The sequence below is a fragment of the Anopheles nili genome, chromosome 2, assembly GCF_943737925.1.
Source record: "Anopheles nili chromosome 2, idAnoNiliSN_F5_01, whole genome shotgun sequence".
In the NCBI taxonomy this organism is placed as follows: Eukaryota; Metazoa; Arthropoda; class Insecta; order Diptera; family Culicidae; genus Anopheles; species Anopheles nili.
In genome coordinates, this window is record NC_071291.1 from 42,413,663 (window position 1) to 42,557,841 (window position 144,179).

At 48.6% G+C, this 144,179-nt stretch overlaps 2 protein-coding genes across 2 annotated transcripts; one reads left to right on the forward strand and one right to left on the reverse strand.

Annotated features, from left to right (window-relative positions):
• Positions 1-33,258: 33,258 nt before the first annotated feature.
• Positions 33,259-33,870, forward strand: LOC128723287 (pheromone-binding protein-related protein 6-like). The gene is made up of 3 exons (XM_053817014.1): positions 33,259-33,372; positions 33,443-33,518; positions 33,596-33,870. Exons 1-3 carry the CDS (start codon positions 33,259-33,261, stop codon positions 33,868-33,870), a joined length of 465 nt encoding a protein of 154 aa, XP_053672989.1.
• A 700-nt stretch (positions 33,871-34,570) lies between these two features.
• On the reverse strand, positions 34,571-61,744 carry LOC128723297 (synaptogenesis protein syg-2-like). The gene is made up of 8 exons (XM_053817025.1): positions 61,648-61,744; positions 42,594-42,935; positions 41,429-41,539; positions 41,140-41,343; positions 40,903-41,054; positions 39,206-39,350; positions 37,025-37,155; positions 34,571-34,648 (listed from the first exon to the last, which is right to left on the reverse strand). The coding sequence occupies exons 1-8, from the start codon at positions 61,718-61,720 to the stop codon at positions 34,571-34,573; spliced, it is 1,236 nt and encodes a 411-aa protein (XP_053673000.1). The 5' UTR covers positions 61,721-61,744.
• Positions 61,745-144,179: the final 82,435 nt, after the last annotated feature.

Here is a 144,179-nt window from a genome sequence, read left to right on the forward strand (position 1 = left end):
CGGGCTCGAGAAAGCTCTCGGTTTTTCTTTTTTTGCCCTGCTGCTACTTTGCTCCTGTTATTTACACCACCACGCGAGAGTGACCACCCCTTTCTCGGAGGTGGATGTTGGATCGGAACTCGAGTCAACGGACCAGACGAGTCAACGATGACGACATTCCCGGCCTAAATAATCCTCTCCCCATTCGGGCGCTTTCCGCTGGCCAGAAGCCTGCCGACAACAACATTTCGTCCACACGTCGCTTTTCAATCGCATCCAGGATCCATTTTAACCCCACATTTCCACACTAGCGTCCACTCCCACACACACACACACACACGGTGGGGGAAACGATCTGCGCCCGGACAGCCGACATTATTAGTTCCGTTCCGTACCGTGCTGCATCACGTTTCCCCGTTTACTGCAGCGACCGGAAATTCAAACGATATTACCCTTGTCACGTCATGTTCCCGAAAGGGTGTTCCCGGGGTTTTTCCCGGTCGAGTGGAACAGGCGAGACGAGAGCAACGAATCAACTTCCCATCTCCCTGACGAAGGCACCCGGACATGCTCCAGAGGCCGTGATTTGAAATGTAGCCTTTGGTTGTTGGTTTTTTTTCGCTTCCTTTTTTTCTCCTCCGTTTTTTTTTCCTTCCGTTATCAACGATAAAACTGCCCTCCGTGGCTCGTTTCGCTCGGACAGAGATTTCCGTTCGGATTAAGCACACCTACGGGTTAAGCTCGACCCCAAAATTCTCGGTAAATGCTTTTACGCTATTGCAATCAAAAATTTGCCGAAACCACGTTGCCCTTGCGACCGGCCGACCGGGTTTTTACAGAAAGCGGCTAGCGGTAATCTTTTGAATGGACGTTCAGAAAAAAATAATACCGAAACCCGGGATGTGTTGTAGCATTAAAGGCTCAGTAGTATTGTGGCGATGACGCCGGTTCGAAACGGAACGGGTCGTCGTGGTTCGGTTGAGGGAGGATTTAAAAATAACTCCTTGCACCGGTGCACAGGCTCGAGTGCTCTCGACGGTGGTAAAGTCTACATCTTAAAGCTTTCACATCCTGATGACAGAGAAAAGAAACGCCATTTCGACTGCCCTCGAGGTTGCGATCGACAACCCATCAAACAAAGCTACAAATTTGTAACGGGGCACGTAAAGTTTAAATTGAGATAGTGAATTTAATTGGGCATAAAATTTGACCTTTCGCCGGTGCCGCTTTTCCATTGTTCTCGCGGCTGCGGTGGAGCCTTTACAACAACAACAACGACAACACCAATAACAATGGGGCTGCTTTTGCTCTCCACAAGCGATGGAGCTCGATGTGCGTTCTCTGGTCAATCTCGGTTTTCTCTCTCGCTTTAGAAAACCGAAGTTGATTGCTTCGCTCCGAACACACCCGAGCGAGAGCATTCGCCCAGGAAGCATTTTGGCGAAGATCTCTGGTAGCCAGAAAGAGACAAAAGCTCGGTCCTATCTGCTTCTCGCTTTCACAACGCTAGCCGAACTGGAAATTGAGCATGTGTTGAGCATAAATTCATTGCTCGACCCGTTTTGGTTTGCATGTGTGCAACAGCGCAGGCTGTTTTGTCAGAGTGTGCGCGTGCTTCCACATTCGGTGGTTGAATGACGCGCCAGCGAAGGGGACTTAGAGAATTTTCAGTCTAAACCAACCACCGCAGTGTGAAAGTGTTGTTCTTGAGGACTTGTCGTTTTTGGGTTAAACTACAGAGGTAAGCTTATAAGTATTGTTCTTACACATAAGATTGCATCTTCTAATCCATGTTTTCTGATTATATGTTGGCTTCTACGCGATGAGAGGAAAAAATCAATCAAAAAAAATCAACACACATCAAATCAATTTTTTCGCCGCATATGCTGTTTAAGAAGACTGCCTAAGATAGAATTTGATGCATACCGCACATTCAAATGCCGCTGAACGATATCTACAAACGCTGGGCTACAGTTGTGCTACCGTGCTACCTAGCAAATTTAAAGCCGTCTCAATGACGCCGCCGTTGCAATCAAGCCTGTGGAATAACCTCACGTGTGTAAACCATGCAGGAAGAAAATGAATAAACGTAAACACTACGCATAACCCAAAACTGCATGTGTTTGGCTTAAGGAGAGAGAGAGCGGGTCGATCTCTCTAGAATGCGGGGAAGGGCGAATGAAAGAAAAACCACCGAACTAGAAAAAACGTACCGAAAGCAACCCGAAAAGGCACGAAGGCGCTCGTTTTTCCCGATCGCGCGGTCGAGCAAAGTCGCCTGCTCAACCGTTGCTCAACCGCTGCTCGACCGCGATTTTGCCCGTTGAGCGTGCATGCTCATTTGGCTGCGTGCGGACGGATGCCAAGATGAAATCGATTAAACTCGCGTTCGTTGGGCTGCGTGCGTTCGAATGGATGCATAAATCGACGAAACAATCTCGTGTTCGGTGAACGACTGCAAAAGTAACGCTTTTTTCACTGGAAAACTTATTAAAAAATCAAATTAATCCCACTCAAACATTATGAACGCTGGTGTACGGTGTGAAACTGGTGGCTTCTTTCGTTATTTTTTTCCCATTTATTCAAAACGCAATCCCACGCGCTCCTTTACGCTCGGCTGCACCGTACAAAGCGCAATCGCACATGCTACAGGACATTTTGCTCCACCCCGTGCTATTTATGGTCACTTGTGTCGCCTTGACAATGTGTCGCTAACTGCTACAAGCGCAACCACTTACTGGCCCACGAGTGGTTGCCCTTTTCCGGACCCGGTGGCGTACGAATACAATCGGTACCACCATATTCATGAGCAGCGAAATTTACCGTGCGCCCGCAAACTAACTAACACGGGGGACAATGTAACTCGATTAGAAAAATGATATATGGCCGAGCAATATTTCCCGAACTATTTATGGCACTCCGCTACGGCACATTATATTGCGTACTATGTTTCATCGGAAGCGGCATCGGGCATCCTGCTTGATGAGAACGAGGCAATGCAGCGCCCGGGCGTTAGCAAGTCGAGACAGAGAACGAAAGTGTGTGTGAGAGAAAGAGTGAGAGGTTGATAAAAATCCCCAACCCGATTGTGCCGTGAAACGACGACCGTTGCTTGTTAAAAATGGAGAGAATGCAGCACAAATTAAATACGCCGCAGGAGCCAACAACGTGCCAAGCTCGCCGGAAGCGCTGGAAAGGATTATAAAGCATATAAAAATCAAATTACTTCACCCTTGAGTGCTGCCCGATGGCGTGGTCGTTAACTTTGCTTAGATGTTTTTTCGTTTTTTTTTATCCACCCACTTTCACGGCAGTGGCACAAAGCGCGTTAAGCTAAGATCATACATTTTTCATTGCATTCTCTTTGGATTTATGCTCTCAGCGTGAGTTGGGAATTTCACCGTTTGCCGTTTGGCACCGAAGCGACTTGGCGCGATTGCGAAAGATCAAACATGCATTCCCCGTTTGAATATGCTTAGTTTGCACGTGCATACTTATGAATGAAAAAAAAAAACTCTCCCCGGTTTAGCAATCAATCGTGTTTCACATTATATTGCGATTTATTTTACTAAATAAGTAAATTGGAAAATAAAAACCCATTGGCTGCAGTTGTTGATAATGAAATGAAAGGGTCGTTTTTTTTTTCAGCCTCATGCAGTTTTTAAAGCTTTTCGAATCACTATTTTCGGCTTATTATATTCCACCGTGTCATCGTACGAGACAAACGCGCGAAATGTGCAGTTATCACGCGCATAAATGGACCCGTTTTGTAAAGAATGCAACAAATGGGCACGAACAAGGGAGGAAAAAATGAAAAAAGAAACCCTCTTCCCAAAACTGCACCCATGCACTCTCGATCGCCGCGAAGATCATCAATTTCCATTCACCATGGAGCGCAACGATCCTGACACCACGGCGCACGGACACTCTCGCTGGCCCCATTTGCTGGCACTTTTCATCACGAGTCTTTCGCCACGCACCCGTCCGATATCGGGCTGTGCATCGGTTGTTCATTACGGTCCATCGAATGCACCCTTTCGTGTTATTTTTGTACTTTGGGAAGACGCGCGAAGTGTTAATAAAACGGTACGCGGCCAAAGAGGCGTGGATTTTTGCGTGGATCGCCCAAATCATCGCCCAAGCCCCGAACCGCCGAGGCGCTGATTATGTGTGAATTTATTAACAAATTGCAATAACCACGCCACCATTCGCGGCTGCCGCCAGCGATCAAGCGGAGTGCATCGCATAATTTGATAATTACAGCCACGGTGGCTTGCAAAAAAAAAAAGGAACGCTCATCCCCTCGTGGCTCCATCTTACGCGCGATCGCGAGGCGCGAAAATAAAACCCCCAAAAAAAAACACGCCCCAACCACCGGCGTGGAGTGAGTTCGCGTTCTTGATGTCTGGCGTGTGTTTTTTGCGTGTTTCGTGTTCTGGAGGGGGTTTTTTTTGTTAATGAAACCGACCCATTTCGCCGAATTTCGCGGCCTCGCTGTTTCGAGCGAATCGAGCCCTTTTAAATAAAGCGAACGATAAATTATGAACCGCTCGAGCCACTCGGCGGCTTGCTGGTGCTGCGAACTGAAGCACGCTGCGAATAAACAGAGTGCCGGCTTCGAGACCGCTCAAACGATTAAAGGCGCTCGTGTTTTTCAACAAATATGTAACCCGCGAAGGGCAACGTCGGCGGCGGCATCGCGAATCGCTTTTGGGGGTTCACTTGCGAAATAATTTATATGCTGCTCTCGGTCTCATCGCTTGGCTTAGTGATGTTGTGCGTATTTATTTTGACGAACGCCGTTTGTGGTCTCTAACGGTGGTTAAATAGCACCTTCACGAAAGCGTGGCCCTGTGTAGGATGCCTGCGAAACGAATCCACCGGTGTAAACACGCCGCAAGTTGACTTAGTAGGCTACGCTTTTGCGGTTTGTTGTTGGTAGCAAATACACCTTTACGAAGTGTAATCAGAGCAATAATTTAAGTTACTATCAATGTCCTACACACTCCTGCTTACTATTATCTTCAACTTCATGCAAGGCTTCGTCCTTTATTTCCTACCTGGCTGATTGAAACGCATTCTCTCCACTCATTTCCACCCAGTGAAAGGGACGTTATCTGTGTGATTTCATCCATTCATCACATCTCATTCGCCTAACCACTCGATAAAGCACGATAAATGGACCTTTCGCAAGCATTTTTCTCCACTTCATCGCCCACGCTATAAGCAAAAAGGGCATTCTCCGACTTCGAGCGGGCTGTTGAGACTGTTCTCGTGGCTCGTGGGCTCTCGAGGTCGGAATTTTTCAAAGCTTCCACCGTGGCTTCCCTCGGGAAAAGCGTGCACTCGCCGGCGCAAGTGGTGGCGTTTTGTTTGCCGCTTGAGAAAATAATGTACCCCCACTCCCACCCAATTAACAATGAGACGGGCCGCATCTCGATAGCGGATGCTTCGAACGTTTTCCACCGCCAGGAAGCGGCTCATTTAAGCCGGTGCCGCCCCAGGGACGCCAGCATTGTGCGTTGATTAGCGTTCGGGTGGAGGACGAGCACCAATCGCTTCCCATTGTGCCCGAGAATGTGTTCAAAAGGATAAGGAAACGTGTCGCACTTCTCCATCACCACGCGCGCGCGCTTCAGGTGGCCATCCGGAGCAAGGGTCGGTTTGTCTTTCGGTTGTTTTTTTTAGGCCAGGACGCGTCAGGACGAACGGCAAACTCATCAACCAAACTGCCGCAGATGCTGCGTCCGGAAACGCGCTGTTGTGCACTTTGCGTTCGGCACCGTTCGGTTCGGCGTTATCATTGCGATCAGGCGAAACATTAAAAAGCTTTGTCAGTTTGTGCTCTCAAGTGTCGCGGCCGTCATTTCGTTCGCCCAAATCCCCGGCCCGGACGGCCCTTAGCGCTCGGGAAATGCCAAACGCGGTGACAAAGAAGCCACCGGAAGTGGGAAAGGCGCGTGGCAAATGAACGAAAGAAGAAAAAAGAAAAGGAAAATGAAATAATACGCGAAAGCGATCCGAGCCCGTGGCACCCGCGCGCGCTCGCGCGTCAAACGTCGCCGTGTGCTGAAGTGTGAATATTAAATTCTATTGTGCTCTCGCTTGAATTTAATTTATTTATTTTCCACCCACCACCACCACCACCCCCAACCACCATCCCATCACTGAGGACAGATCCCGGCAGATGGATGGCAGCCTCATTTCATTTGTTGCGCCATCGCGCGCTCGCGGAAGGAAACGATACGCTCGGTTCCATTGTCATCCGCGAGGCTAAAATCAAACACTTGCCGCTCGGATAATGGAGCTTCGGGGGGTGGCAAACCACCCGCAGGGGGAGGGGTGTGAGCGGGCGGTTGTATTTATTTGGAAATGAATATCGTTGTAATTAAATTTGATTAACTTCCGACACTCTCACCATCCTATTATGTTCGAGGGGAAAAGTCATCCGCTCGATTCCAACGCCACCCACGCGAATGAAAAAGGGCCACGCAATATCGTAGATGCCGCGAATGCCACCCCCACCCTGAGTGGGCTAATTATTGACGGCGTGGAGTGAACGAATTTTCGCTCATCCTGTCACCGCAGCCATCTCGCGGTTTTATGTGCGAGGCTCAGGATTGTCAGGACTCGTGCCCTGTTGAAATATTGATAAGCAAGCGCAAACGGCTGAAAAACGGTCGTTTTGTGACCGAAGTCATCACCACCGAAAAAGGGACACCCCCCGTGAGCTGGAAGGTCGAAACAATAATACCATCTCCGGGGGCGAAAAAAGGGGGCGCCTTTATAAAAGCGCGCGAAAACGAATGGCCAACGATAATTGCCGCGCTGTGCTCACGATTATGCTTCCCGTTGGCCATCAGTTTCGAAATGTTGCCGTGAAATGAGTTGCGGGATGGTGGGTGGGCTTGAATTTGAATTTCACCCACTCTCTCCCACGCTGGAAATCGACAAGGAGACAACCGACCCGCTCGGGGGGAGGCGTTAAGCCGTGGAAGTAATTTAAATTACCGCAGGAAAAGAAACAAAAGGCAAGGATAAGACGCGTCGTTATTTATCGACGCGCGTGGCAAAGTAGCTTTGATCTTTCACCACCGACCAAGGGAGCGTTCTCGTGCAGAAAGGTTATCGAGAGTACACCTTTCGTGGGGCCAAATCGACGGAGTTAATTATCCGCTAGAAATGGTTTGTCCGCCTTTCCTGGTGGGCCTATGAGTGTGGCCTTATTTTTGGTGAGGAGGTGGCCGTCATTATAGATCCGTCAGAGGGGACGAAGTTTTATCTCAAGCCTTTTTCGAGAAGCCAGTACCATTACAATCGCGAAGGATGAGGCTGTTCTATTGATTGCATTATCCGGTCAACGGCTATGAATTCTAACCACTTTAATTTTGGTCCTTAACTGCTGTTAAGAACGAGTTGCTGCTGGAATCGAAACAAACCTCGTCATTGGAGGCTCGAGAAGAACTGATCAGGCGAAGGAGTAATAATTCCAACGAATTGCTATTTTTTTATAAGAAAAACTCATTATTATGTTTTTTTCACCCTCGCAACGCAGTAATATAATTTTAAAATGATTTAAGCAAAATGAATATAATACCAGACACATATGATCAATCTTGTTGTAGTATTGATTAGTTCTATCGCATCGTGAATGTTGAATAATTCATATGCTCAGGCTCCACTCGGCCTGCAGCCTATTAAATAGCAATTTAGAAAAAAGGTTTGATATTAAATTTTGATCCTTCGATATTTAGTAATAATGCTAGCGATAAAACGCAATAAAAAATCCAATAAATAAGGTCATTATGCTTAACGTTTGAATGATAGTTCTTTCAGCAGCTTGTCCGATCGTTTGCGATGAATAATTCGTATGCTAATATTCCACTCGCTTTCCTGGCTATAAAATAGCAGCCTCCCGAGTGCACTGGCAACCTTTACAATGCGTTAAATATTAAATCACTCATGCACACATTCAGCTGCACCAATTCACCGCACCATTCAGATTCTCAACAATATTCTCGAAAGCGGTTTAGTGCTGGATGCAATGCTACAAAACTGTAGAAGCTACTCTTTCCTTCTTCTGATGCTGCTGCTGCTGCTCGTGTGAATGCCACTTCGTTAGCTTGGAGCAATTTTTACGTTCGCGCTAAAACAGATGAGCATAACGGTGGCTGTTTCGTGTTGTCTTTTTTTGTGTTTTTCATACGCGCTTACGGCTCGAGGCTGAACCGCCTTTCAAAATCAACCTCACTCATGAGAACCATCCCAGAACCTTATACGTGACACGTGGAAAGAAAGCAAGATAAAAAAAACTCTCGCCCCAAAAAGCCATGCATTTCCTCCTGAACCTGAACCTGCCGAATTGGCTGACGATGTCCTTTCTGCACGGAATTGCTGGCCCGCTTGGCATGAAAAGATGGACCTGATTTATTTATCAGGCTTTAATTTCCTTCCCTTTTTGCTCAATCGCAGGTCACGATTCAGCAGAACGACACTTACTCGAACACACGGGTGTTGCAACCGAGGCAGAAAGACGTCAACGTTACGTCCTGTCGGGAACTCTTTCTCTCTTCTTTCTTTCTGGAACGGGGAACTCTTTCTCTCTCGTATCACACTGACCGAGAAAAACCTCACTGCCCAGGAAGCCTCAGTTGCAGTCGGGCATTCGCTTCCGCTTTCCACGGATCTTGTTATAGTTCTGCCAAAGTCCTTCTGCCTTTTTCATTTTCTTTTCATTTTTCGACCATCCTTTTCATTTTCCCGTGGTGGCCGGATCTTTGCGAAAGGATAAACCTCTTTACGGAAGGATTGGCCCGCCCGAAATTGGCAACTCGAGGCCGCTGGGCTGCTGCTAAAAAGTCACGTCTCGGTATGCCGAAGGCCCGGACCCGGGCTCGGAATGATTCCATTACCGTGCCGAACAAAGAAATAATCGACTTTTCATTGCATTCACCGACCATGGCCGGGCAGGGCTGGGTCCTGTTCGATCGACTTCGGTACATCCGGTGGGACAACTCCGTGGGCATCCGGCGGACCGGATCGCGCTGTTGCACTCAACCCAGGACACGCTGCTAGGTGTTTTCGCCGTGAGATGCAAATTTTTCCACAACCGGCCACTTTGGGTGCACGACCTGGAGAGAAGGTGCGATGTTGGGACGCATTCCAATCACGTCCCGGAAGTACAAGCGATGCTGTTTTGCATATTCTCACTATTTCATCATCTTCCCTCGCTGTCGGTGCTTTTGGGCAAGTGACGCTCGGCACGGTGAACCGAATTCTTACCTTGTGGGGCCGTTTGCCGAAATTTTCCCATTATAGCTCTCTAATAAACACGCGGCCCTCAGGGTACAAACTGCGTGTGAGGCGACGGTACGTGCATCCTTCGTGGGGCGTTTTTATCCTCTCGTTCGTTTCTTCGGATGTTTATTTTTAGGGTTTTATTTTGTGCTGGGAAACAACCAACCACCACGCCGTTCGCGCCTTATCGTGCCAAGACGGACTCCCGCAGGTCACAGAAGCGCCACAAGCATATGTTCGTTACAGTTTGCGCTGGTGGTGCGCTTCGCAATTTTAAACATTCGCAGCCATTCGCTGCTGGAGCTTGAAAACATGTGTTATGACTTAAGCACTGTAAGATCGTTGGCAGATTATTGTGTTCATAAAAGGTAACATAAAACGCGCGAAGGAACCCGTTTGATCGATAACATGGGCAGCTCGGCTTAGCACGATGAATACTGCAACGATATATGCTGTAGTGCCCACGATCAGGACGAAATATCAAATTTACTAAATATTTTTAAAAACCAACCATCCACGTGTCCGCCTCGAGGGCTTTCGATCGTCGATTCCACATAAGCGATGCTCCTTTCGACGTAACGAAAACTCTTTCAAGAGCGCGGTCCTTTTCTAAAATTTGATACTTAACCTAGGGATATGCATACGACTAAAATGTATCCGTCTCATAAGCTCAAACGTCGTTACCCCTGGGTAAGTGGGCGTTCAGTGGCTCTGAAATGAATTGAACGCTCATATGGAAAGACCAGATTGTCGTTCTTAAGAGTTGTGGTTTTTATTTTAATTCTGTGTATATTTTATATTAATTCAAATTTTCGACCATTTTGCAGAAAAAATCTATAAAATATCAAATGCCAAACATTGCGTTCCTTTGCACGCTTTCTATTATTCATTTTCCCATCCGTTATTTTATTTTGACTTTTTGTTAGTTTAAGCTACCGAGCGATGAAGAGCTAATATTTTCAAATCAATTATACAAACCCTATATGCATCATATGCCAGCCTCTTGTTACATATTACATGAATGATTATTTGTGAGTTGAATGGCATTTCCTCCCAACAGCCGCAGAGAGCCTTATCCCGGGCTGACTTGGTTACTAGTTTGGTTAGAAATCTTACAAGCTTTGTGTTTTTTTACAGGGACTCAGTCAAGCTTTAGAGCCTCTGAACAACCTTTAGGATGGTTGCCTTACAATCGCTACAAAGCCCACACATTTATTGGTACGTATGTACGAGAACAGTTCATCGAAACCAACGCAAATTGATCGTGAAATTCGAGCAAAAGTTGCATAAACTAGTGTGCACGCCTAACCGCGGGAAAAAAGGCCCAACAAAAGAAACGATCTAACCATCATAAAACGCTGGTAACGCTGGTCTCACTAACCATTACATCTACCTGCCCGTAACGCCACTAATGACTGGCTAAAGATCATAGGCGGCTTTGATGCATAGTTACACTTTATCACGCGTTGTGAAATTGACATATCATTCCATCGGAAGAAGCAAACAAAAAAAACAAGTAGAACAACAACACAATCCCACCGCTCGTAAATCCACCCCCGAATGAGTCACAATTTTCTGATAATATTTTCACCGGCCTGCGCACTCGTCGGGCGGTACTAAGAAAATGCTTCCTCCCTTCGAGTAGTAAATCAGGGACAGACCCCGTTGGGGCAAGCTGTGCCCTAATGCCGAACCCATCGCGTTCCCCGGAGCCCTCCGAGAGTTGGAGGATCGTAAAAAAAACGAAACAAAAAAAAAGTACCATCACGCAGCAAATGGTCAGCGTCGGGGCAGAACCGGGAGCTGGGAAATTTATGACCAGAATAAATCACGAAATTGAATCGAAGCTCGTTTGGTCCGAAGGATTGATACCATATGTTTCGGGTTTCGGATCTTTTTTCAATAACGCCACGCAAATGCTGTGGCGCACCGGCTTGGAATGTGACGCAAGGACGTTATCGCCTACGCAAGGACCTTCCAGCGAGAAAACGAGAGAGTGCACCTGGTGGTGAAAATCATAACTTCATTTTCTCGTCCGGTTTGTCTCAAGCGACGGTTCGCAAAAGAGACATAAAATAAAGCAACTCAGCCGCATGGTCGGGCATTTGCACCGGCATTTTCACTATTGTGCCCCTCTTTTTTTTGTTTGCACTTAGCAGAAGTCAATCAAACGCCAACCTTCCCCTCCAACGACGTGTGACACAAGTCGAAATCCGGCTATCTTAACCTGAATAAACATATCACTGGCAGGCGAACGCCAACCGAGAGAGAGGCTGAAGGTCCGCGTGGAAGATGGCTAACGAGGCGGTGTCAGGATACGATAATGTTTAAATAAATAATTTATGAGAAACGATTTTCCGAGACCCCGAACGGAGAGGCACATCCGGCCCTAATCCGGCACCCGTTTCCACCAAGGATCTAGGCAGGAGCGAATTCGGGACACCGAGAACACCCCGGGACTAGAATGCAAAGGAAACTGGCGCCCAAACGTCGCCGAATCCGAAAGCTAGCAATAGTGTCGGTATCAAAAGGATTTGAATTTATTTTTCGAACATATTCAAATAAATGTATCTATATTTATGGCAGGGATTTTCGGTTCCGATTTCACCGGAGTCAGCCAGATCAGGTGCCACCGGGCCATCGTCTAATGGAGTGGAAAAGAGCGCACGAGCAGAGTGGGAATGTGCCGAGTTAACAATCGTCAAACACGTACATGAGGAAGGTAAATATGATTTGGTGGAAAAATCGCGAACAGTTGGTGTTGCATACATTTTGCGGGTTGGTCCGGGTCCTATCGGGAGCGTGGAAAAAAGGCTTTGGTTAGCGGACTATGGACTATATTTATTGCAATTTTTGCGAGCACATGCTAGATGTGTGGCTTCGAGTTTTGTAGATAAGAAATCCAAGACGGTCGTGTGGATGTGGCCTGGTGGAGCTCGAAATTAACAACATAAGTTGATGGCTTTCTCAGAAGGACGGCACCTGGGGAGTAGAACAAATCCGGCGAACCTATGTTAACCTATACGAGTGACCGTTTTGAAAATTCCTTCAAATACGATACCATCCCAGTCACATTTTAAATAGCAAACTCGTGAGCATTCAAATTTGTCAAACGTATGTCAAACGTGAATGCATCAGAGTAGCCCATGGAGTATTCTGTTGCCATGGTACTGTTTGCAAGGTTCCACGTGTTGGAATTTTTAATTGAGAAAAAGTTCCGATTGTCGGATTTTGTACCGTTCAATAGCTTCTGTGCAGTGTTGCAGCTGCACTAATTGCTCGTGCTCGTACGACATCTCAATCTCACGGGACGGAAACATTTGCCATTGTGCGGATTATTTCCCACTAACTACGGTGCGAATCGCAACGCTGGCTAGCGCAACGAAAAAACAAACGCCACTCTCCGTTCCGTTGAACACCATTAGCGATTTAGCGGGGAAAAATGGTTACGGTGCGTTACGGACCGAGTTTGTTCTGTAAATCTTTTCGGCGCGAGTGTCTCTTCAACATCGGTTCTTACAAAACTGTTTTCGACACTCTCGCGATCGCGAGGGGGAAAACCGCAAGGCAGCACGGTACGGTGGAAAAGAAAAGGAAGAAAGCAAAGAAAAGAAAAGAAAACCCATCACATACATCATTTAAATTCCATTTAAACTTGAAAATTTTTCTCCCAATCTTTCGCTTCACTCTAGTCGGCGGTGGTTTCGGTGGCAGAATGGAAGGAAAAAAAAAAGGACATGAAGGAAAAGCAAGCCAAAAAGCACACCCACAACCGCTGAAGAAGTAACGAGAAAAAACTCCCCCCACACACACACACGTGGTGAGGGAAAATGGTAACGCGCTTTCCCGAGCCCTGCCTATCCACGGCGCCGCGAGCTGCGGAAAAGTGCCATTTCGGGCTGCCGGCAGAACATTCCCAACTCCGAAAGTTCCTTGCCATCGTTGGGAGAGAACATGCGTTCACGACGGGTAAAAGCGGGAGTGCTGTTTCCAGGCGCCAGTTAGGCAACAACTTTCAAATTAAAAAGTTTTTGTGCCTCGCAAGAGTGCTCCTCAACTACGGGCCACTCGTGTCGTCGCGCGAAGCCCGGAATGAAGCAAATAGCGAACATAAAAAAAAAACCCACATTCCTCCCAGTGGAGAGAAAAAAAGGCCCACCCAAAAAAATACACAAGAAATCATGCATCCGCGCGCACACACGAAAGCCACGCGTGTGTTACGGCCTCGGTTGAGATGTACTACTCGCTGTACCGGGGAAAGCCAGAAATGAAGAAAAAAAAAACACACAGAGAAGGAAAACTGGCGAAATATCAAAAGTGCGTAGTTTTCTTCGTTCGTCCTGGCCGTGGCGCAATAAGTTTCGGTTTATGTTTTGTTTTATTCGATTTTTCCGGCCCCAAACCCCCACACACACACCGTGAACGTGCGCGGAATGAAAAAGCTCGGTGAAAGCGCCCCATACCGATGGTGGGGAAAGAAATGTAAAAAAATTACCTACCTCCCTTCTAATCTACCCACACAAAGTACATTAAGCGTGTGCGTGGAAGAAAAAAGGAAAACTTTTTGCCGCTAACAATTTATGGATGGTTTTGCTATCAGCGGTGCAAAAGTTAGCCTCCTCCCCACACCACGCATCGCGCATCCTCGGATCTTTACAACCGAAAGCTCATTATCGGTGTCGTGTGGGTGGTGGGTGGCTTCCTTCCCGGCCCTCCCAACACCAACAACCGGGAGGCACTAATAAAATGGCACGTGGAACGACGAACGAACGACTGCAACAAAACGCCGCTCATTAACGTATGGATTTTCCGTGTACCTGTTGGGAGGGTGTCGTGTGGGTGGAAGGGGTGGGAGGGAACACAAAACATTGATAGGAAAAGTCGCATCGTAAAGCCGGATTTACGAGCCCCGGTGTGTTTGTTTGTGTGTGCGCATTAACGTTACGCTGGCCGTTAAATCATTTTGTTCGCATTGTGCTCGAATTCGAATGCGAATAATCATTTCACCCGCTTTTCCGCTAATGCAGTGCGCGTGTTTGTGTACACGTGTGTGTGTGTGTCTCTCTCCGCAGGGGGAAAGGGTGTTATCATTATTATCGAAAATCCTCCTCTTCCCTTAAGCGTCTTTTTGCGTTTGGGCTTTCACCAACCAGCAGCCTCCAACTAATCGCACACACAATAGATGCAATGCAATTGTGCAACGCAGATTACACAGGTTTTAGGAAAATAGGATTCGCGCCACGAATCGTCAAAATAATGCACCGCCGAAGGTCGGCCACCCAATCGTGAGCCTGGAAAGACGTCAAAGTAAGGTTCCAAAACCCCACATAAGCTGCCGCGGGTATTAATAACGCGAAGATTTATCGTCCTTTTTTCGAGGGCGAGGACTAGCGCGGTTTTCAGGAATTAATTATAGCATCCACGCGCGAAGGGCGCCATTTGGGTGGACATGACCGTCCTTGACGTTTGAAGGACCAAAAGGGGAGTGAAAGAAAGAGAGAGAGAGAGAGCTTGACCACCATCGGGAGGAGCGCGATATTGGATTGGGGCCAGTAAGTACACATGTTTGTGTCGTGCACTGCGTGGGTGGCACTGATTTTCCACGCGAAATAAAAGAGATTTATTTTTTTCAAATTTATCATCGCCACTTTTCGCCCTGACACGCCACCGACCCGAGCTGGTATCAAAATACAATTTACAAGCGGTGCAAAAGCTGGCCAAACACACACACATACACTCGTCACCCACGTCTGGCAGCATGCTGAAAGTGGGTTGGCGTTTACTTTTTTGCTTTTGTCGTTTTTTTTATACTTGTTTTTTGTTGCATTTACAACCACGTGCTTATCGCGATTTTCCAACCACCCACCGCCCCATCGGCAGGACATTCGACTTGCACCCGGATGGAAGTGCATTCAAGCGAACGAAGGGAGACGGAAGAGGAGGGCATCCCTCCCACCGCACCACCATAGCTCTCCACGTGCTCGTGTGCGTGTGGGTGGAAAAGCTTGCGATATGATTTTTGGCACCGTACACGATGCGGAGCGATGACGAACCTTTCGCTTCTCTCGACACCATCTTACAGGACACCCTCACTGACAGGACACACCCACACACCCACACCCACACACACACACTCGCGACATATGTCCAACGAGCTGGTTTGGTCGGTTTGGATTCTTTTTAAACTCAGCTTTTCCACTCCCACGCAGATGAAGTGCAGGGAAATATGGATGACAAAATGTTTTGAAATGATAAATGTTTCACTCCGTCCGTGAAACTGGCCACCCGCGCGCCACCCACCCACCCACACAGCGGGGTGATAGCTCACCGAAATCATGCCGAAATGTGAGCGGCGCTTGCACAAAAGCGGATGATTTATTTTACTCCGACAGATACTCCGAGCCCGGTGGCTCTGCTTTCGACATGTCAACACGTCACGCGCCCGGAAAAGACGGCGCTCTTTTGCCGCTTTTATTTATTTTTTCGTTTTTCCTTTTGCTTTCTTTTTCGCCCTCGTACGTCCTTTCAGTCGCGCTGCATCACAGGTTGCCTCGGTGGCAAAGCAAAGCAAACAAACAAACGAACGAAAAGTGCAGCAAAAACCCACGAAAGATTGGCGCCTGGTCAATTTCAAACCAACCCGGAAAACGGCCCTTTTCTGTGCAGCAAAAATGCAAACGCAACCAGCAACGTGCAATCAAATGCACATTACACCACGGCTCCAGATGGGTGCTTTTCTCTTTCGCAAGGAAATCACCGAGTGGCCGAGACGCTGCACGAAGGAGACGGTGAGCAAACACCGCAAGCACAAGCCGTTTTGTCTCAGCCCCTTAAGAAAAGGGACACATCTCCAGGGCACTGCAGCGCGATTAGCTTGCGCTTTTATGTGTCACTTTTGGGCTGGGCGTTGCTTTTTGGTCTCCGATGGCCTCCGATGGGCGTTTAACACCATTCACCGGGCCAGAGTGGCTTGCTTCTCAGAAGCGCTGCTTCATCAGCCGAACTGAGGACACTCGGCAACCGATTAGTGGCACCATTCGTCCACGGTCAGGTCGATGGACACGATCAATCGAACTCCCGGAAGAACTTTACAGCTCGTCTTGGCTCATATTTCGTGGCAGCCATGACAGCCCTCCGGAAGCTCCCTTTTTCCGGAAGCCAATGTTTGGCTAAACAACTCCACCAAAAGGGGGAACTCGGGAGTTCTTTTAGCGGGGGAGGTTGGCAAAACTGGTGTCCCCTTTCGCTTCTCACCCAAGCGCCTTCCTTCCCGGATCAACTCGACGACACACAGTGCTTCATTCAATATTGATTCGATTTCGGATAAAGCTCGCAAACTTAAGATTGCCACCGACGGTGAGCAAACAATGGGAAGCACGGGGGAAGGAGAAAAAAACAAAAAACCAACCCCACCCGGGAATGTTTGTACATCGTTTTTGGTCTTTGGTTCAGTTGACTCGGCCAGCTCCGGTTGCGTGGCGTCTCTCGAAAACCGATCCCGACTCGCTTCCAGGTGAAATGAGATAAGTATGCTGCTGCTCGTACCTCCTTCACGTGGGGGTTGAGGAGGAGATAAAGGGGTGGGGGGCTTGCTTCAAAGAAAATTGACTCCACTTTGGGAAAAGGAAATGTTCGTGCGGAAAAATGCGCCGGAAAGTGGAGTGAACAGGAAGCGATAGGAAATATAACAACAAAAAAAACGCCCCACGCGCCGAAGGCAACTTCGAAATCGAACAGCCAGCTCTCGAGTGCAGCTGAAATAACTATTTAGATTGAGTGGGTGGGTGGGTGGATGGCTGGGTGTGTGTGTGTGTGTGTGCTCGAAAAACGACGAACAAAACTACAACTCAAACGCGCACAGGGTTTTTGCCGCTTTTGCAATGGATGGAAGCATAACTTCAGCTCGCACGTCGCAGCTCATCATAATCGAAGCTGGGATGGCCCGATTTCCGGCAGATCGGGCTTTTAAAGGTTGCCAAGGACATTGCAAGGATGCACGGTGCACGGTGCAAGATGCAATCATTTTGTTCAAGGGGCGGTTTTGCTCGTGAAGTGATTTCCATCCACGCCACCACGGTGAGCTGGTTGAGCTGTTGGGAGCAAAAATTATTGGCCAAAAAGCAAGCGAGCGAGCGATCAGCAGCGAAAGCGACCTGGGACGGAAGAGGAAACACTCAGAAGCAGGCAGACTCCAAAATCTTTCATTCCAAACCCACTCCGGTGCTGCAATCTTCTCCAATTCCATAAAAAACCACTCCTTTTCATCGTCGCCGGCAGATACGTAATTGAATTCGGGAATTATGATTCCATCGGAGCGCGGTTTTTTTTCTCTCTTCGGAATGGTGAATGGAAATTCCACCCTCCCCCACTCGGGTGACAAACTTGGCCTCCGCCAGAGCGAGCGAGAGAGAGAGAGAGAGAGAGAGAGAGAGAGAGAGAGAGACCATTTTCCAATTTCTTTTTCGCTCGCCGCTCGTGCGTTTTTTCGGCCAAGACGGTTTTAATTTGCCCACTCCAGCGGGGCGATTGATCGAGTGGAGATAAGGACCCTTTCCCACCCCCTTTCCCCCCACACCCCCCTATTACACCCCCACACCAGCATCACAACACCCGCCGGTCGTTTACTTTGGTTGTACTTCTCAATTTCTGCACCCGACGGCACCAGGCGTTGTTGTTGTGGTTTAATGGTTGATTAAAAATTCATTTCACCTTTCAAGATGTGCGCACCGTCCTTTGCGCCGGTATTTTGCCACCCCTTTCTCGTTGTACAGGCGCGTACAACGGGATCAGCTCGAAAGTCAATTAGCGAGCGAGAGTTGGTGGACGAGAGAGAGAGAGCGCACGTTCAATTCATCAGCCTCGATCCATCTCGATGGGTGAGAAGCCATCATTAACATGAACCACCCTGTTCCGGGAGAGGTCCTTTGAAGGTGTGGAGGGTTACTAAACACGGGGAGGGCATGATGTTGAAGATGAATGTCGGAAAAACCACCTCAACGGGGGGCGTAATTTTCCCAACACCGAGCAAATGCAAGGGCGTTTGAAAAGTGCACCGGCTGGTTAAGAACTGGCGCACCGTTTGGTATCGGTATTCCGGTTCCAGTTTCCCTGGAGAAAGACCAGGGCACTTCCGGATCGCGAAAGATGCACCGGTTGGTCCTTCAGGGGGGAAATATAATTTTCTCTCGTTATCAACGCCACAGTAAGGGTTGTAAAGGATGCATGGAAACTCCAACCCCAGGCGATGACGATGCTTTCCAGGCGATGCAAAGAAACCACTCCAGGGAACGGATGTTGAAAGCGCTCGCAACGGACGATGCAATTTGGTGCAATTTTAATCAAACCTAGTCCACCCAACCCAAACGAAGACGAACGGGGCCAATTACGTAAGACGGAAGTGGGTGCAGTTTAAATAAATAAAACTCATTCCGTGAGCAGGAATGGTGTGAGCAGAATAAGAAAAAATCATCAAAAAAAAAATAAATCTCGTGCACCTCTGCAAAGAGGTTGTTTTTTCCCGAGCTGCTTATTTATTTATTTATTTGTTTAATGGTATCTACTGACTGCTTTAGATGGCTTAACAGACTTAATGTGAATGTTTATGACTAACTGTTGCTGGAGCGGATGTCTCGTTGCAGACCTCGCGAAGGAATGGCCTCCTTGCAAGAGAGTATCGTTGGTAGCAGCAAAAATATAGTTGTAACCGGAGTCCTAGGAGTTTCCAACCTTCCCGCTAGTTGTTCCAGTTACCGAATTATTCGGGAAACCTATGCCGCAGAAGGGGCGAGATCTGGTCAGTTGTCAGTTCGGATGTGGGCAGAAAGTCAGTGTGTGAGAAACAACCGCGTGCTGTGAGTGTGAGAAGACGTTTCAGAATGAAGAATACCTCCTCGAATGAGCTCTTGATTGAATCTGCTTTATTATTTACAATTTTTGTTCTCATATAGTAAGTTCCTAGCTCACATTTTCTAATATTTTTCATTATCTCTTTCCAAAATGCGCATAAATTATACGGTTGTTGTTTGAGGCTACGTCTAGATATGTTTGAGGATGTAAATGGTGGATGAATGTTCTGAATGTTTTATGATGCACCCGCCTGTCGCTCTGCGCATATTTGTAGATGCATCCTTTTTCCTGTTTATTGCAGTCTTGTTATTTTGGGAGAAATTCCGAACCCGCTTGGTTCGGTTTGATTCTTGCACTTGTTTCTGTTATTCCTGCACTCGTTTCCGGTCTCGTTATTGTGCCCATCAAAGTTTAAATGTTTATTTCGGCAAACAACAACGATCCTTCCACGAGTTACAGGTAATGCCTATGATATTTTAAACCTACCCGTTGCGTTAGAAACACTTACAAAGGTGTTACTCAACTCACAAAACGGAGCTTATCTCTAGCGATGGTGGAATTTTCACTAAAGTCGAAGCCGAATGCTTCATTCGTTGCAATATCCTTATCATACCAGCCCTTTGCGGCATATTTGGTGCACCTAAAGCCCGACTTGAGCAACGTTCTCGATGTCTCGAATATTGCGATTAATTCGCTCGCTTTTTCCAACCTCAACACAACCGCCAAAATGCTGCCAAAAAAGCCTCCACCAACGGGGTGCCTTTTGCAAATATTGCACGCACTCGAAAACCAAATTGCACCCAGCACCGTCGTCTTGGTTTTGTTTCACCAACGTCCACCGAGTGCCACGTCCGAGTCCGACAGACCGTACGCCAACATCCTCATTAAACCGTTCCATCAGGGCTTTCGCTCGGACAAGACCGTGACCATCAGGACCCCGTTCGTTCGCGCGTGAAAAACACAAGCGCACCAGGGAAATGGTCAACAGCGCGCTGTCACCACCACGCACACCGGATGCCGAACTTTTTGATTTCTCTAATTAAACGAGCCGAACCAGCCAAAGCCGAAAGGACGTGTGAAGAGCTTGGTTGATTCATAAATCGTCGTTCCGGGTGTGCTTGGCCAGACGAAAGGCCAGACACTTTCGCGGTTGGCTCCACCTAATGCAGCTGCTGCTCGCCGTTGATGATGATCGCGCGTTCACAATTCGTCGTGAGGCACACACTTGTGTAAAGGGTTTGCTAAGCTGACCCAGCACGGCGTAGAGCTAAAGGACATCCGACACATCCATGCCAGCCGGAGGACATGCAGGCCTCTGTGCGGAAAAACCGGGCCCAACACCGGGAGTTGATTCGATGTCGTGTCGCTCGATACGATGCTCGTCCCCAAAAATGGGGCACCGATTCCACGCAAACGGTGCGCTGCATTGATTGAAAATTATTTTAATTGGACTTATTGAAGTGTTAAATTTATTTTCTATCGATGTGACAACAGCTGCGTGCGGATTGTCGTGTTCCCGGTGTGCGCTCAGGCTTTGGATGCTGGAAAAACGACGGTGTCTCTACCCTCGAATGGGAGGGTTTTGCGTTGGAGTTCGAAAAACCGTTCGACACACACACACACGCATACGCCAGCTGGCGGGTGGAGGTCCTGAATATGCGCCTGAAAGTTGTCGGCAGGTTCGGATCGGAAACGGAAAAGCGCATGAGAACGCCACGAAAAGGCTGGACACGTTCTGCGACACGTCCGTTTGCGTACGCTAGAACCGCTTTTCCAGGACGCTTTTCCAGGGCGCTTTTCCGGCCGCGCGTAAGCTTAGCCCCCGGGGGGGACTTCTGCGCAGAATGGTGGGGACTTCGACGTGATTTTCAATTATTTTAATTTTAATTGAAACCTAAATGGCCAGCACTGTCGAGGTGTTCACCTGCGTTTTTTCCATTATCGCGTGCTAAACCGTGCCGATGTTGGACACGGACATCCAGGTGTGTGGGCTTTTTCGTGGCCGTTTGCGATGCGTTCGACTCGGTTGGGGGTTCGCGGTCGCGACAACGAATCTACCGTCCAGGTGGTCCCTTTTTGTTTTTTTTCACCGAACTCTGCTTTGGCAACTGCAAATGACCGCGCGGTGAATGTGGACTTCAGCAGTTCGTGCGCTTGAGCTTGCGTTGGAATGGGCTCGAGCGGCACAATTGGGCATTCAAATTGCGCTTCACTTTGGCACGCAGACGCATACGTTGGTTGGTGCTGGCGTTCGTCATATGATTGTGCCCTTTTTTATGGTGGCATGTCAGCATGGCCGCATGCCTGGTAATGCATTCGTTAAACATTCGTAGGATTAAGCTTTGCTTTTGGGCGCATTCCTCCACCGAACAATCGTAATATGTAACGACGCGACGTGTTGATCTTATAATTTTAGCACATTTGACGATATCACATGTGATTTCAGATGCACTTTTGTCACTCTCTTTCTCGCGCACAAAGAGGTGATGAATAGAGAAGGCAAAAACCTTCTTTTCTGCACTTTGTAATTGTTACGATCATATTACCATATTCTAATTATACGCATCGAAGATCTACATTTGTTCTTCAACACAGAGTTAACGCATTTATCAGTTGAAAAATATATTAAACAACATCGAGGAATGTTTGAATGTTTTAATTGGTACGTAAATTGAAGTGAGATCTATTGAAGTTCTGAGAAGAAACAACATAATATTCTTTTCTGGCTTTTTGCGGAAAAAAATAATTATAATTGTAACATATCGCATAAATTATCTGCTTCAGTTTTTACTACGCTCATCAGCGTAAATAAGCGAAATCTCCGCTATCGATATCAGGATTTGTGGGAAAAATAATTGTAATTATAACTTCCAACCCAATCTCGGATAAATTATCTGTTTCAGTTGTTACAACGCTTGGATTTCTGAAAAAATAATGAAAACTGTATATTGGGAAAAAATTCCAGTTCTAGTTTTTACCACGTTCATCTGAAAACGCTTATCATCCCTTATCGATATCAGGATTTTTTGATTTCTGGAAAAATAATTAAAACTGTAGCGTCCTACTGCGCATTGGAACCATTTTTAGTTCCATTGAAAACAGGATTGTTTTCTGGATTTATGGAAAATAAATTGTAGTTATAACATGCTACAGCGATCACCGGCTCCACCCTATCACGCTCATCACACTTATCGATATCAAGCTTTCTTTTGCTTGAAAGAAAGAAAAAACTCATACAATATGTTAGCGCACCAGCGAGGAGCGAGAGATTTCATTTGCTATTTGCACAAAAAATATCAAGCGCACAAACCATTGCGTTTGCCATCCATTCGCAGAGCTTTTGCACTCGGACCGGTCGAGTCCGAGCCCCGAATACGAGCACTTTGCACGCCCGTCCCGAAATGATGATTGAAGGAAGCATTACGGAAATGCGACAAAACGCGCTGCTGCGCTTATGCAACCGACTGCAGCGCATCTGCAACACAAATCGAGCCCCCATTCGAGACCCACGTGAGCAAGCAAGCAAGAAAGCAAAGCGGAAATGGCGGATGCAACGCGACAAGTAAAAAAATGGACCCCTAACAAGCGCTTTCCCGTTGGTTTAACCATCCCCGCGCACACACGAGTCCACGCAAGGATGCGCTACACCTGCGTGCGTGCTCCTTTTTCGAGCTTTCGATAAAAGAGAGAGAGAGAGAGAGAGAGAGAGAGAGAAAGAGAAAAACGTGTTATATATAAATAAATAAACTGCACGCAAAGCATCGCTCGACGCTTCTTATCAGTCCCCCACCCCCACCGAAACGTGTGTGTGTGTGTGTGTGTGTGGTCATGTGTGTGTGTGTATGTGTATGTCGCTTAAACCTATTCAATTACCATCCCGAACGGTGCCGTCATGCGGAAGGAAGGAAAAGTTTTCAGACGCAGCTCGCGGAAAGGACCGTGGGTTGGTAGGTTGGTCGGGAAGAAAGGGAAGGAAGGGACGGACGGGGGAACGCATGAACCATGCCGCAAGGGGTGGTTTTAACGCAAAAGGCGAATAACAAAATGATGTCGCTTGCAATACACTTCGCAAAGGCCGGTGCCGGTGCCAGTGAAGCGGAATCCATTGAATGGAATATATAAATCTTCCAATTTACAATGCAATTTTCCCATCGCCAGCCCGGCACTTTCCCGCAGTTCCCAAAGTCCCCTCTCCCTTCTTCTTGTGGCCATTCCACCTCCACCGCCATCGCCAGGCAGCGAGCCAGCGGTGCCAGCGAGATAAACTATGCACATTTCCATGGCAGTTTCTCGTTTTCTCGAATCGTCCTCCCTTCGATGGGGTGTGAAAACCCCCTATGGAAGGTGGTGGTAGAGGTGGAGGAGTGTCAGATAAGGCCCCCCCCCCAGTTGGTTGGAAAACTTGGCGCTTTTCTTCTCTCCTCCCGCCTATCCCTTTCGTCACCTTCGGAACCCATTCGCAGGCATTCGTAGTTTCCATTTCTCAAGCTAGATGGCGCTGCACACGAGAGCGAACACATTCGCTCACATGAATTAGAGCCACCGCATTACCACAATTGTATTTTCCGCCCGCGCTGTCGACCGGAAAGTACCGGAAGTGCAAAGGGATGCATCTCATCTTCACCTTCCACTTACCATCCGTCTGAGATGCATTACTTGCTGTTCGCGTTCGCTTTTCTCTTGCATTTGCGCGAGCCTTTCGCTGACTCTGGGTGATAATCGGGCACGGATTTTCCCGGGACTGTTGGTGGTGGAAGAAGTGGTGTGCAAAATGGCTTCCCAGGCCCGAGAAATGCTGTCAAACGGACTGGTGCCGGTGCCGGTGCCAGGCGTCGACCACCCAAATGTACACCTCATTAAACTTTGGTGAATTTCATTTTAACTTCTGCACTTTTACAATCAGCTCCCCCTCCCTGTGGAAGAACGTGAAGCAGAGGCGAAGAAGTAGGGGGTTTGGGAGAGCAACCCCCTTTTTAAAAAACCGCTCCCTCGTTCGGGCCAACGGCGACGCAAACGCAAACGCGAGCGCCAAAGTAGGCACGCTTTCACGCCAACCCGACAGACAATGGAATGGACCCGGGTGAAAGTTTTTGTTTTATGGCCCTTTCGGGAGTCTTGCGCGAATCAGCGGCCTTGGCCAGGCCAGGCCAGGGTCTTCTTGGGAACCCAGGCCAGGAATATGTCCGCAGGATACACGAACGGGAGTTGGGTGATGGCCGTGTCGTTAATATCCTGCCGCAGATGATTTATTGCACTGCGGCCAATTTTTGGGCGGCCTTCGGTCGGTCGAAAGATTGTCGCCCGCTGGAAACCGCCGGGCAGCGTACCAGTCCGCACAAAAGGACAGCCTCAGCCTAGCCCGGGGCTGAAAAGGCGCAGGTGAGAAGATAAGAAATTGATGACGCGACCAATCGATGTACCGTGCGCATCGCTGCACTCCTTTGATGCTGAAGGGGTTGCAAATGCCATGGAAAGTTTTCCATTTCGCGACTCGGAAGCTCCTCTTTTTTTTCGTGACGCATTTTTGGGGAGCACGAGCGACAGGGGGGGGCCATTTTTCCACCTGGACAGTTCTGTGGGCGCGCGTGATGAAGGGGTGGGAAAGTTTTACAGCTAGCTTTTCCACCGATATCATACCCACCGTAAGGTGGCCGCGCGACGGTGCGGATTCTATTTCGGATTTTATTTATAAACTCCGAACGTGAGTGGATTTTTCTTTTGTGTGTGTTTGAATTCTGCCTGCCACACCAAGAATGGCCAGCGAGTGAAGGGAATTTTCCACAAAAAGGATCAACGCTCACCAAATGCACTCGCCGAATGCAGGTGAAAGTCGACAAGAAGCGAACTTTGTATTATAAACTTCGCGCGCAACTCTTTAGCGCGCACCGTTGGGGAGCTAATCAAGCGGGAAATTACATTATCGTTGTACAGCGCTTCCCGGCGAGTTTGCAGACGATATTGAGTACTGCGAGGTTGAGATACAAATTGTCTTGGCAGAACTCTGCAGAAACGCGATCGGTTGGTAGCACAAAATTAATCAAAAAGTAAACCGTTTGCAATGTACTGATCAAATTCCACGAGCTCAAAGTATGATGATGGTGATCTGATCTTACTACCGCACACAAAGCTCTCTATTTATACAAAATAAAAATTAACGTTACAGAGAAGAGAATGTTAACTTTCCCAGAATAAAATTTACTAGCTTATTCTCTAAATTTGCGTTCTGTGAGATGGAATATGTTTATAAATTATTTAGTAATTAGTATTATAAATAGGCAAAATACATTTCCACGATCTTTTTTAAAAAATATGTGAACAGAGTATGTTTAATTTTATTTGTTGAAAAATGAGTACTTTTTTGTACCGCCAGTGCATGTTGGGCAATTCCTGGGATAAAAGTCAGAAAATTAAAATAAGATTTTCGACAAACTTTAAATGGTTTCTCAATCTACAGGATTGAGCTAAGAAATATGTGTAATTTATGTATGTGAGTATTTTAGTTTTTGAAATACAAGCCCGCAAAGTTCGATTTTATTACAAAAGAAGCAAAAAATAACAAAAAATAACTGACATTTTAAAACTACTATAAATCGGTATATAATGGATTGATTTAAAAAATGGATAGCATTTCAGAACGAAAAAAAGTAAAAATTTACTTCAAAAAACTTATTAAAAAAGTAGTTATTTTCAAAATGTTATTGAAAAACCATGCAAATTCTGTGTTCGACAATGTGCCAAACAAAAGTCCTCATAGATCCTAAAGTTTCATCTTTGACAAACTATTCTGTGACTATTTAATTTCGATTTTATGAATGATTAGGAGGGCGTCCACCCGCACCGAAGCAAACTATTTAAACTTGAAACAATGCATTGCCCTAGTGTCAATGATCTGGCGACTCCATAGGTGATTCAAGTAAAGTTGTAGTGTCGCTGGCACGACAATTATTGATTAAATGTGTTGCTACCAAAATATTTACTGAAAACATGATGGTACTAATTCCTTCACAAATTCCTATATATAAACTTTTGGGTATCTAAAACTTAGCATATGAACTGTTTGGGGAAGGTATGCGAAGGGAGTATAACCATTACTTGATTTGCATCTGGCATTGATTTGATTAAGTATTTATGCGTATTGTAATTCATCAATCAACATGAAACCTCCCGTTAAGATCTTGCACATTGAACAGATTCAGTGCAAAATTGAGACGTTGTTTACTTCAATTTGTGAAATTTAACCTTCTAGAACATCGTTCTGTACATTTCAATTGAAAATCTCAGATGCCCACTGTGTGCAGTGTGAGTACACTTGCTCCAAACTTCGAAAACACCCGAATGAAGTCTACGCACCACGAAAGTAAGGAACTTTCTCTCACATCGCTGCAGTTTCCCTCCCCGTTAACAAGCAAAAGCAACCCAATCAATAGAACCGCCTTTAAGGATACCGACGGTGCACGCTGCCTGATTTACCTCCTTCGCCAGCCGTTAGAAAAAGCCACCGTCCTAAACTGCCCGGAAGTGCCATTCCACCGCAAGTTAAAATGGGTTAGGACGCGAACGAAGAAGAAGAAAACACACATACACCCACTCAAGTGAATGGGGGGAAAGAAAAATCCTAATTCGCAGTTAGTTCTTTCGCATTACAGCGGCGAGGCAAATCAAATCTATTTTCGTAATTGGATTGCAATTTACGATGTCTAATCTTGTTTTGCATGCATAATTTCCAGCGCATTATTAGCGCGCGGCCGCCACCCAATCCCCAAACTCTCGTCCCGTTCCTGTCGCAGGACTCCCGCAGGAGGTCCTTGCGAGCGATTTCAACGCTTGAACGCGACCTGCATCAGCGCAACTGCAGCTGCCGTACATGCGCATGCATGCAAGGATAACATCGAGCACTCATGCACCATATCCGGCCCCAGCAGCCATACGATAAAGCCGACGACGACGACCTGGCTAGGGCAAAAGGAAATTGTTTCCCGACAGGATAATAAACCGGAGACGAACCAAGAAGCAGGCGGCGCCGATCGACGCTCGATTTTGGCTTCCGTTTCTTCGAGCCGTGGAACCGCCTGATGAAGCCATCAACCGAACCGAACAACCCCCAGGTTGGGTGGAATGGGTCTCAGACGGCAGCAGACACCAAGTAGACACCAACCAACAACGACGGCAACGATTGCAAACAGCGCCATGCAAAGTGGCCATGAAACACGTGGTAACATCCAAACAACAACAAAAAAATAGCTGCCATTTAATTTAAATTAGATTATGAAACTTCCATTTCCAGCCCTTCATCGGAAGTGGCCTCTCCCTGGGTTCGGGTGGGTCGATGCAAGCTAGTTTTAATTTTGTTACGCCACACGCCCCACACATGCACATGCACACTTGCCACACTTACCACACGCCACCGAAAGGGGCCCGGTTCGTGTTGTTGCGTGATAACGTCCTGGCTGGCACCGGGCAGAACTGGGCAAAACTGGGCAGAACTCGGACAGAACTGGAGGCCAACTGAGCTAAACCGGCCAGTCCGAAACCGGCTAAGCTGCAAGACGATGCAAGACGATGCAAGATGCACGGGGAAAAACTGCCTGCTAAGCGCAAAACTTTTCCTACGCCAAAACGCCAACCGCAACGCGTTCAGCAACATCGCACCTTTTCACTTGTTTTGCGTGATTATCAACTTTCATGGCTATGCGGGGACTGGTCGAGGGTTTGCTTGGGGGAGAGCGGCCTTTTTAGCCCAGCGCCAGCGTGTGTGTGTGGCAAATTAACCGTCCGGTCGGGGGCTGCGCCGGAGATAAAGTTTTTAAATGGTGTTTTAATTTTTGCTCCACGCTCCGCTTGTCGGTGTTGTCTTTGGTTGCGTTCGCGCGTGTGCACACACACAGACACACATACACTTACACGCAATTAATGCACTTTAATAACGTGTTTGATCGGTGTTGGGCGTGCTGCAGGTCGCTTGTTGAATGAAGTCTTTTGCGCGTTGGGTTTGCGCAAAAATTGCGCTTAATCGCCGTCGGAATGAATTTGGGTGATTTTGGGTGGTAAGTTCGATTCACATCGATTGTAGAAGAGGCGTAGCGCAGTATTGGGTGTTCCTTTCATAGTTTCTAATCACACGTAACAAGATGAGCCGCAAAGTCCTTTGCTGCCAGAAAGGTAAATTGCAGCGTTGCAAATGGCCCTAAGGACATTCCTAGCTCAGAAAGTCTGACAAGAGAAGCTGCCTAACTCTTCTCAGAAAACTCTTTCTCAAAAAAACTGGCAGAATAAACGAAAACGCACGAATGTCCTGGAAGCTCAAGATTTCGGAATGGTCCTTGTCTTGATAAATATTGTCCTTGGAATTCATAATTCACGGTCAGTGTTTTAATACGTATTCGGATAAGGGTAAAAATGTATTTAAGCCCTCGTCCGACAGCATGGGTTGGTGTCTAAGGAAATTAGCATTGACAGCATTTAACCGATATTTTTTGTTTTCAACTAGATCAAACATGCTATAGTCAAACTCTTCAATAGTCAGACAAAGAAACAACACACACAACACCTGCAACGCAACAATAACCCAACAATAAGAGACAAAACGTACAAACAGTCCACATTTATAACACATAATCACGAAATTTAACCGAGAATGCCCGGGATAAGGCAAATAAAGGGAGTAAACGCCCTTTCGGAATACAATAACAAAACAAAGTGTTCGGGTGGAAAATGCTTTTCGGATGATGAAAATGTAACATCAGCGCTGTACACAGACCTGAAGACGTTATTTTTTTTTGTTGGAACAAACACCACACAATTGTTGATCAATCAACAGACAATTTTAGCTTCGAAAAGAATGTGATTTGTTCGATTATTCATCAAGAAAGGCGATAAAATCATGGAACCCATCAGACGAGAGGCATTTGGAACTCATCTCATCCTCGGCTTGCTACTCCTACACCTCCTCTTTCAACCAACAGCTTATCAACACCGTCAAAAGGCTCGCTTACCTTCAAGGCGACACTTTTCCCGCAAAAGATCCTCACGAATGGCTCGCGACCATTGCAATCGCCACCATCGCGATTGCACATTATCGTTCGCTCGCGCCATTCCGTGGCGACTAAATCGAGCCATCCCAACCCACTTGGAGGTGGAGAGCGTACTATTTATAATCCTAATTTATATTCCTTCCCGCATTTAAAAAAAAAATCAACAGAGACCCCTCGAAACTCCGGTAATCCGGACGGATGGAGCAAAACCCGGAGCGTCTTTCGGATAATCCTTTTCCCTGCCAACCCGTGTCCGGTAATCGGTGGTAATTATTCATTGTCGATCGAGGATTGTACGCCACGCGGCGGGTCTAACGAGTCGGGAAAGCTTCTCGGCACTGATTACAGATCCATTTCGCACCGATCGATTCACCGTGGCTCGGTTGCGCGAGAGAGAGAGAAAGAGAGAGAGAGAGAGAGAGAGAGAGAGAGAGAGAGAGAGAGAGAGAAAGATAAAGGGATTCCCGGAAAAACGCGTACCGATGGAAGCTTACAAAAAAAAAGAGGGAGCCAATCCCCAGCCGGTACCTAGACAAATAAAATAATCCGAAAGTAAACGAAATGCCCGGCCCGAAATCGAGCATTGTCGGAAGTTTTAGATTAATTAAAAAGTATATCCCACCCCGCGTCGGGGGTGTGGGTGCATGCTATCTCCACCCCGCTTTCCCAACACAGCCCCCACAACCCCCCGGGGGATCCCAGCTAATCCCAACCCGTACCGGCACTAAACAAATGAGGGTTGGCCGGGATCTTGACAACGATTTGTAGCAAAACCGTGGGCAAAGCGCGACCGGTCGAGTGCGCTTCTGCAGTCACTCGCTCGATGGGTGGGAAGGAGGGGGGGTGGGTGGAAGGAAGGGTCAAAGGATGGAGCGTAAAGATTGATGAATTACAACCACTAATTATTCTGATCGGTACAAATGGAGGGGGTGCGCCATTCACCGCGAAAAGGGCTGCTGCGAAAAAATGGGGTAAGAAATGGGTGCGCGGGTGAGTGGGTGGGTGGGGGGAGGGTGTGATTACTGGGGGGGGGTGGAAAGCAACCCAAACATGCTTACAGCGATCCGCCCCGATGGACCAAAGGACCAAGAGCAACAAGGATGTGTTTCAGAAGCGAAAAGCCACCATCCACTGGGAATTGACGTTCGACTCAAATCCAACCCCTAATGGCCCACCCTTTTGGTTTGGAGGGGGTGGGGGAGGGCGCTAGAGATGCATTCCACCCATCCAGCGTGCGGGACCGAATGATAAAGACGTCTCGTGGCGTTTAATTGCCACCAGGAGTTGTATCCACCACCCCGTTCGGTTCCGTTCGATTGGATTCGATTTTTATTTATACCTCGAGTGGTGGGTGTTTTTTTCTTTCTTTCTTTCTTTCTTTCTTTCTTTCTGCAAACCATGTTTGTTTTTTGACGCATCAAAAGCGAAGATGCCGGCGTTTTTTTTTCTCCATTTTATTTATTTATTTCCTTCCCCCCCCCCATGCACCAACACTTACAGGAATAAAACTCACTTCCGTCGGTCCACAGCGCACTTCCGTGGGCAGGATATTATTGCGCCCGCAATCACGCGCTTCCTGCCGCTTTTCCAGCGATCCGGTTTTCCAGCGAACCGGTACTTTCGCGATAAGAACTTCACCGGGTTTCAGCGGGTGGCCACCGAGGGGACCTTTTGTCTGCACCTGAGCGGGTGTAATAAAGGATGTGATTTATTTTTATCGATGCAATGAAAGCAGAAAGCACAACTTCTCACAGCTTCTTTCGCTTTCGCTTCTCGTTGCATCACGCTGTTGTGTAGTTGTTTTTTTTCCCTCGTTCTTTTATTTTTTCACTGACCCCATCTTCTTTCGATGCTCCTCCGCTGCGGTTCCTTTTCTTTCACCTGCACATTTCGTCCTGCAACAGGAGCAAACCAGCGAGTGGGGGGGAATTCTTCCGGTTTTTTGCAATATCCGTCTGCGAAATGGGAATAAATAATCTAGCGCAATCGTATCAAATCAGTAAACGATTGAGCAGGTTTTAATGTCGTGGATTACGTTTTTGTGCAGTGTTGGTGGCAGTTGCGAATAGAATCTGCTATTCGTTCCGGGGGCGTTAAGATACATTAGCATGGCGTTAAGCGAAAATAATCGTTATATTACTTTGTAGCTATTCGATGGTGGATAAATTGATTTCCTATTTTTGATGGATTATAATTAAAGCATGGATTATTATAGATTATAGATTAAAAAGTATAGCAGGAGTATAATTTAAATATGTTTTTACCTGAACTGAATAAAATCATGCTTACAGCCGAAAGAGTTCAAACAGAATGTATAATAGGATTATATTTTATTTTTCATCCTGAAAACTCCATAAAATCGAGCTGAAGATTGAAAAAGTTCATAATCGTCCTTGGCTCTATTAATTACGCACGTAATATTTGCTGAATATCTTTGTGCAGAGAAAGATGTACCGGGTGAAACAGCCTCTATGATGATGATTAAAGATTAAATAAATATGCTTCGAAAAGTTTTTTTGCCCAAAACTACTCTTCTTCACAAAAAGATACAATAAAACACGGTAAATTGAATTCCACACGACGCACTCATGTGAAAAATGTTACGTTAATTATTTTTTCAAACTGCTTCGCATGGCCTACTGCACCAGTCATTAGCACTGCATTTCCACTGCCGTGCCTATCAAAGGAAACATTACTTGCATTTCTGGTCACTTAATAAGTCAACCAATAGAGAAGGGCTCGTAACAGTAAAAAAACCCCACAGCGTAACGTTTTATTTTTTTACATTGCTTTCATCGCGGGTTCAGCGTGGCGCAACAAACTGCAGACCATTGTGTTTGAGCAGGATATTCCTCGGAATTACCGTTGGAGTCCTTTCACCGTCTCAAAGCATCCCCGTTCGGCGAACCTTTTACTCCCCCCCTGAGGTCACTCTAGAAGAGAGCCAACCCTTTCTACGCCATCCAGCGTTTCCCACTGGCCCTAATATTCTCTTTTATCAAAAATGCCCTCCCCCACATGCACTAATTATCTCTTCGTTCATCCCACCACCGGCAGCGCTGCGTTTTGTCTTTGCGCCGAACGAAACTTTTCATCATGTTCGGTAATTACGATTGCATTGAATCCGGATCCGCGCCTGTTAATTATCCACCCCAAACCCACCCGCAACGGCATCGCAAGTGCTGCCCTCCCCCACGTGGGGCTTTTAATTAAACTTTGCTCGCGCTGAAAAGATGAATTAACGATTTTTGTGTGCGAATTATTTCTCGTATGTTTCGCCCCACCCTCGGGCACGTTGCGTTGTCGCAATCGCAAGGTCTCGGTCCGCATTTTGTTTCCAACGTGGGCCAGCCCTTCATTTTGAGTGTCACGTAGTGAAAGATTTGATACAACCACCCACCCACACTCGAAGGGTACATGGCTGCGTCATGGCGAACGCGCAAAAAAGGGTTGCATTTTCCAGGCCCACACACGTGCACTTGCGAGGAAGCGCAACCCGAGAGCTTGAAGCACTGACCGGGGGTGATCTGGCATCAACTTAAGTCAACCGCAAGTGCCCGCAGATTGTTGACGCGTAGCAGCAGCTGCAGCAATTTAGAAAACTCATTCCATCCCTTCCAGGGAGAACGTCCGCCTAGCTAGCCTAGCTATATAAAAGCCAGCGTGGTTGCGCGAAAACATCCGCGACTGCAAAACACCCTTTTTACACACCGGCTTGATGCAGCTCTCGTAGTAAAGTGGCTTTGTGCGTTTGTGTGCCTGTGTCGTAGCAATTAAATTCGTGTACCACGGACAGAGATTGTGGTAAAAGCCACCCACCCGAGGGGAGGTCTTTTCATCTGCATCACGTGCCAACATTCACGAGTCGCGTCGGGTGCATCTCAGTGCTTTTTTCTTGTGCCCTCACCCTTTATTTCGAGCACATTGCCCGCTGGCGGTGAGTGTGAATATCTCCATTTTAATTATTGATAACGCACGACCCGGGAACGTTCGTTCGTTCGTTCGTCCGCGGCCATTTTTCGGCGGAAACCCAAGCCGGTGGAAAATTAAATACGTGTTGCCGCAGACGCAGAACCGAAGGGTTTTCTCACCGCCCACCCACGGAATGGCTACCTTTGGCGTAGGGCAACACCGACTGTTGCTGGGGTTGCTGTTGATGGTTGGACAGGATTTTTCCACCCGGCACGTGCTCGCTGACACGCCGAGACGGGACGCGAACGTGAGTGTTGTCTTTTTGTCTTTGCATTCGAGCAATGAGCCAGCAGCCCTTAACATGCGGTCCGTTTCAGTATCCACCCCCGGAGTTGCTGGAAAAGATGAAACCGATGCACGATGCGTGCGTAACCGAGACGGGCGTCTCCGAGGGTAAGGCGTCGGGTCTTTTTTATGAATAAATCCACCCACTTTTCACTAAAAAAACCCTTTATTTCCAACACCACCAGACGCTATCAAGCGGTTCAGCGATCAGGACATCCACGAGGACGACGCGCTCAAGTGCTACATGAATTGTCTGTTCCAGCAGGCGGGCGTCGTGAACGATAAGGGCGAGTTTCACTACGTCAAGATACAGGACTTTCTGCCTGAGTCGATGCACCTGATCACGCTCAACTGGTTCAAGCGGTGCCTGTACCCGGTGGGTGAGACCGCCTGCGAGAAGGCGTTCTGGTTGAACAGCTGCTGGAAGGCGAAGGATCCGGTGCACTACTTCCTGCCGTAACACCGCACCGAGTTCTGTGCTATTGAATTCCATCAGAAACCTAATAAGCATCGTTGCATTGGTGCGTTATCTGTTCTGAAGCCACAATAAACAGTTGCAGTTTTCTTCATTTGGTTAATTCCATGTTTCCATCGCAAACATAACACCCCTTTTTTTGCGCCAAACTAACCCACCCGTCAGTCTAATTGGCTACATTACGACGGATGAACTAATTTTCGCTCACTTCTCGCTCGCCCTTACAAGGTTTTTTTTGTGGGGCACTTCAGGCCTATCTGAAATTCGAATTAACTTTCCCTCTCACGTGGCCATTGTGGGCAGTAAACCCTGGAAGGCTCATTTGGGAAGGCCTCGAAACGAGCTACTAAACCAAACAATGCCTCAATACCGCTTTATTGTCCGTCCCTGGGTGTTGCGTTTCCTCACTTCCGGTATCGGCTTGATTAGAGAAAGCAATCTCCCAGCCGGCGAAGCATCCGTCCAACCGCCCGCGGCCAGGAGTAAGAAATTAAAACTTATTATCAGCGCCTAATTACGCCAGCCCACCAGGGCGAGGAGAGATGCAAAAATTTGGAATATCATTAATCAAAGTTCTGTCCAAAAAAGGGTCCCGCGCACCGGGCGTGGGCGGGAAAAACTTAAAATTATCCCCCAACGCTGAAAGCGCGGTGCGAAAAGTTGAAGCGAAACAACAATAACAACGTCACCGATCGAGCAGCCACCACGCGGAGCAGATGCCCATGGGACGCGAACATCCGACATCCGGTGGGGCACCGGAAGCCTGGCAGAAGTTGACACCTAAAAACCGGACCCAGTGTTGCCCGTGGAAACGCCAACGCAAACAACAAGCAGGGTGAGGAGGCACCGGGTAGCAACAAAAAAACACAGTAAAACTTCGTTCTGATAAAGTATCGCCGTAATCAAGCAAATTAAAATGTAAATGAAGAGCCCGAGCCGTAAGTTTTCCACCGGTTCCGTGAACGGTGGCCAGTGCCGGTGTGGGATGGTTGTAGGTGGCACGGCAGCGCTTCGATGGCATCCATTTGACTAATTAAAAAAATGCGAGAAGAAAGCAAAAATGTACCTCCCAGTGACGGTGATGCACCAATGCAAGCCCAATGCACACAGCCGCAGGCGCAGCCTTGTGCAATGGGAAAGTTCAAGAGCGTGCGCTGAAACGACGAGAAACAATAAACCTCATCCCGGCGGGCGCGAGCCGTCGTTTGATTCATGGCGGTGCTTCAAAAATGTTCCGCCACTAATGCCCGACGTAATTGAGTGGAATCTTCAATGAACGCAGCGTTGTTGGCGCGGTAGTTGGTCGCATTGCAAACGCATAGTTTAGGTATAGAAATGTGCGTAAACTTAAAGCAAAGAAATTGAAGCTAAATTAATGAACTTGGATTGTTATAGGGGCATTATTTGCTTTGCTTTCATACTCGTCTCGGGTTGATGTACAATACTGCACTAGAGTTACTGAGTTGTCCTTTCAACTGAAACGACACTTTTACGGTGGAAAAGATGATCTTCGTAGCGAAACATGTTGCATTTAGTTTTCCATTAAAGACTTGCGACTAAATGAAACAAAGAAACTAAAAGTATTGCAGTGAAGTTAAGCCGTTCTGCTTACAAACGCTTAGATATTGCAAGCAATCCAAAGCATGCACTTCAATAAGCCGGGTATCCGGTTCTGCTTAACTTGGGACGTATTCAAGTCGTGAGCAATACTATCATAAAGCTTATAAAAAGGTATCATTGACTAACATGCACTTTTGCTGTAGCTATTCATGCCTATGAGGTTTCATTCAAATTTGAATTCAGTACATTTGGAGCGATGTGACGTTAAGAATTCCTCAATTCCTCGTTGAAGAGTTAAAGCGTAATACAAAATGGCTATTAGCACATGCATATTACACAAATCGAGTCTACACAGCTATCTTATTTAGTGAGCTGTACTGTTTATTAGCCATAAATAGTTCCAAGTACTGCGGATCATATTAGCCACAAAAAATCATAATACAGCTTGTTGTTGTTTAACAAATATCGAGAATATTTGCACATATGCACAGAAATTCAAATCAAACGAAACTCGAATGTGGTGAAATATGTTTCCGAACGAACCCGCTTTTACGTCGCTATTCCTTTGTATATTTACAAAAGCAGTTGAATTACATCTCACAGTTTCCCAGCCTTCCAATAGGCATTGTTTGAAGTTGTTTCTACCAATTAGATAGCATTTTCAGCAATGCAAGCTTGATTGAATTTAATTCAGTAGGTGGCTCAAATCATATGACTCGTTTATCAGTATCCACGGAGTTCGTTCCAATAGTTTATCGCTCTCCCAGTTTGAATCGTGATTCGGAATCAGCATCAATAGGATGTTTGGATTATTAAGGAAGATTTCGTTCCCTCTGCCACTCTATTGAATAACATCATTATATGCATTAATCCAATAAAATGGCCAACATTCCAGAATTATTTTACCTTTCTCGACGATGAGATAAATTGCGCCGTACCTTCCATTGTTTTGTCTAGTTTTTGTTTATGGAACCAAATTGACTATTTCCTTGTTGTTCTCGGCGTATCATCTGATGAACACGGATAAGTCGGGTTTGAAGATACCAACAAGCGTTCCACAATATTGCTAGAACGTGAACCTGAGCGGCTGTCAATGCGTGGGCGCTATAAAACAGTTTTCTACATAACAATAAAGCACGCAATTCTCCGGTCTCATTTGCAACACACGCCCGGTGCGCAAAATCCCATTTACAACCAATCCTTCTGGTGGTTAGGCAAATCAAAAACCACAACGCCTTCGTGTGCTTCGTGCGGTTGCAAGGAATCGTCCCCACTGGTCGCGGACGTCCATCATCTGCTACACTCACGCTCTCTCACACACTCACGAAAGCATCCTTCTTGGGAGTGTTGGGGGCAAAAGAAAGAAAAAAACCCTCCATCCAAGCACACCGAATAGTCGGAAAAACGGCCAAGGGGGTCCATTTTTTTATCTGCTGAGCGAGCGATTTCGAAAGGACCGCGGGCTCCCACTCGTGTATGGGGCTTCGATGCCGTTTTATGGATACGCGAGTCCTTGCAGCCTTTTGGGACTGCCTGTTGGGGGCCTGGAAAATGGAACAAAAACCACCATCATACTTACGTTGTGATACCAGGCCAGTTTGTACGGTTTCGGGTTCGATTGGATGTGGCAGTCGAAGTAGATGTCGTCGCCCTCCTTGATGTCGTCCGGGTTAAGGGATGAACCCATCTTGAGCGTCACGATCGGCATGTCTGTGAAGGAAAGCAAAAAAACGGGTACAAAATGACGGTGCGTCTTTGATGGCTTTTGGCTGGAGGCAAAATAAAACCACCGAAGAGTTGCATTTCACCTCCTTCCCGAGTCCATGATGGAAAACAAAAAAACAGCGAAAAAAATCAAATATCTATAACAAACACCTCAGTCCAGCCAAAAGTCACGAGTCTGCAAAGATTCGAATTCGACGCCACCATCAGAAAACTACTCCCCACTGTTTCGCGAACTAGTTGTAAAAATCATCCGGTAATCAAGGCACCAAGGTTGTTCGTAAGGTACAATCTTACCAGTAAGTCCACTTCTCGCTTAATCTGCCACTTCACTATCGAATGCCTGAAACCTCCTTTCAGGCGAAAGACACCACCGATCGGACGCAATGGATGCAAATGGTGGATGGTCGTTTTTTCCACCGAAGTCAGTGAGTCTGCTGCTCAAACCCGTAGCCTACGCAGCATGTCAGTGATGGCTTTTATTACAGCGCCCATTCGCGTACCGAGGGTTTCCTGGCCGCCGGATCTAGCAGGCCATAAGGAGACAAGTTTTACGGGCTACTTGTCGTTGGCGCTCGTATCGCTTGTGTTCGGCTGTCGTTGTGTATGTGTGTGTTTGTGTGCGCTTCTTTCGATGCTGTTGCCATTCGTATTTATTTACGACCCACCTCAGTAGGCGAACTCTCACCTCGTCGCAAACCCATGCAATCGAAGACCGAAGACCTTCGGAAGGATCGCCAGCCCAGAAGGAGTCTGGTTCTGCAAGTCCGCTGGGGTTAAGTGGCGGGAAGCCGAACGAAACGGAAGTTAAAAAGATACTCGACGCTGGAGAGAAGACTTCTCGAAAGGACAATTTCAAGTGTCTGCTTTTTATCATTTCACGGTTGCATAAACACGGCGAGCACGAAACATAAATAGCAGAGCAACATGCTTGGGGAGAAAAACAACAAAAAAACCCCTACCCAAACACACACACACACAAGCACTGGGGTAGTGATAAAAATGGAGAACTTGAACGAATGGCATAAAAAAAAAGAATAAAGGAGAAAAAAGACCCTCACCCACCCACACACACAGGCAAAAAAGAAAGATGGCAAACAAAGCAACATTGCAAAAAAAATGGCCGCTTCCTCCTTCGATGGAAATGGCAACTTTTCCGAGTGGGAGTGGGTGTGGGAAGCCCAAGCGAAATAAGTTAATTTCCCGCTTTATGCTACAGTATTTATTAGATTTCGGGCTTCCATTCGCGATTTTGGTAGACGGCTCGCCCCGGGGGGTCGTTTCCGATGGCCGATTTATATGGTTGCGTCTCAATTAGGCCATCCCATTGGGGTGGGTTTTAAGGGCACCGCACCGCGAATAGTGATGATGGCGTCTTAGTTGGAGTTTAGCATTTATTGGCCGCAGTAAAAGCGCACACAGGAAGGTCTTTTTCGTTTAGTTTTTCGTTGGTTTTCTGCTTTCTGCCTCCAGCAAATGAGCGACCCGTTTTTATCGGCCCAGCGATCGAAACGAAGGAAAGCGAATAAAACTGATAGGATGTTGTTCTTGGGCTGTAAATGAAATTCAATTTCCTCTGGCCTGGGCTCTGGGAGGGGGTTGTTTCCCGCGCATTTTACGGTGCCTCGTCTTGCCGGCTCAATTGATTCATTCCCGCGGATGCGTCCATCTCGGCCCGACTCAATCAGGGGCCACGGGGAGATGAACATAATTTTTTTGTTTTTCGCTTCTTTTGTTGATTTGCTCATTTTTCGCTCTCTCTCTCTCTTCTCGACGTGCACGGGGGTCTTGCACGGTAGTAAGACTCGAGCACTCAGCGTGCAGTGCAGTGGGGTGGTTGAAACGAGGCCCACCCCCGCTATAAACGGGGAGTTTTCCAACGGTTCGGAAAATCCCTGCCCATGGGTCCATCGACTCTAGGCATCGGATGAAGCAATTTTCCATTTAAATGTTTGAATGGATTTTCTTCCGCGCTCGTAAAGCTATCCTCCCACCACCCGTACCGGTGAAGGCGTACTGTACGTCCAGGGCTACTTACAATGCACCACCAGTCGCCACTTGTCCTCGATTGCGCTGTCCGGGATGAGCGGGTTCTCGGCCCGGCAAGTCAAATATTTGCCATCGTCGTCCACCGTCGGCGTGTACGATATAACGCTGAGCGATTGGTTGCCGTTGTCGGAAAACTGCGAATGGAAGAGAGAGAAAAAAAAAGAAACAGAATGGTAGAAGGAAGAGAAGAAGAAGGAGAAAAAGCTCGTGAAAGTGAGGCCATTCGAGTGTTGTTTCGCTCTTCACCCAGCCACCTAGCCGAGGCCCGGGAAAGCCGGGAAAATATAAGAAACATTATACATTGCAATCACGTTCCGGCGGGTACTTCGGGTTCCATTACTGCTGCAAAACCGGGCTGACACGATCTTCGACTCTATTTATACTTTGTATTGGATCAAGCTGCAACTAAGTGTGGCCACCCTGGGTGTGTGTGTGTGTGGCAATGGAGGCGCGACCGTCAGCAGTTTTTCCTTGCTTCTGCTGCAGTGCGCTTACGTCATAATGGGAATGAGCATATAAATTCGCTTGTCAACGAACGGTCTGATTCATTTACTTTCGCCAATTGCATACACCCAGGGGAGCCGGCATTTCTTTTGTGTATTGTAATAAATGTTTTATCAAACCCCACCACCCATCGAACAAGTAAGAGTCCGAAAAAAAAGCCTAACCTTCACGTGGCAGATAACACCATCGAGCACTTGAACTAACGATATAAACTAGGCTATTTTGATTTAAATCCTAACGTCAAACCGCGCGTGTGGAATGTCATTTTCCCGACCTCACAGCGGCCAGCGTTGTTGCGATAATGAATATTAGCCGCCGGTCTTGTAGCCGAAAAAAAGGTATAATCAACCTTGCATTTACCGCGTTTCCTGCGCACCAAATTGTGCAATGATTTATTTCACGTGCACGGCACCGGATCGAGCAAATAGCGGCTATAATGATGCCCAATAATATACGCATGCTTAATCACGTGCGCACGCAATACTCACACAGGCCACCGGTGCAAACAATATCAGCCGCGGGTCCCGAAACATTGTTAAGAGGGGGTGGCCAACAGGACCGTCCCCAAAAACACAAAAACCAGCAGCATCCCAAACGCACGATGATGCCACGGCCAAAACAGCAAACCCACTCGCAGCGCCTGATAATGGCTATCGAGAAATTGTTGATGAATAATTAATGCCGATTGGTTTCGCTAATTATTTCCTCCATTCCGTTGGCCACTGGGCGGTTTCGAAATCACGCACCGTCCGTAATTATCGCGTACAATTATCGTGTGCGAGAAAATGCCATCCGACACCGGTGCGTGGCCGTTGTGGGGTTTGATTTAAAATTAATATTTACCAATTTCTATTTACCGGCACGGTGCGGAAACTCGCGCGACGTTTGTCCCTTTTTCCAGCATCCCGGGAGGGCATTTTTCCTTCAATTATCACATCAAAAGGCACGCCACAAAACCGAGCCAGGGTCAACGTTGTAGTGCGGTTTCGTACGAAATGTCCTTCAAAAAGCAATTCCCTCAAAACACTTCAGCAACCACGGGAGCTGTAGTTCGAATGGTGGACATGTTCGTGTGCCCTCAAAAGCTCACGCTTTGGTCTTTCTGATTCAACCGTTCTGATTCGTACCGTTTGCTAGCCAAAAACCCGATCGTTCAAACTGCAAACCCACCGTCATACTTACATTCTTCGTCATCCGCTTCAACATCCGAGTGCCTTTCCACCACGAAATGACCGCCTCTGGGCGCGACCCGGAACTCTTGCATTCGATCTCGTACCGCTTGTCCGCGGAGACGAACTTCTCCTTGGCCATGATGTGTACGGCCACCGGTTTGACTGCGGTTTCGGACGGTGAAAGAAGATGAACCAGAGCGTTAGTTGGCCAACACGCCGAATGCATCCCATCGTGTGCCATACTTACGGTTAACGTCCAGCACAACCACCTTGTTGTTGGGCGGCGTCAGGTTGGTATTACTCGCGACACACATGAGCCGTGCGTCCAGATGCTGCCGACCGATGTTTGGGTAGGACAGATGATTGACCGTCGTCCCGTCCGGGCGCGTTTCGAACGACTCATCGATGACGCTGTTGTCCAGGTACCAGGTAACGTTCGGTCGCGGTCGTCCTGTGGCAAGGAGGACATTGGGAAACATTGATCACCCCGGTTCGGGTGGTGAACGATCGATCAAACCCATCACCGTGTGACTTACCTCCTTTCACCTCGCATATCAGCGCGATATCGCTGCCCTCGCTGTACGGTTCGACCGTGTTGGCCTTTTCCCGGCGCCGCGAATCATAGATAATGGGTCGATCCGGTGGCACTGTGAAACGAACATCGGATGGGATGGATGGGATGAAATTCGTGGCCCCGTTTGGCGTCCTGTGACCACCTGCGGTCCTGCGACCGGAAGGGCCTTTATTGGGTTCCGAGTTCCCATTTTTCGGGTGAGAAAATCGGAGGAACATCGTGCTCGTGGGGGAGTTTGGTTCGAGTTTATGGCAAGCAATAAAACCGGTGATGGCGTAAAGTATCGCCGTTCGTTTACACCGGATGGCCACTTCGCTATGGCAGCGAAACGGGCCGTGGATTCCATTGGTTTGATTTAATGCCATAACCTCCCGTTGTGGGGATGGAAATGATAATTAGCGAGATGAGCGAAGGCCCGGGTGTTTCGTTATGTTTTTGCTATTGCTGCCGTACGTTAATCACGAATTTAATTTAAAGTGCAACGGTGTTACGATGCTCGGATGAAGCAGGTTAAGAGATTTGATGGACAAAATTGAGCATAAAGAAAAGTTGGTCAAGGGGTTTAGGAAGCTTTTGTGCAGTTTTGTTTGAAATAATCACCATGCAGGATATGGACCTGGTGTTGAAATGGAAAGCATCTCAAAACAAAGCCCTCATTGAGCTTAGCATTTTGTATAGGTTTATAGCGATTGAACTTATTTCCATGATTTTGATTATAGGAAAACGAGAAAAAGCCTCAACTTTCCTTCACAAAACATATATGACAGATAACAAAGAAAACAAAACAAGAAAAGGTAGTGACGAGCCATCCATCGGCTCGTTGAAAGAGCCTAAGTTGGGGCCTAAGTAGTTTAACAAAAGCAGACATCTTTTACAAAACCGAACGTTGCAAGTTGCTATGAAAAATACCAAAGCACCATCCACGTCCAATTACTTCAATTACGCGCTTGCAGCATAATGGGAAAACACGTGGCACGCTACATTCACTTCTCGTCGCAACATCACAGGGAAACAATGCGCTCATAAGTTCATAAGCACGTGATTAACGTAACAACGGACAACCCGTTCCTGCCCTAAAACGGATGGCTCGCCCAGCCCGATGGAGACGCCCAGTAACCCGCACGTACCTATGACGGTGAAGTTAATTTTGAGATTCCTCGTGGGCGAGTTGCGAAAGTCCACCCGGCACCGGTACATGCCCTCATCCGACAGCTTAATCTCGTCGACCAGCAGCTGTGCCGGGTGGGTGGTGGCCCGAAAGAAGGCCCGCTTGCCGAAGTACTTCTCGGAGGAGGAAAGCCGAGCCTGGGCCACCTGGCGGCCGCGCACGTCGAAGTTGTAGAGCGGTTCGTTGTCGTCCTCCTTGAACCACAGCACCATGTACACGGCATCGTCCCGCTCGAGCGGCGTTATGTCGCAGGGCAGGCTGGCCTGCTTGCCCAGCACTCCACTGACGGTCGTGATGGGAACTGAAAGCGAGAAAAGAGTGGAACGGGTCGAAAACCCTGGCGTTATTCGGGGCCCATAAAGTGGTTAATTTGATTGAGCGACACAAAGCGACCTGGGGGAGGGCAAATCCCTTCCGAGGGGTTCTCTTCGATCGAGCAGTGATACGTGTCCTGTTCTTGGGAACTAGATAACGTCCCAACGTCCGCTTATCAGCGTTGTGTCAATAACTTTAATTTCCCGTACGATGATTTTATCGCCTCGAAAGTGCGCCACGATTTACGAACCCCCTCGATGTGCTGGCCATTCAAAAGGACGACAAAGCTTCATGGGCTCGGTGTGGAGCCAAGGAAACCCCAAAACCGGTGAAGCTCGGTGAATCTGGAGGCCGGTTGATGGCTTTTCCGGCCACTAACCCACTGCTTCCGTTCCGGGTTTGAAAGGACTCCGGGAGCCATTCAGCCCGCACCTGATAAGCCGATAGCTATGTATGTGTGTTTGTGGCTTAAGACCAGATGGGGTAACTCTCTGAGAAAAGGGGGTGAAAGTAGAGAAAGGCTTCGTGAAAATGGCTGCACATGAAACAAATTTTCCCACACGGCGAAACGGCTCATTTGGGTGACTAATTTCTACACGCTTCTACCCGACTCGACGGTGTCGATGTTTTTTTTTTCCCGCAACCCCTTTCGGGATGGGGTGTACGCTTTCGAGCAGATAATTTTCATTCACTTTTCCTCCCCCACCGACCGGGAGCAGATTGCACGGATTGCGTTTCCAACCGTTTGAACTTTATTTTATTACACTTCATTGTTATTGCTATGGCGCCCTCACGTCATAGCACCGGCCCACCCACACGTCCAACCGCTGATAAAGCGACCATCATCAATTCATAAACGCCACCTGTGCCAAACGAACGGCAAACGATGGTGCTGCTGCTGCTGCTGCTGCAAGCACCCTTCGATCCGTACCGAGACTGAGAGTTCGTTTATTTATTCCCAACCGACGACCCTTTTCCAGCTGGTGGTGCGAAGGCACGGGGGTGAGGTTTGCAATTTTACATCCCTTTTCCGGTTTCTGCACCACCACGCGACAAGCTCGACAAGCTCACCACGGATGCTGTTGACCCGACGCAAATGAGGTGGTGGCTTTTGCAGCAAGAAAAATGACCCGTTTTTTTGCGTTTTTGCTTCCGGGACTAGGTTATTGTTCGATGGAAATGCCGGCAGAAAACACCACTCGAGCGTAGCTCGGCAACAGCTGATGGCGTTGATTCGTTCTTTCTAGAAGTGGGGAACATTTTGCGCCCTTTCCGGAAATGCAATTAGTGTGCGCGCGCGCGCTCGATCGTTTCGATCGGTGTTTCGCTCATGTCGAAAGATTCGTCAGTTTCGCGCTTCAAAAATGCACATGGAAAATAAGCGCACCCCCAAGCGCGCCAAGTGCTCTCGGAAATAGGAATGGCCAATTTTCACTTCCAACACGACTTTCCGTGAATGGGCGTAAGCAAAAACGTTTGCATTTTCCGCTCGGAACGTTTTGCAACGGAAACCTGGTGTAATAGAAAAGGGGTTTTGCTATTAGTTGCTAACCAGTCGCTTACAGTCGGAGTCGTTCAGTCACTCGATCGGACATATTACTTACGGCAGAAGGTTTTGATCGTCCTGGAAAGGGGTCGGCACAGTCCGTCCCGCGGACCCGAGAGATAATTTGTGTTGGCCTTATGAAGAACCAATTATAACGATTTAAGATTATTTTCTCTATCTATTATAATTGCTGGTTGTACGTAATTTGAACCTCGGTTCGACTACATTATTTCAAAGCAGAAATAAAAACCACATTTTGTTGAAATATAAACCAGTCAAAGTGTTAATTTGTAGTTGTGCTGTATCATTCATTCTGCCTCGTCTTATTCACATGTTTAAAGATTTGTTTCATATGGCCCACAGTTTCAGGCTAATTTTAACTGTCCGGCTCTTTTGATAAAAACTGTGCCAACTCCTGGTACAGGCGATCGCTGGAAATCTAGAAGTGAGCTTCCATACTGGATTGTTACAGACTGTGAGGCCTTTCCTTGGGCAAAGGGACATTCAAAGCTCTTGAATTAAAAACACAATGTGATAAGTTTGTCTTCTGAAGCGCTTCTGTTCATTCAGCTCCAGATTGACGTTTTTTTACACTTAAACATTGGTTTGAAGCATTATTTAATAACATGGTTGACTTTGTATCTTCTTCTTCTTCTTCTTCTTCTTCTTCTTCTTTATAACTGACCCGCTCACAATTGAGCACGTCGTAATGTCATGGCCTACTTTGCTAAGCTCAGCCAAAGGCTTTCATAACTTTGAATTACTCGTTGGTGGAAATGTTACTCGGCTATCTGTCCGGTTGGTTACCTTGTTCTTGCAGATATATTGTTTTCCTCTGTCGGTCGGTTAGTGTGCCTTATTTAGTCCATTACTGCATTGATCATCTATTTTGTGCATTCTTTACTTGAGTGTGTGTCATTAAACTCGGGCGTTTAGCAGACATTCTACACTAGCTCCAAAACCCGGCGAACGGGTGAACATGCGCCACTCAATGTGGGTGGGCCTCTCTTGTTTTTTTTTATTTTCCCACCCACATTCGGTGTTGGGAGGAAAGCGAACGGAAATAAGGTCACGGGGGTTGTGTGTTTTTTTTTGTCTCTCTTCGCCGCGCACCGAAATCAAATTACAATTAGACGAATAATCATAACGGCACCAGTTTTCCGGCTTTCCCGTGAGCTCCTGCACTGTGGGTCCGTTTGATTTTCCCTTCGAGCGCTTTTTTCTGACTCGTAAGCCCGCTCGACCGTGCGCTCGTTAATCAATATTTACAAGGCCTCTCCCCGACCCACCCAGAAAAGGACTTCCGGCGAAGGCAAACTGTTCGGAGGAAATGCCGGAAAACCCCCCATTCGCAGGTAACAACGGCCTGACCACCTTTTCGGCGTTTGCCGGTGTGTTTGGACTCTCGCGCGCCCAGTCACCCAGCCGTCATCCCTCCCAACCGAACCGAAGGGTGAAAACTACGCCCGTATTTCCCGGAACGGCATCGAACAACCCGAGCACGTCCGCGGGCCCGTTTTTAATTGCCGGCTGCGCGACCGAGCCGTATTCGCGAAAAGAAATCAAACAAACCAGCAACGATGACGGCGTGAAGAATCGATGAACCTGATTATAGGGCCCCCAGCCATCCATCCATCCATCCGGAGGATGTCGTGGGCGGTGGTGACCTTGCCTTCCCTTGAGCCCTTATTCTTTAGGCGGCTCTTCAGCTCTCGTTCGCCGGTTCGCTTAATTAATGGGACCGAATGATTTGTGTGAGTGTGGGGGATTTTCTTCTTTTACCCTTCTCGAGGCCCACCCGAGTGGTGTTTCGGTTTTTTTTCTTCTCACTTGGTTCTTTTCACTTCCTCCACAGCCACCATAAATCAAACAGAACGCTGTCCGTGGAACGAATCGACCCAGGCCCGATTGTCGAATTGAGACCCCACTCCAGGCCAGCCGTGATTCAATCGACCTCGGATCGAGAGGCCACACCAATCGATTGATTTCGATTCGTCATTAATTTGCTGCCGCGTCGCTTTGCGGTCGCCCAAACCGCCCGGTTTCGCGATGGGAATTTTTCCGCTCGTTAATAGCGCAAAAAAAAAGAGGAACGAAAAGAGATGAGACAGAATAGTCCCTTGTTTGGGCGGGGACCCATCATTGCGGTTGCGAAATGTGTGAAATATTTAAACCCACACGCCGTTGGGGGGCGGCGATCAAATATTAAACCCACCACGAGGCCGGTTTTCCCGGCAGCTTGGTTTCGAGGGTTTTTTTGCCACACACCGCGATGCCAAATGTCTTAACCTTTATCAAGTTTAATCCATTGCCCGATCAAGCGCACTTTCGCTGCGAGTTTTCCAACGCTGGGAACGGGAAAATGGTTGAGGTGGGTGGTGGTGAGAACTCGTCCAAAATGAACTCAACCTCCCGAAAGGCTCGTACTCGTCGACGCTCGGAAAGGGGCGAACTTTGTTCAACCGGCCAACATCGATAGCTGCCGGTGATTTTCTCCGTCTGCGCCTGTGAAAATGCCCGTGGCCACCTCTTGGATATAGATATATATATTTTTTTTATCTCTTACCCCGAATTTCCCAGCTCGCCCTTCGGGAGCCTGTCGAAAAGTTTTCCCTCCAGCCCAGCGAGAGTGAAAGAAAAAATAGCTTTCCCGAGGGCAAAGAGCGTACGAAGCGCCGAGGTCCCGTGGAAAAGAAAAGCGACGTCCGAGTGAACAAGCCCGTTGAAACGGTCGACGATTTCCGAGCAAAACCTCCCGTTGTCCAGATCCCTGCCACCAGCCCAAGGAGCCGGGAAAAAAGGGGTGCAAAATTTATTGATCGTGCGGACACATAATCTCGCTCGACCGGCGGAAAAGCGCCACCGGCATTGCTGTTGGCACGTCGTTCGTTCGACTTTAGGAGGCGGTGAGTTTGGATAGTGGGAAAATTGGGGGCTTTTCCACCCAACCCCACGTTTTTCACGAAAAGTGGATTTGCTACAGCTGCTCCGGGTGCAGCCGCACCGTATCGATATCCTGCGCTAAAAGGCAGGATCCCGGTCCTTGCTGAGGCCAGTGTGTGTGTGTGGGTAAAACTGCTCCGAAGGGATGGCCACGGGACGATGGAGGACCCAAACACACCGTACCGGATGCGGTCTATTCTGGTTCGTTTTCTGTTCCACTCCGAGCGAGCGAATCCTTGCGCCCGGAATCGATCGATTGGCCGCATTTAGGAGCCGCAACATCCCAAACCGGGCGCTAACAAACGTCAGGTCAGCCTGCCAAGAAGCAGGACAAACCACTCCGCCTCGATTCTCGGACTCGAACCACCCACAGGCTTTGACGCCAGCTTGCTCACGTACTCAAGATGGCGACAATTTGCGAATCGCCGCAACCGAAACCGAAACCCGTGGGTGCTTTTGTACAGCACAATGCAATGGACTCGTACACGATTGTGTATCCTTTTTGTGGGGGGAGGATGAATTTTCCGGGTTGGGATAAAACACCCGGTACGGGTTACAAGCGATCGCGATTTACAACGCACTGTTGCGCGCGTTGCGGTTTGATTGTGGGCGGGAAATTCGATCGTCAGTGAAGCGTTTCACCATGAGAATCGAAGCGGATCTGACCGAACACTTGCTGGCCAAAAATGTGCACCAGAAACACGCGATAAGCTCGTGGGGTTTTTTGGTAAAGCTTGTTCGCATTCATGATACGATCTTTACCACACTCGATTGAGGGTCGAACGCTTGATTGGCCGCCTAGCAAGTTGCCTTACGAGCCAAGCGTTTTTTTGTAAAACAAACTCCACAGAATGCCACGATTCAAGCGTTTCTTGCTTATACGTCATAGCTTCGGTTGCTTCTTCTGCTTCTTCTGTGTGACACGACCTACTTTGCTATGCTTAGAGACAAGGCTTTCATGACTTTTAATTACTCGTACGCTGAACAGTCAGTCCTGCGTACGGGAGTTTCGGCTGCACCAGCTCTAATTCTTCACGTTCTACGTTTGTGATGAATTTTTGGCTGTCTTTACGTTCATTCGTGTTTCTGTTTGGTAATAAATTTGATATTTAGCTGTTTTAAATGTACAAAAAATGCATTTTAAAATCAAGCGTTTTTTCCGGCACCCAAAAATGGGCGACATGGCGTTATCGATAATTTGCCGTCACCCATTTGTTTCCAACAAGTTTATCAACTTGCTCCCTACAAAGAGCAGCGTGGCGTACTTTGGAGCTGCAATGGTGGTTGAATGAAAGAGGATTTTATGACACGAAAAATTGCTTTAAATCTACTTATACTTTGTTAGTGAAATCACGCTTCCTGCGACAATATTTGCGCTTCATTATGTGTGGCCAAACAAGCAAATGTAATTAATTCTGGCTTCGGTTTTACACCCGCTCCCACACACACAGCCCACCAATCCTCTTTAAAGCGTTTCGATAGTTGCTTTGGTCTCATAAAACGAACCACAATCCCTCGGATGAATGCGTGCATTCTGCCCTACGCTCGATTGTTTGGCCCTACGCATTCCACTCAAATAGAACGCTGAAAATCATCCTAACAACAACAAACACACACTCGCACACACATGTCCTGCAAAGCGTTCTAGTTTCTTTTTTTTGTCCCATACAAACAATAACACCTTCCTGCCGGTCAGTTAGCCTCCGGGGAGGGGTTAAACAGTTAAAAATAATCTATTGTTTACCCTTGCTGCATACGAGTTGGCAGCATTTGATGAATTTGAAAAAAAGCAACCTCCCTCCCCCGCACACACACAAAACCCCCCTCATCGAGTTCGACCACCGGGGGCTTGCGGGTTAATAGACAAACAAAAACCGGAAGCAATGCCAACTTTCAACAGTGCTATGGTCATTTTACGTTGACGCAATCCCTCCTGGTGGGGTCACTCCGCAAACGAGTGGGTGGATGGATGGGTGCAGACGAAAAAAAACACACACACACACCCGGCACGTACCTGGCCAACCCAGGGGAAAGCTCATTTACATTCAATTCGCAAACCCCCACGCCGTACCGTTTTTCCCAGCAGAAGTGGTGGTGGGTGGTGAGCCGAACTTCCGCCCTTGGTGTCCTGTGACCTGCCCTGTCCGTTGTTGAGTCATTCATCCCCAAAACCACCCACCACCCCCTTTAGCAAGGGCTGGAAAGACTCCCTTCACCACCACCCGATTGCCATTCGCGACGGGCAGGGTATGAATTTGAGCTTTTGAATAATTAATCGACCGCCCGGTCGTGATGCAACCACCCTCCAGGCGCGACTACAACCCTCCAACCCCCCTCCCCCCACCCACTGGTGCACGACGTGCAGCCGGAACCATAATCTCTGGCGAACAATCTAGTGGCGTGGCGTGGCGTGGGGGGGTGGTTTTTCCGACCATGCAAGGGGGTTGGTAGCGGTATTCATGATTTCTGTACCATCCACCAGGGTGAGATAGAGGAGCGGAGCAAAAAGGGCAGACCAGCGAGCGCTATCCGAGTGCATACGATAAGCACGGCCGTAAAATGGGAGCGTGTTGCTCCTTCGCAACAGAACATTGTGTGGGAGAGAGAGCAGGGGTTTGAGCGAGGGGGGAAGGGGGCAGATGCATGGCCGTATCCCCGGAGAGGGCCGGGTTGAAAAGGGCTCGAGTGAAGACGGCACCACACACACACAAATACACCCGTACACATTTACCCGCGGGTCGGAAAAACTAAAGCAAAAGGGCTGCAAGGGTTGGAGCGGCAATGGGGGCGTTTAAAAAGCTTTCGCAACAACAACAACAACAACCAGCAGAGAAGAAGAAGAAGAAGAAGGAAAAAAAAACATCCAGCCCGCCGAACCACCCCGCTGCTAAAGTTTAGTTTAGTTTTTGTGTCCCTCGGCTCACGCTCGTGCCGCACCACTCCATTTTGGAAAATGTCCCACTTTTCGGTGGGTTGGGAGGAGGCTGGGAGCGTGGAGGGAAGGACGCTTTTAATTTTCCGTAAAACGACAACGGCCCCACCCCCCGCCACCACCCCACGGGGGGCTCCATTTGATGGGGGTATGGCGCACAGAAATGAGACCGCACACAAACACACACACAAGCACAAGCCGGTGTCAGTGGCTTTTCGGGGGCGAAAGCATCCGAGAGAAAAGAGAGGATCGCCGCGAAGCACACGCCTGCCGAAAGTAAAAAACAAGACACAAACAAGCCACCGGAACAGCCCAGTGGCGCGGTGTGGCAAGAAAAAGGACGAAAAAAAAAGAAAAGTAGGGAAAAACCCTCCTCATGAACCTTGCGTGCGCGCGGGTGAACAACAGCGATGAAAGCGATGAAATGAAGCAAAAAAAATAGATAAATGGTGCGTGAGGTGAGAGGCAGGGAGGGTTTGAAAAAAGGAAAACAAGAAGAAGAAGATGCAGAAGCAGGACGAAAAAAAAAGGATCACCTCAACACGTCGACATGAATAAAAGTCATGTAGCGCGGCCACAAAACCGGAATGTGTTTGGCCCGCCGCTTGGTGGGCGAAAAATTCGCCGGAAGTTTATTTTAGCCCCCCTCTCCCCTCCTCCGGAAGCCACCCTCCTCCCTCCCACTTCGCCCCTTCATACCTTCCTGCCCCTAGGCATGGGTAAGGTACATGCGAAAAGTGATCCGCGCGACAGCACGGTTGGTTGCATTTTCAGCCAAACCGGGCTTCATTCGCCACAACACGGGCGACATTCCGTCACATTTCCGGTGAGAGAGAGAGAGAGAGAGAGAGAGATAGAGTGAGAGAGAGAGTGAGAAGGGAGTACCACGTTGGGCAGACGAGGGGCCAACCCAAAACCCCTCGGCACGTAATAGCTTATGAAGATGATTAATAAAATCCATTACAGCAATTTATAGAGAGATAAGATTTTTCTCATTCGCCCAGTGAACCTTGGCGGCTTTACGGAGCATTTTTTTCCGCTGCATTGAGCTTGTTTGCAGCAGTGTTTACAATTAGGCGTTTTTTCATTAGCTGAGCGAAGTGCAAGCGGTTCTGGTTGTGGACACTCCGTGAGGGCTCCGTTGTTTCACTCGTTCGTTTCGCCTGCCAGCGTTGGGTTGTTTGCTCGCAACTTTGGGGCGCTCGAGCGGGTAGAGCGAGTGTTTCGGTCAAGTGGCCCGGAGTGTGTCTCCGATCAAGAGCCACCGATAAGGGGTCACCCGTGGGGGTGGTTAGAATGGGTTTCCATCGGAGGGAAATTTTTCATCCTTCAAAACTCCCATCAAAACCATCCGCCCCGGATGACGGCGACGACCCGAATATTCTTGCAACGAGGGCCACTTTCCCCTTTTCAGTGTGGGAGGATAAATCCATCGAGGGGGTGGCGAAATGCTGGCCCTCCCTAGCACCTCCTGGCACGTTAATGAGTTGGCTTTAACGAACGCATCGGCGGTTACCTGAGATTTAGTGCACTTTTCTTTTTTGTTTCCTCTTCATTCGGTTCCTTTTTCCAAACACCGTTACGTGAGAAAACGAGGGAGGTTATGTTTCCACGAAGCCGAAGGACATATATTTTTTTTCCCACCCCCACTCACCGAGGGCTTAGCTAACCCCCTTTTGGGTTGTTGAAAGCCAACGAACACCAGGCTTTAAGGAAGGAGCAGCCGTTTTGGGGAGTTTTCATTTCAGCCGCTTTTCGCTCGCACGTTCGAAAATCAATTACTCGTGCAAATCTAGCACGCGTTGGGGAAATACACGCACACACACACGCACGCACACAACCGAAGGCAACTCTCCGGCAACCGAAGCGGCAATAAACAATTAGGAAACGTTTCTTAACCAAACCCTTTGGGCTTTTTTCACATCAAACGAGCTATCGCAACGAACAAGCGCCAGGTTCGTGCAGTTCCCACGCAAGGACCTCCGGAAGGGGAACAGAAGAAAAAAAAATGGTGGAGAAGGAGCAAAAAAAATACACATCCCTCCCAAAAACAGTACATTACACAGGGAACCTTTTTTGTCCTCCCCACCATCGTTTCGCGGTCATCAATTAAGCCGTGTCTTATCAGATGGTGTGGCCCTTGGGAACGGCGTTTTGTTGGCAGGCCAATAAAATCTTTCACCAGAATTGGAAGATGGCCCCCCCGTTTCGAGGCAGGACCCCTTTTTAAGGGGGGTATGCTAATTAATGCTGCATAAATTAAGATGCGCCCGGTCCGATAAGTAATTACACCTTTGTAACCGTGAGCCGGGACGCCACGCGAGCCCAGGCCCAGCCTTTGGCGGTGTTGAGTCCTTCGAGCCAAGGAAAGGACCCAAGGAAAGTCAAACCGCTCGCAACGCTTCCCGAAGTAACCGTTTTCGATTATCGAACGCACAAACGAGCGGGAGAGTTGTTGTGTTTTTGGCCATCCATCTCTGCTTTTCGATCCTCTGCTCTTGGTTGCTTTGAAATGGGGGGAGGTTTTTGTGAACATTTTTGTGCTTCCGTGAGGCGTCCAGCCCAGAATGTGACCCACGGTGGTCACCCCAAAACCGAACCCGCCAGCTGTGTGACAACGCCAACGAATATGTTGCAATTTTTATTCGCTTTTATTTCTCACCCGCCGCTCTTATTATTTATCGCACATCGTGCGCCCATTCATGGGTTGTTTTTTTTTTTCAAAAGCACGCCATTTTAACACGACATGTACGTGTGCGAATGTTTTCCCGGGGATGTTGTTTTTCTTTCTGTTTTTCCGAGCCCTTTTGCAGGCTCCACCAGACCGAAACCGTTTGCGGTGGTGGCTTGATTTGTCCCGTTTTCACACGGCGTGGAAAGCAAAAAAAATGACTCGACCGCCCATCGCCGAGTGGGTGGTTGGGTGGCTGATTTTATGGTACGTCTTCTTCGGTGTCTTTTCGCTTCATTTCGTACCATCGCCGCCCAAGGGAAAAGAACGTTCTGACAAGGATCGGAACAAGCAACCGCCAGGGGGCAAAGCAGCGAGAAAGCACATGAGAGGAAGAAGACGAAGAAATGAAAAAACTTGAAACGAAAATCCTCCCACACACATGTACAGCGAGCTGGTCGGCCGTTTCGGAACAGGGAATCGGATGATGGGAAAAGATGAGCCCACTGGGTGTAGGTGATAAAACGGCGTAAAGCAGCAAAGAGAGAGTGAAGCATACAAGCGAAAAAGGCACACATGATAGAGCTGGAAAAGTGGGTTGCAAAAAAAGAAAGCACACACACACACACATATCGTGCGCTCGAAAGCCAGCTCGAGGGCAACCGGAAGCTTCTGCTTGCCGTTTGTGAGCTGACAACTCGGAACGCCCATTCCACCCGGGCCAGGATTTATCTGTGCACCGGAGTTGTAACGCTCGTCGAGCCGTCGGCATATGTTACCGCTTACGATGCGCTCGGTCGTAATCCGGTTGGCGGAAGTTAGTTGCCTGGAACCACGCGTGGAGTTGCTAAGCCCGCGATAAGGCACATACTTGCTCATAAACACCGCCCAATTAGCTCATTGTCTAGCGCGCGAGATGGTTTATTTTGTCCGCTTGGTCTTTGGTCTTATGCGTTTGTCCGGTCTCGGTGGACGTGTGACGGGAAGATGTCCTTTTTGCTGTGTGTGTGTGGGGTTGTTTGGACCGTTTTCCAGGCGGGTTTGTCACCTGCATGTGCTGGAGTTGTGAGATCTTGGTGTGATTATTTTGATGCAGTTTTTGGTGGGAATTTTCCGCTAGGCTTATGCTGTCGGATGTCCTTAATGCACCTCTTTTCTTTTATAAGGCGTAACAAGGCACCATCAGGCACGGATGGTTTGCCTCGAGCATACAACATCTTCACGATTCACGTGGAAAGAGGAACGTTTTTGAACAGAAAACCCAAGAAGAGTCCTTGAGCTTTAGGTGTAATGATACCAAACACTTCACGGTAAACGTTCAACTAAAAAGGATAATACAGTTAGCGAATTGATGTGGTTTTTCCTCACGAAAAAAGGTCCTTTTATCCAGCCCGTCGAACAGTTTGTTCAAATCGCTTGAATTAACACACTTTTCAGAATCGTAAAACAGTCGTCGTCCCCATGATCAACGGAAACCTTTCTCTGTCGCTTCCGGCTTATATCTGAGCCCTTCCTAAGAACTCCTTCAGGGAGACCCAGAGAGAGTCACGCCACCCGGTCGGCAATTTCCGGCTATTTCTGAAGCAAATCCATCCCGTTCCTCCATCCAATGGAGTGGGCGTTGTCGCGCGAAAGTCAAAAGACGCATAAATCACTCCCCATTCATGGGACGGCGAAATAAAGTCTAATTTATTTATGGTTTACTTTCTTCATTTAGCACGCTGGTTGTGCGAGAGAGAGAGAGAGAGAGAGAGAGAGAGAGAGAGAGAGCAAAAGTAAAGCTCAACTTAACCGCACTAGACGTCAGAAGGTGACAAAGCCGGTCAAAGTTACCCCGTCTCGTGGTGCCAAGGGTCCTTTGTGCCCGTCAGGATTTGAATCCTGCTCTAGGGCATTCGGAGCCAAGGCAGGTGAACTAGCTTAGCTGGTAAGCTGGAATATAAATCTTCCATTAACGAAAAATGAATGTTTGTATATATATGTATAATTAATTTGTCGCTTTGCTCTCGCATCATTCGAACACAAACCAGTAGGTATCTCAACTTCCACTAAGAATGAAAAATGGTCCTTTTTCTCATTTCTTAAAGAAACTTGCTCTATTATGAACCTCGAATTTTCAATTCATAGAAACTAAGCATGGATAAGGCAGAACGATAGGAGCCTTCAAATTTAGAAAAAGAGCGTAAAAATTCATCTATGATTTTTATTTTGCCTCATTTTCAGGAGAACAAAAATCAGTAAAACTACATAAAATGTTGAATATTCAAACTAACTGATGGATTCCGTTTAAACCTTTTATGTTTCCATGAAATGTATAATTATCATTGTATGATTTGTTACAGTTATTCGCAAAGACCGAACACCGACAAGAATGAAATCGGGCAAATTTGCTACTTCTTTAAAAAAACTCCTATCGCAGACTCACCTTAAGAAAGTGAAAAAAACCCCGGGACGCTGAGTGAGCGAATTAGAACACCGACTACTTGCACCGGATTGCACCTGCCTCCGGAGATTGCCTTCGCACCCAGCACGAAAGGATGCATCGTCGAAGGACGGCCCAAGCTGTTCCGCTGGCCGGGAGAAAGTAATTTGCAATCGGCAGACAACTCGCTGCGACTCGCTGCCCGCTACCAGAAGCACACCATCGGAAAAAGGAGGAAATCGTTCAAAAGTGCTTTTTCTCGCATTGCAAATCAGGATAAATATTTCAACGTCACAAAGTTGTTGGAACGCGCGCCAAAGCGGCAGCATAAGCATAAGCCGCCAAAGTGTGCCATCAGCAAAACGACCGACCTCCGAAGACGTCGGCACGTGGTTCATTCTCCTCGGCTGAGGGCTGCAAAACTTTCTGCGCTCAGCATCGCTCAGCACAAGCAGGCAAGCAGCCCTTTTCACAAATCTCGCTTTGCCATGGCTCGAAGGCGAATGTATTGTTTTCACCCGAGCCCGGCTTAATTCAACGGAAAACGATGGCTTTTCCTGCCGGCAAGACGCACGCCCTACGCGGCTCGTTGCAAACGCCAGACACGTACCCTTGTCAAACAACTCCATCGTTGAGCACCTCAGTTCTGGGACCCCCGTGTCTGGGTTGGTTCCGTTTTTGCCAACGAGAATGACAACGATCTCCTCCGGGCGTGGGGCGAGAATTGATTTCTCCCTGCAGTGGCAGTAGCAAAAGCCACCCCTCGAGGGGGTTTCACAAGGAAAAACGCCACCCAGCATCTCAGCATTCTTACGATACGGCCACAACAACGATACGGCCAATAAACCGGCTCTTGTGGTAAGGATGCACGCGTCCAAAGAGAAACCCTACGCAAACTTAATTAAGAGGAGTACCAGTCCGTCCGTACGCATCCGAAACGAATCACTTTTGTGCTGCTCTTCGCTCGAAAAGGCGCGCGTCCGAAACCCCGAAGGTGGACCCCAATTGCAAGGACCTCACGCGTTCGCGTTGCTTGACTAGACAAATAGAAGCACCAGTTCCACTGGGAAGACAAAACACGCTTTTAACACGCTTCTTTCACCGGGTTTGGGGCCACAGCAACAAACAAACGAAGCATGGGGTGATTTATTATGCAGTCTGCAATTAACATGTTAAGAGAATTAGGATATATTATTCATCGGCCAAAGCACCCGAACCGGCTGGGCAAGACGTTCGATCGCTCCATTAGCCCAACCTGGTCGGGATGCCACCTGATCGGCAGGTGGTCGGATGGTGCCGAATGAATAATGGCAAACGCGGCTGAAGGTGCAGCTGAGGGCTGAGACCGTGTGACATTGTGCAACGAGTGGTGTGCCTTCGAGCGAAGGGTGGCTTTTCCGGTGTTCATGATTGATCGGTGCCGAGAGCACCGATGGGATGGTGGATTTGACAGCAAATGCATCGGGAGTTCTCGGTTCTCGGGAACCACGAGCTAAAATCGAAACCCCTGGTGGTAGGAATTTCATTTCATTTCGGAAACATTGCACAATTTGGCTTGGCGTTCGTACGCAACATTTATCAAACGCGCGCCAGTAGAAGTTTACGCGAAAAGGTGCATAACCACTTTGCCTTCAATCAATGCTGCCAATTTCACGCAAAACCGATGGTTTAGTTTGATTTCATTGCAAACATTCCTTTCCCAAGCCAGTCGCCAGTTAGGTTGGGCGTAATGAAGATTCCGTGGAATTGTTGCCCCGTGGAAACTCTCTCGCTGGTTGGAAAACCCGTGCACCAGCCGTGAGCAATTGGATTGGCAATGCAGGCGAAGCAGCGCGTAAAATAAACATCCTTCATGGCAGCTGGCCCTAGCACTGGCCCGGCCCGGCACTAGCGAGAATCAGCATCTAATCCCGGCCGGCCGACGAATTTGCCATACTTCCGGGCGATAAATTCCCTGGCGCGCGGACGCGCGTGTGGCCATCAAATATTGATCCAAAATCCAAAATCTCGGCACGCGCTCGCATGGAAAATGGGTGGCCTTTCGAGGGTTCGCAAAGTCGCCGGAACTCCTTCGACGTCTCGCTTCTCAGCATGTCCGTGGGCCGATGGCAAAAACCCAGCACCCATCCGTGGTGTGCGTTTATTTACCGGCGCAAACAAACGCGTCCGCGGATCGTGTCGGAAAGTTGTCTACACCCCTTGGGGGCGCGTAAACTTTACCGTTTGCCATCGCAGGTCACAACCGTCGTGGTGCGAGAATTAATCCCTAATTGTATACAAACAGACACGCGCGCGACCACCACAAACCCAAACGCGCAAGCCAACACAGCTGCGGATGACGCACGAAAGGGTTACAGCCTGTGCAGAGTTGGAATTTAAATTGGAAATAACCGTGCGCGAGTGCACGGAAAAGTCCAACCAACACCGAATTATCTCCGCGAAGTGCATCGCGTACGGATTCCTGGAACCGCAGCACCACAGTGGTGTGTGTGTGTTTGTTGGGAAAGTCACCAGTGCACTCTATTTGACAGCTCATTAGCGCGCCGGTCCGAGAAAAAGCCATGCAGGTGTACAGTGTCTGGTGGGCATGGAAAAAAAACTATCGAAAAACACAGACACAAACACACACACTGCACCCACGCTTCCGGAAGGGTTTTATGGCACCGAGATCAAACAGTTTCTGAAAATGAGTGAGGTAGAAACATACGAATTTCAACCGAGTCCTATTCTCTCGGTACATCCACAGGGTGACACGGACTCGAAACTGGCACACTTGGATGTAAAACTTTGCTGTCGGTTCGCGTCGGCATGGTGACGTTAATCAAAGCGTAGTTCTGCGGCTTTGCCCACGTGGCGGTTTTAGAAATGTTTTCTTTTTCGACCGAGAAAGCAACGGTTCCGAGTGTGGCTCTAATTTACATCGCTTCACCGGTGGAACCGAAAATCAAATTTAGCGACCCTTGACGAGCGTTGCCAGGTGAGCGTGAGTTTCCTTGGCAGTTTCCGGCAAACAGGACAGCAGGTGGTTGGTCCTTTTGCGTGGCAAAATCTCTGCTGCACCGGTGCAAAGGACACCCACCCACTTAGTAACCGGGTGCACCATCGCGTTTTCCGGGCAACGTGAAGTTTCCGCGCCAATGATTGCAATATCACGCTAACCGACGGTGGATTCTCGAAATATGTCGCCCGAGGAAATCAAAACCCCTCATGGTGGCATTTAAAAGTAGGTCCCACACGCGAGACGGAATTCTTGGCGTACTTTTCCCCAGTTCACGCGTTGTTTGTTGGTATCTTAGTGTTGGGTGCCTTTTTTCTTATGTTCAGTTTGTCCCCGATTCCATCTTTGTTCTTTTGTTTTGACGCGTATGAACGCCCGCACTGGGTCGAAGCAATGCAACAAACAACAAAAAAAGCAGAACGAAACACCGGCAAAACGCGATCAAAAGGCCACCCAACCGGCACCCAGTCTGGCCATATCTGGCGGGTTGAGATCAAACATTTCTCTCCCATAAATAACCCCACCACCAAACACTTTGTGCGTTGTCCTTGGCGTCGTCGCGGGCATCATCACGCTCGACTTTTTCCTCTACACTGAGCCACCTTTCAGCGAGCTCCAACGTGCCGTAAATAATAATACACCGAAGCAAACACCAGAAAAAAGCAGAAGAAATAACTAGAACCAAACCTGCCTGCAAACACACCGGGCTTCCGATCGTCACCTTCGCAAAGACAGCCGGGCCAAGAAGCCAAGAGGTGGAGAAAAACCAGAGGCCAAAAAATTACAACCCACCCAACCGGTGGGTGGTACTACAAAGTGGAAAGCTTCCGGAAAACAAGCAGCTAAATGTCAGCCAGTGCCGTGTTGCCAGCGACTGCTTGATTTATGTACACGTGCGCGTTTCTCGTCGGCTTCCCTCGGCGTGAGCATGTCCTTGCGTACTTGTGTCTCGATGTCGGTGTGTGGGTGTGTGTCTGTTTGCGGGTGTGTCCTTTATCGCAACCCGCTGATTCCGTTGATGTACGTGTGCGCGGCATTTTGTGACTCCCTTCGGGCCAGGTAGGCGTGAGTAAATCACGCAAACCTCTGCATCAACTTGCGGACTTTGCCACTGCCACATCCCTTCAGGCTACCTTTGGGACCCTTTCGGTGTCATAACGGATTAAACATGGCGCCTGAACGGGCGTGTTCCTTCGAGCTTTGGCTGGAGCGAGGTTCTCGTTCGATGAAAGCCGCTTACATTATTGATAAATCGCCCGTAATTACGAATGCCCACCGCACGGCCCGCGAATGGTGCCTCTCGTAGCCGTAATAACTCCATTGCGAGCCACGACGAAATCAAACCGCAAGTGCACGTTTATCTCCCGCGTGTACGACGGGGTTTTCGGTCTACTAATGGCTTCATCAGAGTCTCGGGATTTTCCCACGTCCATGGACGAATGATTGCTAATAGCATCCGCCATGATTTGACCGACGGTGGGTCCTCGATCACGCCCTGAGAGGTGTTTAAGGTCAGTCGAGCATCGTGGATGTGCTGCCAAGCCGCTTAAGAGCGAGCGCTTACATCATCCTCGAGCAGGAGATTGACGTTGATCTTCCACCTTCTGACCTTGGTCGAGGACGCTTCCGGAATGGCATAAGGAATTCCCTTTCGCTCTCGTTTCTAGTGCGATTGAAGCAGTCGAGATCGGATTGGTGAAGGGATTTCAATTAAAATGAGTCGCTGACAAACTTTGCGAACGAAAAGTGGCAAACTTTTGGATGCCTAACGCGGATTCCTCGTAAAGAGCAAACCGAGTACTGCCAAGAGCTTAAAGACAAAGCCCGTCCTGTTGGGGAAGAAGTTGGGCATTGTTTCTTGGTTTGGAATTTCGACGAATCCAACGCCACCGAGAGAGTATCGTGCATTTTCGTTGTTACTTGTGAAACAGTTGGTTTGTGAAAGCGTTCTCTTATTTGGCGATTTTCATTGCCAACTTGGAAACTTGCACCAAACTTTGAGGAAGTATTGCGATTCAAAGCAACTGATGTAACTGCGCATAATCGCATTATGCCAGCCGTCGAAAGAAGTTCAACGTCTAGACAATGATCTATTGGACGTGGCAGAACGTGATAAGAATCCTGCACTAAATAAGAAACATGCAGGTTTAAAGCCAAAACCGCATAAACCCTTCGCTTTGATTAAACTCTCCCCAACATCGCGTGATCCGGTGACTTACATCGTTGACCATGCTGTCATGCGGGTCTCGTTTATTCGATGATAGCTGTTCTGTTAACGGCATCAACGGCTTCTCAATCGGTCGTTTTTATCACACTCCCTCCCGGAAAACTCGCTCCAACAAACCAGTCAACTGATTGCCCAAAGATGTCAGTCGTTCCGGCGATGTTCTAAGCTGTTATCTCTGTTTGTGTTTCACTTCTAACCTTGTCGGGAACTTTTTTCGACCGCCCATCATCCCACTCGCCTGTCGATAAATCAAGCTTCAAGTTGGGCGGATTTTTCTCTCTCAACATTCTCCCCATTACTGTCCCTATCGCTCTGTGTGTGAGTATGTGTGTTTTCTCTCCTTTCTTTCACCAAAGATGTTTGTCCCGGACCTTTACCGGCCAGCTGATTGAGTAAAACTCCCTTTTTGGTTGTTTAAGCAGGATTCGAAACCTACTTCAGGTATTTTGGGTAAGCTTTTTTTTGGCTCTCCCTCCATTTCCAATGCACCATTTCCACGCTGGATCCTTATCCTATCGATCGCTATCCTAACGAAGGATCGCACCTTCCCAGAATAACCGGTTTCGTCACCGGCAGCACGAGCTCAACTGCGGCTGCTATTTTCGGACCAACGCTCGACTAACCGACCCCGATTGCGTCGGTCGACTTTTCCCCGCGTCGGTCGGTCGATTGCACTCGAGCGATCTCTAAACGACCAATTCAGCCGTCTTTCGTGCGCTGGGGGTAACACAATTAAATTCGTGGCGCTACACCGGACCGCTTAATCGACCGATTAAGTAACCGCATTTCTCGGGGTGTGTGTGTTTTTAGAGGGTGAAAAATCTCTTCAGTGTGGAAAACCGTTCGTTCGTCTGCCAGCAAATGACCGGTCGAGACAATTTGTCACCTCATAACGGGAGAAAATTGGCCGCTTTTGACTGCGAGCACAGCCATTTTTAAGCGGCGGTTGCATTACTTACTCGGTCGATCGAGCTCGTTGATTAGATCGTCCGTATCGGAGTAGGACGCATCGGCACCGGGGCATGCGACCATCGTGGCCAAAAGCGTCGTCAGGAAGCCCAGCGTCAGCCACCGAACGCCAGTCACGGATCGTCGGCCATCACTTCCGGTTGCCATCGTTGTCCTTGCTGGGCCGTCGTGGCCACCGAGCTGTCGTCCACTGTCCACTGTGTGTGTTACTGTCCACTTTTCACCACTCCACGTAGGGGCAAGGGCGGTCATAAGTTCCATTTTTTTTTATTCGCTTATGCTAAATCTGATATTGGTGATTGAAAGTCAGATAGTTAACTAAGAAAATTCCGAAATTGCTAGAAGTCTACATTTATATCTGTATCGAAGATACAAAGCTCCAAAGTCAAAAAAGCTTGCCAAAAAGCTCAATTTTCAGCGATTCAGTACCCACAATTCAACTTACTATTTTAGTAGTACATTGAGGTGTAAAATAGGTAAATTATATATCATTAGAAACATAAATTAGTCTTCTTTTGAATAAAAATAAAACAAAAATTATAAATTTTATATGAATACATGTTTTTGGGCTATAAGCAAATAAAAAACTAAAAAAAATCATGTTTTTCGACTTTGGTAATGATTTACAAAAATGTTTAAAATTGTTTATTTCCAATTTTTTCCTAAAACATACTTTAACATATGATAATGTAATGGTGAAACGCTTCGGACCCACTTCGAACCGCAAATATGTTAAAAATGGATTTGATTTTTTTGGTATACGCGCTGTAGTACCAAACATAACGAACATAACTGTACAATATTGACTAGTAACAGCCGTACCAACGAAGCACTGAACTCTTTTATAAGCATCAATGCCTGAAATGTAAATTATTTAATTCATAAAAAGTATTTTTCAATCTTTCTATTGAATATTTTGCAATATTGACATTTACATTTATGCCACGGTTATGCAATGATCTTTAGAATAGGGTGCAGAAAAATTCAACTTAAAGAGAATATCAACTTGATCGAAAAGTATGATTTTCCTTTGCTTTTTTTTTAATAATATTTTCTTTAATGTTTAACGAAATATAAATGTACAGTTTTATATTTAATCAGCAACATAACTTTTTGCATATTCCATTGCTCACACCACTGTATAATTTCATATGATTGTTATGCTGGTTTGTAACCCATCTGGGAACTATGAGATCTAATATACTACCCTTTTGTTGCAAATGATTATATATTTACTCTGCTGTTACAGACACTAGATATCATTAAGCACAAGAAGGATAAATCAAACTACAAGAAATCGGACTACAGACTAGTAATAATAAAATTTGCATAAGAAGGAAGCAGATATATTGGCAAGGTGAACGTTTCAGGAAAACAATGATTTTTCCTCTAGCAAACATAAAATGAAATTATGTTATTGTACTATCAAAATTGTTTTCACGGAGTAGAAACATAATAATTTGCAAAGTACCTACTAAGAGTGAAGCTATTATTATATTTTAATAGATTAATTTATACTTATAAACTAACATTTAAATCAATGTTGGTTTTAGTTTTGTGTTCAACGACAATTGCGATTGTAAGGTGCTTTTATCTAATACTTAAACTTGAGTTTGATACAATGCATTGACAAAGTAGATAATATAATAACCCATGCACACCTTTTCTTTTAAGAATTTGTATATTAAGTAGAAAAATACAATTTAAATACCTAAAAAGAGAGATATATAGAGATTGGATGATGATATGATGAGAGATATATGTGATATATATGACCTCATGCAATTATTTTTTTAGAATCTTTTTCAGTTTTTTTATTGTAATGCAATTTTTTTGTATATGAGCAATTTTCCGACGATATTTTTCTTTTCTATCACTTGCACACTATCTCTCGCTTTCTCTCACTCGCTCTCTCGTTTAGTGGGTGTGCTTTTCCGGCCCAGCGGCGCTCAAAATGATCTCTCCAAATTCGCTGTTTGCTCGTCCGCCGGCGTCTTCCGGTTCCATCCCCGGTTTGGAGCTTGTCCACGGCCACCCCCACGAACCTAATGGATCGCTGTTGAGCTGTCAGCAGAACCGCCCTGGAAGGAAAATACGAGAAAACAGTGAGAAACCGGGAATTAGATAAGGCTGATGCGGGAGACGGTGCGATAAGCACTCCTTTTTTTCTTTTTTTTTCTTGTGCCACCCAGTTCCGAGCACGACTTGGCGTAACCGAAACCGAAAGTGGAAGCACCCCTCCGACATGGTCGTGTATTTTCTTCTCCCCTTGCGTGCGCCAGCTCGTTGCTTCACTTTAGACTTCTGTTTGCTTCGACGAACCGACCCCGGGGGAGCTTTTTTCCACTTCCACGCGCGTGCACACGGTTGGCCTTGTTGCGTTAGAATGTTAGAGCATTGGGGTTGGTTTTCATTTTCTTTCCTTTTTTCTTTTCTATTTTCCCTTTCCGTGTTGCGTCCGTGGCTTCTTAACGGTTTTTTTTCGATCGTTTGAGTGTTATTCGATTGTCTCAGCCCTTCAGGCCCGATTGGTGGTGAAAGCGAGAAGCACCACCGTGTCGAGGATGAAGATGGATAGCGCACCGGATGCGAAAGGACACGCGCTACCACGAATCGCCAGGTCCTCGAGCACGTTATGTGGTCAGGATTAATGATGGAAATCCCGCGCGCAACCGGGCCGGGTGATGAATTGGCGCTCTCGCATGGGGTGGCGTATTTGGGTTGAAATTTTTCAAAAACATCTCCATCATGCTGTTGCACTTTTGTGCAATGGTGAAGGTGAATGCAATTTTCACCCTTTGATTGAGCTGATCGCATTCGGTTTGCAGCATCGTCGTGTGCCTTTAATAGCATTCGCACCACTCATTAAAGCCCTCTTTGTATGGTACAAACTATCACAAAACAGCGTAATTTGTCAACAAACGGCAGATAGGTCAAATTAACTGCAGCTTAATATCGTGCCCGGTATCTGTCATCTCGCGCACACAATTGGCTTTTCCCAAATCCCGTAAGATAGACCCCTTTCTACCTTGCGGTGGCAACGAAACGTGACTCAAACATCCCCACCGAGAGCCCCACATATGATGTGCATCTTGCCGAAATGTGACCGACACGCACGTCCCAATCCGACGGTCTCGAATCTCAGTCACACGTTTCCACCATCACATGGCCTCAATTCGGGTTCTTCCCATCCAGGGAAAAGCAACACAACCCCATTGCGTGTGAGTGCGAGTGTTTCTTCCCTGGAAAACACGTCCACCATTCGGACGATCCAACCACCACCGACCACAAAACGCCAGTGACGAAGTCCTTTACGTACGTCACTTGCGGCGTCTCATTCGTCACCGGTAAATAGCCGCCCCAGTCAACGGAACGGACATTCCCGGAAAAAGGAACCACACCCACAGGCCCACAGACTACGGGGCTTGTGCAAATCACGTCACGCGCGGCAAATAAAATGATGTATGGCACCCGCGGAGGTCCTGTTCGTTCTCCTTTGCCACCGAGGAGATAACGAACTTAGCCGCTCTGAGTGGACGGTTGGGTTTTTGGCGTTTTTCATGAGCTTTTCGCGAGCACGAAACTCAGCAGGACAGTCTCCAATTATCGGCACTGGCCGACGGTCGGTGATGGATGGTGGCACATTTTCGACACCTTTCCGTCAGATGGACAGATCGGCACGACCACTTGGTGATGGGAGACGGTCGTCAAATTTGTCCCATCATTCGTCGGTGTTTTCTTCTCTCCTTTTTTCGTTCTTCATTTCTATCGTCCTTTCTCCTTTCGCGCGTCCTTTCCCTCGCGACCGTAATTAGGTTTGTCACCGTGTGGCGTGATATCGGTGCGTTTGGTGCGCGAAATTCATCATCGCTTCTAGCGTTCTAGCAAATTTGTCTCACCTCTCGAACCTGTCCGATTCTCTTTCTGCCCTTTCGCACACCCCCTTATAAGACCCACTCACATCGTTTCGGTCGCATTTGGTGCGGGTTTGGCTCCGTGAAATAGATTATTCATGAGTTATCCGCCCCCTTGGAGGATCCCTGAAGAACGTCCCGAGGATCCTAACCGATCCGTGGGGCGAGAATTCGAGAGCCGAATTTCCGAGCACCGAAGCGGGGGTGGTGTTTCGACTTGCAAAACGTCGTCCCTCGGGTGGCCACTCCCTCCCCTCTCCCATCCCTGTCGAAGACAAAGGAAAACGTGCACCCGGGAGCGCATAATTTTTAAAAAGCATTTCATTCAACCAACAAGACAAGGGCCCCGGAAAAAGGCTGAAGAAAAAGAAAATCCCCACTCTCGATCTTGCTGGGGCTGAAAAATTTAGATGCGGTTTTTATCACGCCACAGCTTCCGAGACCCGGCTCGCGGTGAGATAATGCCCCGAGGCAGAAGCACTTTCTACTTTTCGCAGTTGTTTTGCTCGCACGGCTGAATGTAAAATAAAACCGCCACTCCGTGGAATAAATGCCACTCCCCCAGAGAAGCATGCCATGACAAATTGCCGAAAATGTTAGCATTTCTGTTTTGCCTGTGCGTGTGTGTGTGTGCGCATTCCATGGCCTACCAGGGCCATATCGAATGTCAGGAAAAACGAACCGCCCGAGCGCCACCAACTGCGCTTTTTATTGTGCCGAAACAATGCGCGCAACGACAAACAGCAACAAAGGAACGCATGTAGAAGAAGGACGAAAAGATCCGCAAGGAAAACTAATCAAACTCACCAAAGTAATTGAAACGAGACGAGGAGGAGTCAGAGAGAGAGAGAGATCCACGAAAAAGAAAAAAATCAGCAAGAAAACACGCAGCTCACGGAACGGCAAAGAAAGTTAACAATAAAGACCATAAAGACTAATTACGAGATCCCGCGACGCCGCCGCGGGTGCGTGGGTGTGTGCGTGAAACGGAAAAACTAGATCGTTTTCCATCCCCCCTTCCATCCCATGATTCCTCCCGCCCTTTTTTCCACCGGGAATTGTTGCGTGCGAAAAGTTGCGACCGCTAATCGGTCGTGAAGAGGCGTCGTTCTTTTTCTTTTGCCTTTCCGGCTGCCATCGTCGAGGGACCACCGTCGTGGGAAATTCAGGGGGGTTGGAAAAGCGACCGAAACCAGCCTACCTTCGCACACCTTCCTCCACCCCGGCAGTCGTTTAATGAACCTCACCGAGGGAAGGTAAAAATGTACCAAATTTCCGCCCAGTCGCGGTTGATTCGAAGGACACAGTTCGTCGCAGGATTCGGTTGCTTGCGATTGGGAATGTCACAATTTGCACGCCGTCAGAAAGATGGGTGGCGTGGGTAGCGGACGTACACTTAGTTTTATGTTACCGCGATGAGTAACGACGGTGACACTTAGCGCGACGGTGGAGAGAGAAGACTAGCAGAAAAGAACCTGGGAACGTAAGAAACTGAGCATAACCAAATTACGGGCCCTAAGCTGAGTGGTTTTTTGGCCGCTAGAATGGAGCTGCACTTGGTGGGTAAGATAAGTTTCTATTCTTTTTATTTAACGGTTGCAGTTTTTTTTCCGTTGCAATAAAAAACTTGCGCTCACGAATTGATACTCAAAAATGCTACACTGGTGGAATCAACATTCACAGTTTAATGACAGTTCTTTTTTTTTGTTCAACGCGAAACAAGCGCTCTCCCGCTGGTTCATTTAAATTGCTGATTGAAATTGCGCTGGTTTCGATGGGAGGGAATCAAAAAATACACACCATAAGTATTGCGAGAGGATGCTGTTTTATCAACAACCGATACACGGGGCAGCAAAAAGGATCAAAGCTCCCGCATGGAATATTCATGCCAGTTTCAGTAACCGCTGCTCGATTGTCACTTGCATCGTGCCGCTTTTGTGGGATTATTTGGGGTCGCGTTTATACTTTTTTTCGCCCACCCCATATAACGGGTGGCATTTTGTACGACCCATTTAAATCACGGTGCATTTTGGGTGGAGTGTTTTATTATAAATTAATCACGTTGCATAATGGACCGGTCACTTTACTCGCAATCCGCAATCGTGACAACTGATCCACGCATCATTTATCATGACGCCATTTAGCGGAACAAACACTCGCATGAAAATGCACTCACGAAGGTTTTGGTAGCAAAAAACCAAAAAAGAATTGGCACACAAAACAAAAAAGGAAAATTCCACAAAACCACCCCAAAAGCAGCACTCCGGGAAGAAGCATCAACACGTAGCGAACGTTTTTCCCCCAAACCAGGCCACCAGTGCAATCAAATTCGCATTACTGTTAATTTGCGAAACGGGCTAATCATGGCGATTGGGACGCGGGCAGCAATAAAACTATCATTTGTCCACCGATCCCAACATCGACGCGTGCCCATTATCGATGTGCCGCAGCATAAGGCACGCACACCAGCCGATCGGAGTCCTTTTTCGCGGAACGGCAAACTTTTCCCCGTTTCCGATCCGGACGATGATGATGGTCCGAGCTTTTAGCCAGCCAGCCAGCCATTTCGCTAGTAATAGAGCGACCCCGTCTCCGATCGGCCACTTTCGGCATAGTTCATACATTGATGGCCATTGTTATGGCTGCAATTAAACGATTATGGAAACACGAACTACTCCGGGGCGGATGCGCAAAAGATGCTCGCTTCTCGGCCCATCTGTCAGTGACAGCTGCCCGCCGGGACGAGAGATGTCCTTTCGGATGATCACCGTCGTCGATTTTGTTGCCGGCGATTTTGCTTCTCCGTAACACATCGGACGGATCGTTACGTGCCCTTTGGGAAAATGGGCAAAAACCCGGCGCTCGCCGGAATAAACTCTGCTTAACAGAATTAAACTCATATCGTACGATATTATAGTTATGCTTCTTTATTGCATTTTCATGGTCATGACAACGTCACGCCACAAGGGAACTGTGCAGTCGTCCGTTCGGGCAGTCAATTGGAGATTATACCGCCCGGTGTCTGTCGTGTGACGGGCACAGGACTCAGGATCCGGTTCGGTTTTTCCGATTCGCCCGGACACACCACACAACATGTTATCCCAACGGGGTTTTCCCTTTGGCCGATACAGTGCCGACTGTGAGATCATCAAATGGCAGAGCATCTCGCTTGGAATTGTTCTCGGAAGGTCGCACCGAAGTGCTGCTGAAATATGTGAAGCTTCGAACGAAAGCACGTACCGCGTTGTGCGGCGAGATCACGTGGCTTCATTTCGGTTCGATGGCGTACGTTTAAACACAAACCCCCCCTGGGAAGTCGGTGCTTATCGATTTGTTTTTGCAGAGGAGTGGTTTGAAAACTATCGGCGCGGGTTGGATTTTTATGAGCTTTTTTGTTTGTTGGGGAGAATAAAAAAAACCCACAATTCCGATTCGATTGGCACTGCAGCACCGAAAGAGACACGTTTGTGCGGCACTGTCGCTTTTCTGTCACATGCGAACGAACGCATAAACATAGCAGGCCGGGAAAATTCCCTCACCAATGTGTGTGTGTGCGTCCTCGAGTGTATTCTCCGAGTGGGTTTTGAGTAAGCCCTTTTTTTTGCTGTGGTATTTTTCCCCACACACCAGCAACGGTAAAGAGAAAAAGAGAGAGAGAGAGAAAAATGAAAACCACCAAGGAAATGATTATCGGACGATGCGAGTGGAATAATAATGTACGACCGGTAGCACCGTGTGGTCAGCCCTCGAGCATTGCGCCACCGCGTGTCCGTTGGGACAGCGTAGAAGATACTCGACACACACACACACATTGAATTTTCCACCCGCACGGTTTTGGGCTTTCGGCCATTTCTTCGACCTGAAGACAACCGGCATCAGCAGAAGCAGCAGCAGCACCATAAATGGTCACTACTGCGAGGGCAGTTAGCGCGCGTATGAATTTAATTTCGTTCAATTTCTAAACGTACCGACGTACGTACGAACGTGCCAACCGTCCGGGCAGCTGGGAAAGCGCAACATAAACACAACTGGTGCCGTATGATCGATGTGGAACACGTACGAGGTGGATTTAACTCACACGCAAAAAAACCTTCCTAGTTCTCCGGTTGCATCGCGACCTTGCACCAACGGTCGACTGCATCGTTAAGTTCTTTACGTTCGGTTTGTGTTGTTTTTAAAATATACTCCAGAGAGCAGGGCAAGTGCAATGTGCGGTTGCATCTGCATCCGTGTTTAGCGTAGGGAACTCGTTGGAAGAACGACTTTCTGCTTGTGAGTCACGAGTGCGTTTTTTTTTTTTGTGCTTCAACATTGCCGTTGATTTGGACCTAAATACGATCTCCGAAAACTGTTTTAGCTTTTTTGTTTGGCCTTCAATTGCACAACGATAGCGTTATCCTTCCAAACTACACTAGATTCCTTTACCGAATGGTGTTCGGCAAATTATCTCTTGCATCGCGTAGAGAAACGCGTTGTTTTGTCCTTCTCGAGGTCAGTAAGGAAAATCTCTATTTTTAACTACTCAATCAACTCATTGGTTCTAAACCGTTTTGCCTCGTTTAAGGACCTAGATGTGGTTTTTTTATGATAAATTAACCTTTAACGAGCATATAATTTCAGCATTCAGTTGAGCGAATATGTGACTGATCCGACGTCTTACTCAAGACATTTCTAATCCTTTTTGTCTCACAGCATTGCTTTGTTGTTTAGTTGTGGTTTGTTGTATGCTAGCGTAATTTGGAGGAATAATGAATGCAATAATAATGCATTACATGGGTGGAATAATGAATGCAAAAATTGAGCGAGTTCAGCGTTATTTCACGAGGTTAGCTATGCATCGTTTCCTGGGCCGTACTGGATCAGTTCTGCCATCTTATCTGCCACATTTTTTGAGTTTAGTATCACTCGAGGATCGACGCAGTTTGGCAAAGTCGAATTTTGTCGCAGGTTTGCTTTTGGGTAGTATTGACGCGCCATATCTCTTGTCACGTGTTCCCATTTACATATTCACTTTTATTTCAACACTCATTTGTAAAACTTTCGTCGCGCAATGCTTGATGCTATCGATTCTTACTTTCCATTCCATCACTCATCCTGATCACTCTCTGTTATTTGTTTATTTATATACTTAATGTTTTTTTTTGTTTTCTAATCTTTCTCGTTCGTATTAAATGTCATGATATCATAATCTGTTACGTTAAGAAATGTTGTTGCGTTCATTTTTTATAGGTTTGTCCATGACTATGTATCGCCTTTAAGCAAACATATAGCGAAAAATAAATAAATAAAAAAACCATCATCATTCGCTAATCGAGAATCTCCCCCCAGTTGAAAACGATCTCTACAACCTGGAGTAAAGTCGCTTCTCTTCATGGCGGTTGAATGTAAATAAAAGGTTTTTTTCAGCAAAAATTCTCAACATCAGCTTATCGGTTTATCACGCTCTTCGCGCTTCTTGCTGTTCATTATGGAAAGTTCTTTGGAAATTTCTATCTCAACGCGTTTTAGAATCAATTTTCATACCGAAGCGAAAACAATTCTCACTAAATGTGGCATTTAAAGTCTCTTTGCCTCTTGGATAGAATATTCGCAGAAATCTCTGTCGCTCAGGTTTTCCACTGTATTTCACCGGATGGATGGTGCGTCGCTTCCAAAGGCGCCACAAACACCACAGACCTTCATGAACACGTTCGATGTTACCATCTCTGGCTGGGTTTTCCCTGGGATCGCTTGCACCCAAAATAATCGTTGGCACCGTTTATGATGCCGTTTTGTTGTGTTTCTCAAAGCGGCTCCTTCCACCCATCCATCCAGCGACCATTTTCCACACCCTCGGCGATGTTCCGGACAGATCGAAGTCATTTAGTGAAGCAATTAATGTGTTTTAGTGCGCTCCGTGGTGTTGTGGATTGACACTTGTTTGCTTTGCTGATTGGGCGCAAATACGCCGGCACCACTTCAATCGAAAGCTTCGACCTCAAGGCTTCCAACCAAACGAAACCAAACTGAATGCCCAACAGCACACCGACTCCCAGTGCCGGTTCTGATTGATCTTGTCTGGGTCGCATCAGTTCGTCCTGCCACACGCACTGTCCGGCATTCGACCACCGTCCAAGGACGAATGGTCCGTTAGCAATGCTTCCATTTGCGGAAATTACTCGAACTGGCCGGAATTTCACTATGTTTCGTCCATTCCGACAAACGACAAGATGGAGCAGCTTTCCGCCCACCGCCCACGAAAAGCGAGTTTCATTAGCTTATATTCTTTCGTTCTGTGTGTGTGCTTTTTCCACCCCCGAGGAAAAGAAGGATCCCAAACAACTCGCACCGCCCGCTTGGCCACACCATGGGACCACCGAACCGAGCGGGAAATAATTCACGCTCCAATTATTTTCCCACCGAACTCCCTTCGCAACCCGGATGCTGTTGTCCGTCAGCACCAGCACCAGCACCAGCAGCAGTATTAGAAGCGACGATGGCCACACAAAGGTATCCGGCATCGGTGGAAAATAAAACCATCGCTTGAAGCGTTGAAAAGGGTCAATTTTACTACGAGCTTGAAAATGCTTCAGGATTGGTTTTTTACTTTCCTTTCTCTCTCTCTCTCTCTCGCCGCTCGTTCTACGGCCACTGGTCTTTTTTTTTTCTCCCCCAAAGATGGCTTTATTCGCTTCCCGGACCTCAAAAACCCCGAAAGTGCCTCTCGTTTGCCAATCAACCGTACCACTCGGCCACGGGTCCGCTCGCTCGTGGTGTCCAGCATCTTAAGAGTGCAGACCGGTGCCATTTTCGTCGCTAAATGAAGCGCACACAGCCAGAAGGCTTATGTAATGGGTGTTTTATGTGCGAAAAGGTTGCGAGCAAAAACAAAAAAATAGGCGAAATCATCCCAACCAAACCACGCACCGATAATTATGTTTCGCATTCTCAGCTTTTCCCAGCCGCAAGGCATCGCTGTATGTGCTGGAACAAGGAAATGAGTATGTGTTGGTGAGCCATTTTTTTTGCTCCCAAACGGAAGTGCAAAAACAACTTCTTCTGGTTCGGGCGAAAGGGCTGAAAATTCCCTTTCATCTCGTGGCCTAATTGACAGGACCGCATAATTCTATTGAGTGTGGATGGAGCGGCGCACAAACAAAAAAGAAGGCCGAAGTAGAAAACGAGTGGTTGAGAAAGAAAGAAAAAACGCACTCATCCACACAGTCACAGCTGCACAAAATCAATTGCGAACGCCCGGAACCGCCGGTTGACATTTTGCGTCAGCAGACAGCGCCTGAACAGCGAGATGAAAGCTCGGCTCGAAAGGAACCCAGCGAGCTTGTCAAAGCTTTCGAGTGCATTCGGGCTATTAAATCGAAAGGATGCCACAGTTCCGGCGAGGTGGGACCACTGTTTGAATAGGTTTGTGGGCTCGCGGTCCATTTATTGGCTCCCTTTGGTCGCACTTTGTCCCTCGTTCGTGCATCCACCCAAAGCCACCAAAGCACCAGACGAAGCCCGTCGTCGTCGGTGGTGGGGTTCTCGCTCCGTGAGCCGGAATAATTGATTAGTTAATTAAGTGCTCGGATAATGATGTGTCTCGCACAACTCGCCCGAAACATTGGCGGATGCGATGGTGGTGGCTTTAAGCTGTTTAATGTTCAAATAATCCCGCCTGGCGTGCCCGGAAGCGCAATTGCGGCGCATTGTGGGTTTGTCTTTGTTGGCCGTCTCATTTCGGACGCACCATTCGAAGCGTCCCCGGGTGTCGTTCGGAAACGGGCCGCTTTGGGAAGGAAAGCTTTCACGCCACACAAAAAGGACACTTTATTAAAATTTGTGTCGATTGTGGGGCGCACTCTTCCATTCAATGCCGACGTCTTGGTAATGGGGAAAGTTTCATCGTTCCGGTTTTGTGTGCTTCGTGCGTAAAAATTAAACACTCAACTTTCGTCACCGGAATCGAGCTGGCAGCTGTAATCTGGCATAAAACCGGCCAGAGCGCCATCCTTCGATGTGTGCCTCCCCAAAAGGCTCACCAGTGGTAGTAATGTGCGAGAATTCCGGTCCGGCATCCTGTTCGGCACGTGCGAAAACCCAACCCAACACCCAGACTGGCCATAATGCACGCACGCCATCGAAGGACGACCCCCGACGTGCCCAATTAGAAATAGTTTAATCACTCCCGCGGGAGTCGTACCGTTTGATCGAAACCGCGCTAAGGTCCAAAACGTAAGGACCCGAACACACACACACGTCCACGGCAATTACCGGTCCTGGTGGTAATATCGAGGGGTTTCACCTGACCAACGGGGCCGGAACATGAGTCCCGCCAGGAGTCAAGTGACAATTAAAATTAATTTAACGCTTTTAACCCTAATTACTGCAGCCCGGGACGTTGGAGCGGCCTTCCGGGGACGTTGGACCGTGAGCAGATATTTCTCGTTCCGGCGATATCCGGGAGCTGGAGTTGGTGGGAAAATCGAACGCCAAGAAAACCACCCACCTAACGCGGGCAGAAATGAGAATGTTTTTCCTGCTTGCTTTTCCTATTTTGTCTGGGTCCGCTTTTTTTTTCTTTTTCAACTTCACCAGCTCATGCTTCACTTGACGGGAGCAATTTTTTTCCATCCGAGTCCGAGTGGGTCACCCGGCCATCGCCGCCGAGAGGCTGGCCTCTCGTCTCGTGGGAAAATCGTGGAAATCATAAATCGTTTCCCCGTCGCGTTCCGTGCGTTTTTCCTAAACCTTTCGAACGGTGCGGATCGATCGCTTTTTTCTCCCCACAATTCGAATCGGGTGAGTTTCCATCCCGCCCCCCGGGGGGAAATTATGTACGAATGTGAATGGATCAACAACACACACACGCACGTGTACAGAAACATGATGCAAAACAAAAACTGAAACAACAACCCCTCGAGCCAGCGTGCAGGGGGATTTGGCGAATCGATCCGCGCTATGTAAAAGAGTTATTTAGATTCCGGCCGCTGGGTCGGGCGCTTGTTTTTCGGTGGGTGGGTTTTTTTCCGGCTGGCAGCAAGCCTCCCGGAAAGTATGGAAAACACATGCTAAAACACACATACACACACACCAGCCAGCCAGCCAGCCAGCGGCCGTAATCACCGGGTGATCAAAGCGAAAGCGAACCACAAGCGGCCTGGGGGCGTTTTGCGTCCGAAGTCAAATTAAAATTTTGCCGGAGCATACCATGCGGGCATCCGCACTGGGGCACCAATGGGTGGGTGAGAGGTGGGTGGGTGGTGGGTGGGTGGTGGATGGGTGGTGACCGACCCAGCATACAACCCGGCCCAAAGAAAATAAAAAAAGGGGTTCCAGGGACAGGCGAAGTTTTGTGCGAAACTTAAGCTGCGAGCTGCGAGCTGGCGAGGATCGCTTCGAGGCTTCGGAAAAATCGGCTCATCAAACTCAAACTTTTCCCATTCCCGTGGGTGGGTTTAGGTTTTCTCTTTTTGCTCAGCATTTCCACGCCGGTTGTGGTTTGTCCCGATCGGTTCGGGTCGAATTGCGAGGTCACATTCGCCAAGGCATAAGATTGTTGGAATGTGCCCAGTTTTCGGTGCTCCGAACGCAGAAAGACAGCATTCCAGGGTTCAACTGCAGGCCCCTTTTTAGCTGTCGGTGGGAATCTTAATAACTCGTCAAGACCCACCAGAACACCGACTCGTTAGCGATGCTAATTTATGCCAACTAAACCCCGACTCCCCGAGGTCGGATTGCGAGGTTTGATCTTGGAATTTCTTCATCACGCCGGTTCGGTTCGTTTCGATTTCAACCACCAACACCTGCGGACAGACACCACTGCACAAGTGCACGTGAGGGCCATTCGGGGCACTGGCAAAACATTGGGGCCCGGTTTCGACACTGTTTGACTTCAATTACATCGCCACCGTCCGTGCGGCGGTCAACGATCGATCGATAGTCCGCATCGTGACGATTTGAGGCTGATTAGAGGCAGCTCGAGTGGCCCATCACACGCGACCAGGAGCCCGTTTTTCGAGAGAGAGAGAGAGCAGGGAATATTCCCCGTGGCGTTGACCACTCGCGGATGCTTTAATTAGACTCGTGCGAGTTTGGGTGGATCCTAAGCTCAGCCCATGCAGCAATCACGCACATTCACTGCATCGAGCCACGCCGGGTAGGTGACTAGCGCTCGTCATCAACACCATCATCATCATCATCATCATCATCATCATTATCACGCCGTGGTTGACAGGCGAATGTCACGCGCCATCGCCTTTCGAACCTACCCGTCAAAGTGTGGCACTTCCGGCCAGAGGTCCGCTTTTCCGGCTTTTCCGGCACCCACTATTACGGTCTTGCGTCGTTATCTCGCCGACGCCGTTGGAAGCTGTTGATCCGTTTGTGTCGTTTCGCTTCCTTTTTTTGCAAACCGTCGCCGTCGGGTAATCACCATTCGCTTCGGAAGCCACGACACATCGGAAAGCTTTTATCCTTATTATGCATCCTGTTTCCGGTTGTTAGGATCTGCCTACTTGCGTACAAAACACACACCCACACACACACTCAGTGGGATGCCTTTGATGGGCTGATTCACATGCACCGGCGAATGGGACACTTTAATGCCGCAACGGACACTGCACACGGAGCTGGAGCAAGGATGCTTACTTCTTCTTCTTTCTTTTTTGTTGCTCTCTCTCTCTCCTCATGTGGGTGGTAAACTCCCACTCACACACACACACACACGCGCACACACCAACAACCCCTTTTGTGGGAAATCGTACGATTCCGACACGCTCTAATTCGTCGCTTCGCTCGTTCACTTGCCTTCTGCCGTGGTTGCTTTCCGCGCACGCTGATTACATAAACACTTCCTGCGGTGCGTTTAAAGGATGAAAAAGGACCTCGGCGTTTCGGCGTTGGTTCGAGAGCACTTTCGATGCGTACGTAAGTGGACCTGGGCTCGCTGAGTTTTTGCTCACACGTTCGCCTGCCTTGCTTTGCAACAAGGTGCTGTTTTCGCAACGTTTTGCAACGACCTTTCGACGAGTTCGTCACCATACGTGATCATACGCGGTCGCGGAAACTCGCTCACGCACGCACGGACGCTACGCACGGGTACGCTGGTATGCTGAGGAAGGACACACGGTTTCGAACCACACCACGATACGGAACCACACGCACGTACGTCCCGACCTTACGAGCATCACGGTCGCACTGCTCGCTTGGTAGCGCTCGGTGGCATGCCAGCAGCAGCAGCAGCAGCCAGCATTCGGCCGTGGTGGACTTCGGAACGGACCGCACGAAGACGATGTTCGAAAAACCCCTTTTATTCGTGGTGGGTGGATGAAGGAGCAGCGGTGCTTTCCGCTGGATTGGCCGAAGCCGAACAGTTGGGGAGAGAGATAAACCGAGAGAGAGAGAGAGAGAGAGAACAAGTTAATGGCGCGAGAGCATCGCACTATGGGACGGTTGGGAAACGGACAGATCGCAAGGACCGGTCGGATCTCGGGAACTGATTTCTTTGTACGTCGTAAAGTCACATTTTTGAAACGAAATATTCACTTGCCTTCGTACCTTGAAGGGTCAAATCTAGACAGGAAAGATAGATGACTAGAAATCGTTTGAAATTACATCAAAACTGCCCACAAATTTGCTAATGAAACTATGGTGTTGAAAATTCATCAAATGATGTAAGCTGATTTTTGAAAATGACACTGAATTGAACGCACTTTTGAGCAATAACTTTCATGGATTTAGTCCAAACATCTTGTACCCAGTTTGTGTTGCAGTTCAACGTTTCGAAAGCCTTAAACAGATGCGCTTTCAGGGATATTTGTTGAGATGATGATTCGTTTGGCGTTGAAACGTGGTGCCTAACATAGCTGGTAGTTTTCGAAGGCTTAGAATACCTAAACCAAATCACAAAAGTAAGACACATTTCAATATCTTAAACGACTCCATTTCACAATGGCCCGGCCTGCTGGGGAAAGCGAAAACATGTGATTCTTTTTACTTTTATTCATCTTCGGGCCACGACTGGCTCGCGGGAATCGAACGCGCGCGCACGTGAATTCACGCATTCCTTCAGATTCCGAATCCCAGGCTCGGGTGTTCATTCATTCATTCATTCGCCCCGCCAGCCATTCAGCCATGGAGGAGATAAGGTTGTAGCTTCACGGCACGAGTCAGCACGCAGCCAGTTGTGCAGGTGTTATTGGGGGTTGTTTCATCCGCGCTGCACTTTGCTCTAAGTGACATATTGATAGAATGAAGGCAAAATTGTTCTCGCCACCAGCGTGCGGGACTGGGACTGGGAGTATGTTGTACGGTTTTTTACAGCTGACACACACCGGCTGTCTATTTACTGCACGAATAAGCGCTCTTCAAGCGTGAGAACAGTAGACTAGCATTGAATGAAGCATAGTAAAGTATCTAAAATTAATTCACCTTTGAGTACAGGCTCATTACAACGAAGCGGAATGCTGATCGGAATATGAGACAACCTCATAAAGCTAAACGATACAACTATTGTAGATAAGAATGGTCTGTTAGATCGCGTGATATGATTTATCTATACACAGCATGATTAATAATTGTTAAGAATAAAACGAAAATAAATGGCTACTTCTAACAAGCGATGAAAGACGTTGATAAACGTGACCCATCGTACGTTGGCTGCAGCCATTCCGATCACCTTTCCGAACGCTCGGATTCGCGCAACCAAACCCAATGCATCCGATCGAAGCTCAGCTCGAGCTCAGCGAGTATGGTTCGTTTCACCGTTTCAGCGACTCATTTATCATCACACGCAGTTCTGATCATCGAACGCAACGAACCGTCAAGACGCGGAAACCCTTTAACCTTTCTCCGTTGCCAACTCCCAAACCCAACGCTCAACAGATTCGATCGATCGATGAGCACTTCCTGCCTTCAACCCCGCGAGGCCAAAGCCTGCCAACGGGGCGTTAAAATGACGGCTAGCACCTTGTTGAGATGAGTCCAACGAAAGCCCTGGGCCCGGATGTAGCCCGCATTCTACGGCGCCACCGTTTAGCGACCGATCGCACGACTCGATCGATCGATAACAAGCTCGCATCGATCGACGAGCTGGTTGATTGATTGCGCAAAATAAAAACAGAACAAGACTGCTCGCGGGTTTGCCATCCATAAACGTCCACTCTGCTTCAGCCATCGATAACCTGGCCCCCCATTCGTTTGGTGGGGCGGGCACTCGTCGTGGGAAGGGGTCGCTGTGGAAATGGGGGGGATAAAATGGCGCACGGATACCGCAAGTCGCCGCGCTTGCATGCTAATTTTCTCGCCACTTTAGCGGCAGCCACTTGGGGCCTTGGCTGAGTGCCTGAAAAGGAGGGAGTAAGACCGAGAGAGAGAGAGAGTGAGATGGAGAGTGAAAAAAAGGAAAAAAAAACTGAAGAAAATGTAGCCCCCTTACCGGCGGTTCTCACCGTAACGGGTCCGTAAGCGATATGCAATTTGTGTAAATTACACACCTTCTCTTGCGCCGAGGACGCGCCAGGGATTTCGCGCAAAAAAAAACAAGGGATCGACGCGGAAAACGTGGCCACGCGGGAGGGTCCGCGCACGAGGAAAGACATTTTTCATTTCCCACTTATCTTCCCGGGGAGCCTGGCGCGTATCGATCACCACGAGCCAAGCGAACAATGGACAAGACTGAAGGGCGCGTTCCAGCGTCTGCAAAAGCACCGGGCGAAGCGAAACGTGATGCATTTTTGCGATGGTTCTGATTTTCGCTCACCCACTCATAGTCCACTTTCCCAAGCCTCGAGCACCGTTTGCCAATGTGAAGCCATATTTCACGCAAAGGCTCGTGAGAGTGCGACCGAACGAGTGAAAGAAACAGACGATCGCGAGTCCCCGCGAAAAATCCCGCAGAACGATAGTGTGTCCCGAACGAAGACGTGTCCTCATTTTGTGACCGCGTGCGCCTTTAGAAGAACCCACAGCCATTGCCAGACCAAAACCACTAATTTCGCGAGTTATTGTCTTGTTAATGCCTCATTATGGTCGGTGCTCATTGGGGACGGCGCCATGTGACGCTGTGTGGCTTTGATTAAAGCGGGATGGGAAGCTGTCGCGCCTCCAGTGGGGGGTTTTAATGTGGGCAGATTAATCGAAATTGATAGCGGCGCCGATTTTCTTGTTGCTTAAAAAGGGGCACCGGGTGGCGTAGAGGTCGATAATTACATCGCACCCTTTGGTGGAAACTTTCCATTTCGCCACATGCGCTTTTGTACGTAACTCGCGACGCGCAATGGACGGCAAAAGGACGCCTGGTGAAGGTGATAAATGTGGGCTGGGATTAATTATTCGCGAACCGATCGATCGAACAGGTGTTTTCGCGACGTCGTGGCACCGTTTTGTCGTGGTTCATTCGCTTCTTGGTGCGGCTTGGTTTGCACCGGATTTCACCAACCGACCCGGTTCTGCCAAGCGATCGTGATCGTGGACGTGATCGCGTTTGATTATTGATGAATATTCAAAGTCGTTAGCGGACGATAACAGGTTCGCGATAGCAGCAGATGGCACCCTGAAAATAGAAAAAAAAACGAAGCTTCATATCTTTCGCTAGCTCGCACGTGAAGCCAACCCAATGCCGCTAATGCCGCTCGAGATGTCTCCAGCTGCAGAAAGAGCCGTCTTCGAGGCCGCCCGTAAAATCCTTTGGAACGCGATTCCACAGTTTCGATCTGTTGTCATGTTTTGCTCGCAGCGTGGCACCCGTGCCGATAACAAAATCTCCCACCACGATGGGGCGCATTATTGTAATTTATTTTAAAAGCATTACACCATTCGCTCGGCCGTAAAGCTGAAGTGTCTGAAGGTGTGTGTGTTTGTGTGTTTGTTTTTTTCCTTTTTTGGTGTGTCACTTCTCTACCTCACTTTCTATCTCACTCGGTTTTCGTTCAACCATCAACCATCAACCTTCAGCCCGGCGAATCAACCCGGCGAATGGTTTGGAGCGTTGTTTTTATTCCAATCAATTCGCTTTTTCCTTTTTTGCCGTGGCTTCGCGAGAAAATCGCACGACTTTGCCGAGCGCCGCCACTTACGCGCGCGAGTAAGACACATCATCTGCCGGTTTACGGCCGCCGTGTCGTCAGAAGCCACCAATTCGTGTGGAGCATTCGATTGGGGAGGGAAAGATGCGACAATAACACCCCATCCTGTTTCCAACCACCCACAAACACACACACACGAGATGGAGGGACGAGCGATAAAGTTGTTTTTCACTCTCAAGCACGTTGCCTTGTTATTTCACTCCATTCGCGAGTCTCCATTCGCTTGGGCCTGCTTTATGGCCTTGGATTGCCAGATTCCATTTAAGGATTTGCCATCCGACGTGGGCCATTTTCTTTTTTCGTTCTGCTCCTCCCTCAACCCACCCACCACCCACCGCTCCACGAGTGTAATTGATCAGAAGTTGTCGAGTGTAGCTCGAGGCAAATATTGGTTCCGCCGCAGTTGGGTCGCATTCGAAGGACCTACACGCGCGCCCTCAAGGACCTGCTCTCTCGGTTTATTGTGTGGGTGCGTGCTGGTGGAAAATCATCACTGCAGGTAATTCCACCCTTACGGATGATAATCATCTCGGGTTCGTGTGACGAACGGCGACGAGCTCACGGCGGTAAGCCAAAAAGAGTCGAGTGTTTTGTAATGTTTTTGTGTACCAACGCCATGTATTTGCCACGCTGGATATACCCGGCCAAAACCTCGGCTAGCGATGGAAAAGCGCCATTTCCCGTTTGTCCTTTCCGCGTGACGCTAATCAGCACAAACAGATGCGCTCAAATCTGCATCATTCAACACCGCGCGACCGTTGGATGGTGCGGGCGTTTAATTAGCAAAATGAGCACTGGTTTTCTGCATCGGAAACGAATCCCAGGAAAGCGCACGAAACTTTCGCACCACATGTGTGGGATGAAGCTAGTGTTAGCTTGTCGAACCCCGAGTGATATGCACACCATTCATTGCATGCATTGAAATCCGACACCTCCATCTAGTTGAACTCGCACGTGAATGGCAATCGATCACAAAACGAGCTCTAACAGTTAATGAGCAACAGAGCTGTCTGTGTCCTTTTTCAATCGCTCTCCCACTTACGGGCAGTAACAATACGCCTTGTGATGGAAAACAACTAAACTTTCGAAATGGCTTTGTCACTGTAATGCCCTACGCTAGTGCAACTTATTACCAGCTGCAGTGTTTTCGTCTTGCTTTTCTACTTTTATGTTATGCACCGACGAGCCGACACTTATGTTCCTTTATGCAACCGGCCGTTTTTCGAGCACGTTATCCTGTTGCCATGCCATTAGGGCTCGTTCCGTCCCGGTTGTTACGAACGTCCAGGCACCAGCTGGCATCACGCCGATGCCTCGAAACGTACCTTCGCTGGCCAACAGCCATCGCTCGCGGATTGGGGGAGAAAACCCGTCGCCCAGCGTTAAACAAAAAAGCACGAGAAGAAACAAAAAAACACACACACACTCCACGCACGCATGTAAGCGATATTCTCGCGCGGGTGGAGGAATTTAATTAAATTTTAATTTTTAAATCATTGCACCGACACGGGCTTGTGGCCATCGCGCGACGTGATGCACCTGTGCATCGCCGATAAACGCCGATAATGGGTTTTTGGACAGGCGCAGGCGCAGCCCCTGAAGCTAGGGAAAACCTGCGATGAACCGATTTGGGGGCTAAGAGATTTTAAATGTTTTGCGGCCATGCTGGTTGGCGCTTTATATTTGCACGGTCGCACGCGCTTCGGCACGCGCTGGTGATTCGATTTTAAACGATAATTGATTCATTGTCAATTAAGCGACCCGCACGCAGCGGGTTCGTGATTTATGGCCCCGTGGATGACTCCACTCTCCTGCCCAGGAAAGTGGATGAGTGTGGGAGGGAAAAAAAAGGTCCCCCTGTCCACCAGGTTATCTCCAACCAACCCCCCCAATAAAACACCCGGTCCATGGGCGGTCCATTACATGATTGTGCTCGCCAAATTTCGCCAATCGTTCATTTTGCCATTTGATCACACCAACCGGCCTTTTTGGCCCCTTTTGTGGGCCAGCAAGGGAGTTCTTTAAGCCAGCAGAGAGCCTGGGAAATAGCAGAACCGGGTGCGTGGGGCTTCCTAACTAAACTTTCCCCCCCAGTCATTATCGTCGTCGCCTCGGTGGAGAAAAGTTTTCTCCTCCCACCAAAAAAAAGGCAATTGTCAGCAATGCCTTTTGCCTTATTTGCGTCTCGATCTCACTGCCCCTGGGGTGGGTGGTGGGTTGGGGGTGGGAGAGAAAAGTTTTCCACCCATCCCGCCCCCTGCGAGAGGGAAAAGCCTCGCAGGCTATCAAAAAGTTTAAAAGTATTTCTTTCCGATGCTGTTATTTGTGCTCCGGTTGCGCTGGGAAGGATAACACCGGTGCCACCGGAACCGATTCCTTTCTTGGGAGCCCCCCACCCACCCACCCTTGCTTACCTTTACCACCCCTTCCGGCACCCTTCGTCTTCGGCGCCCCCACCGTACCGCACGGCTTTGACCGCTTCCGGCGGGCTTAGTCGATAATAGAAATTATTTGATTATAATCAGCTTAATTTGATTGGGTAATAATCGTACGTTTTGTCCGCCTTCCAAACTGGCCCCCGGTGCGTGGGACTGGGAAAAAGGGGAGTGGCGATGTGGAAAAGTTTCCGATTTTCCCAACCCACCTTCCACGGGGGGCAATCGGTCAGCCCGAGCCTTAGGACCGCAAAACGCGACCCCAACACACCACACGCAAGGACCGGGTGTGCGCGAGCCAAGAAAACCGATTTGAATTCGAAAAGTATCGGAAACTTCACCAATTGGTGGTAAAATTCAATTAGTGTAATGAGCGGACCGGCAAAGGGACCGGAAAAGTTTGAGCGGATTGAGCGGATTGAGCGGATTGAGCGGAAAAATAATATTCAGAAAGAAAAAAAAAGCAAGACGCACACAGAGAGAAAACCAACCAGCGCGAGTTCGACGTGCCAGCTGTTGCTGCTGTTGCTGCCGGAGTTAGTTTACAACAGTTGCAAATGACAGCACAGCACGTGCACGAGGCTGCTCCGTGGCTGTTTGGATAATGTTTGGGATAAAGTTTGGATGGAAAAATTCCATCCACACCCTCTCGAACAAAAAACCCATCGGACAACGTTTAAGCGCATGGGTTTTTGAACTTGAAATGACGCTCTGAATGACGTGTGCCGGTTGAAAACGCCTCTGTGAGGGTAAGGGTGGCTTATCGTTACGCCAGGTCAATCAACCGTCACTTAATGCGCAAAACATTCATCACAGTAACGGTCAGCGTTCATCGAACGATGTTTTCTTTAATTTTTGGTTTTTGCGTATACCCAGAGGAATAAACCCAACGAGCCAATTAAATATCCTTAAATCTATTCGAACCCCTCAAAAACCTCATCAAAATACCCTCGCGTATTCAACGACTAGGGGAATCAGTTTTTCAAACATCATCATTTTTCACAGCCTGCTCCGTTTCGACGATTCTACAACCAGCTGCTCTTCGCGAACCCAAAGACGAACGGATGTATCTAAGCAGGCCACGGCACGCCACGAGACGAATCCTCAACGAAAACAACGCCACGTCCATCAGCGTCTGTCACGTGGAGCGTCTTCCAAGGCGAAATACTCGAGGACCTGTCTGTTCGGTGAGTTTTCCTCCGCGTGGTGAATATCCTTCGCACCGGCGCTCCTTCAAAGTGACAAGCGAAAGATGAACGAGTTATCAGGCGTCTCTTTTTTTGGGGATGAATTTTAAACGCCACCACGATTTGGGTGACATTTCGTTAAACCGTTCGGTGTGATTTTCCCTCTGCTAATCAACCAATCGGTGCTTAGCGGAACGTGTTTCCCCTTCGTTTCGCCGTCAATCTCGTATGTGTTTTTCCGTGTGTGTTTTTCGCACACGAATCATTTGCCGTTCCCGCTTTTCCATGAACACTCGTGATGGATTTCCGCGGGCGTTTGATTCAAAAACTGTCGCTAGAAGGTGGCTTCGCTTTCGGCTCCTTAGCATCCGACCCGCTACTTACGCTCAATCTCGGGGGAATTCAATTTCAGCCTCCACTAAAACCGAACTCACGCCTTCGTGCGTCTCAAGTGTGCCATACCATCGCGAGGCTTCAGGAGGGCTTTTCGCACTCACACGCCCCGGGTTTAAGCGGCTTGCACGTGTTCGCTCGCGGTCCCAAGGAACCCAGAAAGAGAAAGAAAAAGAAAACCTTCCGCGAATACCGCGGGAAAACCAGCGCCCTTACCAGCCCTTGGGGGTGGCTTTTCGAGGTGCGTATGTTTACGTTTCCAAAAGCGGCTTCCCAGCGGGGTTCGCTGGCTTTGATCTGGATCAGGCTTCTCTGTGGTTTCTCCGACGATGACGACGACGACGATGGCCCGCGTGTTTATGTTTCATTTCGTTCTTCGCTTCCCTTTTCCACGTGCCTGTCGATAAACTCGCCGAGAATGTGGTTCTCGGGCGGTTCGCGCGCGCCTAAGCGACACCCGCGATAATTTTCAAATCTCGTTTTGTGACCTTCCCTACGCGGCCTGGCTCGGCCCAACATCCGGAAGGGGCCCGGCCTGACATAAGCCGCCCAGGTTCCAGAATAACAATTTCTGGAGCGAATCCCTGCCGGTGCGATGGAACGCGAAGTGTTTATCTTTTCCTCGCTCGCGGCAAGACAAGGGAAAAAGGGCCTGTAATCGAGGGGTTTCTTTTTATTTTGGGTCTCCCGATCATAGGTCAGCGAAGAAGAGCAATTTTCCAGTGCCACACGCGTTACATTCGTCGTAAAATTAAACATTGTTCTGTTACAAGCGGGGCGTACTTTTTGAGGCCACATAAATCCCATCGCGAGAAGGCACAAAACGCCAGGTTCTTGGGCCCTTTTCCCCATGGTGGTGTTCTCCGGCCGTTTCTCTGTGACCGTTCGTTCTCGTCGAAGATAAAAATTTATCCACAACCGTTACCACCTTCACCGAATCGTCGCTCGTGTTATTCTAGCGCCTGCACGTTGCGTTCCGAGCGCGTGTTAACATCTTCATTCTACCCGGTACGCTGACGGAGGGAACTGAGTAGGGAAAGAACAGGGGGGAGGGGAGTTCATCACCCACCCACCCCCCTCCCCACACACACACCCGTACCGATCGGCTTTGACGGTTCCAGCGGCCGGAGGCGATTTTAAAAGGCCTCGCGCGACCGGAGAAAAACCCTCCCCAAATCGGGTCGGGACCGGAAAAGCGATTATACCCCACCCGCGACGACGCGCCCTATCAGGTTGACGTGTTCCCCCACCCTCCCCCCTCCACCCACCCACCCTTCGCTCGTCAACGACGCATTCAATCACCTTCCTGCTTTTGCCGCCACGCCACGCCGTTTGCGCGCGTTGGGCTTTTGTGCCGCGATTAGCGTGAAATGTTATTAAAATTGTTTACAAGACACACAAAACACACCACCCTCGGGCCATCTTTCGCTGGGGCGCGCGTGGCCACGCACAGAGGGAGATTTTTGGAACGGATTAACGTTCGAACGTGTTGCCGAGGTCGAAGGCTCTCAAGGGAATAGGAATTTGAACCCCTTTTTTTTGGTGGGGAACGAGCGAAAGAGAGAGAAACACTTCTCTTAATTGGTCACCTCCCGCGTCACGGTGCTGGTTGGGTTTGAAGGAGTATTTTTATCTCGCCAAGGTGTCGATGGTTCATTTGCCGGCAACAAGCGTTTGGGTGTGAATCACCGGAAACCGGGCTTTCCGGATGAGCCAGCCAGCCAGCCACCGGTTTGTGGTCAAGTTTCGATGGAGCTATTCACAATTTACGTTCCATCTTTTTTTTACTTAGCTTTAACACCAGTTGAAGCTACGGAATCCGGGCACATGTGGTTGCTGGTAATTTGATAAATGTTCAAAGCGCGATGAGAGAGTATCATGTAGTGGGAAAAAGCAGAAAAAAAGCCTGAAAAAACCGTCTAAATGCAGCGAAAATTAGGCCTTTAACAACATTCCACCGGAATGTGGCCTCTAACCTGTGGTAAAATCATCAGGCAGCTAAACAATTTGCAAACAAAAAGGTTTGCCAAACAGCCAGCTTAGCACGGAAAGTGCGCCAGAACCACGCTCCTAGCAGATTCCGTGAATAATTATCTATTTATTTCATCAACCGGGAAACAATACACAAAAACCCCAACGCTCCGATATAAAATAGGACGCTTGATTCGCTCCGGTGAAAATCGCTTTTATTATCATTGGACGAGAGAGAGAGAGAGAGAGAGAGAGAGAGAGAGAGAGAGACGACGGATCACCGCACCCGAACGTTGTCTATTTTTAACGCGCCCCCAAGCGCTTCAATTTGCAACAAAATCCAAATCTAATTATTCCCACCCAAAGAGCCTCACGGTTGGCGTTTTTCTCACCCTTCCTTAAGGATCTCGGTAAAATCTCCCAAAACTTGTTCGTCGGTCGGAAACTCAGATGTACCATTCCCTAATCCTATGCCGCTTAAGACGATTTGCCATCTGAGCATCTCAGTGTTCGGAAAAAGGGGCGCCAGCTTTCACCCATCTGGCCTCGACGTGCAGATTATTGTTATGCCAACTCGTCGCATCCGTCCAGCATCCATCGTTCAGGAGAACGTTGAGAATGGACGAGAAATAAAAACAAGGGACCCTCCACGCAGAATCGTCCACTAAAAGGTGAGAAAACTGCCGCATCAATTATTTATTTCACAACAACACCGATCGCGCTGCATAAATTACGCCAATGAATAATAAACAGTCCAGCAATGGATGGCTCTTCGTTTGTGGAAAAGCGAATCGAAAGAAAACTCACGCGAACGGCCGCTGCCAACTAAAGAAAGCGTGGAATTAAGGCTCGCGGCATCTCCTTGATGCCCTTTTCCCATCCTCGACAGGCGACAGAGGCCTCACGCGGGCACTAATGAACGAGTTGCGCTTTGGGTCCCGGGGCAGAAAAGTTCGTAAGGATGGTTGCATAAATTAGCCCGACGACGACCGTTTGGAACGGTATGGTTGACCGGATTTGACCACAAATCGACAGATGAATTTGGATGGCGAATCACAACCGAAAGCTCGTCACATCAAAACGTCAACGCGCGCAATGCTCGTAAGCTGGCAACTTTGGCAACTTTGCTAATGAGCGGGCTTAACGGCGACAAACGGGGTGAACCACATCGATTAAGGACACTCCCCCAACCGGTCATTATTGTGCGGCTTTTTCCACGCACAACTCATGCCAACGCTCATTATGCCGAAGGCCTAAGACGGTGACTTTGTTTTGATCCCTTCGATCGGAAGCCTTTTGCCGAAGCCAGAAAGGCTTGATCCTTTTGTTCTCTCCCGCGGGGGTTTGGGATTCTCGAGCTCGATGCATCGATTAATGGTTCACCTTCAAAACCCCGGTTACCGAATCGAAAGGTAAACAACGATTTAGCCCTTCATCTCGTGTTTTTTTTTATTTGCCCACCCACCGAGAAGTTATTTCCAGCCATGGTTGGAACGCAAACAAAACGAAACACAAAACCCAGCCAGCTACCAGCAGCTTCAGCACACAATCCCTTCGCAATCCGAGGTGAATCCTCTCGCAAACTATTGCCAGTTATTTTTCCCACATCCCACCGCCCCACAGACCCAAGCCTAAGAGTGCCCACTCGCCCTACGGTCGCCCCTATTTTCACCGGGAACCGGAGAAGTCAGTTTTCTTGATTTGAAAACTTCATCCCATCGGCGATAACACAGCCCTACCCCAACGACCCGGGTCTCGGGTGGGTTCGTCCTTCATCGTTCTTTACACTCTTCTTGCTCTTCTGCACGTGAACCCACCTCTTTTTTTCCCCCCTGTTGCGATACCATTTCCATTTTCCCCCAAAAGCTCCGCCCCGAGGTGCACTTTTCTGCCAACCAAAACGATCTGCAAGTCTGGTTAGCCTTTGCCTGGTGCCTGGATGGATGGCTTCTAGGGCACGGGGGGAGAGAGAGTTCAACGTGGGTGGGGGAAACCCTCCCCGCATCAAACCCACCCACAGGGAGGGCAGAGATTAGTATCGGTCGAAGGGAAAAGCGGTCAATTTACTTACCGGCGAGGGCTAAACGCTTGGCTACAAAAAAGCGAAAAAAGCGAAAAAAAAGGATAATGGCGTCCGTGTTGGCGGTAGATCCTAGGTCCGAGTGGATCTTTAAGCCTCGGGGTGGAGAGAGAATGAGGTGTAAGAATGCCCGAAGGGTTCGAAGGGCCAGCAAGCCAAACGAAGTGCCCATAAGCAGCACCAGCAGCAGGAGCAGTCCCAACCGTTGGTAGGAAAATTCCGACGATTCCGCTCGGCTCGCGCTCTGAAAAATAAAACCCCTTTTATCGCACACACCGAGAACAACCCGCACAACTGCGCCGGACCTAAGGGCGATGGGATTTTATTTGAATTTTGATAAGTGAAATGTGTTTTTCTTTGTCCCCAAGCCTGGCCCGGGTAAGGAACATCCATCCACAGTGGCCAGGTGTGCGTACCAAACTGAACCGAAATTGAAAGCACACGTGCTGTAAATGCGACAGAATGCAATCGTACTGCCAGCACACCAGAGTGTGACTCGCTTTTCCGCAATCAGTGTCGTCGATCGGTGCCTTTTTCCGAAGGTTGCAACGCCTTTTTTCCCGAAGGTTGCATCTGCTGCACCGCTGATGGTTGTGTTTTCTGTGTTGGTGTTTTTGTGGGCCAGTCGGGGTGAGGTTTCGGACAGTCAATCGCGGGTACTAGCATTAGAAAAAAAGGAAGCACACTTCCATGCGGTGCGTGTGTGATTTTTCCAAATGAGATTTTTATCTGATTTCCGCATGCCTTTCAAGTCGGTGTCGGTGTCCGTTTTTCCTTCTATTTTTTGTATCTTTTCACCGTACGACCGCAACTGCCAGCAATCGGAAAAGGGAATAGATAATGTGTTGCGTTGGGTTCTGTCGATGCACACTAGGAACCGAAGGCACGCAGTTTTGCGAGATGGCCTTATGAGCCTCCTCGATTGGGTTCCTTCGATCCTTCGCGAGCTACCACCGATTCACAGCGCACATTTACAACGCCCATTTTCCCAACCGAACGAGCGGTTGAAACGAGTTTTCTCATTTGTGCAACCTCATTTGTGCCGTGCACATGTGCGTCCTCGTGCAGCGAAAGAAATAAACACACCAACTTTACTGGCGTGTATGGATTTTTGGTGTGACGATAAATTATAGATGGGAAAAGTTGGCGTTTTTCCACCGGAAGGCAGTAAAAATTTTATTACCCTCTCAAGCGGAACGCGCGAATTTCGAGCCATTTATTTATCGCATCCAGCGTCGCCCTGCGTCGAAACCCGGGCCCGGAAAAACCCACCAACACAAGCGGTCTTAAAGATTCATTCGCGCACGCGGTGGCGTCGGTTCTGCTACCTGGGATGGTGGCCATCGTTTCCGGTTCCGACCGGTTTTCCGATGGGAAGCAGCTCGGTGCCTGGGCGGCTCATATCAACTTTCGCCACAAAAAAACCTCCATCGGGCGATCATATAGCCATAAAAAATGTAAGCTCATTCCGCGGGTGGCGAGATGATTTTATTTGCGCTCGCTTGTGGAACGACTTGGGGTTGGGTCGCAAAACCGAATCGGTGTCTAAATTTAATTGAAATGCTTCAGGTACGCGTGGGTGGGGAGTTTTACCTCCCGAAAATGAAAGCTAAACAAATGCGAGCCGAACAAATTGAATGCTGTTGAAGTGAGCCCTACGGAACGCTTCGGCCGTGCGAAAACAAGCGAAATGTTCGCTATTAATTTGAGTTTTGTTCGAAAGTGCCACACACTCGAGCGCACAGGGAGCAAATACAAGACGAGCTTTTCCGGAAAACCCCACGCGGGTGGATGGGTGGCCGCAAGGTGTTTGATTTTTGAAGTACCACACCGCACCGCATTCGGTTCCGTATTTCGTGGGCTCGCTTTTACCCACACGTGCCCAATTGTGGCCCACACGTGACGGTGTGACGACGTGTTTGACTTGCCAGGATCGTGTGTGTGTGTTCGAGAAAATCCCCCAGTAGGGAGGAAAATTCGACACGAACGTAAGGTGCGCTGGAAAATCCGTTACCAGTTGGGAAAATTTCACTAGTTTTGAGCGCTTCCGAGCTGAGGCTCAAAAGGCCACTCTACCCTTAGAATGCCACCCCTAAAAATTTCACCAACTCATCATGGTCACCATGGTAACCGACCCAGTGCAGGGGCATTTCGCTTAATTATGAATGCTTACCGGTTCGACGATGGAAAGCGCACAGCCGCCTATGATTTGTGCCCATGAATGTTGGATGGACACTTTTCGCCACTTCGCATACGTCGGACAGCCGGTGCTGGTGGTTTTTCCTCTGCCCAAACGCTATAACACCCCGTTCCGTAGCTTCCAAGACCGGACATCCGATGGCCGGAAACCAACGCCAACGATCGCTCCAGGCTGCTGGCATCTCCAAACGAGCTTCCAAGCCGATAAGCCAGCTGGCAGGGTTGGACTTTCAAATGGAACTGTCAACACACGGGGCGCTCGGTTCCGATGGACGGGCTGTTTTTCCACCTGCTAGACGCCCGGTCCGGTTCCCACCCATTTGTGGAAAAGTTGAAGGCTCAAACCGGCCACCACGTTTGGAAAATTTCGATCCGAATGTGCCGGAAAATGCCACCAACCGTTCCGTTTCGCTCGCTGTTTGTTAATCGGCAAAAATTATATCCCACGGCTGGTGGTTTGTGAATGTAGCGATTTACAAGCCGACTGCACTGGTTCTCGGATCCCACTCGATCCATTTTTCCACACACACGCGCGAGAGATTTTTCACGGGAAAAGCCAACCCCAACGCTTTGTGCAGCATCCGACGTCTTCTCGGTACGGATAATAAATACACCCGTTGCTCGAAACGATATTTATCTTGTGTGGCGCCATTTATGACAAATGGCACTTTCTCCGTCTCTCTCTCTCTCTCTCTCTCTCTCTCTCTCTCTCTCGCTCTCCTTGCACAGAGATCAGTCATCTGTTTTGCTAAAACTCCCCCGGTTCTTTCGAACCGAGAACGGAACTTCCGAGAATCGAAGCCAACCAAACCCGGTGCGTCGTTCGCCTACGCCGGGATGAGACGCGATGGAATTTCGATTGCAGCTGGTGACACCTACCGACGCCTTCCAGACGACTGGAAATTGTGAGGAGTTCCTCCCGACGAAAGACGAAAGAAGCACCGACCGCGGGAGGGCACGGTAATTATAATCTAAATATTTTTATGCTGATAGATTTATTTATTCCTCTGGTCCGGCCATATTTTGACTTTCTCAAAGAGAGCCAAAGCAGGCCCGGCAGTACAGCGTGTTGCCGCGTCGATGCGTTTCAAAAATAGAGCAAACACCGAAAGGGATCGGTTTTTCGGAGGCCCCATGGTTCACTTCGAGACAAATCACTGTCATAAATAACGAGCATCAGCGAGCGAGCGATCCGATGGGCGCACAAATGGCCACACCACAACCGATGCCGGAGCGATGGAATGGAAAATTAGAACGAAACCGTACGCTGGCACGGTTGGCATGAAGGTTTTGAAATGGGAGAGAAAGAAAGAAGGAAGGCAACAACAAAAAAAACAGGCAGCACCCAGAACAGGCATAAAAACAGACGAGCGGAGAAAAACCAGATATCGACGGGATCGTGCGATGTATGCGAGATTATCCGGATCTGAATGCGATCTGCGTGCGGCTCGAGTTACGCCCTGAAGGTGAAGGATTCACTTTTAATGCGCTCCGGATACACCCCGAGTCCGGTTTTTGTTGTGGTGTCGATTTGGCGTCTTTCTGTGGCGGGCGTTGGAAACGAATGGTTGACGCGTGAAAATGGATACGGCAACCGAGCGCAGCCTAAATACGAATGACATCTGTTAATGAAACACTAATTAGAGCGTGCCTGCAGCCGGTCGCACATGTGTTGTGTGATTGCATCCTTGTGAAGAAAACAAAAAGAAACAAACAAACACCCTCAAGCAGACGGGACGCGTTCCGGAAACGATCGTGACATTCGACACCGGGAACGAACGAAACTGGTCAGCCGGGTGGTTGTAAAAGTAATTGGGTTTTATCCCAGGGAACCCTTCCGAGCCATCGTTCTGGAAAGCATCACCCTTTGGTGAATTGGAAAAGGATTTCGTTCACGTTCAAGATCACGTTCGATCGGTCAATTCCGGTCAGCTCGGAGATCTCTCCAAGGCACGTGTGCCATCCCTTTGACAGCTCAGCCTGTCAGGGTATTGGTCCAGCACGCGCAAAACCCCAGCGATGATTTATTCCACTCCTATCGTGCCGTTAATCCCGTCGTAAACACATAAATTAGCCATCGCGACGCCAGCTGATCGGACACCAGACGAGAACCGGTGACAGCCCACGGAGCTGGCCCTTTTCAGGCGCCCTCAAACATCACGGAACCTTGGGCTCGACGGAGTTTTCGTCTTTGTTTCGGATTTCGATGTGGTCGTAAAAATTCCACGCGACACCAGACACCGGGCTCACCTTCCAGGGTTCGGTTGTTTAGGGGGTTCTAAAAATACACCAACGTCGGTTCCTTTCCCGACACACACCGTTTAATTGCTCCTTGATGGCCACTGGGGCATTTGATAATTGACTCTTAAATCAATCCCGCTGCCCATTCCCGGCCCCATAAACCATTATCGGGGAGCACTATCCTGGGGAATTGGGGAACCCATTTTTATGAGGAATTTTAGTCCGTCACAGTCTCTCGCGTGCCGTGGTGAGTGAGAGGTGCGTTTTTACCAAAACCGTATCCCCCGTGGGGCGCGTTTTGATTTGGGGATTTTATTCAAAAACGACTCGCCGAAATTGCTTCCGACGAATCCAAACGTCCGTCGTCAGGTTGAGTTCGGGACAACCGGGGACGATTTGAATGCCAATTTCTATACGTTTAACTCTCTCTCTCTCTCTCTCTCTCCTTCTCGATGTTGAAAAAAGCGAAGAAGAAGACAAAAAGAAACCCCATCGATCATCCCGTGACGGATGCTGCAAAACGCTCATTTTCATCCATCAACCATCATCAGCCGCTGGGGAATCCAATTTGGAAAAAGCCTTGCAGCCAGCATTTGCTTGTTGCTGTTCCTTTTTTTTTCTTTTGGTCATCGTTTGGGGTTTGGTTGGACCACCCACGGGTGTGAGCTACTTTTTGACCTCGAAATCCCGTGTGTGCGGTCGAGAGTTGCCGGGCCCAACCCCCCAAAAAACCTTGCGTGGCCATTTCCGGTCCGTGTAACCCCTGTTCGGCCGCGATTGTTTGGTCAGAAAATAAACCCGCGGCATCCCGTGGTCGACCGGCGCGCGTGCCACAAGAGGGTTGGATAAATGGCGACTCGGGCGGTGGGATTGTTTTGACTGCGTGCCGGTTTATACCCCTGGAGGTGAGAGATTCGTTTGTTGATGTTTCGCGTTTTCCGAACCTCGAGCGCGTAATGTTACCTCGCTAAGGCGACCTCCCCTGATCGAAGAGCATTTTCCGGCCCACGCAATCGGGTTCATAGCTCAACCCCCTGGTATTTTCTCCGGGAGCTGATTTTGTACCTAACGTCAGTCGATAGATCAAGCGGGCTGCATTGGAGAATGTTGCTCCAAAAAAAGAACCGACTCCCACATCGATGCAGCATAATTGAACGCACCAAGCACTGGGGTCGGCATTGCTGGAGAACAAAATGCCACCCACGTCGAGTGTTGTGGTAGCTTTTCGAGACTTCGCCTTCAACGCACTACACACCGTTGGTGCACTTGCAAACGAGCCTGCAGCAGAGCAAATTTACCTTTCGGATTCACCCGTCCAGTGCGTCGGTCGAAAGTGCGAAGGCAAAGGCAACACAATGAAGCACATTCATAAGCAAAACTAACGGGCAAACTTTCTTGATTGAATTGCGGCTGGCCCGAGTTCCATTGTTACCATCCTCTTTTTTTTATCTTTCTCCAGCCCGGCTTGCAGTTTATTCTCGCTCGATTGTGGATGCACAGCGATGGAAATGGATAGCCAAATGTAAGCGAATGGCAGCTCTTTTTTGTTGTGGAATAACTCGTCCGGCAAAGGCAAAAAGAAACCCCGTAACTCAATGGACAACTGGAACAGTTTTTCTTTTAAGACAGCGAGTTGGTCCGCCCCAAACGTGCTTACAGTGTTGCTCATGGAAACATCTTTGAAAGGCTGGTTTTGAAGTGAACCTATGAAAACATTCCCTCTTCACTTCAACAGCGATCAACAGCGATCTTTCCAGATGTAATACAACCGTCCGAGCACAAAAAAAAACAGAAGGCAAAATTTAGTGCCAAAAAAGTCCCGGTCCGAAAAGAATCTGGCATCCTTCATGACCGAGCCCGATCATCGATTCGTCGAGCTAATCAAACCAAAAAAACATGCGCCCCCAGCGTGACGTGCAAAGTTTGAACGGCCCCTTTTCGATGATCCACACTGGTGGTTGCTAATTAAATTACCGCTCACATTTTGGCGGCACGAATCGTGGCGTGGAGTCGCGCTTTACGATTTCACACTTAAGTCCGCAACTTCCCTCTTTCTCTCTCTCGAGAGAGCAACACGTCACTGAGTGTTGTTGAACCGGCCAAAGACAAGCGACCGGCGCCGAAACACCGCCAAAAGTGGGTGGCGGCCCTTTGGACGAAAGGCTCACTTGACTTATGGCCGCGAGCATGATTAATGGTAGTGCCGGCTCGTGGGAAACCGACCGGGCTGTTGTTTTAGTTTCATCCAGCTTCCCCGGGGGGGCTCAGGAAGGCACGACAATAAGTGGATAATAATCGCATTTGATTGATTAATTATGGATCACCCCCACACGGAAGCGAAACCAACCCCCTCCGAATTAGCTTGCTCAAAGCGCCGATTCGATTATCTTATCACGCGCTCGTGGTCCTTGCGTTTTGGCTCCTCCGTAAACAGCTGATCGCGCTCGAGGATGCACCGACACTGACCGGCCAACAGAAGGGCCTCTTTAGCCTCCAAACAGCCTCCCTCGGTGGCTGGCTCTCGGTTTCGCCCACATCCGAAGGCTGACGAACGGTCTTTAAGAAATAAATTAATCAAAAAGGGGCCCACCTCACTAGTCTTGGCCATGGGCGAAGTACACCGGCCACATTAATCTGCCCCAGGGTTCATGGGGCCCAAAATCGGACCGGACGCGCGACCATAACTCATCGTTATTTATTTATCGGGATCTTGTAAACACGCCGTCCGCGTGCTGCCGCCCAGGATCGTGTCGTGTCGCGCGTCGTAACCGGAGACAGTTGGCCATTTTCGGGGTCTGGTTCGGGATGGAAACAAGGCTAATGATACAAGACCCCCGGACCCGTGCAGGCACCATGTGCAGGCGATGAACCATCGCAGCAGCCTTCGAAAAGCAGCCCTGGACTGCTTCTAGACACCGCTCATACCCTTTTAAGTTGATGAACATTGTTTACACTCGCTCGTTCGACGCTTCGTTTCGCGTCCGCCATCGGTGGGGATGATGTTTTTTTCCCCTAACACGCTGTCGCTGCGATGCAAAACACGCTGAATCAATAAATCATGAGCCACCGAGCTGCATCCATCGATCCTAATCCCCGTGCTGGGTGAGAGTTTTCATCTTCCCTTTCTGGTGTATGGGTCCCTATCATCTTCTGCTTCCTCACACGGTTTTTTTCTATTTGACTTTCCCACCCAACATTCCGAGAGCGCTCATCTCGCGAAAAGTGCAACGCAGTGATGGAAGCTCATCGATTTCGTTGTTTACAGTTTGTAATCGGAGTAGTGCTCCGAGGATGAGCGAGGATGTTTAGATTGGTATCGCCCGGGCCAGGTGCAACCTTCGCATAGGAACTGTGGCCTGGTGATGGTGCGATGTGATCCCGAACCCTCGGAAACGCGCTCCTTGCAGAATGCCAATACACTTTCGAGTGTAACGTTTCGGCTCGGGGGGCAAATGTTTATGCTTGAGCTATGATCGCAAATAGGAGAAACAAGCAAAAAAAAATAAGACGAACAAACTAGCGGCTTCGAGGACAATTTTTGTTACGTTCGCTTGATCTCACATTCGGGTGGGGTTTTTCGGGTGATGCGAAGTTGTTTTTCGTTTATGATGCTGTCGGAGAGGTATGCTTCAGGGCGGTGGTGATCGTAGACCTGAAATAAAAATACATTTTATGTTTGTCAACCTAAACCATCCCATGAAAATATGCAACATAATCCCAGCTATGTTTGAATGCGTTGCAAATAATATTTCTTACCGACTCCGTTCAACTTTGTGCAATATTATAATCATATTATTATGATATTGAAGGTTTAAAATTTGAATTTCTGAATCATGCACAAACAATCTAGCGGTTTGATCTTGTTTTTCATCACATTTAACACATAACATTCAACCGATTCAGCCCGGGAAAAGGCTCACAGCGACTGTTGGGAGGAAATGCCATTCAGTCCAGAAACAATTATTCAAATCACAATACGGCCTGGCCGTCCTTAAATAAAAAATAATCACATCACATACATTGCTGCACTCCATTCAACCAAAGCCAAGCAAACTATTCTGTTAGATTTTGCCTTTCTAGTTTGCGAAAGCTGTACCATATTCGATAATGCTATAAATTTTATGATTGATGTTTGTGCAACCATCACCTGCGTTCGTTTTTCCTTTGCATCTCCGAATCCGGAATAACACGCTTCGTAAAGTGCTAGCTTTCAATTGAACGTTTCCTCGTATAATAGACACATGGTTAAATGTAATTCGATCAAAGAGCATGGAATTTCAACCGGGAATTTATTAAAACATAATTCAAATGAATCAATAATGCGTACCATCAAACGATTGGTATATAATTTCAATATCACGCTTTTCCATCACCGGCTTCCATCAAAGTTAATCTGAAACCCTATTAATGTTTTTTTTATTAAATCAAAATCCATTCAATCCGACCAGGCAGCCATTTAAAATTTATCATCCCACACGCGAACAAGCCACCGCCACTTGCTAGGAGAATATTGTTGGTGGCGACCCCTTTTTCTCTGTCGATTTTTTTGAACAAAAACCCACCGTTTTCTGCCGCATCATCCACACCACCATTAGACGCGATGGGTGCGATGGATGTTCAATTAGATTCACGCCCGCCCTGAACGGGTTTTTTGGCTTTGAGGCAACCTCAAGGAAGGCAGCTCCGCTTTGAATAAGTGCTAATTAGCTGCCGGCTGTCAGCCCGACGCAAACGACGAGCCAAAAAACAAGTTTCCCAACAAATCCACCGCCAGCTAGGGGTTTTGCCATAATCACCGGCCGATTACCGAACAGTGGCCACTCCAGCTTCGGACAGCAATTGGGCAACCACTGTTCAAGCAGGTCGTCTAGGTCGCCGGTATTGAAGAAGCCTTCCACAAGGCAAACCATCGAACAGCGTCGTCTGAAGAAGGCTTCTACGTACGCACCCGGAACGCATCGTTCTAGCATTGGGCCACGGCAAGCGAACCCAAAAGGTGGCAGATCCTTGTGTCGTATTTGGATACAGATTTCTTGCTTTTTTTTCTTCACCCATTCCACCAGCAGCCGGCATCACATCGCCCGAAAAACCGCCTTTGCCACCCATTTATCACTCCGACTGCGGTGAGCTGCCATGCCATTGGATGCTATTTATTTAGCAGATTAAACGGCGCTCGGATACAGTTCCGATCCGGTGCTAATGAGCGGCATCGACACGGCAACCCACTCCCCCCCGGGACCAAGTGGGAGTGGAAATGGAAATGAAAAATCCACCTCCAAAGCGCCACTCAATCACCAACGCCGGAAGGACGGCTTGGTGCTGGCGACGCACGTAGGGTCCGGTTTCACTCGCCGGGGGTGCTGTCAAACAGTGGCCATGTTTCAACGCTTCTGTTTCCGCCGAGCGAGAGAGAGGGAGAGAGAGAGAGAGTGAATAAAAAAAGAAAAGCTCAGTCACACAAACACACCAGAACCCAAATAAAAACCGGCCTCAGAAGAGAGCAAATATGGCATGATTTAAGGCCTTTCCGACTTTCCCGTGACGGGTCTGGTCCTTGAGCCCTCACCCAAACTCCTGGGTCGCCCATCGGATCCAGTTCCCACACCACGCACGCAAACGTCGAAGTGGATGTAATACGCTAATGGGTGTTTGTTTGGGAACGAGAATTTAATGATTTCCAAACAATTGAATTGGGATAAGCACTGTTTGAGATGGGCAGTGGTTTAATGCCCCTTCCCCGGGTGGTATGCTGCTCGGTAGTTTTCTCTCTCTCTCTCTCTCTCACTCGGTAGGGTCTTCAGTTTTTCACGGAAAGAAACGAACCAAACGTGTCGGTCAAGTGCACTCGAAGCTACACTTCCAAGCAAACATGGCAGCTAATTCAACGGACAAACCACAGCCATCCTCGAGCCATTGCTTCCCGGAATCACAACCGTGAAGCCGTTCGGGCAATAATTATAGTTCGTTAATTAATTACTCACCGTTCCGAGCTAGATGGTGGCCATGATGAATTTCTTCCGACCTCTCGATGGTGCTGGTTCTTGGAACGCTTTTGTAACACCGCAATGTAACGCCGCGATGTGAAACGCAACCGATTCGCGACGATAAGACACGTTCGACCGGTCTGGTAACGGTTTCACTACCCCCAAAAAAACTCACCCTTTGGAGGGATGCTTCCTTTCGCGACCCGTTCCTGACCCCGTGCGAAACACACACACACAGAACAGAAAAAAAACAAGGACCCACCCCATACAGGGCCACAACCAACCAAACCCTGGGGCTGATGAACACCCATAAGTCATCGCAACTGGTGCCACGTGCGGGCACTTTATTCGTCCGCACGAACCGTCAACGACGGAAGCGGTACGTAAATTGTCACTATAAATCGTGCCCAACCTGGTCCCCGCCTGGTTGTAACAGTACTCCAGCCTCTCCTGCCGATAAATCCATGGACCATTTTCAACTTCAACACGTCCGAACGAACGAGTCGCTGAATTATCGCGCAACGCCCGCTACTCTCGTGGCTGTTAATATTGCGCTTTTCACCCCCACACCGTTTTGCCGATGCGTATCGAGGCGATATCGAAAGGATATATCGTGCGCTCCACGAACGACGCTCCACGTGGGGATCAGTGATTTTTTTTCGCTCTCCATGCACTCTCGGGGACTCGTTGGTGTGAACTCGCCTGTGGGGTCGTCTATTGCGCGCCCACGAACCAGCGTGGTGCAGCGATTTTGGCGTCCATCGGTCGATAGACCCAAGCTGGGTCTCCCAACGAGCCTGGTTGAGGTAAGGAATTCGCAAGTGCTGCGTTAAATTGCACCCGCTGTTAGTCGGTCCGATGGATTGTGGAGAAGATTGTGGGGAGGCAACAAAAAAAATGGCCGAATCGTTGGGCAATACGTGTTTTTCTTTTGTGTATTGTGTGCGTTTGCGATTCCTTTCTTTTTTTGTTGGCATTTTTACTTACCAAACCAGGCAATATGCACCCGTTGTGCATATAAAATTCCAATTTGGAGCAATCGTGGCGCGAGATCGTTTGATGTGTTTCCCTTTGTATGTTTTTTTTTGCTGCTTAATCTATGTTGCAAAAGGGAAATAAATATTGCTTCGAGCGTACGGCACGAATTCGCGCAACGCGAGTAAACTTATTCGCTAGCATAACTTGCGCTCGATTGGAGGAAAATTGTAGAATGCAGCCTTGCCTCTTCGTATGTAGATCGTACGTTTATTACAACAATATCCAGCACACGATCTACAAATTTGTAGATCGGGGTTTTTCAAACACATCTCACCGCATTTTGAGAACCTTGTTTTTATATGCAACTGTCAACTACACACACACACATACACGGAAAGGAATTGTCAAACAAAAGGGGCTGTTGGGCTCCAAAAACAAAAATCCCATAATAAAATCGTCGCTTCCGCTCGCTGCCGTTTAGCGTAACAATAGGCTATCGTAACAATAACAAAAAAAATTGTGAAAACTCCACCATTTCCTAACCCTGTCGCAAACAGGCGCAACCTGAGCTAGACACCACCACCGACGTGCTGCCCTGTCCGGTGCGGGCCTTCAGCTCATTCATCATCCACCACCGGCCTATCGAGCGTAATGCAGTCCGTCGTCGTGCACGCGGTCAGTGTTCCGGTGGGCCGTTCAATTTGTAGCAACGAATATTGGCACCGAGTCGGAGTCGGGGAAAAATACTCCGGTTAAACATTGCGCCGTATCGCCAGCAAGCAGGTAAGAGTGAGAGAAAGCCCCCCTTTCAGCACAAACCAGCAGCAGCAATGGCGGCGGTACTCGATCAAACGCGCCCCCTGGAAAAAGCGTGGTAAAAGGGCATCCGAAGCGGAACCCTCCTTGGCCAAGCCCAGCAGTAGCGGTGTAACGGGTCGACGCAGAAAGCTGAACGTTCATCAAAAAATGGCCGACCACGGGCGTTTTTCATCGGGCGATTTGGTTTTCCATACCCGCGCTCCATGCCATTCATGCCAACTTGGTCCGGTTTTTTTTGTCCGACCCGCTCGCAGTGCATGAAAAACCAGCAACGAGAGGAGAAAGAGAAGAAGCAAAAAAAAAACGACGACCTGGAAAAGCAAAAAAAGCACCCCCAAAACGCACCCAAACGGTGCTCGCGGCCAGTGACCGGTGTGGCACGGACTTTTGCCGCGTGCCGGAAGATGGAAGGATCCCGTGATTGGGCGCAACGTGGGATGAAAATGGCGGAAAATTATCGTTTTCCAACCACGGGACCGGAATGTAACCGGCCAACGTGTGCTCGAGCCCGCGCCGCGCCGATGGAAATATAAGGATAACGGCGAACGCAAGCGAGCGAGAAAGAAAGAGAGAGCGAGTGAAAAAAAACGCCAGTGAGAAACGTACGCCATTCAGGCGAAACGTGAAGCGAAAATTCGTTGACCGATGATGTCATTAAGGGTGGCCGCGTGATGGTCGAAAACCTCGGGTGCTGGGGCGATGTAATCTGTCGCAAATTTTTCGGTTAAATATTTGATAGATTAAATCTTTCGCAGTGCCCACGGGGGCTCCATCGTGGTGGACCTCTAAGCACCACGGAACGGACCGGCCAGCCAGGGCGTGCCACACCAATCAGGAATCATTTATGCTCGCCGGTTCGCGTTCGGTGTGGGAATTGGGAATACGAATTATGATAAAAGTACGCCCCCGACGGTGCTTTTCGCTTTCCAAGGACCGGTTTCGGGGGTGATGGGATTAAAAAGTTTGAGAAAACCCAAACAACACACAGCACAGGAAAATGGACCATTGGAGATGCTTTTACAGTGCCATTAACAGTCTGGGGGATAGAAACTGCCTATTTTATTCTCTCCCTTTTTTCGGATGATCGTTATCGACATTAACCCAGGCCAGTGTGGCGTACATTATGGTTTTTGCTTGATTCGTTTAATGTAAAACAACCGCAACCGCACGGGTCGCTCGTTGGCGAAATTGCACCAAATTGGCGTTGACAATTATGATCCGTGCGTTGGACGCGTGGAATGCGTTCGAACGGGTTGGGAGTTTAATCGAAATTAATTGATTGCATTCGCGACACACGAAATGAGCGCCCGTCGAATGGGTCAGTTTAAATAGTGCTTCCATTATGTGTGGGTGGGCATTTATTGAGGACGTGGAGAGAAATCTGAAATTGAAATCAAAGTTGCACGGAGCAAAAATAAAATAAAAAAAAAACCACAACGCTTACGGAATCCACCCCCGGACGAGCAAACTTTCCAGCAATGCAATTGACCACAGCGCACTGGGCATTCGGGCCGAAGCTTCGTGGCCCAATCTCCCGGTGGAATCAGCCGGGACGAATTGATGGGTACGTTCACGTTTTGGAGGGTTTCGGAGCTGGGAAAAAGTTGATTTAGATTTAAATTGAAACCGAACACGGACCCAGCAAAGCAGCATGGATGTAGTCCATCGAGCGGTGGGTCTGTTTATTTATTTATCTGTTTATTTTTACTCCAACTGCGACATCAGCGATGGGTACGGAATCTCATACCACACACACAAAAGATCCTTTCCCGGGGCCGAAGACCCGGTACTATGTTGCGCCTTGGAGTGCTCGCGAAACCGAACCGGGAGGAACTCGATTTCGTACAAGATGGCACACCACGCGCTGGGAAATGCCGCCGGTGGTGAAGATTTATTTGACACTGATTAAATCTGGAAGATGGGTTTGTTATTTCTCGCCCAGCATCTCCCGGTGATCCTGTGCGCATTCCATCCTGGACGGGAAAAACCCTGAACGAGATAAACGCTTCCCATCTGTCGATCGAGTGTGCTGCCGCGCGGTGGAAAATGTCTGTCCACCCCAAAATCGTCGAGGGAATCGACGAAGGGTGAGAAAACTCCCACACTGTAGACTCACCGTTTTCATGTCTCGTGTCCTTCCGGTGGGATCGGATGCTGGGATTGTTCTGTTGCACATTTTCAGGTGATTTTCGCGCTGACGCTGGGTATGAACGAAGAATAAACACGACGTTTGTTCGAGAAGCGAAACGAGCTCAGCTTAGGACCGTTTATGGAGCATCACTATCGGTGTGCATCTGTGAAATTTCTGCCGTGTCTTCACAATAGAGAAGGTTGTTTTTTTACCCCACAAGGAACGAGACACACTTGTTTTTTCTGGTACCGATTCTATCGCAAACTCAATTCAACAGAAGCCTTCCATATGCATCAGTGCTTGAGTCGCAAGCTTGCAGTTTATTTCAATTTCCAAGCTCGGTAGTTGAATTATGATTTTTTATTCAAACTGTGCCGCAATAAAATTGAATTGAGTATCTTCGAAACGATGGCGAGTCAATAACAAGAAGGCAATGCATTATAATCGTCATCAACTATCAAGCAATTTATAAATTGCTCATAAACCATTGCAATCGAAAGCAGCAATCGATGATGGAATGGCAAACAAAGCACAAAATTCCTATGAAATGCCACAGTTCAAATACCCATCGAATGATAGCTTGCGGCCATACCAGACCGGGTCGGATGGGAAACTGCGTCCTTTTACCCGTTCGTCGGAAAAATACCCTCAAGAGCTTCGTTCGGTGAAGCGCGAGCAGAAAACACGGTCGGGAAATAACTCCTCTCTAGACCCCGGAGCCAGCTCCGATAACTCCGAGCGATTGTCTGTCGAGTTAACAATGATATGATGCAATCAAAAGCAAAACAAAAATAAAAAGGGAACACCAAGTGCACCTGAACTCGTATCGCATCGAGTCACATCTGCGTGCTGCTTTCGCCACCCATCGCTAGAGGGCGCTCGTGGCAGGCTCGTCAAATTCGTCGCCAGTAGCCTAGGAGCAATTTGCTGAAACAAAAAAAAAATAGAAACTATAAATATTCCACGCATGCCTTCGACGTCCCCTTTTCGCACTTCCCAGCATTCCACCCCATAGTCGAAAAACAAAATGCGTACGCGCGCGAATGAATAAATGATGGCCACCAAAGCCAAAGGGAATGGGTCGCGAAAAATCTCGCTCGCACTCGGCATACCAACTTGTAACAAAGCTTCCCGTGAGACGTCATCTGCCGCGCAATACCAATCACCGCAAGGGATATTAATCTGGGATGTGTAATAAATATTGCAATCATGCATTTTATTGTTTCATTCGCGCACCAGCGTTGGTGGCGCGCTTTTTACTGCGTCCTCGCGTCGTGGTGGAAAACCGAACGACCGGGGCCACGCAACGGTCGCAAACAAATGTAGCTAATTATTTTTACGTGACAGCTCGCCCCCGGCCGTAAATGAGTCCACCCTTCGGTGACGACCTCGCGGCGAACTCCCGCAGTTGGCATTTCCAACTCAGACCCACAGTTGTTTTGCGGTCACCGTGCCACTAATCAGACGAAACGCGAAACTCTGCGACCTTCATTATGAGTGGAGCCTTTCCATCCATCCGTCAACACGGTGCTGGTGGGCACGGGTTCGGTTTGGCCACACGAGTGGGGCATCATACGCGATGGCATCGATTTACATGATTGCGCCCGTGCCAGACGAACAAAGGCAACCGACGACTTCTGATCGGGCGCTCTACGTCCCATCGCTTGACCGTGCTTTATTCGATTGATTAATGGTACGTATTTATGTTCGGATAAATCATCGCTTAATTATGAGCCGACCGGTTTGTCGGTGGGTGGTTTGGGTGGAGATGATCGCCATCATTAGCACGGCTCGGTGAAGTTAAGCAACTTGACTCTCGCCCACAGTCTAGCGCGGGCTCAACCGCTCAAAACCCGACAATCTATTATCCCATCCAGGGATCCCTTTCGAGGTTGGGCAGCAAACTTGAGTCGAAGGCAAAACACGACAGGGCGTCTGGGTGGAGGGTGGCCTTTCCACTGACATATTAGCATCAATCGACGGGCGAGATGATCGGCGCGATTCAACCCACCCAAATAAGGCCACGTTTCCAGAGAACGCCCCTTTGTTTATTTATGCTACAGCGATATGTTGTGTTTGTTTGCTGCCCCCGGAGTGCTTGAGAGACGGTCTTAACATCTTGCGTGCCTCGTCACTCATTTTTGGGAGATGATAAAAACGTTTGATTTTAGATTTTAATTTTTGAAAATTTTGAACAAATATTATTCAAAACTATCAAGTTTATTTTCAAACAGAAACACTAATTAACGTAAAGAATTAGAGCCGGTGCAACCGTGGCAATGACATAGGAGCAAGAAAACGCTTGAATCGTGGCATTTTGTGGAATTTCCATAAAAAACGCTTAGCACGCAAGGTCTTAAAGTTGCCGACACACATTGCGCTGTTAAGCCTAAAGCCGCTTTAAGCCTATGCGAAATTGCCATCAGCGAGTGCGTTTACAAAATGAAGTTTCTACAGTTTAAAAAGCTTCCAAAACGGCAAAATGTTCCGCACATCCAACGATGGTGGAACTTCGAGTGTAATGAGGTACGCCTTCACGCACTTACACCACTACCAGCTGTCATGGAGTCCTTGCGTTCACTCGCTCGAAGTTGTCACCGAAATAATAACGATGACACAGGCCACGGTATCAAACGCGCTTTCGGACTCGATCGCAGATGATAAGTGACCCCAGCGCATTATTTCCATCCGTATGTTAACCTGCACCCCACGCGAGTCGTTACTGTGGATGCTGGGTGGAAAAACAACGCCGGGAAAATCCACCCTCCTGAAAATGGGCCTCACATCCCGACACAGCCGAGCCTCCGATCGAGAGGAAAGATCGCTTCTTCTAATGGAGCGGCTCGTTAGCTGTCAATAATGCGCTCGGCAACGGAAAAAAGGACCCCGACCCACGGGTAAAGCCAGCTTTTCCGGCCGGGAGCTCGAAATCGATGGGTCGCATGACTCACCCCAACGGTTAACGGTAACAAGACACTAACGATTCCACGCATGCGGAAGGATGGATGGTTTTAGCGGCTGGGAATGTCCTGAATGTCCTCCCAAACCGAATTCGATCGAATGCGTGCTCCATATCACCATGGTGAAGGTTCTCGGAAGGATCCACGTTACGGTAATCGAGCCTCGGACGCTCGGTCGCTTTGGTGATGTTCGTCCATCGGTATTGCATCCGATCCGTGCGGAGACCAAAAGTTTGCCCCCCCATTGGGCTGGGCAAAAGTTCCGAGGGTGGGTTTTTGTTTCATTTTCCAGCCGCACGCTGTTTTTTTTGCTCTCTCTCTCTCGCTCTGCCCTTCATTTTGGCACTCAAACCGAGCAAAGGAAACACCCACGAGATAATAGGATTAATTTTTAATACGAAGGAATTATTTTAGGATACGCATCCGAAGCAAAATTTATAACGCAAAGTCCTGCGCCACAACCGCACGCCCTTCTATTCGTCCTGCTGCGGTTTGAGGGAACAAAGCATCGGCTCGGTTGGATGTTTTTACCTCGATACCGACACAGAAAAAAAAGAGCACACAACCTCCCGCCTGTCCGGATGTGTTTTCTTTCCTGTGCAATGTGACAGCTTCCTGGCCGGCCGTTGTTCCGGACCAACCGGAGGGGTCAGGCTTAATAGCGAAGCCACAAAAATGCTATCATAATAAAATAATTGAATATTCCGAAGCACCCTCCCAACTTCCTGGACGGCCGGATTCGCCCGGGCCTCCGGAAACCATCGATTCGACGCAGGGAGTCGGCCCTCGTTTCCGGTTCAACCAACCCTGGGAGGAGATGATCGAGAAAATTGACCTGTTAACGAGTTTGAAATGTTTTCCAAGCGAGAAGGTTGCTCCATTCTAATGAAGGATTATCGTTCGGAGATTTCGGTACGGTCAACTTTGGATCCCTCGCTGGCCAGGGCTGTTGTGGCTCGTGAAGGAACTCCTGTACCTGAGCGTTGGAAAAAGCCATGCTATTGATGCGTGGAACTATCCATCCAGGTCACTGTAGCCTGCGTTCGGTCGACTATCTCAAGCCCAACGCATGCCCTATTTGCTTAGGTTCTAGGAAGCTTTTTCCCCGACCACCCAACTGCTACTTTCCCGATAACGGAAGCGAGTGATAATGCGCACTCCTTACTGGCCTACCAGGTCAGGAATGCCGGTCTAATCTAATGAGAGCTGTCCTGGGAGAGTTGTTCGCTAACCAAAACCAGAACAAACTGCTACCAACCCACGCGTGCATTTTTTTTCTTCAGTTTTTTAAGACCCGATTTCGAGTTTTTGGCATCATTCCGCTCGAGAGAGAGAGAAAGAAGAAAAAAACACACAAATGGCTCCGATGGCTGGATTACGTCTGGAGATAATTATAAAAAATACAAAGTTACCACCGTTGCGTGATCGGGATGGGTAGTTGTTTGTTACATTTCCATTTTGTTCTAATATCCCTCGAGGTTCGAGCATCGCAACCACGGACTCCGAATCCAATTACCTTTATGAGTTTTAGCAGCACCAGCGGCCAGCACCTCAAAGCTCTGGATTATGTCGCCCGCTGGAAAGCGGCCGGTACAATTAGCCGCTGATGAGCTCAGCGGGAATTTACGCCGCGTGGTTTGCCTGATTTTAATACACACGCGCTCACGTTTGCTACCGTTGCAATGGAAACGCGGTTTGTGCGATTTGCTCTGATCTAAAGCGCGGGCTGATTAGAATAATTTTAAAAGCTCTACGACAATGTGGGCTCTTAAGAGTTCATGCTCTAGATGACTTAGAATAGGTTTCTTTCCACGGAAAAACGACTTCACCAAGGCGAAGCTTGACGAAAAGTTTATCTAATTTAATAATATTCCGCTCAAATCTCGCACACATCACGTTCGGCGCTCATTTTCGCTCATCGTGCTCGATAAAGGATTCATTTTACCACCGATCACGGATAATTAAAAGCACTTTTGTGCAGCGTGTAAAGATAGATTGAACCACCCGGTGGCGTGTAGGTTTACGAAAACACACAACCACCGGGCAGAGCCTCGGTTGCTCTCGGTTGCTTCCTCTTGAATGAAATGAAATACGCCACCCCACCGTGCAGCCATTTTGGTTCGCCGGCTGGCACACAATGCCTGGCCACCGATGCCCTGACATGTTAATTTCTAACAAATCTACGCTCGCAACGCTCCGGTGAAAATGAAAAGTGGCAAACTTTTCCCAACCCTTTCGCTTCCTTCCGGCACGGCATCTTTGGCCGCGTGTTTTCGCCCAGGCGCCCTGACGGCGAGCCTTCGAGCCTTTTTCACGGAAGTGCCAGACCGACCGACGGAGCGTACTACCCAGGAAACAGGGCGAAACCGAGCCGGTGCGAGACACGTGGAACGAACGAAAAACGTTTAATATTACTTTCTCAGCACTCTCCCAGCGAGCCCCAGGCACGCCTCATTCATCAACGGTGGGCAACGATGGCGACGGTGGAAACACGTGGAAACTAGTTAGGCTGAATTGGCCACCGGCAACGCTTCCGGTCGCACTTTGTCCGACTCGAGAAGGGGGTTTTGGCTTTGTGAGCCATTTGTTTTCTTTTTCCTTTGTTTGTCTTTTCTTTTAGCTTCTGCTTTTCCGCTTTCTAAAGAATAAACAAACGCTCCTTACGGATGCGGCCACAACGGAGCCACGGGACACACGTCGGTGCCAGTTTGCGAAGCGGCAAACTTTCGAAATAAGCGCAACTGTGCAACCGGACGGAAATCTCCCTGCTCAAAAGGAACGCCAAACGGTGAAGCGCACCATGCGCCTCCATCGAGCAGGAGCTTTTTCAAGCGCGCCACGAACGCGACGAACACACCTTCCCGTTGTCATGTCACGAAAATCAGTTCCTTCCTCTGCTACCAGGAAGGCCAGAGGATGCCACAGCTGCCGAGCGACCGCACAACAAGAACACATCCAAATCACGGCCCAATCGGGAAGTGAAACCGGCACAGCGAAACTTATGATTGCGTTTGTTGTTATTCAAAGCCTTTTTTCCGGTGGCTCACCGCCCTGGCTGGCCGCTGAAAATGGGCCTTTTCGTTCGTATTCCCGGGTGGCCAGCTTTAGTCCTCGAGGCTAGCCCCCAAGCGGGAGGAAGTGTTAATGCGGCTAATAGCGGGAAGATAAGCCAGGACATTCATAACGTTTGATGCATCCATAAATCATGGAAAAAGTATACAAGAACTACCTACCCGAAAGCGCACCGGTGGCTCGCGAGGGCAGTGTTGGTAAGAGCAGGAAAAGGGGCTCAAAATCCCGGACCCGGCCCGGACCGACCCGATAGGCTCGACGTTGCTCTTTCTTGTCGGGTTGTGCTTGAACCGAACCGTTCCATTCCGGTGAACCATTCGCTCTATCTCTCACTCTCTCTCATTCTCTCTGAGGTGCATCTGAGCCTCGGTAGGGCACCGTGTAGAGTCCTTTTCACGCGATCCACCGGGCGATGTCGTAAATTACGGTAGTCGCTACCCCGGTTTGGGGTCGTTCTTGTTCGTCCCGTGTGAGGACTCGTTGCGTGGTTGGAGCCTTTTGCTTGGTTAATGTAGTGGCCCGGGGTTTTGCCGTGCGTCCTGTAGCTCGATCGTATCACTTCGCGATGCAATCGTTCGTCCTGGAAGCGCCGGGGAATTGTTCTACGATTCTACTGCAAAGTTGTAACGGGGAGGAAAAAAAGCTGAAAATAGTTGCCATTCCGAGTGCGTTTCTCGATGGAATAGAGGTCGAGATTCTATTCGTCGAATCATCATAGTAAATAGCGGCTCGTGCTTTTGGTGCATGTGGAAATGCATCAGCTGGTAGACCTACACGGCCATTACTTCATGCTTTGGAGAGTAGTTTTGTGTGCTCATCGTAAATACACCTGTTGGCAGAGAGAGAAGATTCCCAGTGGGTAGAGGATTTTGATCAAATTGTCGCCATCAATTGACAGTATTTGTTCACAGGATTATTTTCCTTTAAAATTATTAAATTACATCTCTAATTCAATCTTCAAGCTGGTTTACAGTATGCTCGGGGTAAGCTGACAACGTTAAGACATGGATAAGACATGCTTACAAGAGTGAAACAAATTACAAATCGATAATCGATTGCTCATTAATCGATATCAAAAGCCTTTCATAAGGTATACCATAAGACTCGCGTGGATTTGAGCTTCACGAAGACCCCATCTCTAAAACTACGCCATCTGATTTAACGTCCACTTCTTAGAGTAAACGCCCCATGCAATGGGATTGCATATCTGTCCAATAAATTCACACAAATGACGCATCTTCTGACTATCATCTTCGATCGGCGTGTGCCAAAAATAGCCCACCACCATCAGATGAGCTCCACAGCGAGTCCTGGCAGCATATGACAACGATCCCGGTGCACCTGAGCCGCCAGAACAGCCGTCTATTAGCGGCACCATTATTCCTTGCTCGCTTGGCTGCATGCATGGGATCCATTCGACCGTGCCGCCATCGTTGGGGCTGTTTTTCTTGCATCCGATTTCACAGTTTCCACTGTGGCACGAGCGCAGTATCTCGTTTCGGCATAACGAGCCGGCACCGACCACCTACAAAGCTACCGTCGACAAACGTCAAGTGTCTCCATAACGCTCGACCTTCCGCACGCTTTGGAAGCTGAAGCAAAAAGGGAAGCTTTTGCAATAAACACCATGAACGCGCGACACCCGTTGTACCTTTATCGCTCCACCCGGTTGGTGGACATTTTCCTTTTCTTTTCGGTTTTTTTTTTCTCGTTTGCAGTCTCACAATAAATCACAATCATCTCTCCGGTGCCACCGAGCGTGCCATGGAGCGAGCAAGTGCAGCCATGTAACGTGTGATTGGATTTCACCTGGCGGAATCGGTGGAAAATGCCATCCTTCGACGCTCGGCAAAAGGAGCGTTGGATTTTTTTTCTCACTTACCAGCCACGCAGTGTACCACCGGGCCAGAATTCGTTTGTTGTGTGAGGTGCAGCTCGGATGCAGGCGAACAAATTGCTATCCAACCACTCGAGCACACGCGCTCAGGGGTTGATTATTGTTACGCGGGCACAAAACGCGCGCGAAGCTCCATTGTCCAGTGGCACTCTATTTTTCTTTTGCGCCAGTTTGCGGTTTATCTAAGCGCAAGTGAAAGAAAACGCACCCGATCGATGCGCGTTTGTTGCGTTTGAGCTGCTGCAGAGACATTCGCAGAAAAAGGCTGTCAATTCCGATGCTCTATTTGTGCGTCTAAACGACTTATCGAATGAATTCAACAACTGCTCCGTCCATCTGCATTATCGAAAAGTCATTCCCAAAGTGACTAATATCCACTAATTCGCTCGAAACACAACGAAAAGATGGTGACGAGACACCAACATGCGAAAAGCATTTAAGCAAACTGAAGCAAGCAGAAAAACGGACACAAAAATATGTTGCATAATGTAGTGCCTCGCTCGAAAACAATGCGAAATATTGACTCGAACCATTTCCTCCGACCGACGTCACGAACGCTAGCGGAAGTTGGGCTAAAAATTATGGCTCCCGGTGGCGCACTAAGCGTTACGAAAATAAATTATGTTTCAATCAAAAACACATCGCCCTTATGCACGCCCATCCATTCATCAGCGAGCACGCGGAGCTTAAATTTCCCGCCCGACATAATGGATGTCGCTTTTCCACCCACCCGTGGGTGGCTGTGCCCGTGTGGCATTAATAGCGGCTCCCGGCCAGGCCCGGCACAACGCTCCTAATTTGATTAACGTCACGTCTTAAGCAGCTTTATAATCAATATCGTGTCTATCATCAATGCCCGGTGTCACGTTTCACGAGCTCGGCCTCGGCTCCGAAGTCCTTAGGCCACCATTCGCTCGCGGTGCGTTCAAGTGCTCCACTTACACCAAAAACGAGGATCCAATCTATCCGCCGCTTTGCCGCTTTGCCCTCCATCCCCAAAAGCCCACCCACCCGACCATCAATCTTTCGCCCAGGCGAGGGAGGCCCTTTCGGGAAGGACATAATCTTCCGTTTAACCTGCCGCTTCCGCACTTGTCACAAGGGTAAGTTTTGCTGTAACATTCTTCGACACTGGGTAGGTTGGCCACGACCGCGTGAGAACTTCACGACGCTCGATGGTTTGGGAAGCGAAAACGAGCTTGAAAAAAGACAGACAGACAGACACGAAAAGAAAGAAAAGTTTCAACAAACACACAGTGGCAGCAGACACGCACACACATCAAAATGGTGGAACGAGTGGCCGAGGACACGTAACGGTGCTACAAAAATAAAACACCGACCAACGCGGAAACCAACGCGTACAAATGGCAGTCAATTTTTCAGATCACTGATTTTGATTGGGGTTTCGGTTGGCGCGCGGCTCGAGTGTCCTTGCTCGAGTTCCCGCCAGCTCGCGCTGGAACGTGGCTTATCTCCTGCCCGGTGATGATCTGCCCGGGAAAGGGAACCGACTCCGGCCATCGGGCTCTAATCCTGATAAATGCTAATAAATGTTTTAAGGCTTTGTCGCTGCCGGGCTCCCGTGGATGATTCGGCACTCTTACGGTTGATCCGTGCGGATGAATCATTGGTGACGTTTTGGGGCCCGCGTTTGGTGTGGAAAAGCCGTCCGATTTGCCGATGATTCACGCCCCCTCGGGGAGCGACTGTTTGTGTAGAGGAAAAAGAAGCAACAAAAAACAACACGTCAAGGTGGATGAGATTACCTCCAGACTTTGAGAATTTCCAAATCCAATGTAGCCGATCCCTGTTCGAAACTCTAAATAGCCTCCCACTCCTGAAAGCATGATGCAACGTGACATGTTGTTAATTGCTTCGCGTCAATTGATTCTTATTTTCTTTACTGTATTCTTCACTAGAGCAAAATGAAAGACTTTCATTCGAGTTCGCTTATTAACGGTCATATTGTAAAATAAACGTTGTTTTGCCCTTTGCTAGACCGTCATCAATGTCGGCGTGCTTCGGTCCCTCGATCGGACACATTACTTGCGGCAGAAGGTGTTGATCGTCCAGACGATCGCTGGAAATTTAGAAGTGAGCTTCCATACTCGTTCGTTGGAGACTTTGAGGCCTTAACTTGGGTAGGGAGACATTCAAAACTCTGGAATTAAAACACAAAGTATTAGGTTTGCCTTCTGGACCACTTCTCTGTCAACTGTTCAGATTTCTCTTTATTTATAATCGATAATAGTTTTGGTATATCTAGCTTGTTTATAAACATAGTAAATGTTGTGTCATAATAGTAATAAATGTTTTGGTTTGAGAGCAGGAAATAACTCCGTTATGATCTGCTTGAGGAAATCCTTATCTGACTATTTGTTTAGGTGCCTACCGTGGGGTTAGTGTACCACTTTACATTACTGTATTGATCACCTTTTTTGCATTCTTTACTTGAGTGTGGGAAACGGCGAAATGGTTCAGGTTGAAAGTGTTTTAGTAGCGAAACTGTTTTCATTAAAGTCGGGTGTTTATCAGCCATGCTACAATTTAAAAGATCACAGTTGTATTACTGCTTCAGAGCCACCTTGGCAGCGATTTTAAAGTAAAACATTACCAAAACAAGCTTAATGTATGGATTAGTTGATTGAGAGCTCCTTCAGAGCCATGTTACAGTTTTTTTTGGAATATTATGAATTGCAAAATTCTCTCCTGTAGCAAACAGCACCTTCCTCAAAAAGGCTCCTCGAAAGCCAGCGTTGAACATTGCATCGCCGATGTGCCTTCACCACTTACTAATGCAAATCCTTCGGTACTGCACCAACAGCAATGCCGTCGCAGCAATACCGAAACCCGATGGACAACAACGACCCACCCCATGTGCTGTGGGCCACATTTTACGTCCAGTGTCGTCGCGAGCGCTCGTTCGCCGAGATTCCGGGCGTCAGTGCATCATACAAATGGTAACCGTTATGGTCGTGGTAAGACACGGTAATAAGGGATGATTTCGCCAACTCGTTACGACCGGCGCATCACACGGATGGCAGTTAAAATAGCATTTCAACTCCGCAGATAGCAGCTGTCAAAACATTCGCCCAGCGCCGCATTCGAACGGTCGGTTCGGTTCTGGGAGCTAGAAGGCAACCGTGAGAGGGAAAGAGTGCGAGAGTGAGAGAGAGTGAGGGGTGGAAAAAAGACCACCCAAACGCCCGAGAAAAGTGATAGCACTCGGGGAGCGGAATAGTTGATAAAGTTGAATATGCAAAGTATTTTATTATTCCTTGTTATTATGCAGTCAAAACTTTTTTCACAGCCACCGATGGGAGGCGCAGTCACGCAGCTCTCCGCAAGCCCCAAAATGGCCCCAACCTTAAGTTAAGAGAGAGAGAGAGAGAGAGAGAGAGAGTGTCGATGCAGACGCGGTTCGCCGGTTCGGGAAAAAAAAGCTCGCCTTTTCTCGCTGCACTTTAATATTTCTGCGCCTGCAGAATGATTGCACATTTCCTGCGTTCCATTCGCAGTCACAAACTAGAACTCGTCAGTTGGCGTGTGTGTGTATGTGTGTGTGTACCATCTTTGGCCCAGTTTTTTTGTCTTTTCCGGTTTCAACCGCGCGCTTTTTGGCGTGTGATGGCTTTCATTTTCGCTTCGCTGCAACTCGCGCCCAAACGACCGACTTTTTTGCGCGTAGTACCATTTTCCAACATATGCGAAAGCCAAACTTTCTCCTTTTCGGTCGCGTTCGCGCACGGCCATGGACGAAATGCGAAGAATGTGCCGCACGTGAAAGGGAACGAGGGCACACGCGCGCGCAAAAAAAAAGAAAACATGTCGAAAATGGCACCGGGAAAACTCATCCATACGCGGGTGCTTCGAGGCGCATGTGGAACCGCGGGACAGACATGTAACTGGAACGGAATTATGGCCCCGGCAAGCGAACATCCCGAGAAAAAAAAACTCTGCACGCCATTGTGGTCGTGATAAACGGTTGCGAATGTCTGGCGTGATAAGTTTTTTCTTTTTTGGGCTCGTTTTGTTCGCCAATCGATCCATCCTTTTTTGGTGGTTTCAGCGTCGAGTGGCAGCTTTTTTGGTGACAAATGCACCGTGTAAAGTGGGGTGAGAAATAACGGATAACATTAGTTAACAGCTTTTCCGGCACCAAGATGCGATTGATTCATGCACCGGTTCCTGGTGTTGCGACAATTAGTACGGTCGTATCTTCGCGAGAACAATTCACCACGACGATGAGTCATGACGATCCAGCTACGAGTAATTAAAAGTCATGAAAGCTTTGGCTCTAAGCAATGCCAAGTAGGCCATGTCATTACGACGTACTCAATTGTGCGTGCGGGTTAGTAAAGAAGCAGAAGAAGAGTCATTGGGCTATTTATATTTACCTTTAAAATCTCTTAGCCTACCTGGATGAATATGAACTACAGCAGTAATTAATGCTTAAATGCATCAATCGCTTGCGAACTAAGCTGCAAAAGCTTCACTCTTCAAACCCACGAAGAGTGGAAAGCTTGGTCAGATCAAACCCCACGCTGCCGGGGCGATTAAATTACTACGTTTTGAGCGGCCACAAAGCTACCGGTAACAATTAGCCACTCCGAAAGTGCCCATCAAAAGCACATCGCAAAGTTTGTACATTTATTCACTCAACAATTGTCATCATTGTCAACAGGCTGGATGCGTCGAGGGCGAGTAACAACAATTTCCGAGCCCCGGGAAACCACCCCAAAAGGGTGCAAATACTTTTGCACCTTGCAGCTGTAAAACTGTTACCGACTAAACTACGCGCTCTCTCTCTCTCACTCTCTCTCTCTCTCTCGCTCTCTCGCACTCTCTCTTATCATCATCGCTTTTCCGACGGGGTTTTCGCAAAAACCGCACCGTCAACTGGCGTCGATTGAAGGGAATGTGCGCTCCGAACGCCGCCGCAGGAATGTTGCTGCTGTTTATGAAGTGTTTGACGCAACCGAGCCCTTCCCACTGCCACTGCCACTGCCACTGTGGGAACTCGGTGTGGGTTTGCTGCAAAATAGTACGTACACGCAGCACCAAACACCGACGCTGCAAAACGCTGCAGCATTTCGAGCGTCAGCTGTCACCGGCAGCTCCGGCAGCTGCACCGACAAAACGCCCGGCTGAACCAACAAACCGGCCACTCCGATGCACCACCCCAAATCACCCACCCACCCACTCACCCACCCATTTTCCATCCTTCTCCACTGTCACTGCGAGTGATACCCACGGGTGCAAGTTAATGAACGCTCATGGCTGCCGTTTGCCAGCGCCGCAGTCTCGGCAAAACGGCAAAGCATAATCCCATCGTCTTCGGCTCGACTCCTCCTGCCGCCACGCAACCGCAAACAATAAAAATGGATCCGGAAGGGGGAAAGGAAAGGAACGATCCTTGCGGAGGACGAACGCCCTATCGCGTCGTTCGCCGAGAATTGCGCCATTAAACAAAATGTCACTACACAATGGTAAACAATATAAGATAAATATAATTTTAAGAACATCATAAACCAAATTACTTCTCTTGTCTGCCGGGTCTTGTGCCGGGTGGGTGGGTCTCCATGCGACTCGAGCCACATCGTCTTCGGGCGTCATCATCGTCATGTTGGTGTTCGAGCATCCCGTTGTGGTGCCGTGAGATATCTCTTCGAAACGGTGAAAGGGCTGCCTCGGGAAGGACACGGTGTGCATGTTGTTCGTATGCCGGCGCTTCGTCGGTCGAAATAATCGTTCGAAGGCAAATCCTGCTTCGTGCTACCACCAGCTATTGTCACTCTGCATCATCAGCAACACCGGTGGCTTCTGTTGACCCGCTTTCGGGCGCTTTAAAGCTGCCAAATGGAGCGGTGAAATTTTAAAAGCCAGTCACCGGGTCGCGATGGAGACGCCCAATACTTTGTACACGGCACTAGCGCACTGGCATTTTCCCAAAAAATAGCCCCCGCTCCAATACGGTTCTACCGTCCCTTCCCATGATGACGGATGAAACCCACACACTCACGCCCCGGCGTCATCGGCGGCGACGGCTGGTTCGCTTCCGCAAACCGGTTTCAGATCGCGACGCTCATAAATCATATTTATACACCCGTAAATGATTGAGGAAATAGCTTTTCGGGTGCGTTTTTCTTTTCTTTTCGTGTTTTTTTTTATAATCATTCTCTCCCCCGGAAGTGAGTGGCGAGCCGCGTGAAAAGCCACACGTCAGACGATGATGATGATGATGATGATTTGTCGAACCGATCAGGCGACCCGAATGTGAACGTCCGCCATTCGTAGTCGTTGTTAGCTGCACCAACGGCCGGCAAAGAGACTAGTTTTCACGCGCAAACACAAACAAACCCACGCGGCACGATGGGTTATAAAAATTTATGCTAATAAAATGCGATAAAAATTTACACCAACCGGCATCGGTTGGGCTCACACTCGACACGGAAAAGGGCACAAAACAAATGGCACCCGCGCGCGCGCGATGAAGTGATCGAAATGAAAAATTCATACCACACACACACACATGGGGTGGGTTCTGATTGAGCCGCTCGTGCCCTTTCGGCACCGGTTGGGGTTGTAAAACTTTACGACTGTCACCCTGGACGAGCCGGGAATATCGTTCACCAGCAGGCACAATGTCGAGCAACGGATCAGCGGTTGTAAACCGCCCCCTAAACGGTTCGGTTCGCCTCGGTTAGAACTATTCACACTATTTACACAAAACGGGACCCACCCGGAAACGGCTGACCGGCTTTATGACAACTCCCACGAGCCTTTTTATGAGTGAGGTGCCTGACTTTAGAAAGCCGTGCCGAAAGTGCCGGAGAAAGCCATCGTTCGTCCTGCTTGGCTGCAGATGGAAATGGTCGCTTCCATCATCACCTTGCAAAAAGGATACGAGCTCGAGTGCAAATACCCCGTTCGGTATTCTGTATCGGCATTCCTTTCGAGCGCATCTTCATTAGGCGCACGTCCATTAATGGTTGCATCGGATTGCTTTCAGGCACCAAGCACCAAGGTGGCATTCCGGGCTTTCACATGGAAATGCATAAAACATGCAGTGCTCGACAAAAAACAAACCCCCACTGAACGCCGGCTTTTCTTTTAATCGCATCACGCCCTCAAGCATGTGATTGGGAGTTGGCGTCTTGTTTTCTCCATCCGTCGGTCGGTTCCTTTCTCTGCCGGTGGCTTCTTCCATTTTTCCATTGAACTGCAGCTCGAACGAAACATATCATTAAAACCGTAAAATGGCAGCCAGCATCGAAAATGGCAGCAACCAGGCAGGCAGCCAGACAAATTGAATTCGTTGCAAAACCGAATATGCTTCCTGGGGATGGCACCAAGAAAAAAAACGACGCGGGGCAAGCTTACGGCATCCGAAGGCGTTTCATATCGGTTCCCGTTCAGGGATCCCCTTCCGGGAAATGCAATTTGTTGCCAATAACCTAGCCCCAAGCTTCCGAAGGGCTCTACCAACCGACGTTTTCTTCCACGCTCGCGCACAATACGTCAAACAAAATGGAGAGGCTCACAAACGCAACGTAGCCGCTCGCTTTTCGCTTGTTCTCCTTCTGAAACATGCACCGGTCCGATACACCGGTTCCTTATCAAACCACCCACAGCATGCTGCCGCTTCCTTTCTGCGTTCCGGTTACTTGATTAGAGTAACGAACTGGAAACGAAGCTCGCATGTGTGTTCGCGATGTTGTTCGAATGCCGCCCACGGAATGCAACGTCTCCTATTTTGCCAACAGAAAACAGAATGGATTCGGAAATCGATAAGCAAAATCCGATACCCGTTTGCTCACATTAGCCGGGGCCATGGGAAAGCAACCCTCCAGAGGGAAGGTCCTTTGGCCAAAATTCCATCGGGAGCAGCGTGGAATGGGATTAGCCTTTTCTCGAGTTCCTCTGTAATACCCCAACGCGAACGCTGGTGGTCAGCTGCGGGGTTTGGGTTAATGTTTCATCCGGGAAATATGAACCACCATCAGTCCGGCTCAACCCGGCCGTCGTGCCTCGTAGCAACGTCGGAAGCTCGTCAGAATTCGAAGCCGTAAACCGATCACGTTCGTCACGACCCTTTCGGTTCGTTCGGGTCCTTCCCTTCCCGGGGGATGCTTTTGCTTTTCCACCCATCGCGTTACCATCATCATCTCGCGCGAACAATGCAATATCGATGGGTGATCCGCCAATCCACCATATGCGCAGTAAAACAGGACGGTTCCGGGGGGGTCCACCAATCCGATTTCCATCCTGCACTAAAGGTTTCGCTGATCGTAAAAACGGGAAAGCCCCGAAAACAAAGAGAAGGAAACAAAAACGGGCTCGCGCATTCGCCGTTGGGCGAACCTCCCAAATCCTTCGATGGAAATCGATGATTAAATCTCGCGATTGTCTGATTCGTGTGACGATTCGCACCAATGCGGCCGAGCATTCGTCATCCAGAACCCGTTCCAGAAAGCCGACTCTTTTACTTCCCCATTTAGGTTCAAGCTTCCATCCAATTTGGTGCTCGTGGCGAAAAGAGTAATGTCAAATCCGAACCCCGAACGGAACCACAAGCCTCGGAAGCCCTTGCGTGACAACGGTCGCGATACATCACACCGAAACCTTCGCTCCCGTGGAGTCGTTCGGCTGTGTGTGAGGTGAGTGTTGCTTGCTTGCTGTCCCTCTTTATTTTATCGCTTTCGTTTTCCTTTGCTCCACATATTTTAGCAAATCTTTCGCTCGCTAATTCCCACGCTGCACGAAACTTTTGCTCACGGAACACGCGCGTGCCGGACTGGGCGAAGGATGCAGCAAGCAAAAAAAAAGCTTTACAATCCGCTTTGGCTAAATCTCGCAGTTATGTTTCCCATCGTTACGAGTTTTTTTTCTCCCTCGTCGTGTAATTGATAGCGCCGGGTGGCTTCAAGTGGAGGTGGCGGCCTCCTTTGTTGGGTCATTGTAACTAATGAATTATTTTATTCCACCATCAACCGCAGCCCTTCGAGTGCGTTCCCGGGCAGCTGAAACAACCTTTTTCTCGGCACCATGATGGAGCCAGTGGCATAATTGGAGTGCAATTGGCAATTAGCACAATCGCACTGAATGAACGCACCCGCTCTATAAGACCCGCGTGTACGAGTTAAAGTATGATGGCATGAGCTTTAAAATGTTCGCCGACAGCAAAAAGGGCGCCCTATTTCCATGCGACTCATCCCCGCGGAGCACAAAACGATCGTCGGATCGAAAAACAAACCAACCCTTGCCGGGCTGTTTACTCGCTCCCAGCCAGACTGGTGCCTGTGCGCAAAAGTAAACCTAATCACGAGAAGTTCTTCCGCGCGGCCGCTAAAGCAACTCCACGTCGCGTGAGCGTTCTGGCGAAGGATACGCTTTTAAAACGAATGCATAACCGGGCGAGAATCTACCCAGCCACGTGTTTCGCTCGAGTTGTGCCCGAGAAGCTTAAAGCGAGGCAAAAAGCAACAAATTGAATCACGCTCTCTTGCTCGTACTCCCACGTTTTAGATTTGTTTGTGTACGTGTGGGCGATTTTCTGTGCTTTTTTTTTCATTTATCCACCCACTGGTCTTACTGCAAATGTAGGCCATACTCATCCACCCATACGCTTTATCGTGCTGATTTGATTACAGATAAATTAACGAAGATCTGCTGGTACGAAGCAACCCCCATATTGGATCCTGTTGCCGATCAGCGTTCTTTCCTGCCCGCTCGAGGCGCTCGTTTCCGCTCCGTCAATCACTGCGCTGTTTCGCAAACTTTGCCTGCTGCAATTGTAGATATCCGACCCTGGGGGGCTTTTTTTTGCCTATCCCCACGCCACGGCGTACGTTCCTTCCTGCTCATTTCGTTCCCGCTTTGTTTCGTCCGGCCTGGTCGGCAACAATTTCCGGTGCCTGTCAGAGAATGCCCGGACTCGGACCGGACGCTTATCGGTGGGCGTTTTCTTTTTGTTTTTTTTTTTGTTTTTGGTTGCTTCTTTCCCTCACCACCAGCCAGGGGTTAGTTTGGATCCGTGGCGCATCTCCCCCACGGCTAGCTGGCGAAATCTGGCGCGAATAAGCTTAATTAAATTCACTTTAACAATATCACGCCAGCTTGAAGGGCAACAAGGACAGGAAGAACAAACAATTCGAGAGAGAGAGAGAAAGAGAAGGAGGATAGATTGGGAAAATAATCACCCCAACCGAGAGGCGAGTTTGGCCATTGGAGTTTCACCGAGAATAACGGGGAGCAAGCACAAGGACAGAAGCGACGAAGTGAGCGAGAAAAAAAGAAAAATCACCAAAACGTACATTTAACATCCGTCCGGGGGAGATGTCGCGATTTGCGGAAAAGCTCGCACAACCCCGGATGCCGCCTCCGGGGTCAGACCGTGCGCGAGAAATTAACCATTCGGAACCGGTGCTTCCGAGAAGCGGCCCCTTCCATTCGCCAGAAGCGCAGGACCCATCGAACCAAAACGGACCACCATCGAAAATGTTGCCACTAGCCGTCGTCGTCGTCGTCAGGAGGCGAACGCATTCCCGCTGGAAAAATAATTAGCCAATTTTCCACCCGAGCGCGCGTTTGCTTTTCATTGCATCAAATCCAGCAATTTTCATAACAAAAGAAAACTTTTCCCATCCCATTTGGCACCCAGCTGCGTTCTCTCTCTCTCACTCTCTCTCTCGGCTCGAAAATGTCCTTCCGAAAGGCTGATGGCTGATCGTCGATCTCGTGCGCCACTTCCGGGACTTTTGTTTGCTCAATTTCCATCTCCCCGTTTGGGTGGGTGGCTCAGGGAAAAAAAACGAAATGGAATGAAAAGAAAAAAAACATCACAACCTCCCCGTCGACGGTTCGCCACGGTCGGCACGGTGGCGCATTAGGATTGTGTGCGCGAATTCCGAACCCCGCCGTCGGTCGGTCGGCGTGGGCTGCGTAGGGAAAAACAAAACGTGTGAACCGCAACTGGGGTGGACGAAGGACACGCGAAACGCCACATTCCGGTGGTCCTGTTTCCAGGCCCACGTCCTCAGGCATGGCTGATGAAATTTAATTTCGGCTTAACGATCGGTCGAGATAAATTCGCCACGCTGGCTGGCAGAAAATGTGCGTCCGGTCGGGTTGGGTCGAATCGGGTCAGCTACCCGCGTGCTTTTCAGCCACTAAAATGCACGCCTTCATGGGCTTCCTGAAGGGCCGAGCGATGCGTTGAGCAGATTTTTTTGTTTTAAAAAGGACCCTAAAGGATGTGTGGTGACATTTTTCGTGCGCAAAATATTTCAACGCAACAATGTCCCCACCTAACGCATCTAATGCAACTCAGTGCATGCTAGGCGTCACAATGCACCGATAAAACGTGATGAATGCAGCCGTTTGGGAAATGCCGATTTCAGTTCAGCTTTGGGATTATGCGCGCCAACTTTCGTCCTATTTTGAGCCCATTATCGTGCCACAGTGAGTCCTTTTTTGTTTGTTTGTATGAACGCCACAAAATTGCCTATGCCAGCGTAATCGATTGTTTTCACTCTAATCAGACCCGCTTTAGGAGTGTTTAAAAAAAGGCACTATTTGGAAAGCATGCCGATGCACCTATTTACAAGTGATAACGATAGGATGGGAGTTACACCGCTTTCGAGTCCAACTAAACGTTTCCCAGCTGCATGTGAACATTGGTCAACCGTAAATAAACATTTGACATCCAAGAAAAATGAAGGTGTCTCACTGAACATTTTTCAAACGCAACTAAACATTGTTTAAACGCTACTATACATTATGTTTCCACAATGTTAATGCACGTTTATATTGCCGAGTTCGTTTCATGACTTATCATGTACTTTAGACAATAAATGATCACCTACAATATCGAGGTAGATGCATTAGACATGCAAATAGCGATAAGGAAAAAATACCATTCCGAAATTCATGAAAACGTAAAACGACTTCCAACGAAGATCGAGAACGTGTTGTGCTGGCAAACGAAAAAGGCAACAGCGTTGCAGCAATTGCTGAGACACTAAAATAGTTCACGCAGAATCCGCCTGAATTAATTTTCTTTCTATGTCCATTCCAATGAACTTTGCAAATAAAAGCAAATAAACGAAATTAAAGCTCGATCATGTAAACGAATAACTTTGGACGTTTAGTTGAGTTTTAAGAATGTTCAGTTAGACATGTACATTTTACTTGGACTTTGTTGGAAAATGTTTACTCACAGTTGTTACAGTGTTCATATGCAGCTGCTAAACGTTTACTTGAACTCAAAAACGGTGTAAAAATGTAGCGTAACAAACTTCCGATGTCCTTCCGAAGTAACAATTGACTAATACATTCGCTTCATTACACAAAATCAATTGATATCTGATCTCTGTGCACTGCACTGCGCAGCTTCTATGCAGCCTCGTTATGCATACGACATTTCGCACAAGGAATGAAGATTGAGAGGACAGTGACTTGTGACAGGCGTTGCCCGTCATTATTGCTATTAATATCATTTCCATTTGGCTTCATTTGGCTGCGCCGCATGTGTGTGTCCGTGTCTAAGCAGCGGGCGCAAATTAATACCGCCGCCAAACCCGGTCCGGTAATTAACTCGATTTGAACGCTGTTTCTACGATCGCCCGATCGATCGCCGTTGTAATTGCCATCAATCAGATGCGAGGCGTAAAGGGGGCCGCCGCCGGACGGGCTTAATGCACTTTCCGAGTGTCGTTCGGAAAATTCGCTTAAATTATGAAAATCATTCGCGTCATATTCACCGCAACGTAACGCCAGTGCCGGTCTCGTGGCTGACAACAAAACGCGCCAGGCAGGAATGTAATTATCATAATTGATTGAAATTGTAAATGCCTTTAAAATAGGCACTCTGGCTCTCGTGGCTAGCACGTGGGGGTATCTAGGGGGGTTTTATTTTATCTCCACGGGTGGGAGAGAAAAAAAAACACTCAACAACATCACCACCGATATCGAGTTCCATTTTCGCGGAACGAAAGAGTGAGCCCCATTTGTGCCGATGATGCCGCTGATGATGGTGGCGATTATGGTGTGCATTACGTCGAATTCACTCAGCCCTTTTTGCCCGGGCGGGAGTCTGGCTCTAAACGGAAAGGGCGAATGGGAGGCCACCCCCAGTGGCGTTCCTCGCACAAACTAAATCCACCCGATCCAACCGCATCGCGCAAAAGGATTGAATTTCAATCCGCGTTCTGTGGTCGCCCACCAAGCCGGACGATATTTTAATGCTTTTCCCTGCTCGCCCAGTGACTCGGGCTTTTTTGGGAGCTGCTTTTCCTTCCCGAGCAGTGGTGGCACAACAACCAACAAAAAAAAGTAGGAAAAGAAAACAACGAAAACCTACCAACTACCGAGCTGCCCAAAGCCGGAACGTTTTGATGGGTGAAGCTCAAAACACGAAGCTTGGAGCCAGTTTTTCCTCCCACCCCCCCAGCAAGCTGCCACCCACCCCACTCGCACTCCCCCTGGTCCAACCCCACAAAAGGCCCTCCGATCACACGGGCCACTCGAGCCACTTCAAACGCTGAAACACGACGACGGACGGTCGCCCTCGATGGTGTGATGATAGCGTTATTATAATGTCATTATTTCGTCGATTCGTATCGACCCGCCGGCCCTAGTCGGAACGATCGACCAATTACCCACCCTACCGGGCTCGATTTACATAACGAAGGACGAAATTGATTCGCCCAAAATGGGTGAACGAACGAACGAACGGAGCCGCACTTTATCACGCGGTGCACCGCGATCACTTCTTCCCACAGGGTGGCGCGGCACAGGGTGGCGCGAGAAAGGGATGGTTTTTCCACTCCACCCACCTGGGGGGCATTTTTGTCGTAAATAATTGAATAAACGGTTTGCTGAGCGCGCACCTGCGATTGTGATGTTAATGAACTGATTATGAAAGTGTTTTAACCGGGTGGTCACCTGGGGTGGGTGTTTCGAATTCGGGCTAACTGTTGGCCAACTGAATGGACGTTCGATCCCTGACGAGCGAGTCCTAACTAACAATGCACTAATTGATAGGCAAACCCGATCGATGCTGGCCCAATTCGTCAAACTGGCCCCCTTCGGTGCATTCACGAGTACGAATGTTGATCGACCCGCAGGAAAGGCGGGGTCATAAATCTCGACCGTACTGGGACTTTCTTGAAGCTCTCTCTCTCTCTCTCTCTCTCTGTGGTGCAAAAAAAGGCATCAAAGCCCACGCGGCGTGTTGTGGCTTTCGAACGTACAAAACTTGCGGCGCACTAAGGACTCGAAACCCTACTACGGGTCCTATTTACGGTTGCATTTTTCATTCGTCCCGCAGGTGCACGAGGAAGGTTTGCTTTTTTTTCGTTCTTTTTCATTTCTCATTCCATTCACCGGACATTCCATGCCGACACGAAAATCCCGGCCCGCCAATTTGCTATCGTGCGCCACACAGGGACTGGAATCCCAGGCACCCCACCTTGTTCCCGGGCGAACCGTTTACTCAGCCACCAGGGAAAGCCGCGCGGGAACCGCAAATAGAAATAATTGTATTTCTCTCCATCACCCCTGTGGCGAAAGAGAGAGAGAGAGAGAGAGAGAGAGAGAGAGAGAGAGAGTGCTTTGGCGAGTTTTCCCTCACTCGAAATCGGGCCCGGAAGCGATTGGAAGCCCACACCACAGCCGGCAGGCAACGTCCATCGGCAGGACGAGCGAACTCGCCCACCTGTAAATACAGTCCAGGTACTTGGTCTGTTGGCTGGCCTCCGGGAGGTCAACCCGAACCGTGAAAGCCCGAAAGGAGCCCTTGGGTCCTGGCAAGCATGCACGGGACGAGCCAAAGTCCGCTTTATCACAGTGCTAATATTTGCTGACGGAATGAATGAAACCCGTCTGTGGTCCGTTGGTTTCCGGCGGGCGAGATATTGCGATGCAGCTGGTCAAGCTGGCCATCCCAGCTACCCACCCCAGTAGGGGTCCTTGTAACCTTCCCGAACCGGTCTGGAAGCGCGTCGTTCGATCTGACGCACGACGAATGCTCTCCCTCGTTGGTTGGATCCCTCGTCTCCATCGATTTTTATTTTTTAAGCTGAAGGGTTTTGCTGCTGAACGGGTCGTTTTTTGGTGTGCTTTTCTTTGGTGGGATTTTTAACGAGATTTTTAAAGATTCTCGCTCTGGTGCACCAACCGGCTATCGGGGGCTATCGTCTGGCTGATAATCAATCTCCAACAAGCGCTTGATTGTAAAAATCGCTCCTCGATCGCTGTGGAGCGGAAAGTCAAAATGGGTATTTGATTGCTGATGCCCTTTTTCGCCGCCGCAGGGTCGTTTCGGCTTCTCTTTTTTCTTTTGTTGCATCCCTTGGGCGATTTATTACGTGTTCAATTCACATGTCGGTTGTCGGATTCTACGAGTGCTGCTGCATATGTATTAGGAGTAGAGGAGCTTTAAGGATGGTTAGAGTGACGAAACCAGGAATTAAGACTGATGTGGTGCAGAGAACGTATCAAGGAGCCGTCTTTCATTGTCCTTTTTCGAACCGTTCTCTACACCGTCTTCAAAAGCAATCTTGAACACATATTTTGTTCTGCTACGTATATGCTAGCCTATTATGAAACTCCCAGTGTAAATTTAGGACCCACGTGATTGAGCTACCCTGCGAACTTTCTCAACCCATTCGCTTAAAGGACATCCCATCCATCCATCCATTCATCGCGGACCGATTTCGCTCCATCGAAATCACGCAGTTTCCGCACGACTAATCAGCCGGCGGCATTTTCCGCTCGGAATCTCTCGGCAAAACTCCCTCGCATGGCTTTTTGGAGCGGCTTTAAGCGCTTTAATCGCAACGAAAAGGGCGCGCTTTCAAAAACGCTCGCTCGGCTTTAGAAGCCATTTGTCACTTTCGCGCCGTCTCACGGACGAACCTATGTCACATACGTCACATCCCGACGGTCCTTTCCGTCAGCTACCGTCGTGGTATTTCGGGTACCGTCAGTCGTCCATCCACACCTGCGTTTGATGTTTGATCCTTTTCCCATCGCAGTATCGCAGTACAGGGAGGAATCACTTAAACACTCGCGATTTGCATACCACACCGTGTGATCTCAACAGGTTAGCCGCTCAGGTGACCACCGTAAGGTCGTGGAAAACAGACAAAAAAACTGACCCATCCTCACGAAGAAGATGATGGACCACCTACCAGCACAAAGGGAATAAAAGAGAGGCCCGAATTGGGGGTCCTTCTTTTTTTGTTTAATTACACCCTCGTCACGCCCGAGTCAACGCGCGTGTGGTCACATTATTCCACCCTCAATCGCTCCCTTTAGAAAGGCATCCTCGTTATGTTTTTTTGTCTTTCCTTTTCCCGCCCTTATCTGTGTAGGTGCTACACGAAATCCCATCCCGGTTTTGTACCGATTCCTCGAATCACCACACCGAAACCCAAACGGGACGCTTTTCTTCGACCACCCATTCGTTTTCGCATTTCCCGCATGAATGTTTCAGTATCCACACCAACTGCAGGCAACTTCAGGCGCATTAATTTGCATCACCACGAGGCCAAGGCGCAAGGATCCCAGGGCGAGGGCTAGAAAATAACACACACACCACGGTCTGGCACAATAGCACAACCCTCGGGGAAACGGGCGCATTCGCGAGCCCATTCGGCAATTCGACGGCCGCTTCGGTCAGCAAACAAATCACACATCCATTTCGTTTGATTTCGTTCGGCTTTTCTCTTTTCCCACCACCCAGTGGGGTGTGTGTTTTTTTCCTTTTTTTTTGCACGCCAATTCCCCCGGGTGGAGCCATCGATTCGCCCCTCAAGAGCCCGGGCACGCCGAGGCGTACCGATAGCGTCCTGGCACGGCTTCATAACAATAACCGTAAACTGAGGGAAAACTAACAGGGCAGCACTTCCGGACCGGGTGTACTGGTTTTTTTTTGCTTGGGCCTTCTTTCTTTCATTCGCTCTCCCATTTACGGATGGTCTCCCGGTCTCGGGTAAGTGCTTCGGTGCGCCTTTCAGCTTTATCGTTCACCATTAGCCCTATAAAAGACTCATTTTCCGAATTCGTGTCCGGGGGAAGGAGCGAACGAGCCAAAAACACCAAAAAAAAAAAAGAATGTACCAGCCTGCCGGCACAAGGAGCTTCTCGGAATTGGGCCAGAGACCCCTGCATAGACGTGCGCTAGACAACGCGCGTTATCGTTGGCTTGGCGTGTCGTCCCCTTTGGTGCTACGACCGACCGGAAACTGGTACCGAAAAGCGCCCGGGAGTCGGTACACTTCCCCGGCACGGATAATGACCGATTCGCAGCCGTGTTGCAGCTGAAGGAAATAAACCCCCGAGAAGGCAATGAAAAAACCAGCCCACGTGCCAACTTCGAACTTCGCCCACAGTTAGAGGGAGAGAGAGAGAAGATGATGAGAAAAAGCAAATTCTGCTAGCCACCGGTCCCAACTGTCCACCATGGGACACGAACAGGCAGCCGGCACACGTACATCCGCCGGGATGAGCAACCATGAGGGCTGCCAGGACGAACCGTGCATTCGTAATTTGAAGCTGCCGAACGCGTTTTATTACACTTGAAATTATTTCGAATGTGACTTTTACACTTCTGCCGCCTGCCCTGCGTCGGGATGGCTAGGAAAGTTTTGGCCTAATTTGCACTTCACGTACTCGGTTCAGGATAATGCAATGGTTGGTGCAGAAAAAAAAGGACGATCTCGATTGCACCTCGTAGCGTTCCGGGGATTGTTCGGGTTTAAAGTACCCCCGGCCAGGAGTTGAGTTTTAAAGCATGCACGTGTGTGTGTGTGTGTGCACCCAAATCGATTTCACTTTTGATGCCTCCGTTCCGAGCGGCACAGCCACATTGAAGTGAGTGGATTACCGCCCAAACCGGTCCCACCGAGGCAGGTGGACTCGTGAGGATCTGTTTTTTCGCTCTCTCCTTATTTCCCTCTCTGTGCATTTTCCCCGATTCACCTCCTCGGCAGTGTTCGAGCACTTAGCTAAAAGCGAAAGCCACCATTCCACCGATCGTGGAACGAAGCCAAGAAGCTCGCAAATCCCACCCCCGAGTCGAGCCGAATGTGCAATAAAACGCTCCTCTACGCGATGGTAGAGAAGAAGAAGAAGAAGAAGCGCTCCCAAAAAAAAGAGGGCCCAACCTGAATCCATCGTTTCACCAATTTGGCCCACCGAGGTCTCACCTTGCCAGAAACATCTCCCGAAGCGCCACCAATCCTACAGCCAACAGGAACAGGCGGGGATGATTGAAAAGGTGAACCAAAGTGCGGTATGGGAGGGTTACGCATAGATCTGGGAGGGTTTGGGAAAACCGCCCGAGAAAAGCCACCGGGGGAGGTTTACACGCAGGTCGAGCGGCGAAAAATTTCCTCCACCCACACGATTGGACCCTCGAGAACTGAGGCGGCTAACGGTCGGTTGGTTGAAGAGGAAAAGCCCCGGAAAATTCCGAAAAGTAGGCCCGCACACCGCACGCGTCCCTTCAAACCGGGTCCCTTTTTCCTTCCCCATCACTCTCAAGTTAATAGATCAACCTGTTGGAGAGCCATCGGAAGACACAGGCCGGCCGGAATTACGCCCAAAACCCGGGCAAACGAGAGCGAACGTCCACGCGCGCGCGCACACAAGAACGGTGAACGATTTATTACATTAATAATGAAACAGAGAAAATCGATTAATGGTTCAGTTGGATGGTGGGATGGTGGGATTTTCCTCCACATCCCTGGGGAGCAGTAATAGTTGAAGCCGCGGGGAAAATGAGCCCACGATAGGCGGAACTGGTGGCCAAATATTTGCGCAAAGAATTTTAGCGTCAGGACGCGCGATAACTTTTACCAAGTAGTGTAGCGAGGTGGTTTTTTTCTTGCCTTTTTGCTCCACCGATTGTACGCAGCTTATCCCATCGATTTTAAACGCGTTTTAAAGACCCGGAGCCGTTGGAGGTTGAGTGATCCGACCATCGGCCAGAGTGGGTGGGAAAAAACCAATTACTCCCGCTCCAAACCCTATTTGATGGCAGCTGGGGCTGGGATTGTGATTGGCTCGTAATGGATCTGTCACCGGTCGCGAGCAGCCACTATTAAACAACGCTTGAGCCGCGCAACGAAGCGCCAGTAATTGTCGAGTAATTATTTTCCTACACACCCAGGCCGGACGTGCCAAAGGGCATAGGAAAAAAAGAAGACGTCGTCGAGGGACACCGGCAGCTGGGATTAACACATCTTTTGCATTAAGCGATTGTCATAAATCATCCCCATGCAGCCTTCCGACTCGACGGTGTTTCTCGACCGATCACCCTCGAGGCTGATCCTCAGCCTGTGTTGGTTTTATTTCTTAGTTTCCATGGTGATGAGAAAAACAAACCCGCCTTCGGTGGTGTTCCGATCGATCCGAGATCGCCTTCTGTGATGGGGATGGAAAAAAATGGCGTCCCTTGACGTAAACCCGAACGCGAGTGTTAATGAAACTTCGAGCCGCAACCACTAGCACTAGGTCTTTCGCTTGCGAGATTAATCGACCATCGGTGCATCCATCGCCTGAGGCATTTCGCGAGAAGAGAAATTCGTAAGCAACCGCCGAGCAACCGATGGTTTCAGGCGTAGCGTGGCGTGCCGCAAATGGACATTGTTCCCAGACACGCTGGGGCTTCTCGCCAACAGCCAGCGATTTCCGCAAGGGATTCCCGGCATCCTGGTCGGAGCAAACAAATCACGAACCGGTCGGGAATCAGATTACGGCGCGGGAAACACGCGCTCGGAAATGAGAAAACCGCTTCGTTCGTAAACGTAACGGGCGGCGTGTGGATGGAGAGTGGCAAACCGAAACCGAAAGAAAAAGAACCGTGCGAACGGAATTAGATTGAGATTTATTCCTCGCGATGTGTTTGTCGGCCCGAGAGGGGAAAGATGCCAGGAATGAAGTTGCAACAGGCCCTTTTTGAAGGAAGAAAGAAGGGCACAGGGCTCGACCGCGAAGACGGCCACACACTCGGTGAGAAAAGGGAAGGCAGACCCGGCAGGGAAATCAAGTTAAAATAAATATTAATCTAAATTTAAATTAAATTGCCTATTGGTGTAACTTTAGTCTTTAGCCGGGCGCGTGGAGCAATAGTAGGCGGGTTTCCCCGTGTTCGTTTGTGTGCACGTTTATTTGTGTGCGTTTGTGTGCCGTGCATTTTCGTCTCGAACAATTTCAAACTTTTTCCTTCCCTCATCGGTCTGCCACCACGCTGGGACTTATCTTTTCCCGGCATTCATTTTTTTTTCATCATTTTCCCCACCCCCAGATCGTGTTTTGGTTTTCCACGCCAACCGCCGCGAGCCCTTAAGTCATCCGATGAGCGGTTGTTTATGCTGTAGGGCTGGAAGCATCGTTCCATCAAAGCTCGCCTAGTTTACGCATAGTTTGGGGGTGTTTCATCGAAACCAGCCGGCCATATCGCCGGCGATATGCTCTGAGCGTGATTTACTGTCCGCGTGTCACGCGCCTTCTCGAGTTGTTTGTATTTCGCCGAAGCTGAAGTTCTGTTTTGTATTCTCGGGAAAACCTTCACACCGCAACCCATCCGGTGCTGCTCGAGTGACCGGTGGGTGGTGCATTAGTGCGTTGGTAGCGGAAAAATAAAAGGGAAAATGTTGAAATTGAACACTGTCAGAGTGGTGGAAAACCGCCTCGTTTCTAAAGCACCCCTATTTCAGGCTGGTTCGAGATCAGTCGGTACGTAATTTCAATCGCCATAACGATTAAGTTTTTAACCGCTTTTGATGAGCTGGTGAGAGACAGTTTACAGATTTACAGCTGCCTGCTCATTTGACCCAATTCCGATAAAACTAATGCCGGTTTTTCGGGCACACATCGAGCTCTTTGAGAAACACCACAATGTGTTTTTCGCAACCGCTTTCGAACGCTGATTGACCCTTTGCACCTTTTGGTCAACGATTTAACGCACATTTGTGATGGGTCGTTCGGTTTTTGCATAATGCCCGTTTTTGCTGGCCTGCACCTACGTTTCCGTTCGAGCTGTGATGCTTTTGTTTTGTCAACCGAAACCAGCTGAGTATTTCATTACATTTCTAAACAATTCCACGAATCCGGTACCAGCAAAAACTACCCTCTGCGACGCGTCACTTCCTGGTATCGTGCCTAATCATGTGCATACACGAACGGGCGAACTATGTTGACTTATAAATAATTCAATGCTTACAAGTCTCTCCATTGTTTCCCCTTCAATTCTCCGAAAGCACAAATCAAACGGTTTCAATTACGAACGGTCAGGTTGCACATTCGCATCCATCATTGGCTAAATATGCTATCAATTAGAATGTAAGCTAATGAAAAATAATGACGAATTGATGAAGTTCCGTGCCACGAAGTTTGCTTACGTATCGCTTAAAAAAGGCAGTTAAAATTCCCATTCAGGCACGGTATTTTCGATCATCCGTTCGCGTGTTAATTTAACCTAATGGCGAGTAAATAGCGAATCGCGCTCGGTGCGATAAATTAAACTTCGCAAACGCACCGCAACTCATCGTTCACCCGTGGGACCACGTGAAGTGCTCGGAAAAAGTGCCAATTCATCATTCGAACCAAGGATCAAGGATCTCGGGGCTTCTCTTCACGCGCAACCCACCAATTATCACCGTACCTGATGGGTTTGCTCACACTCGGCCCAGGCGTGGCGTCGAGTTCCCCCCAAAAAACCACACCCTTTTAAGTGGGTGGCTCTCCGGGCAGAAAGCCTTTTCCAATCGAACGCCCGATTCCCGTTCAGGACCAGATCGGAGATGAAATAATATCATTTATTACCCACGAGCCCACCATTTGGTTCCGACCCAACTTTTAATTGGTCTCGGGTCGAGAGGCAACCACCGAGCTAATTACGGGGCTCGTGTGTGTGTGTTAAAGGCACCTTTCACATTCTCCCTGGACCGATCCCGAATGGCATCGTGACTCCTTCCCGTGTCTTCTCTACACTCCACAGCGTCACAAAACCACGGGAAAATCCTACGAAGAATCGAATTAATTTAATTGCTTCCACGAACAGAAAGAAAAAGCCCAAGAGCCCATCCACGACACCGGAACGGAGCCTTGCCTCGCCAAATCCAAATGGGTGGGTGGTGGAAAAGCCGCCTGTTTGCCAATCACGCTGGACGGAGAAAAATCGGTTTCCGGTCGCCCGGTCTCAAGCAGAATCGCAAGGATGCGTTTGTGGACGCGGGAAAACTTTCACCCACCGACGGGGTGGTTTCGCGTGGTTTCGCACCCCACGCGCATTAGCGTAATGTCGTTTCGTGCTAATGGAGTACGAGCAGCACGGCGGTGGTTGGCGGTGGGAAACCTTCGCCGGAAAACCCGAGCCGGACGGCTCATCGAAGCGAATGGTAAATAAGTTTTCCCTTCATCCAAGTGGTGGAATTAATGCGCTCGGAGTCGGTGAGCGACACAACACTCCGGGGAGAAATCCCGGGCTCAAATGATAACAAACGGACGGTTGAGGTGGGAAAAAAAACAATGTCGGCGTAGGAAGAAAGAAAAAATAAATCTAAGAAAAAAAAAGATGCCGAAAATCTCCACCGAACCCCGACGAAAAACATCTGTCAAACGCCTTCGGATCCTCGTTAAAAAATTGATGCATTCCTATTTTATTAAATGTGTGCGTTCCTTGTTTTTGCTGCTTCCGGATATTTTTTTGTTTTACTTTATGTTTTCGAGCGCACGAGGGAGACTAAGAAAAACTCCTCCAACCAACTAATTCTTCGACCCATTTCCGAGGCCAGGAACCAGGCAGACCAACCAGTCATTAAGATGACATTGCAAACACGCTCAGGATCGGTGCCGAGCGCCGGAAAAGCGCCGATTGAGTGACAGTGCCGCGAAAAGCTTCGACGCTTTTCCAACCCCCCTCGTTCGGCACCTACTCCTCCAGCGAAAAAGGTCACAAAGAACAACAACTCGTCGCTGGGAAAAGCGAGAAAACAAACCTCGAGCGACAAATCCTGCGCGCAAGGATGCGAGATCCGCTGAGGATGCTCATGGGGGGAGGATGGCCAACGAATCCACCAGTGGGTAACGATCGCAGGAATGCAAGTGAGGCGGAAAAAGTTTTCCCGTTTCATCCCCATCGGTCCGTTCGGGTGCTTGATAAGCGATTATAATCAACTGTCGCCCGAGAAAGGTGGAGGATCTGCCCGATAATGACAGCTGCGTGGCCGTCCGGGGTCGTCCTCGTCCTCGTAGGTTCAATTCCGTGTCGAGTGGAAGGATGTGAGCGGTGACAAAAAAAACAGCCAGTCCCAGATTAGCGAAACAAAGCAGAACGGAATGGGAAAACGGTGGAAAACGACAACAATGCGATGAATTTTCATCGACTTTCGGGCGGACGGTGACACCGTGACACCGCGGGTGGAGCTTGATTTTTATCAATTGATTTTATCCCGTGTGGGAAGGGACATCGTTCCATCGGTCGACTGACAGCGCTGAAAGGAGGCAATAATCTCCCCGACCAGGCCCGGCACGGGTGACAGTTGCGGGTGTTTTTGTGTCCTGTATCCTTTTTTTTTTCTTCGTATCCTTCCACCAACGATGGGTGACAAGAGAACTCGATTGCCATTAAACGGAATGGGTTTGAGATGGGCGTCTTGGATGGGGATTTGGCAGGATTCGGAACGGCTTCATGGAAGGCCGTTAGGTGGATGGTATTGCGAAATATGCCCGCCGAGATCGTTTGCGATCCCGTGGCGACGTTCAGGCGCAAGGATGTGACGCAGCAGCGTCCTGGGAGCGTTCCTTCCGAATCAGTGTAAAAAAGTTTTAATAAACTGATCAAATTTTCATTAGGCTAAATGGTGATCTGCTAACCCGCGCTGTAGGGAAAACACGCACCCGAGCATAAAACCGGGCGACAATCGTTACATGATTTCCCGCTAACGGCTTGGAGCGCTTGGAGATTGGCGAATTAATTAAACCCCGGCCGGGGTGGTGTTTTAATATTTAAAAATCATTTTTCCCATCCCTCAACGGAAGAGACTCGGTGCGCTTTTAACCGTTCGTGTTTAATCAACGCAAGATAACGCTTCAAAAGCGTGCTGGAAAAAACATCAATCAAGCAAAGCAATCGCCGTTGCGAGCAGATTGTTTTGGGCCATCTTCTAATTGTACTCGATGTTTTCTTCGAATCGCATTCGACTGATCGAAACATTCGACGCCTGCTTGATGGCGTCCATTCGTCCTGCCGGGAAAAAAACATCAACCCGAGTAACCATGGCAACGGTGACAGCCGACAGAAGTAATCCATTATCGAGCGTACTTTCGCAACCACGCAACGGTGGTGTACTAATTTTCCACCCACCGGAACTACCTAATTTGCATGCCACACGCGCGCAGTTTTACGTTCTGTTTGATTTGTCTGACTCCACCGTGCCAGTGTGGCACGTTCGGTAATGCCTCTTAACCGACTACTCAACGTCGGTTTACATTTCCACTTCCGGCCAGCATACACTCGCGCGGAAGGTGGCCGAGGTTTTTGTCACGAAAGCTACGTCACCACGCCACAGTAAAAAAAGAAGGTGCCATTTTCTTGTTTGAATAGTAAACAAATTACAACAAGCTGTCGTAACGCAATTACTGTCCCGCCGAGCCATTCGAGGGGAAAATTATGGACAAATTCATTCTCCTCTGTCTCTTTCTCTTGCCTTCTTTCCCCTCCAAAACCCTCTTCGGAGCAACATGGAACCCAGTTCGGCAAACAATTGCTTCCCGGCGGAGTCCCGAGGCGGACGAATTTCTTTGTTTGATTAAGTCGAAACCCAAGAAAAACACCCGACTTCCCGAAACCTGCAAAACGCGCGGGCGATTGACCGACCCAAGGCAGAAGGTGGAAAAGTGAAGAAAAACGTGCCGCATTTTTAGCGATTGTATTCGATTCCTTCTGTTCGAATAATCGGACCAAATCGGGAACGAAATCACCCTCCGGGGCTAGCAGGACACACCGACAACGATGACAACCGATGATTGGTCCAGTCTGTGGGAGGGCGTGGGGGAGTCTCCCCTCCCCCACGGTGCCCAAGTTTTCCTCCCTTTACAGGCGAACAAATAACGGACCCGGACCACGGCAGCGGCAGGATCTTCCGAGTACGAATCGTCGCATCGAATTCCCGGGAATCCGGCGCAGATTGTCGATCGATTGAAGCGAGGTCACCCGCCGGAGGGCAAACGGCTGGAAGATGTGAGGGAAAATGGCTTCAATTTTAAATATTTATTCCACCCGATCCGATCGTCTGGGTCCCCGGGTCCTGACCCTGATTCTGAGGCTGCCCGTGACAGGCTCGTACGAAGCCCTTCGGTAAGAAACCTATTTCGTGTCTAATACGTACGTGGCACACATACGAACGCATGTCCGACGCCCGAGAACGGGCCTGTGCCACATTGTTGCCGACCACCGTGGTCTGAAGGAAAAACCCCCAAAGGAAACGCAACGCATCGAGAGAGCGCCAGAGACTCAATAACGCACGGACGCTCGACCATATTTTATCTCGGACCCTGGAATCGAAAACCGAAAGGGTAGGTTTTATTGATTATGACAACAATAAACAAACAAAAGCAGCCACCCTCGGGGACAGGGTCGCGGAACAGGGACCGTTAGAACGGTGGCAGGTCGCCTGAAGCATCGACGGGAGCATAAATTTCCACTCTGGTTCGTTTCCCGCGGGCAGCCCTCACGCCGAAAGCACCAATCCATCCATGACAAACGGCCTTCCAGGCACTGGACAGGGTTGCCAATCGAAGCTCCGGTGCTCGTCACCTGCCAGACCTCGGCACCGGAACCGGAACCGGCGCGTTTCCCGGAGACCGAAAGTGATCCCTTTCTGGCGTAAGGCGATTTTGTCGACCAGCGAACCAACAGCGAAGCAGCGAAGGGCCGCAAAATGTGGGACGACATTTTTATTTCTTCACCCTTTGTCCTTTGTGGGGAGGCCCCATCCACGTCCTCCGTCAATGGGAGCCTGTTTATCGAGCCCGGTCCCGTGAATGGGAGAGAGAGAGAGGACAAAACCCTTCCGGATTCCGGGAGGCTTGATTTTTCCCACATTTTCCTTGTTGCTTCCATTCTGCCGGCTGTGCGCCTTTGTACGCGGCCCCCTTTTGTCCGGCGGGGAGTATCCTTTGCATAAAAGGATCGTCCTTCCCGGTGAGTGTGATGTAGGGAAAACCGGTCCAGGAATGAGGCCGACCTGGGAAAGCCGATTTTCCTCCGGTTCCAATTACGTGCCACTGGATGATGAAAATAATGATAACAGTCGTGTATTGATGTGATGAAGACCATTTCGAGATCGAGCGCTTTTCCACCTCCCCCTCCCCCTTCCCCCCTCTCTCTCTCTCTCTCTCTCTCTCTCTCCCTCATCCCGGTGCCATCGGGGGCATCTTTGCGGGGGAGTTTACGAATTGAGTCGTGTTGCAAAGCAAACAAAGCACTCGACAAAAAAAGGGCAATGGGCGGAGAAAAAAGCAAACCAAAAGGATCCAAACACACACACACACCCACACACACACACACACAGTGGTTGATGTCTTTGACATGTTTTTGAACTCCTTTCGGGGCCAACCTGCCCTGACCCCATTCGCCCAGGGTGCGTGGCCCTCGTGCAAAAAGGCCAGCGCGGCCTCGGGAGTCGTACATTCGGCCCCGGAAGGATTGTTATTTCGGATTGCTCCATTCCCGGACCGCTTCCCGGGTGTAAGTAAAATAAATTGGCTTCCAAAAGGGCTTTGGACACGGAAAAGGAAAGCACGGATGGCCGCGCGTGAACCTGAGAGTATGCTACTGTCAGGCCGCCGCCTTTAAGCTGGTGAAGGACCTCATCGTTTATCTGCGCTGCGTAAAGCGTTGGGACGAATATTCACTTCAACGCCCCGCTTTCCGTTTTTTTGTTTACTCAACCCAAAGTAGAGAAACGTCCTCCCCAAATGATGGAAATGGTGGTTTAATTTGCATAAGTGATCGTTTTTCGAACCGATATAGTTTCACTTGTCACTGGTTCTGGTTGTGGGCTTTAAGCTGCTAGTTTTTCTTCCACAAAAACCTGTTAAGGGTGGAGTTTTTCAGCAAGATTCAAGCAAAAAATTAGCCTCACAACATGTGCTCCATTGCGTCGTTGAGTGAGGTCTGCCGGAATTCGAGCACTTTGCAAATTACGTATCGCTTTGTAATTTGTCGGAATCCAAGCAGCACAAACAAACTGATAAGCGTCGTTCGAATGAATGTATCGCTTTAGTTTAGCAGCATCCATCCATTGAGCGTACATGGGAATATAAAAGGCTTTACTTTTTTGAAACAGAATCCAGAGGATACCATCAAATGTTTGTTAAGCTAATCCCGAAATCAAATTTCAGTTACCTTTTGAAATAGAACCAACTTTGCAGGAGCGTTTAAACGATAGAGTGCCAAGAGTTAAGGATGCTGCGTTTTTTTTTTGCGTGAAAAACCACATTCGTCTATTCAAACGTAAAGGGGCATTTCATCGCATGGATGAATACAATTCAACAGAACAGAATTTTCTAGTGAACTGTGTGGTTTTAAAGGGAACCAAAGGGCCGCATATTAGGCACAAATTCGAGCGCATCTTTGCTGACAGTTTTGTTAAAGGATCTAGCACTCACGCCACCGGTACCAAAATGGGCTTTAACTTTCAGCGAAGCGAACTACGGATTACAGCCATTTTCGCACGTGACGAAAACCATTCGATCCAATCGAGCCTACGATTCGTGCGACCGCAAACAATGGGGCGCCCAAACAGCGACGCGATTTGTTAAGAGGATTTTCTCCTCAAATTTTTCTCCGCCCTGCTTTTTGGGATGCCGTGGCAGCAGATTAAATTTAGCCCATTGTCTCTACCAACGACGGGCGACAAAAAAAAAGAAAGCAGCGAACACTCAGTACAATTACCGCATTTTGATCAGTTTCACCAAGCGTAGCAAGGGTCAGCCTCGCTGTCTAGCCAAAAAAAAAGGAAAGACAACAAAACACGCGACCAAGTGACGGAGGCGTTTCACGGAGGGTAAGCCACTGGTGTCACCGAAATAAAATATCCGATGAAGGATTGGAACCGTTTTCAAACGAATACCATAATCCGCGATTGCCAACGGCAAATGCCAAATCACAACGCAACAATCGCGCGTTGTACGCGTGGGGGAAGGCCACCCTCAGGGTTTTCCGGAAACAGGAAAACTCATACCCACACACACACACACACGCAGACACACGGTCCGGAAAAACCACATCAATATCCTCTCGCACGATTCGGGCCAACGAAGCGGAAGGAAGCAAACAAGTAAACCCCATTGCGCCAAATTGCAAACGAAACCAAAGTAAATAAACGACCGAATCCTGCGAACGGAGGACCCACCACCACTCCAGCATCCCAAGCTTTCCTTGCTTTCCACCCACTCGAAAGAGGATGACAATTTTGCAGAAACGACACCCAAAAAGCCCCATTCGATCCCACCGGACCCGTATTTGAAAGCTGGACGGGAAAGTGGCTGCACAAACAATGGCTGCATTTTTAAACAAATTTCAATTGCGGCTCGCTCGCTCTCTCCCATCGAAAAAAAAAAACGGGAGAGGGGTCCGAAAAGCCGCCTGCTAGTTTGGTGCAGATGGGTGTTTTTTGCTTTTTTTTGTTTCCACCCTTTTCAGGTTTTCGACCGATCGCACGTTTTACGAGTCGCACGCTGACGAAATGCACCGCCGTTCGGCAAAAAAAAACGGCCAGGTGACAGGTGTTACCGTCGGAATCTGGATGTTTCACGTGCAGCCGCACAACAATGGCAACAATTGGTGCGTGGGCGATGGAGAAACAAAAGCGCACAAACCAGCAACAACAACAAAAAGGCACACAAAAGCGCCATCGATTCATCATCTGATTGTTCAATCAATTCCGGCGTGTGAGCGCCTTTTTGGGGGACACAAACCCCGGAAAGAAAGCCTTTGGGCGAAAGCCTTTACCATCGCGTATCACGGTGAGAGCCACGCGTTCTTTCTAATTCCCGAAACAAATAGCGCTTCCGGTGGCAGGTCCAGTCGCAATGCCCCGTGGGTGAACGTAGAAAGCCGGCCCTCGAAGGCTTCTCGAAATTTATTCCATGAATTTTAAACTGCACCAAACAACTGTTTAAGACCAAGACCAATGGCGGCCCGCGGCCAGCGAATTATTAGTATTCCGCCCATGCCAAGTCCGACGCCCATCCACGCACGAGCTTCCGAAAGGATCGCCGTGGGCCGCCATGCGAATGTAGCCAGCTGTGTGTAGGCACGCGCCAGTCCTTTTGGAGCTACGATTTGCGTTCTGGTTCTTTGCGTTCAAAAAAAAAGAAGAAAAAACAATAAATAAACTGAACCACGACAAAGGCTTGACCTGGGTTCGGAAGGTTCTCGGTTTTCCATGAGAATGAACACCCCTGCAAAAGGATAAGCTGGACCGTTCGGAAGATGGAAGCGACCGAGCGAGACGGATGTCTGTTGTGAGAGAATGCAAAAAATTTGTGGAGTCGATCGATGAAAATGCTAAAAATGTGTCAAAAAGCAGTGGATCACTTGCCTGAAAGTCCTTCCACGCTGCAATCGATCGTTTTCCAACGCGGTAGTGGGTGGATTAAAGGGGGCGTTATGACTTGTAATGAACGTAGGGGCAAAGGTGGTCATAAGTCCCATTTTTAAAAAAAAAGCTTGTCATAAAGCTCAAATTTCAGCGATTCAGTACCCACAATTCAACTTACTATTTTAGTTGTACTTTGAGGAGTAATATGGGGAAATTATATATCATTACAAACATAAATTAGTCCAGTGTTGAATACATTTTTGAATCAAGCAAAATCAACAGCAAAAAACAAAACAAAAAAAACAATTAAAAACACGTTTTTTAACTATTGTAATGAAGAACAAAAATGTATAAAATTGTTTATTTTATATTTTTCTTAAAATATACTTTAACATATAATAATGTAATGGTGGAAGGCTCCGGACCCACTTCGAACCGCAAATATGTTAAAAATGATTTTGTTTCAAATAACATTTCCCCTAATGTTTAAACAAATGCAAATTTACGTGTGTTTGATCAATAACATAACCTTTTTGCATATTTCATTGGTCATTTCACTGTATAAATTCATATGATTGATATGATATCCTTGCTGTTTTAGTTTTAACAACATTTTTAGTTTTTTTTTGTATTTGAGACCATTAAGGCGTTCAACCTGTTTAGGATTCAAATTCAAGGCAAATATCGTTGTCATTAACACTATCACCTATAGGAATTGATACAAAATGTACCTGAAACAAGGAAAAACTGTGCACAGTGGCGCCCTCTGGATACTCAAAACATCAAATAATACTTGGTGTCGTTAAAAAAAAGCGCTTTCAAACCTATTTTGTTGTAAATTGTTGCTTAGTTATGGAAAACCCCCGATTGTTCCGGGCTGGCCCTTAGCACAATGTTTTTTATTTCCGAATGGTCTAGTTTGATAGCAAACGCGTCCATTGTAGTTAAAATAGTTTAACAACCCCGCAATACAATATCATTAGTTTCCTTTGTTTGCTAAAAATGAACGACAGATGCGTTAATTTGTTTTCATTGCTGGCGTTGATAACGAAATCAAAACCCCGTTTAGCCGGTTTTTTTTCCTGTTTTTTTTGCTTTCAACGTAATTACCATATTACGTTACTTCTGATAACAACGGTTTCCATCGGCCAGCACACAATTATTAATGCATTCAGCATGGAATGGAAATTTCAACTCGAATGTGGCTGTAACAAAACAGCCGTGAAACGAGGCCCCAATTCGAACGCCCACTTGTACAGATTAAATTCAGCCCTCGGCTCCAGCCCGGCTGCAACAATGTGGGCATGTAAAATTATGGTGATTCTGAGGTGTCGATCGTAAATAGCCGCCAGTGCTGCAGCAGAGTGGGTCTAATTTTCACCCGGCAGTCATATTTTCCACCCGTCCTCGGTGAAATGATACACGCAGTCGTCTCAAAACAGGCGCATCCTCGGAAAAGGCGGGTCGGAAACATTCGCATTACAAACCATTTAACACGTTGAGCATAAACGTGTAACATCTCACTCACTGCAGCCGGCGTGCTAGCTAACACAACTAGCGATGTAAAGGTCCGCATAGGGGCGAGTTCACGGCCAGCTCGCCGGAAGCGTAATAAAATGGTAATATATTTTATTCGAACCGTCTATGCCGTCATATCGATAGTAATTTAATTGTGCTCACCCCTCGTAATCAGCCGCCGGACGACGGCATCACGGCGATAAAGCCCATCAATTAAAAGCTCCGGCAATAATTTACGACTGTCAGCGGCACCATCTCAGCCAGCCAGCCAGTCAGCCAGCCAGCGCGGAATAAAATATAAAACATTAAATTCGGTTCCATTCCACTGAAGCACCCAAAGAAAAAAAACAACCCGCTCGTTGGCCGCCAGATTCGCTCCCGTGCCGTCGTATCGATGGGGATGATAAAATGCCCCCGACGGCCGCCAATGATCCCGTTGGTTTCGTTGATAATCGTTCAACATCCCGTGGCAATGTGATTCGCCTTCACCCCGTAAATGAGCTAGCGCGACTTGAAACGCGCGTAATCGAAAGCCACAAGAACGAAAGCGCGCGCTCGAGCCTCATGCAAACGAGCCGTCGCGGGCATAACAAAAAAGAAGAAAAAAACAACCCCCGCGTGGGAGGGAAAGGACCCCAAACCAACCACCCCCATCAGACGGTTTGGCGATGACAGTATCCCGCCGGGAGTCAATTAACGAAATTTAAAACATCATAAAATTGAAGCTTTATTAACCTTTTGCTTTCCACACATAAAACCTGGCCGACCATTGGGCTTTATTGTCTCACCGTGCGAGAGAGAGAGAGAGTTCTTTTTTTTACGATCCCTACCTGTCCAGTCACCCACCCACCAGGAGGGAAGCGCATCTGACCGTGAGTCTGTCATGCTGGGCTCGGGCCCTTCACAAACATGTTTCCCAGCACGAGCCCACGATGCGGTCCGGTAATTATAAATGCCCTCGGAACAAGGGGAACAAGCAAGGCGTCGGTGCGATCTGTTAATCATCTTTCGGATTAGCTGCCGGATTCGTCCGTCCGTTCCTGGTTGCCTTCTTTGCGAATAGTGCGGTCACGGTTCTGTTTTCGCTTGCCGGCGATTTGGTTTTTAATTTCTTGTCTCGACAAATTTGATGTACCATCCCCACGAGGATGTCGGCTGCTCGACCCAACAACCCCAACGAGCGGGCGTTCTGATTAAGTCGTGGCACCGTCGGTAATGAGATGAGCTTCAAGGGATGAGCTTTTGCAGGCAGCACTGCTCGGTCGAAGTGGATCGCGTTTCCAACGCTGATTTCAACCGACCGACAGGTTTCACCCAGGGATTGTGCCCTTCGTATCCTTGGCTTATCGTGGTTTCCTTCTCAGCCAAGTTTTGCCAGGTGATAATTCACTCTCGAGCCAGATTAACGTCCCACGCCGGTGACGAGTTCCGTTGTGTCGGCTAAACCGTCCATCGTCTCGGGATGACTTTGTGAGGCTGAAAGAACTGCAACCTGGACGCTTGGGACACTGGCAAACCGATCGCAAGGGACGCATCACCGTGCAGCTGTTAAAAGTGCCACGAATCGCTCGTGTTTGATGATTATCATAAAGCTGTTAATGGTCCACGGTCGAAATGGCGTGGCGTTAGCCTGGTGCCCCTTTAGCGGGCTTCATAATCGTAAAACCTTCTCGAGCGCGTTCGTTCCCGATGTGAAGTTTCGGAAGTTATCGTTAGTTCAGTTTTCGTGGAGGTTTTTTCTTTCTTCCTCTGGTTCACTTCTCACTTGTGAACTTGTCGAACGACACGCCGTTAGAGGGCTGTGGCAGATTGAGCGTTTGGCAGTGGCTTCTTTTCAAGCACCATTACGCGGAATTGGCAACGTCAAGCACCGATGTCGAGGTACCGCGCGAGAGAACCACTTTTCACGCGGCTTTGGAACGGAAAATATATGTACACATTAGCGGGCAAAACTTTACCGCCAAAAGGTGCCGCAAATGGGTCGTGGCAAATCATCATCACGTGCTCGTTCTCTCTCTCTCCGTTTGTCTCTCGCTCGTCTGAAGCGTGTCTGCAAC

Excerpts from the sequence above, each read along its gene's own strand:
- LOC128723297 (XM_053817025.1), bottom strand. The coding sequence starts at position 61,720 with ATGGTCGCATGCCCCGGTGCCGATGCGTCCTACTCCGATACGGACGAT. Across the intron at positions 42,936-61,647 it reads CAACGAGCTCGATCGACCGA|TTCCCATCACGACCGTCAGT; the intron begins GTAAGTAATGCA and ends TCTCGCTTTCAG. Across the intron at positions 41,055-41,139 it reads GGTTGTGCTGGACGTTAACC|TCAAACCGGTGGCCGTACAC; the intron begins GTAAGTATGGCA and ends CCGAAACCGCAG.
- LOC128723287 (XM_053817014.1), top strand. The coding sequence starts at position 33,259 with ATGGCTACCTTTGGCGTAGGGCAACACCGACTGTTGCTGGGGTTGCTG. Across the intron at positions 33,373-33,442 it reads CGCCGAGACGGGACGCGAAC|TATCCACCCCCGGAGTTGCT; the intron begins GTGAGTGTTGTC and ends GGTCCGTTTCAG. Across the intron at positions 33,519-33,595 it reads CGAGACGGGCGTCTCCGAGG|ACGCTATCAAGCGGTTCAGC; the intron begins GTAAGGCGTCGG and ends CAACACCACCAG.